The 144179-nt window shown below is 40.9% G+C and overlaps 2 protein-coding genes and 1 pseudogene across 5 annotated transcripts; 2 read left to right on the top strand and 1 right to left on the bottom strand.

The window, feature by feature from the left end:
* Positions 1-23534: 23534 nt before the first annotated feature.
* GTF2I (general transcription factor IIi) lies at positions 23535-119633 on the top strand. Of its 4 annotated transcripts, XM_068524992.1 has the most exons (35): positions 23535-23618; positions 42683-42786; positions 46935-47073; positions 50452-50586; positions 51786-51969; positions 52137-52165; positions 55347-55401; positions 55901-55944; positions 64683-64760; positions 73565-73624; positions 75656-75712; positions 77600-77662; positions 85743-85853; positions 86971-87036; positions 90476-90659; positions 94271-94329; positions 95138-95209; positions 99980-100163; positions 101169-101227; positions 104320-104391; positions 105592-105775; positions 106427-106485; positions 106909-106983; positions 109609-109710; positions 110311-110376; positions 110707-110890; positions 112172-112230; positions 112608-112688; positions 113111-113194; positions 113360-113543; positions 114616-114644; positions 116336-116377; positions 117180-117221; positions 117685-117761; positions 118494-119633. In XM_068524992.1, the coding sequence occupies exons 2-34, from the start codon at positions 42688-42690 to the stop codon at positions 117741-117743; spliced, it is 3000 nt and encodes a 999-aa protein (XP_068381093.1). In that variant the 5' UTR covers positions 23535-23618; positions 42683-42687; the 3' UTR covers positions 117744-117761; positions 118494-119633. The 4 variants fall into 4 exon arrangements, with proteins under 4 accessions (XP_068381093.1, XP_068381090.1, XP_068381091.1 ...); XM_068524989.1 differs by lacking the exons at positions 23535-23618; positions 73565-73624; XM_068524990.1 differs by lacking the exons at positions 23535-23618; positions 77600-77662.
* On the bottom strand, positions 81136-81425 carry LOC137749873 (elongin-C pseudogene; annotated as a pseudogene).
* An 8496-nt stretch (positions 119634-128129) lies between the features above and the next one.
* On the top strand, positions 128130-142904 carry NCF1 (neutrophil cytosolic factor 1). Its single transcript, XM_068524102.1, has 11 exons — positions 128130-128209; positions 132553-132633; positions 135500-135575; positions 135727-135892; positions 136929-136984; positions 138747-138869; positions 139372-139479; positions 140326-140443; positions 141751-141855; positions 142417-142562; positions 142775-142904. Exons 1-11 carry the CDS (start codon positions 128138-128140, stop codon positions 142900-142902), a joined length of 1179 nt encoding a protein of 392 aa, XP_068380203.1. The 5' UTR covers positions 128130-128137; the 3' UTR covers positions 142903-142904.
* The last annotated feature ends 1275 nt before the right edge of the window (positions 142905-144179 follow it).

Here is a 144179-nt window from a genome sequence, read left to right as displayed (position 1 = left end):
AATCTTAATTCCCCCAGTGGTTTGAGAAGCTCGCACTGTCTCCTGTCTCTCTCTCTTCTTTTTTTTTTTTTGGCAGCAGCCAGGGGGCATGCAGGATCTTAGTTCCCCTACCAGGGATCCATTGACCCCTCCCTCCTCCCCTGCAGTGGAAGAAAGAGTCTTAACCACCGGCCCACCAGGGAAGTCCCTCTCTCTTATCTGTCACTATCTCTCTGCCTCCCACTTCCCTCCTTCTCTCTCTCTAACAGTTCCGCATTTTCTTAAAAGTTAAACGCACATTTACCCTCACAGCCAACAATTCCACTTCCAGCTGTTAATCCAAGAGAAGTGAAAACATGTCCACACAAAGACTTCCATAAGAACATCCAGCCTGGATTGGGATTGACATGTATACACTGATGTGTATAAAACTGATGACTAATAATAACCTGCAGTATAAACAAACAAAAAACAACTAATACTAAATTTTGGGGTTATTTGTATGGAAATATGTTAATATAAATGTTTCAGACATTACATGAAATTTCTAAAAATCTTATATGTTCTGGTATAATGTTATAAGTCATAATTCTAGTTATTACTTTAAAATGTATATCTCAGAAATAACTAAATTTCCTTGTCAATTGCAAAAAAAAAAAAAAAAAAGAAAAATAAAAAAAAAGAACATCCAGCCTGGTCCATAATAACCCCAAACTGGAGACAATCCAAGTGTTCATCATGGATGAAGTCAGTGGCACATCTATACAAAGGAATAGTACCCAGCAGTAAAGAGGAATGAATTACAAATACATACAATAGCATGAATTAATCTCCAAAATGCTAGGCTGAGTGAGTGAAATAAGCTTGACACAAAAACTACATGTTGGATGACTCCATTTCTATGAAATTCTGGAACAGGAAGACTAGTGATAGAAAGCAGATCAGGTGAGGCCATGCCTGGAGTGGATGTGGGTGGGATCAATGCATGCAGAAGGGCAGGAGGGAACTTTTTAAGGTGATGGAAATGTGCTATATCTTGATGGTGGCAGGGGGTTATGTGGGTAAACACATTTGTCAAAACTCATTTAACTCAACACACAAAAAGGAATCATTTTATTCTGTGTCAATAAAATACTTGAATGAAGGTTTTGTTATTTGTTTAAAACCGCTTAGTCCAGCTTCCCTGAGTGGGTGGCACAATTTTGCCTGGAAATAGAAGCTGGAATGACAGGCATCCTGACTAACGTGTCCAGCACAAACTTCTTAGGTGGCACAGAAGGCCCATTGTGATCAGACACAAGTCCCTCTGCAGCCTGGTCTGCTCCTGGCCCTGAGCCCCTGCCAGCACCCCCTCTGTGAGCCGTGCACGTTGACACTTCCGTATCCTTGACACGCTCTTCTCTTTGCCTTCAATACCCTCCACCCTCCATCTTCTCTGCTGGAAACTTCCATGCATCCTTCAAAGCCGGACTCAAGGGTCCCTTCCCCACCTCCTCAGGGCCTCATGACAGTGTACCAGTCATACTGTGTGATAACCTGTTTATTACTCTGTCCTCCCACAAGTCTGTAGACTCCCTGAGGTCAAGGACAGGGCCATATTCCTTCCTGCATCCTCCAAAGCAGCTAGCAGATTCCCTTGAATGCCTGTTAGGCAATACGGTAGGCCTAAATAAATTTGCTAAATAAATTCTCACAGCCTCCCGAAGAAATAGATGCCATTCTCCTCAACGTGCAGATGAGGAAAATGCAGTTCAGAGAGTTTAGGCAACGATGCTGAATATCTCAGAGGCAGGATGTGGTGGAGTTAAATCTAAGGCTTCGAAGCCTGTGCTCTTTACCTTACTCAGTCAGTCAACAAAAACCAAAGGCCTACTGTGTGCATGAGGCACTGTCCTAGACCCAGAGGGTGGGAAAATGACTGAAGCTCAGAGAGGAGAAAAGTTCACAGATAGTGCAAACATATATTCAAACATTGAATAAATGAATGAATGAATACAAGCTACCTTTCCTCTTCTTTGCTGTCTGCACCAGCACGCACCAGTATGTACAGCAGGGGCCCACTATTTCTTCTCTATGCACACCTCCACACACGCCCTGAGGGACCTAATTCATGGAACCTTTGCATGCTCCCTCTCAAGGGCAGCCAGCTATGGATCTAAGGAACTGGTTTGGCTAATGGATTTATAGTTCTTTGGTGGGCTTATAGTCACTGCTGTGTTATGAAAAATCTGGTTGGTTTTATTAACTAGGTTGATGCTGGCACTGCTTGCATTTTTGCTAGAATTTGAGTTTGGAGTATGTGGCCATCACACATGTAAGGGACCAAACATAACTTTCCCTGTCCATTTATAAACTTAATGGCTTTTCTGGTGCCTTGAACAGCGCTGACATGGACTAAATGTCCAGATATTTGTTATAAGTTTTGTCCATTTCATTTGCTGAAACTTGATTTTGAGAGAGTGAACTTTCCTAGTCAGATTTCTAAAAAAAAAAAAAAACAAAAAAACTTTCATTTCCTATGTCTGTCTGCAATATGTCAGGAAATAGCTCAGAGATCATTTCACTTTACTTGAAAACAAAGTTAACCTCTGATTTGGGGCCGGGTGTTACTTGTTTTCACCTGCTTTCCAATTGGTTGGTGGAACAGATAAATTTGTGCTAAATATTTTACTACATGGTCCCACCGAGAACAATGCAATTTAGAAATTAGTGCCTATATTTTACTCTATGTTTTTATAAAAATTAAACCTATCATCAAGATATGATGAAACCAAAGTATTGCTACTTAGAACAACATGGGTGAATCTCATAATATTGAGGGAGGAAAAAGAATACAAAAGAGTATATACATGTCATGATTCCTCAAAAAGAGGCAAAATGGATCTGTAGGAAAGGAAGTAAGGGCTGTGGTTCTCACTGGGGGGTAGTAACTATGAAGGGGGTCCAGGGGGCCTCCTGGGATGCTGTCACTGTGCTATTTCTTGATCTGAGTTCTGATTACACAGGTGTGCTCACTGTGAAAGTTTATAAAGCTATTCAACATTTGTGCTCCTGTCTGTATGCATGGCATATGTCAACAAAAATGAAAAATGTGTTGAAACCAAATTTCAGCACCTTTTCTAGGTAAAATGAGGGGTTTTCCTCCAATTGCCCTTTATCTTCTGTAAACCAGGAAGTAGTGACAATAAGGTAAAATTTGTTTTGAGTTTTTAATTCTACTTCATTGAATTAACAGTTTCATTTAATTTAGTCAACATTTTGGACCTTTGTTCTAAGATAATCTATAAGATTACCCATATCTATCTTAATGGATTGATTTCTCAGGATTTTGCCCAATATGACTGTTCCTTTTTTCTCTCTTTTTTGATGGCTTCAATGTGTTCTTACTTTTTAAAAAAATTTTTATTGGAGTATAGTTGATTTACAATGTTGTGTTAGTTTCAGGTGTACAGCAAAGTGAATCAGTTATACATATACATATATCCACTCTTTTTAAGATTCTTTTCCCATGTAGGCCATTACAGAGTATTGAGTAGAGTTCCCTGAGGTATACAGTAGGTCCTTATTAATTATCTATTTCATATATAGTAGTGGGTATATGTCAATCCCATTCTTCCAATTTAACCCTCCCCTCCCTTACCCCCTGGTAACCATAAGTTTGTTTTCTACATCTGTAACTCTATTTCTGTTTTGTAGATAAGTTCATTTGTACCCTTTTTTTTTGATTCCACATGTGAGCGATATCATATGATATTTGTCTTTGTCTGATTTACTTCACTCAGTATGACAATCTCTAGGTCCATCCATGTTGCTGCAAATGGCATAATTTCATTCTTTTTTATGGCTGAGTAATATTCCATACATTATTGTTTCATAAAGAAATAAATACCTTTAAAAAGGTACATGATGTACAGAAATAAAATGTTCCCCATAGTTCATTTCCTAGTTAGCACACCTCCTGATTTCTTGTTTTGTTGTTTAGTAAGCGATGCTTAGGTGCTAAGTTTGACAAGGTGAACACACATGAGAATGCCACTTTGGTAAATGAAGCCCAGGGACATTTTCAGGTTCCAGAGACCCCACACCAGCCAATTCTGTAAGCTAAGCAGCTAGCACTATTCCAATACTAATGATGCTCATTTGAAAACTCCTTCCTCTTGTATTTATTTAAATTTTTTCCCTTTGAACTCTGAATATTTATATGATTAAAAAATCAATGGAGTTCCACCAATATTCAAATTGTCTGGTTTCTCTTAATCAGAAAATTCGGTGACAAGAGACCTATGTTCCTGATTGGCAGCAACTGGCTGATTCACATTTATTTTGTCAGGTATCTGACATGTGACAGGCATTTGCACTGTGCCAGGACTGGGATCAAAAAATGAATGAGATGAGATCTTTGTTTTCAAGAAGTCAGAATTGAAAAAGTAAGATAAGAGAGGTATACAGATAGTTATAATGCAAGCTAGAATGTGGTATGTGTCCTAAGAGATTTATAGAAAGCTATAAAATTCCAAAGAAGGGAGAAATCACATATCAATAGAGAGCTCACCAAGGCCTTTACCATGTTTTTCCAATTATAAATAAAACATTCTTATTGTAGAAAAATTAGAAGATTCATACATATAAATGACTATTTAAAAAACACTCAACCAGGAGTTCCCTGGTGGTCCAGTGGTTAGGACTCAGTGCTTTCACTGCCGTGGCCTGGGTTCAATCCCTGGTTGGGGAACTAAGATCCCTCAAGCCACGTGGCAGGGCCAAAAAACAAACAAACAAAAACAAAACTCAACCATAATACCTCCACACATTTTGGTATATTTCTTCCAATCTTATTTTTTTGTGTGTATATCTTAATAAAAATGACATATCATATTTATATCCTGCTTTTAGTTGCCCAAGATATGGTGTGAGCATTTTCCATGTCACTATTGTTTCAGAATCCTGGGGGGTTTTTTTTAGAATTTTTAAAAATTAATTAATTAATTAATTTATTTATTTATTTTTGGCTGCGTTGTGTCTTCGTTGCTACGCGTGGGCTTTCTTTTTAGTTGCAGTGAGTGGGGGCTACTCTTCATTGCGGTGCACAGGCTTCTCATCGTGGTGGCTTCTCTTGTTGCGGAGCATGGGCTCTAGGCACGCAGGCTTCAGTAGTTGTGGCGCACAGGCTCAGTAGTTGTGGCTCATGGGCTTAGTTGCTCCACGACATGTGGGATCTTCCCAGACCATGGCTTGAACCCATGTCCCCTGCATTGGCAGGCAGATTCTTAACCACTGCACCACCAGGGAAGTCCCCAGAATCCTGGATAAAATCCTGAGGCATTTTATCTCATAATGTATAGATGCACCAACATCATTTTATCTAGTGCTCTATTATTGAGCATTTAGATGGTTTTTACTTTTCTGCTGTTATGAATAATGCTAAGGTAAATCTACTTATTCAAAAATATATGTCCCCAGCTACAGAAAATTTTTTGAAGCAAGTGTCATTTGGACTTTGCAAAAGTTGGTAGAAGTTTTTACAATGACGCAGAGTATTACTTGAGAAAAACCAAATAACCACTGGAATAGGTCACCAAAGGAAGATACTTTGAGAATTAACTAATACTATTTAGGGAATGTTTTTGTCCTAAAACTTTTCAGGTATTTGTGTTCAATATTTATAATTTTTGCAATATGTTTGTACCAATTGCACAGATTTATATATAAATATTATATATATGTATTCATATAAAATATTAAGAATATTTATAATATAATCTAAATATTTATTAAATGACATAAATATGATAACATAATAATTATATAAATTTACATATATAAAGACTTTTAAAATTTTAAGTACTTTTTAAAAAATTGAAATACAGTTGATGTACAACATTATGTTAGTTTCAGGTATACTACATAGTGATTTGACATTTGCATACATTAGGAAATTATCACCACTATAAGTGTAGTAACCATCTGTGTCCATACAAAATTATTACAATATTATTGACCATATTACTTACATTGTACATTACATCCCCATGGCTTATTGGCTTATTTATTGTATAAGTGGAGGTGTTTTTTCTGTTTGTTTGGTTTTTTGTTTTTGTTTTTTGCCATTGCATGCAGCATGCAGGATTTTAGTTCCCCAGCAAGGGTCAATCCCAGGGCCCCCTGCAGTGGAAGCACAGAGTCCTAACCACTGGACTGCCAGGGAAGTCCTTGGAGGTGGTTTATACCTTTTAATCCCTTTCACCTCTTTTGCTCCCCCCACTCCCCTCCTCTCTGGCAACCATTCCTTCGTTCTCTGTATCTATGAGATACATTTTCTTTGTTCTCAGTATCGACGATATACATTTTCATTTTCTTTCCTTTGTTTTGTTTTTTAGATTCCACATATATGTGAGATCACATGGTACTTGTCTTTCTCCGACCTATTTCCTTTAGCATAATACCTTCCTGATCCATCCATGTTGTTGCAGATGGCAAGATTTCATTTTTTTTAATGACTGAGTAATATTCCATTTTATATGTGTACAACATCTTCTTTATCCATTCATGTATCCATGGACACGGGTTGCTTCCATATCTTGGATACTGTAAATAATGCTGCAATGAACATTGTTGTGCATAAAAGTTTAAGTACATTTATATATTTAGTAAGAAATCTTTATATCACTACCTCAAATGGAAAAAAATCAGTATAGACACACAGATCATTGGAATAGAACAGAGAGTCCAGAAATAGACCACACATATATGGACGGTTGATTTTTGACCAGGGTACCAAGGTAATTCAGTGGGGAAAGGTGAGAATATAAAATAGTGTACCCACTTTGGAACACAATTTGTCAGTTTCTTATAAAATTACTAACCATAAGACCCTGAATTCCACTTCTAGGTATTTACCCAAGAAAAATGGAGATATTCATATAAAAATATTCATAGCAGCTTTATATCCCCCAAATGGAAGCAACCCAAATATTCATCAACAAGTGATTGGATATGGACTTCTCTGGCCGTGCAATGGTTAAGACTCCACACTCCCAATGCAGGGGGTGCGGGTTCAATCCCTGGTCCGGGAACTAAGATCCCCATATGTCCTGTTGCGCGGCCAAAAAAAAAAAACACCAAGTGCTGGGATAAACAAATTGTGGCATATCTGTACAATAGAATACTACTCAGTAAGAAAACAAAATGAAATAAAAAGACAAATGACCCAAAACTACTAACATAGGAAACAATGCAATTGAGTATCAAAAACACTGTGCTGGGTGACAGAAGACAGATAAGCTGGGACGAAGTGAGAGAGTGGCATGGACTTATATATACTACCAAATGTAAAATAGATAGCTAGTGGGAAGCAGCCGCATAGCACAGGGAGATCAGCTCTGTGCTTTGTGACCACCTAGAGGGGTGGGATAAGGAGGGTGGGAGGGAGATGCAAGAGGGAGGAGATATGGGGATATATGTATACGTACAGCTGATTCACTTTGTTATAAAGCAGAAACTAACCACTGTAAAGCAATTATACTCCAATAAAGATGTTATTAAAAAAAAAAGACAGCTACAAAAGATTGCATATAGTGTGACTCCATTTATATGAAAAGTCAGGAGTGACAAATCTAATCTATGGTTATAGGACCCATGGTGGCCTAGGGCTGGTTGAGGATTGAATAGGAAGGGGCTACAAATGGACTCTACTTTGATGACAACAGTCATTACATATTTGTCAAAACTCAAAGAACTGTACTTTTAAAATGAACATATTTAAGTTGATTTTTAAAAATTCCATTCTATTCTTAGCATACACACAAAGGTAACTATGTGAGCTGATGAATGTGTTAACTGACCTTATTATGGTGATCACCTCACAATATATACATAGATCAAATCATCACGTTGTATACCTTAAGCTTACACAATATTATATGTCACGTATATCTCAATAAAGCTGGGAAAAACATAAAAAATAAATTCTTATGACCAAAAAAAAAAAAAAGTCCATTCCAGTGTCACACGAGATGGTGGAGTAGGAAGCTCTGGGGATTAGTCCCTCCTCCATTGAAGCAAACTTTGAGCTGGCAAGAATGACTGTAATCCACTATTTCCAGACTCTGGAACCTGATCAAACACTTATAACAACCAGGAGAGTGCTTGATGAGGGAGAGGCGCTGATTTTTCACAACTGGTGTGCACAAACCAGCTACTATTGCCGATTCCTCAGTCCCACCATGACTGTAGGGATAGCAGCCTATGTTCCTGGAGCAGCTGGATTTGTGCCAGGGTAGGTAGTGGGGATCTTTGGGGTTGTGCATTTTGGCTGGTCTGATGGTTCCCTAAGGGACTAGTGCAGACACTTGCCTTGGTTTTGCCCCCCTTGGGCTACTGCAGGTTCCCTGGCAGTACTTATTGGAAGATTTAAGGGACCAGAACATTTTTTTGTGGGGTCGGGGGGAGGTGGGACTCTTTCTAGGTCACTGGTTTTGTGTGTGTGTGCGTGTGTGTATCCCTTAACTACTTATTGTGGATATAAATGCTTTTACTCCTTTTGCCTTCTTTTTAAAATTATTTATTTATTTATTTACTTATTTATTTTTGGCCGTGTTGGGTCTTAGTTGCGGCACACGGGATCCTATTGCGGCATGCGGGATCTTTTGTTGCAGTGCGTGGGCTCTTCATTGTGGCGTGTGGGCTTCTCTCTCTAGTTGTGGTGGGCGGGCTCAGTAGTTGCAGTGTGCGGGCTTAGTTGCCCCGCGGCATGTGGGATCTTAGTTCCCCGACCAGGGATCAAACGCGCATCCCCTGCATTGGAAGGCAGATTCTTAACCACTGGACCACCAGGGAAGTCCCTAGGTCACTGGTTGACTGGAGAGATAATGGAATATAAACTTCAGTGACCACATACAATAAATACATCTTATGAAAACAGTTTAGAAAAGACACAGACAGTCCCAGTCCTCAACAAGCAAAATCAGCAATCCCTGAGGACTGAGAGAATCAGATTTTCTAGAGCTACCACATTATAATACTTAGAACGCCCAGTTCTCAGCAAAAAATTACAAAGCATGTAAAGAAACAGGAAAGTATGACCCATTCATAGGAAGAAAAGAATTTGACAGAAATCATCCCTGAAGAAGCAAAGACACTGGAATTACTAGTTAAGATATTAAATCACTATTTTAAATATGCCCAACAAGCTAAAGGAAACTATGGACAGAGAACTAAAAGCAATCAGGGAAATAATGTATAAGCAAAATGAGAATATCAATAAAAGATAGAAATTATCAAAAAGAACCAATCAAATTCTGTAATGGAAAAAACACAACAACTGAAATGAAAATTTCACTAAAGGGATTTAACATATACTTACAGAGCCCGAAAATACATGAAGCAAAAATTGGCAGAACTGAAGAGAGAAAGACTGTTCTACAATAGGAGACTCCAATACCTGACTTTTAATAACTGATAGAACAACCAGATAGAAGATCAATAAGGAAACAGAGGACTTGAACAATAATACAAACCCATTAGACCTAATAGATATAAGTAACACTTTACTCAACAACAATTTTTCTCAAGTAAACATGGATCATTCTTGAGAATAGACCACAAGTCTTAACAAAGTTGAAAAGATTGAAATCATGCAAAGTATCTTTCCTGGTCCCAGTGGGCTGAAATTAGAAATCAATTACAGTAGGAAAATTGGAAAATTCACAAATATGTGGCTATTACACAACATGTTCTTAAACAGCTAATGAGTCAAAGAAGAAATCATAAGGGAAATTAGAAAATACTTTGAGATGAATGAAAATAAAACATATACTAAAACTAACAGGATGCAGGACTTCCCTGGCGGCGCAGTGGTTAAGAATCCGCCTGCCAATGCAAGGGACATGGGTTCGGGCCCTGGTCTGGGAAGATCCTACATGCCACGGAGCAACTAAGCCCGTGAGCCACAACTACTGAGCCTGCGCTCTAGAGCCTGGGAGCCACAGCTAATGCGCCTGCGTGCCACAACTACTGAAGCCCACATGCCTAGAGCCCGTGCTCCGCAATAAGAGAAGCCACCACAATAAGAAGCCCGTGCACCGCAACGAAGAGTAGCCCCCGCTCGCCGCAACTAGAGAAAGCCTGTGCACAGCAACAAAGACCCAGTGCAGCCAAAAATAAAAAGATAAATAAATAAATAAATTTAAAAAATAAATAAATAAAACTAATACGATGCAGTGAAAACAGTGCTAAGAGGAAAATTTATAACTGTAAATATCCATACTAAAGAAGAAGAAAAATGTCTATAACCTAACTGTACAATTCAAGGGACTAGAAAAAGAACAGCAAACTAAACCTAAGGCTAATAGAAGGAAGGAAATATTAAAGAATTGAGTGGAGTTAAACAAAATAGAGAACAGAAAAACAATAGAGAAAATCAATGAAACCAACAGTTGGTTCTTTGAAAAGTTCAACAAAATTGACAAATCTTAGCCAGACCGACTAAGAAAAAAGAGAGGACTTAAATTACAAAAATCAGAAATGAAACTAGAGACATTACTATCAACTCTACAGAAATAAAAAGAGTTATAAGAGAAGAGAATACTGTGAACAATTATATGCCAACAAGTTGGATAATCTAGATGAAATGCACAAGTTTCTAAAAACACACAAGCTACCAAAACTGACTCAAAAAGAAAAAATCTCAACAGACCTTTAACAAGGAAAAAGATTAAACCAGAAATCAGAAACCTGTCAACAAAGAAAATCTCAGGACTGGATGGCTTAACTGGTGAATTCTACCAAACATTTAAAGAATAATTGACACTAATCTTTCTCAAACTTGTCCAAGGTACTGGAGAGGTGAGAACACCTCTTACCCTACGTGATCAGCATTACCCTGATATCAAAGCCAGACAAAGACACTGCAAGAAAAGAAAACTACTGGACAATGTCCCTTATGGGTACACACAGATGCAAAAATTTGCAACAAAATACTGCCAAACTGAATTCAGCAGCATATTAAAAGGAATATAGGGAATTATCTGGTGGTCCAGTGGTTAGAACTCCGCGCTTTCACTGCTGAGGGCCCGGGTTCAGTCCCTGGTCAGGGAACTAGGATCCCGCAAGCTGTATAACGTGTACAAATTAAAAAAAAAAAAAAAAAAAGGATTATATTCTATGACCAAGTGGGATATATCCCTATATCCCTGTATGTAAGGTTAGTTCAACATACAAATATCAATCAATGTAACACACAGCATTAACAGAAAGAAGGGGAAAAAACTACACGATTATCTCAATTGATGCAGAAAAATAATTTGACAAAATCCAACACCCTTTCTTAATAAAAACATGCAACAAACAAGGAATAGAAGAAAACTTCCTGAGCATGATAAAGGCCATATATGAAAAACCCACAGCAAACATCATACTCAATGATGAAAGGCTGAAAGCTTTTCCCCTGAGATCAGGAACAAAACTAGGATGTTAACTTTCACCACTTCTATGCGATGTAGTACCAGAAACGTTAGCCTGATCAATAGGCAAGAAAAGGGACTTCCCTAGTGGTGCACTGGTTAAGAATCCACCTGCCAATGCAGGGAACACGGGTTTGAGCCCTGGTCCGGGAAGATCCCACATGCCGAGGAGCAACTAAGCCCGAGTGCCACAACTACTGAAGCATACGCACCTAGAGCCTGTGCTCTGCAACAAAGAGAAGCCACTGCAATGAGAAGGCTGGGCACCGCAAGGAAGAATAGTCCCCGCTTGCCGCAACTAGAGAAAGCCTGCACGCAGCAACGAAGACCCAATGCAGCCAAAAATAAATAAATTAATTAATTAATTTTTTAAAAAAGTTAAACATATTATTACCGTAAGGCCCAACAAGTCCACTTCTAGGTCTATATCTAAAATAAATGAAAACAGGGACTCAAACAGATACTTGTACATGAATGGTCATAGCAGCGTTATTCACAATAGCCAACGGGCAGAAATGATCCAACTGATGAAGAGGTAAAGCAAACATGGTGTATACCTACAATGGAATATCATTCAGCCATAAAAGCGAATGAATTTCTGATGCGTCCAACAGCATGTAATCTTAAAAACATGCTAAATGAAATAAACCAGTAACAAAAGGACAAATGTTGTACGATTCCAGTTTTATGAGGTATCTAAAATAGGCAAATTCAGAGACACAAGGTAGAATAGAGGTTACCAGGAGAGGGGGGAGAGAAGAGAGTGGGGGGTATTGCTTAATCGATACAGTTTTTTGGGTGATGACGAAAGTTCTGGAAACAGTGATGATGGTTACACAACATTGTGAATGCATGTAATACCATTGAATTTTACACTTAAAATGGTAAATTTTATGTTATACATATTTTACTGCAATAAAACAAAACCAAAATCCGTACCAAACTGAGACTGTCTCTTCAACTTACTTGTAAAGATCAAAAGGGCGTGTTAAAGGGAAACCCTTTTCACCATTTAGGTAACGAAGCCGTCTGGCTGAACAGGACTCAGACGAGGATGGCGGAAGCTAACTCGTGCTAAGCAAGCTCCCGAAGACGGAACTATAAAACCAAAATACCCATTTACCTATTCACAGTTTATAATGAGAAACAGAAATGTCCGACGGACCAAAGGGGCTTTTGTTCTAAGCTGTTTATGTTCTGTCTGCAAACTATATGGAGAGGGAAAGCCCTCCCTAGATGGGGATTTCCCCGTTGCTTGGCAGCTGCCCGAGAAAGATTGCGGCAGGATTCAGCGGTATCCTTGGCCCTTTCTCCCACTTCCTCACCCAGGACCTAAGTACCCTAACGAGACTTTCCTTCGGCCACGTGCTTCTGGGATTTGCAGGGATGCTCAGAGCCAGCGTGCTCGGGACCACCGTTGAAGCAGATAAGCCAGTGGGTGCGAGCCGAAGGGAAGGGAAGGTCGACTTCCGCTGTGCCTGGAAAATGATGGCCCGGGGCTGCAAGGGAAGTGACGAGCCTGCGGGGTCTCTGGAGCCCTGGAGGCGGCCCCACGCCGAGAGGGGCGCGCGGGAAAGGATGACTCCAGGCGCCAACGCAGCCCACCTGGACCCGCGGGACCCAGAGGGAGAGGCTTGAAAGAGACCATGAAATGGAAAGCCCCAGACAGGCCAAGCAAAGGAAGGAAAAGATGAAAGAGCCAGAGAAATATAGAAATATTGCTGTGGGGAGAATATGTGTGTGTATGTACACATCTCTCTCTCTCTCTCACACACACACACCCCTATCTTGGTGTGGGGGAGGCTTTTCTTACCATTGATTTATAACCCTGACGACATGGAGAAAAAAATGGCTAACTTTGACCATGTAAAAATGAAACTTCAGTATGACAGCAACACACAAAAAATGTCACAAAGACAATCTGGGGAAATACTTGTAACACTTTAAACAAAAGGAGAATTTCTTTCATTTAAAAACCACTTAAGGAGTGGGGAGCGATAAATTAGGAGTTTGGGATTAGCAGATAGAAACTACTATATATAAAATAGATAATCAACAAGGACCTGCTGTATAGCACAGGGAACTATACTCAATATTTTGTAATAACCTATAAGGGAAAAGAATCCGAAAAAGAATATATATTATATATACATACCTATATCTATATCTGAATCACTTTGCTGTATACCTGAAACTAACACTGCATTGTACATCAGCTATACGTCAATTAAAAATAAATAAATAAACAGCACTCATATAAGAAAATAAGGGGGGGGGGGGGAAAAGAGCAAAGACCTAATTGGGAAAATGCACATGATTAGTTTGCAAAAACATAAATGTAAATGGCTAATAAAAATATGAAAAAATGCCCAACTTCGTTCACAATGTGTACATTAGGACCACTAAAATAAAAAGTTACTTTCCACCAAAATTGGGCAGGTGTGGAGGAAATGGGCATTTTCACACCTTGTAGGTATAGTGGTGCTATGTTTTTGGAGGGCAAACTGGCAATGTGTATCAAAGTTTTAGGTGCACAGGTTTGCATTTTTTTAACATTCAAGAAGTCAGGGACTTCCCTGGTGGTGCAGTGGTTAAGACTCCACGCTCCTAATGCAGAGGGCCTGGGTTCGATCCCTGGTTAGGGAACTAGATCCCACATGCATGTCGCAACTAAGAGTTCACATGCCACAACTAAGGATCCCGCCAGCCGCAACCAAGACATGGTGCAACCAAATAAATAAATTTAAAAAAATAAAATAAAAAGTCATTCAAAATTTTTATTGTGGTAAGAACACTTGACATGAGATCTGTGGTCTTGACAAAGTTTTAAGTGTACATCATTGTTGACTACAGGTACAGCATTGTACAGCAGATTTCTAGAACCTCTTCATCTTGCTTAACAAACTTCATGCCTGTTGATTAATAACTCCCATTTCCCCTTTTCCTCAACCCCTGACAACCACCATTCTACTCTTTGAGTCTATGAGTGTCTATTTTAGATACCTCATATTCGTGAAATCATGCTGTATTTGTCTTTCTGTGACTGGCTTATTTCAGCTAGCATAATGTTCTCAAGGTCCATCCATGTTGTTCCATACTGCAGAATTTCCTTCTTTTTTAAGGCTGAATAGTATTATATATATATATGGATCACATTTTTTTTTTTTTATCCATTTATCTGTGGATGACAAGTTTAGGTTGTTTCCACACCTGAGCTACTGTGGATAGTGCTGCAATGAACATAGGAGCGTGCACAGATCCTTTTATGTGATAATTTTGCTGCCAAGAATTTGCTTTAAAAACATGCCAATATGAGAAACAACCTAAAGGTCCATCATTAAGGAACTGATTAGAAGAATATTCATAGTATGTTCTCATCTCTATACATTTTTAAGCAATGTGTATACACCACTATAGGCTTCCATGCCCCCCCCACCAGGATGACTTTGATGAGAAGTATTAGAAGTGTCAATGAAAAATTAACCAGTCAATCTAAGAAGGAAATGGAAAATTTTATTCGAGCCGTATTTGAGGATTATAACCTGGGAAGATCATCTCAGAAAGCTCTGAGAACTGTTCTGCCTGTTAGAAGTCAAGGCACAGTTATGTAAGTTTTTTGAGGCGGAGGGCTGTACATCAAATAATGTATTTTTTAAAGTTATTTTATTATTATTGAAATATAGTTGATTTATAATGTGTTGATTTCTGCTGTACAGCAAAGTGATTCCATTATACATATATACACATTCTTTTTCACATTGTTTTCCATTATGGTTTATCACAGGATATTGAATATAGTTCCCTGTGCTATACAGTAGGACCTTGTTGTTTATCCATTCTCTATATAATAGTTTGCATCTGCTAAACCAAACTCCCAACCCATCCCTCAGGAATGTTATCTTTTAAGGAGCTGTCTTGTCGATGTGGGGAGAATGTTGTTGTTTATGGTTGAGCAGGTATTCCTGAGGATGGGGGAGGTCTGGTCGATGAATAATGCAAATACACAATGCACGATGGGGGGAGAGAGGAGGCCAAAGGGCAGAGAAGAATTTTTATGTTTAAATTTTTCTTGTCTTGCCATAAAATATGAATTTCATTTCACAGAAGGCTAAGAGAGTTCCTCCCCCTTTAAAAAAAATCCATGTTATTATTATTTTTAAAATTCCATATATCCTTTAATAGTTATTGCAAATGCTGCCTCCTCCATTTAAAATTGCCTGCTTTATCTCCACCCATCTTGTACTATCTCATGGTGTTTACCGGAGTGTACCTTGTATTTGATTCATGTGTCACATCAACCTGGATGAGACGACTGTAGCCTACAAATAAATAGACAACAATAGTTAAAAATTCAGACTTGGACACAGGCTGATTTAGATGAGAATCTGGATTTTGCCATCTGTGTATCATTGGCCAAGGAACTTAACCTTTCAGAGCCTTTTTAGCATATGAGGAGGTTCTAAGCACCTACCACGGGGGGTAGCTGTCAGTGCAGTGAGATAATCTACTAAGTGCTGAGCAAAGCAAGTGGCATGGAGGGAATGCTCGATAAATGTTAGCCTTTATTATACATTTCTGGAGGACAGAAGCAGTCTCTCGGGCTTTCCAGAATTTAATCGGTGCTCAGCCTCTTTCCTGTTGCTCACTTTGGGGTTAATCTGAGTTCACTGGGGATTGGACCACATAGTTTGCTGGAATGAATGAAGTCAAAGGCCCCAGGTACAACACAGAGCCTGCGCAACCCCTCTCCTTAGATTCAGGGGGAAGAGACAAGATGGTTAGCATACCTTCCCACTGCTGGGAAAACAATTTAAAGTAGTACTTGACTACTTGATGATGGGCTAACTTCACATTTGAACAGCATCGTTATTTTTGGCTTCTTTTTTTTTCCCTCTAATCCGTTGTTCAAAATTTCCCTTTATTCTTAGATGAAAACTTTCCCAATGTATTTACCTTAATTATAACAAACACAGGGCCAGGAGGGGGTTAAAAAGGTTGCTTTGATTCACCAGAAAAAGAGTAAAGGCTTGGTAAATGCAAAGATAATAATCAAGCACCTGGACATTAAGTTGATATTGGAAACAAAAATAGAAAAGGGAAAGAGGGACTTCTGTGGTGGTCCAGTGGCTAAGACTCCTCGATCCCAATGCAGGGGGCCGGATTTGATCCCTGGTCAGGGAACTAGATCCCGAATGCTGCAACTAAGAGTCCGCATGCCACAAGGAAGATCCTGAGTGCCGCAACTAAGACCAGACGCAGCCGAATAAATAAATAAATATTAAAATAAATAAACGGAAAGAATGGGGCTATTTGTTTTCAGAATTAAGGCCAGATTATCCTTTTCTTGATTTTAGGAATGACACATTGCACGGCTATCGATTATGCATTTTGTTTGGAAATAACTTTCCTTGATTCGATTTTTTACTCAGAGGTTTCTGAGTATAATAATCTTGGCAGAGATATATTCTGAAAGGATGTGTTGCTTATAATGCCAGTTATTTTATTAGTTGCATCACTTGATCAATCATATATGATAACAAGTCCACCTGAATCCAATGATAAGTGTTAGTATCTGTAAATATATTTTCTTAAATCTTAGAACAAAAAGCATTTTTTAAATTCTTTAGTTAGAAAAGAAACATGAGCGTTTTGTTCATAAGATATTTTAAAATACTGTTTTGAATGCTAAGTTATACCATTTAATATTTATAGAACACTTAACTAAGAGTTTATAAAGTATTTTCATTTACATATTGCCTGATTTCCCCAAATCCCTGAGGGAGGCAGAGAAAATACTATAGAGATTTTTATGTTTTAAAAATGAACTTACACAACAATTACAGCAATAGTAACAAAATACTAAATAGAAGATAACATTCATTTAAATCCTGTTAAAACAACAAATAAAACTGTTTATTTCAATTGATGTTACATGAATATTAGATTTACTGCATAGGGCAGATGTTTGCACAAAAAGGCATAGCAAGAGCTAGAAGGTCTATTTAGGTTACATCTACATTATTAATTATTATGAATAAATTATAACTTGGATTTAGTTTTTCTTTTCCACCTTTGGAAGAGTTCTCTAAAAGGTAATTTATTCAGGATTCGAAATATTCAAATTGTCCAAACAAAAAACTGCTCAAAAAGAGTGTTTTATAAGCAGTTAAAAAAGCATCCTTGTAATAACAAAGGAGTTATCTGTTACAGGGCAGACACCCATGCAGAAGCTCCAGATGTCATTTTGGCCCTACCCATGTGATCTGGACTAGGCATGCAATTCCTAACTGGGATCCCAGATCTAAAAGATCAAACTGTTATTTTACACATGATAGATATGTTACATCCCATTCTCTCGATATACTGTACTATGTATATACTGTAAAGAAAAACCAAGAAATTGGACCCAGAAATTTGGGTCCTGCATGAAGCAGAGTCATGGGGAAAAAAAAGACCTCTGTTTAGTGTTCATCAAAAGACTGATGTACTTCGAAAAAAGGGTGTGTCAAGAGTGTCTCAGCTTGGGAACTTCCCTGGTGGTCCAGTGGGTAAGACTCGCTCTCGCAACGCACAGGGCCCGGGTTTGATCCCTGGTCGGGGAACTAGATCCCGCATGCCGCAACTAAGACTTGGTACAGCCAAAATAAATAAGTAAATTTAAAAAAAAATTAATAAAAAAAGAGTGTCTCAGCTTTCGCTAGAGTTACGGTTTTGAGCAATCTAAAATATACGACAGGGTCACAAAAAGATTAACTATTCAGTTTGGATTCCAAAGAGCATCTTTTTAACACTAGGGAATTCCTTGGAGGTCCAGTGGTTAGGACTCGGTGCTCTCACTGTTGGTACGGGTTCGATCTCTGGTTGGGGAACTAAGATCACAGCATAACCCGCGCTCCCCACGAAAAAAACCCTAAAAAAACCCCACTAAATAATCTCAACCACAGTGACCTTGACCAAGTGGTGTTAAGTGTGGTTCTGTCAGCATAGGTAGCTGATAGGGGTTTCCTATGGGGGTGGGTCCCATGATAATGGAGAAAGCAGACTCCTGATACCAGTATTAAAAATCCAAGAAGAAGGTGATTATTTTTCAGGACTAGTGAAGACATTCAAACATTGCCACATCACTTGCTATTTAAAAGCAATTACCAAGTCTGTAAGTGCTCAGAGACTGTATGAAGATGCATTTAAGTTGGTGGAAGAGCTCACACTTGGTTTAGATCCTTATCTATCCTGGCTGTGGCCCTTCTGACTTGGCTTTTGTCTCCCACAGTACAGTAGACCCCCTTATCTGCGGTTTCACTTTCCACGGTTTCAGTTACAGGCATTTGGAAAATATTACAGCCGTCCCTTGGTCTCGAAGGGGGATTGGTTCCAGGACCGCCCCGCCCCCCCCCCAACACTCCCCAGATGCCAAAATCTGCAGATGCTCAAGTCCCTTATATAAAATGGCTGTAGTATTAGCATACAACCTACACACATCCTCCCGTGTACTTTTAATCATCTCTGAATTTATAATACCTAATACAATGTAACTGCTATGTAAATAGTTGTAAACCAATGTAAATGCTATGTAAATAGTTGCCGGGCACCCAGCCAGCAAATTCAAGTTTTGCTTTTTGAAAGTTTCTGGCATTTTTTTGTTTGTTTGTTTTAGACTATTTTCCATCCATGGTTTGCTGAATCCGCAGATGCAGAACCCGCGGATATGGAGGGCTGACTGCAGATGGAAAATTCCAGAAATAAACAATTCATAAGTTTTAAATTTCACGCCCGCCCGCTCCGTCCTGCCTGGGTCGTGAATCATCCCTTTGTCCAGCGTATCCTGCCCGGTAGTCACTTAGTAGCCGCCTGGGTTATCAGATCAACTGCCAGGTATTGCAGTGCTTGTGCTCAAGTAACCCTTATTTTACTTAATAATGGCCCCAAAGCGCAAGAGCAGTGATGCTGGCAGTTCGGATATGCCAAAGAGAAGCCGTAAAGTGCTTCCTTTAATTGAAAAAGTGAAAGTTCTCGACTTAGTAAGGAAAGAAAAAAAATCGTATGCTGAGGTTGCTAAAATCTACGGTAAGAACGAATCTTCTATCCGTGAAATTGTGAAGAAGGAAAAAGAAATCCGTGCTAGTTTTGCTGTAGCGCCTCAAACTGCAAAAGTTACAGCCACAGTGCGTGATAAGTGCATAGTTAAGATGGAAGAGGCATTAAATTTGTGGGTGGAAGACATGAACAGAAAACGTGTTCCCATTGACAGCAATGTGTTGCGCCGGAAAGCGCTGAGCCTGTACGAAGACTTCAGCCAGGGATCCCCAGAAACGGGTGACACCAAGCCATTTACTGCGAGTAAGGGATGGTTACACAGATTCAGGAATAGGTTTGGACTGAAAAATATAAAAATTACTGGAAAGGCTGTGTCTGCTAAGGAAGAAGCTGCTGCCACACTTCCAGCAGAGTTGAAGAAGCTGATTAAGGACAGAGAATATTATCCAAAGCAAGTCTTCAATTGTGATGAAACTGGGCTCTTCTGGAAGAAGATGCCCAATAGAACCTACATTCATAAAAGTGCAAAGGAGGCACCAGGGCATAAAACACGGAAGGACAGATTAACTCTGGTGCTACCTGGCATCTCACATCATCACAAGAAGGGTAAGTACAGTATAATAAGACATTTTGAATTTTTTTTTAATTTTATTTTTTGGCCTCGCCGCGCAGCATGTGGGATCCTAGCTCCTCAAACAGGGGTCGAACCAGCGCCCCCTGCATTGGAAACATGGAGTCCTAACCACTGGACCGCCAGGGAAGTCCTAATAAGATATTTTGAGAGAAACCACATTCACATAACTTTTATTGCAATATATATTGTTATAATTATTCTGTTATTTTTTAATGAATACTTTCTCTCATTGGAAATTTCTAGGACATGATCTTTTTATTTTTTAAATATTTATTTATTTATTCATTTAGCTTCGCCGGCTCTTAGTTGTGGCATGCAAGATCTTGGTTGTGGCATGCGGATCTAGTTCCCTGACCAGGGCACCCTGAATTGGGAGCACGGAGTCTTAGCCACTGGACCACCAGGGAAGTCCCTATTTATTTTATTATTAATCTCTTACTGTGCCTAATTTATAAATTAAACTTTATCATAGGTATGTGCATATAGGCATATAGGAAAAAACATAGTATATGGAGGGTTCAGTATTATCTTTGGTTTCAGGCATCCACTTAGGGGTCTTGGAATGTATCCCCCAGGCATAAGGAGGGGTTACTGTATGCAGTAGAATGGAGTGTCATGTTATTTGGACACTCACCTGCAGGACTGCATCCACTAAGTTAAACATTAAAAAGAGAGAAATATTTAAAATAATTTGAAATAACCTGCAAGATTCTGCCAACTGTTGGCCTCTGTGTACTCATGTCTCAAGTGATTAGGAGCCAAGAGCTGGGAATCTTCTCTTCCTGCAATCTCGGTCTTGGTACACACATCTTGTTATGTTGAATGTGATTCTAAACAAAGTTAAGTTGAGTGTGATTTAAACAAAGGATTCCACACGAAATCATCCCTAAATACAAATCAATGTTTTTTGTTTTTTGTTTTTTTCATTTCTTGCTCAACCCAAAAAACAGCAGTGCAATCCTGTGCTGGAAAAACAACTGGCTGTACTGAGCTGGTATCCAAGTGGCTTGTAACTCTGGTCACCATTGACATAGCATCTGGACCAATGATGTGAGAGAGAAACTGGCTAACAAACAGCAACAAGCGTTATCACTAGCAGCCAAGGTGGTAAGCCAGGCCTTAGGGAGAACTGAAAATGCATGAGATTTATGACTGTGAGCCATGAATTTGAGGGTTACACCTGCCAACAGCCGTACACTGGGAAAAAGCTTGCTCTCTACACGCTGTTCACACCACATACCGTTCCACACATTCATTGTCCCCAAAGGGCCAGCTTTCTGTCCAGAGGCAATTCAAAGCCAGCTAAAGTTTTAGGACCTGCGTTAGGATTTGATAGTTTTAGGAACCGCTTCAACCTCCAAGGAAGCTGGAGTTGTTCATGAAGCAGCAGCAAAATTTCACACTGAGCTGTGCAATTCATAAAAAGGGAAGGGACTATCTCCTAAATAAGTCAATGGCAAGGGTAATCTCGACTAAGTGAACTTTTGCTTTACTAACTCACTTTGTGACACCCTTCCAGTGCTACTCCATGGCTCCACCACACCCAGTGCATCCTGCCTTCCCTGTCCTCAACCTCCCAGTCTTCCCAAGAAACGGTTCAGGACTCCAGTCCCTCTATAAAACGTACTCACTGATGCTCACAGCAGCTGATGGGTTTGCAGCTCGTAGGCTGGCTGCTCTTAGCAGCTGAGTTGTAGGCTTCTCAAGAGTTAATGTTTGTTCCTAAATATGTCAGGTGTACTTGGTATTGGGAAGACGGAATTTAATTAAATATTCCAAAATGTTAAGAAATATGAGGGCAAAAATTGTCCTTATGAAAAACTAAACGCTGCGGAGAGACTTGACAAAGGAGAGTTCTAATCGATTTAGGTGAAGACAAAATGACTGTAAAAGATTGCAAGGGAAATGGGGAAAATGTGGAAGTCTTCTGTAATCAGATTGCTTCGCAGGGACCTTTAAATTCTCCATCTATTTTGAAGAAATCCAACATGGACATTCTAGACGAGGCATTATGGGTGCGGTCGACGGAAGAAAGAAGATGGGGAACGCCAATCTGTGAACCCAAATTCAAAGGAAAGGTTTTGGACCTACATCAAAAGACTAGCTGCTCGGAAAGTTTTCTTGCGAGCGACAAAGGCTGGAAAAAGCGCCGTGGTCGCCACCTACCGAGGAGGAGGGGGAGGGGGAGGATGGCCGGCGGGGCCCGAATCTCCGGTGGGGAGAAACCTAACAAAATCACTCGATTTTGTTCTTTACATAAACATCTAAAATCTCTGGGCTCGAGTTTTTTGAACTTCTAACTTGGGTGAACAGTAACGTCTCACCATTTTCGAAATTCACGAGCTAATGAAAGTTGAGATGCAAAAAATTATCGGGGGGAGGGGCTTGAGTAAAATTGCCTAGCGGTTGACAGAACAAAACGGGCTGCAAACCACGTTTTCTGCTCCCCTCCATGGCTTTTCCACTTTAACTTTCTAAATGTTGAGTGAAAGTGAGCAAAGCCTGGGGGTTGAAGGGTGAATAAAAACAGAAGGGTGCCCTTCCCTCACCCATACAAAGTTGGGGCAACAGTCTCTTTTGGCCGCTTTTGAGGCAAGCTTTCAAAACTAACAGGAGTTCTTTGTGTTCCGGAGGGTGGTGCAGGGCGGAGGAAGTCCCTTGGCGGAGCATGGAAGGCGGCAGGCCGTCCTGGGACTCTCCGGCCTTTGCAGCGGTCCGACCTCTCAATTTGCAGGGAATCTCGGGTGCAAGAGTGAGTGTGAGCCTTGGACCGTGGCTGAGGCCGGCTGCAGAGCGGCAGGGAGCAGGCTGGAGCTCGCCCGGCCTGGATTTTCATCCCTGCGCCCCGGCTCCCCTCCCCCACCCGAGCAGCAGCGCAGGCCCCAGGTGCAGCCATGTTCCTCGCTCCCACCACCCGCGCCTCCATTGACAGTCCTTGCCCGAGAGGGCCGGGCGCCGCGCTCGCCGCGTCCTCGGGCTCTGGGCTTGTCGGCGCGAGGCTTCCTGGGAGTCGTAGTCCAGTGCCCCCGCCGTCGCGTTGGTGGGGACGAATCAGAGACTACAACTCCCGCTGGGTGGTGTTGCGGGTGCGCACGCGCAGCGCGCCTTCGAGGAACAAAAAAAAAAAAAAAAAAAAAAAAGAAAAAAAAAAAAAGAGGAGGAGGGTGAGAGAGAAGCTCGGAGAGCAGAGGAAAGGGGCCGCCGATCGCCCCCCCGCTTTCCCGCACGCGCTCTCTAGCCGTGGCTGCCCGCCTGCTGCGGTTACCCCGGCCTATCCCTCGGTCCCCTGTGAGCGGATCTAGGCGCTGAGCGAGGCCCTGCCGGGGCGGCCATGCGGCGGTGACAGGAGCTCGGCCGAGACGCTCGGGCCCCTCGCCCTCTCACCTCCTGCCCGCTCGCCAGCCAGCCTCAGCCCGAGGGTGCTCCGCCGCAGCCGCAGTTCGCGCGCGGCCCACACTCGCTTCCCTTCAGCACCCCCAGCCCCGGCGCTGCCTGGAGGCGGCTGCACTCGGGTGAGTCCCTGTCGCCTCATCTCCGGTCCTCCGCCCCGGTTGCCATCGCGAGCACGGTCTTTATTTGAGACTCGCTCCCTCCGGGGCCTGCACTGACAGGGGTCCGGGGACCGTCGGCGGCCGTGTTGGGGGCCACAGGCGCCCCCCCCCAACCCCGGCCCGCCGGCGTTGGGGGTGGGGCAGGAGCAGACGCGGTCGCGGGGGACGACAGTTGCACGCGCGCGCCTGGGTGCGTGGGGGAGGGGCGCGCGCGCCGGCGCGGCGTGGGGGGGCCCCTCACGCGTGAGGCCCGCGCGCGAGCGAGCCTGCGGGCTGCGCATGCCCGGCCGCTGATTGGCCGGCTCCGGCGATGCGGGTGCGCGCGCGGTGCCAGGCCCGAGCCGTGGGGTCGCGCTCGGCCTGGTGTCTCCGGGGCTCGTGCGCCCGGGCAGCAGACGCGCCGGATTGGCCGGCGGGCGGCGGGGGCGGTGCCGCGCTGCCTGGTAACTGCGGGCCGGCGGGCGGGCCCCGGAGCGCCGCCCCTCCTCGCCGCTGCCCCTGCCCGCCCCTACCCGCGCCCAGGTGGAGCCCGGAGTGGGCTTTGTCCCCGGCCCGGCCGGCGCGCCTGCCCCGCGGGGCTTGCTCTTTTGGGGAAATAAACACAATGACCGGAAGGAAAACCTCAGCCTGCAGGCTGTGAAAATAAGCCGTCTGGATTCTGCCAGCACCCGGTCGGGGGTTCGGGGAAGAAGACAAAAAACTGCTCTCTTTCCCCGCTACTTGTGCTTATCCAAGTTTTGCCTTTTAATAGTGAGTTTCTTTTTTGTATTTAATGTTACGGTTTTGCGCTCATTTGCGTCTGAGAATGTTTAGATGTTGGGCCCTGTTGGTGTGGTGCTCACTCCTCGGAATGCGGGGCTCCGGGCAGACTTCTCACCTTCCTGCATTCAACTTTGCTGCAGACAATGGCTTGATGGGCCACTGCATAAAAGTGGTCTCCGGGTGTTCAGGAAACAAAAGGGGAAGTTAGTTTGCAAATGAGAGTGCCGTAGAGTGCCCTGAGGAGGCCGGGTGTTCCCCCCTCACCCCTCCCCGCTAAGCCCTAGGATTTGGGATATCCGATTTTATTTCCTACATATTTTTGCTTTGTCCGTTTTCCAGCCACTGTAGTCTACTGCCTTGCACTTTAGCTTCTCCCGCTTCTTGGGATCTTGGCTCACACCTGTAGGCTGGAATAACTTTTTCTTCGCTTGAGGCTGTGGAACTCTTTCTTGCTCACATGCAAGTACTTCTTTAAAGCCATATCTTACAACGTTGGGTCAGAATTTGTTGCTTCTTCATACAGTCAACTTGTTTGCCCCTCCTAGGCTGGCGTCTTTATTTCCTCTTGGAGTGGGTTTGGTTATGCTCTGTATACACGTGTCTGACCTAGACACTAGGTATTAAACTCCTGGAGCGGTAAGGATTAAGCCTTTTCCGTCTTTGTCTTTCACCCCCTTCCAGTCTACAGCCGTCAAAGTGCTTTGTTTATATTAGTAGCGACAGCTAACGCTTGAATAATGTTTACATGCCTGGCATCGCTCTTAAGCACTTAAGGTATGTTTTTCTTATTTAATACTAATAACAACCCCGTTCCTATAGATGAGGAACAAGGCTAGAGAAGCTGGGTAATTACCTCTTGGTTACCCAGCAAGTAAACCTGGAATCCAAGATTTGAACCTGGGCAGTATGACTCTTAACCCCTAAGCCAGTGAGTGGTTCTGAAAACCCGCGCAAGCGTCATCCTCCCCTGGAGGGCTTGTTAAAACACAATAGCTGGGCCCCGCCCCAGACATTCTGATTCTGCAGGTCTGGGGTGGGGCCGGAGAATCTGCGATTCTAACTGGTTCCCAGGTGCTGCTGCTGCTGCTCCCAGGACCGACGCTTTGCGAGCTGTTCACCGCGGTAGGAAGTTAAGCTGTGAGGGAAGTTTATTCTAGATGCTTGCTCTTCATTACTTTAAAATGAGATCTTAAAGAACCAAAAGTAATTCGTACTGCTTACTGTAGATTGCTTGGAAAACTGAGAGTTAAGAATTTTTCTTAGCGTTGGTTACAAAATTAAAGTTTAATAGGTCTCCAGTTTAAAAAGGAGCCATGGATTTGAGTACAGAATACAATTAGAAATCTAATCTTGGCTTTCTTTCCCCCCTCTCATTCATTTATTAATTTTTTCATGGCACAGGCATTTATCTCTTTCAAGTGATGCCTGTAGCATCCTATCCTCACCAGAGCCTAAAGATAGGACCTGAGCTTGGACCTGAGGTAGGCTGGGCCAGGCCGGGGCAGGCAGAGCTGCTGGAGCTCCGTTAACTCCTCCCTCCTGCCAGTTCCATGCACCAATGATTTGGCTAACTTTTAAGAAAATGGCTACAAAGACTTTGTCATTAAAATGTAGGCTTTGGGCTTCTTTTTCTTGGGGCACAAGACTTGGTGAGAATGATTTTTAGTTTTTTTGGTGTAATGGATTTCTTTCTGAGGAAAGTAAGTAATCTCAAATCAGGTAGGAGTGGGATTAGTTTACGGTAATCTATCATTTTAAAAATTTTATGTCTTTATTTTTTGGCTGCGTTGGGTCTCCGTTGTGGTGCGCAGCTTCTCACTGCGGGGGCTTCTCTTGTGGGGCACGGGCTCTAGGTGCGTGAGCTTCAGTAGTTGCAGTAGGCGGGCTCAGTAGTTGCGGCGTGCGGGCTCTAGGGCGCGCGTGGTTTCAGTCGTTGTGGCACGCGGGCTTCGTTGTTCTGCGGCATGTGATCCTGGACCAGGGATCGAACCCGTGTCCCCTGCACTGGCAGGTGGGTTCTTAACCCCTGCGCTACCGGGGAAGTCTCTCTTCTATCATTTTTTTTGATGATTCATAGATCAATGGTGTGTTCCAAAACATAAAATACAGAAGACAAGGTCCCCGCTCCAGGTTGTTATTATCTAAAGGAGCAGTAAATAAAACACTTAACCTTTTCTGTTATTACTGGTGTGTAGCTATTTGCATTGCATTCTACCTAATTCAGCTCTACCATTGTTTCTTTCTTCATTGAAAACATGAATTTTTAAAATATTGCAATCCTCTTCATATAACTGCTGTGGTATAATTAACATGAACTTGTCTTAATCACTGGCTTAAACAGATGCTGGTAAGTAATTTTTACGTATGTCTAAGGGAAAGCATTTTTTGAAGAGCTGTTTGAGAAGTAATACCCTTTGAGAATGGTATTTCACTTTTCCCGAAATGCATGAGGTAATCTACCTGAAAGATAAATACCATGAATTTTATTAATAGCAGTTTACCAAAGGTCATTGGTACCATTTTTCTTCAAAAGTTGTCTACATTTATTTGGGTTAAGCTTATTCATTGTTACTAACTGAAAGAAAGTAGGAAATGCAATTAATCAGTTATTCATTATAATTGTAGAGTTGAGTTTCCTTGTAATCAAGGGGCTTAAATGGCAGCGTAGCAATATGAAGAATAAAATTTGGTTAAACAAAGTGTAGCTGAGGCTACCTGCCTGGGAGAGTAAAATTAAGGATTAGTATTTTAGAGGATGTATTAAAAATTATGGGAAAATTACGGAAAAAATCATGTGGATACATCAGAAGTGCTGAAGGTATTATCTTTTTTTTTAAATTATTTATTTATTGATTCATTATTTATGGCTGTGTTGGGTCTTCGTTTCTGTGCGAGGGCTTTCTCTAGTTGCGGCAAGCGGGGGCCACTCTTCATCGCGGTGCGCGGGCCTCTCACTATCGCGGCCTCTCTTGTTGCGGAGCACAGGCTCCAGACGCGCAGGCTCAGTAGTTGTGGCTCACGGGCCTAGTTGCTCCGCGGCATGTGGGATCTTCCCAGATCAGGGCTCGAACCCGTGTCCCCTGCATTGGCAGGCAGACTTTCAACCACTGCGCCACCAGGGAAGCCCTGAAGGTATTATCTTAATATTCTTCATTTTCATTTTCCATCCTTACCTCTTTCTTCCTTTATCATTTTCCCTCTTTCTTGTCTTTCCTTTACTGGAATGCTCAACGATGCAGTTTCCCTGTTTCTGTTTTTTGTTTTTTCCTCTTTGTTTCTGCAATCCTTGTGTTCATATCCCATGCCTGTCTCTGGCACTACTCCTTTGCTTTAAACACTTTGATCTAGTGGGAAAGTAAGAAAGTTCCATATAACCAGGGACTGTCAGAGTTGATGGCGGATTGACTCATGTTCCTTGGTTTAACTTGATGAAAAATTATAGAGGATTTTAAAAGAGTTAGTTTATTTAAAAAGTAACTTGAGGCAAAGTGAATTTATAATTGAGAGAGAGGGAGTATGGCTTAGTGGGTATAGACATAGGTTCTTTTTTTTTTTTAATATTTATTTATTTGGTTGCACTGGGTTTTAGTTGCAGTAGGCGGGCCCCTTATTTGTGGCTCACCGGCTCCTTAGTTGCGGCACGCACGTGGGATCTAGTTCCTTGACCAGGGATTGAACCCGGACCCCCTGCATTGGGAGCGTGGAGTCTTATCCACTGCGCCACCAGGGAAGTCCCCTTATAGTGATTTTTAAAAAATTGTGGTAGGGACTTCCCTGGCAGTCCAGTGGTTAAGACTCCGCGCTTCCACTGCAGGGGCCGCGCATGCCATGTGGCACGGTCAAAAAAAAAAAAAAAAAGTAGCAAAAAATTGGTAAAATATACATAACATAGAACTTAACACACAGTGTTAAGTGCACAGTTTGTACAGTCACGTTGTTGAGCAGCCATCACACCATCCATCTCCAGGACTTTTTCATCTTCCTAAACTGAAATTGCCCGTTAAAGAGTAATTCCCATTCCCTCTTCCCTCCAGCCCCTGGCACCTGCTGTGAGGCATGTGGGATCTTAGTTCCCTGACCAGGGATGGAACTGGTGCCCCTTACACTGCAAGCGTGGAGTCTTAACCACTGGACCACCAGGGAAGTCCCAAATTTGACTGTTTTAGGTACCTCATATAAGTGGAATTATTTGGACAGTATTTGTCCTTTTGTGATTGGTTTATTTCATTTAGCGTAATGTCCTCAACGGTTCATCCATGTTTTAGGATGTGTCAGAATTTCCATCCTTTTTGATCGTTATAGTGATTTTTAAAGTTTTTCTTTTTATAGTATGGCAAAGGAGGTAATTTTTTTAAAGTACTGTATATGACTATATTATGGTATAATTATAGAAGTGGAGAGTAGTGAAGAGTTTGAACCTATTTAGGGTATTTGGTTAAAATCAGCCCTGGTTAGACTGAGCCTGTGAAGATTTCTGATTGTATAGGTCCCATACTTTGGAAAATTGATGTGTGTTTTGATTCCATTTGCATACACTGTCTCTAGAGAGACCATAGTATTTTTTATTATATGTTAATTATTTTCTGATTATGTATTTTTGTTGTGTTGATTGCTTCTGTAAAGCTTTTAGAGTACTTTTTCTTAGGGTATGTTGTAAAACAGTGGGGTAGTCACTTTACCCAACTAGATACTTCATAATTTTTTTCTTTATTTGTAGTCTTACCTATAGGAAAATCAGTTTTCTTTATAATAACAAAATGAGTGTTTGAACTATTGTTCACTATTCATTGTCTATGTTTTAAGCTTTGGAAAAGAAGAGATCCCTTACCGCATTTGGAACAGTACTCATTTATCTACTTACCCAACATATTGAAGGCCTTCTGGGTGGGTTAGGTATTGTGTGACGCCCTCAGAACACAACCCCCAGAACACAGTCTATTTCTAGGAGAATGCTGGTATGGGCAAATTCTATTGTTTGTTGAGAGCTTCACAATAAAGACTCCTTAGTTCAGTTTGTATATTCAGTCTAGTTTACTTTTTTTGGTATTTGGCGCAAGGTGACTTTTAAACTTAAATTGTAAAACAATCTTTGAGGAGTAGGTTTGATATAAGCAAATTTTTCATGCTTGTTGGATGTATGCTTTAAAAGGTGCACATACTGTATTTCAAAGCAGTGATTTGTTGTTTATCTTAAATTTACACAATGTTGTAGGTCAATTATATCTCAAAAAAAAGCTGGGAAAAAAAATAAATGGTTAAAAAAAAGCAGTGATTTATTTTGACAACTTTCTTATTATTTTTCCTGCCCCATCAGAAAATAGGTTATTTTATTTAGCAGTATTAAAGCAGTTAGTTGGGAAATTTTCATTTGTCAGACTTGGATTTGGAGAGTTTATAGGTAGATAAATAGGTATTACATATATGTGTATTTTAAAAATAAGTAATTAAAAATTTTTTAAATTTATTTTATTTATATTAATTTTTGGCTGCGTCAAGTCTTTGTTGCTGTGCGCGGGATTTCTCTAATTGCGGTGAGCAGGGGCTACTCTTTGTGGCAGAGCACAGGCTCTAGGCGCGCGGGCTTCAGTAGTTGTGGCGCATGGGCTTGGTAGTTGTGGCTCGCAGGCTCTAGAGCGCAAGCTCAGTAGTTGTGGCACATGGGCCTAGTTGCTCCGTGGCATGTGGGATCTTCCCAGACCAGGGATCGAGCCCGTGTCCCCTGCGCTGGCAGGTGGATTCTTAACCACTCTGCCACCAGGGAAATCCCTAATTAAATTTAAAGTTAAGTGCTGGGACTTCCCTGGTGGTTCAGTGGCTAAGACTCTGCGCTCCCAATGCAGGGGGCCCGGGTTCAACCCCTGGTCAGGGAATTATTAGATCCCACATACCGCAACTAAGAGTTCGCATACTGCAACTAAAAATCCCACATGCTGCAACTAAGGATCCCGCATGGATCAACTAAAGGTCCTGCATGCCGCAATGAAGATCCCGCAAGCCTCAACTAAGACCCACGCAGCCAAATAAATAAATAAATATTTAAAAAAAAACAAAATTAAATGCTTACTCAATTTATTGAATGCTTGTGTTAAGCACTCTGTCAAGTACTTAATAGCTTCTGATACCAACCTTGTGAGGTAAGTACACATATTATTGTCATTTTCCGGATTAGCATATTTGGGATTAAAGAATCCCACGGTCAAGCATATCTAATATTGGAGCTAGGACTTGAATTCAGAATTTGGCATGATTCCAAAGCTGCTATTCGTAATAGCTTTGCTCTGTTGCCTGCTTTCTGTAAACAATACGTTAAAAAGGTAAAGGTGGAACTTTTAGGTCACAGTTACTTGATTTTCATTTCCTCTTCCAATTCATACAAAGTTAGAAAAAGAACAAGTGAGCCAGCTTATCAACTACCAAATGTTTTTTAAATCTGAAGTAAGGACAAAGGGGCACATTCTTTGTGTATTGGCAGAGAAAGCTGCTACTTTTAAAAAACCTGCACTGTCAATTTAAAAGTATAACTTACACATTTGTGAAAAACTTCAAACTAGTGCCAAGAAAAGTTGTGGGTCTTCCTGAATAGTTGATAAGGTGTTTGTTTGTTTGTTTGTTTCAAAGACAGTGTTTTGGCTGCTGTGACGCTCAGTATTGAACTTGTGTGATCCACCTTTGGGCAGATTCTCTTTCCATGCCTTCATTTTTAAAATTTTATCCTTCTTCCCTTCACCTGGCTTTTTTAAAAAAGTTAAAATTTAGCTATTTTTGTTAGCTATCTCAACAGTATTTTGGAAATGGGGTGGAGAGGGTATAAAGTTTTAAGTATAAAAATAAACACACTTGCAGATCACTTCAAATCTTAACCTTTCAAATGTATTTCGTTTCTTCCCGAGAGATCGCTTGGTGTTTACTGATAAAATTACCAGCTTTATTTCAGCAGAAAGAAATAAAAATTTTAGTATCTTAAAATGTAAGCATAGCCTGCTATGAAAACTTAAAAGCCTTGACTTTTAAAAATCAATCTTGATCAAAGGTTTGTTTTAGGGATTTCTGATTTTCTTTCTAAATGGTCTCTTTGGCTCTATTTCTGTTTGCTGAGGTGTATATGTTAAATATATGTTACCATATTAATATAAATTGTGATACTGTGTATTCTTTTATTAAATATTTGTAAAGTGGAACCTCTGACGAAACACCAACCTAATTTATTCCCTTTGAAAATACCTATTAAGCCTATAGAGATAAGCTCTTAGAGATGCGTATTAAAATATTCCTCTGTGTTAATAGGCAAGAAATAAGGAAATTCTGGGAGTTACAGGTCCTAGTGTAGTCTCTGGCAGACTGATCTCATCCAAAATGTTCTGTCCACTTCTGGGACATTGCCTGGACAAACTAGAGAATATCTTGAGAATGGTGCCGCCGAGGAATATTTTGGAAATCATGTTACAGGTAAAGCACGGGACAAACTGGGGATGCTTGGTTTGGAGGAGAGAATTATGGAGCACAATGCATTGACAGGGCTCTTTTGTAGAAGAAGCCTCGTTTAGGAGGCAGCAGTGGCAGAGACAGATTTGTTTGTTGTTTTTAATATTTATTTATTTGGTTGCACCGGGGCTTAGTTGCTTCAGGTGGGCTCCTTAGGTGCGACACGCAGGCTTCTTAGTTGTGGCATGTGAACTCTTGGTTTTGGCATGCATGTGGGGTCTATTTCCCTGACGAGGGATCGAACCCAGGCCCTCTGCATTGGGAGCATGGAGTCTTAACCACGGCACCATCAGGGAAGTCCCTTGAATTTTCTTCTTTATCTAAGATTGTAAGTTTTAAGATTGAAATGGAGAAATGTTTGTTGAAAATAACAAAATAATACCACAAAAAAGAAATAAGACATAAATGGAATAAAAGAAACCAGATCAGTGTTATGGGTCCCCACCCCCCCACCTCCCACAGACTGAACAGTCTGACCTGAACCTTAATTTGAAGCAGAAACACGTTGAAAATTTAGAATATTTTAGAAATCAACATAATCAGAAATATTGAGAATCTCAATTTTTTGTTAGAGTGATGATGGCCTGTGTGAAAGTGTTTTAATTTATTTTATTTATCTATTTTTGGCTGCCTTGGGTCTTTGTTGCTGCACGTGGGCTTTCTCTAGTTGTGGCGAGCCAGGGCTATACTCTTCGTTGCAGTGCGTGGGCTTCTCCTTTTGATGGCTTCTCTTGTTGCAGAGCATGGGCTCTAGGTGCGCGGGCTTCAGTAGTTGTGGCATGTGGGCTCAGTAGTTGTGGCTTGGGGGCTCTAGAGTTCAGGCTTTGTAGTTGTGGCGCATGGGCTTAGTTGCTTCGCGGCATGTGGGATCTTCCTGGACCAGGGCTCGAACCTGTGCCCCCCTGCATTGGCAGACGGATTCTTAACAACTGCGCCACCAGGAAGGTCCCTGAAAGTGTTTTAGAGTTCTCTTTGACTCATTGTAAAATCTCTTTTTATTTTTTGCTGTTCAGCATTAACGGCAAGGATCAATAAATTAAAAGCAAAAGTGTGGTCAAATAAAAACACTTACATGGAATTAATTATGGGCTTATTTTGAGGTAGAACGGATCAGTACAGTAAGGACACAGATAAACCTAATCCCTGAAATGGATCTCCAATAAGAAACACAAGAAGATTTTAAAGAATGGCTGGAGTCTGTTTTCAGAGACATAAAAGAAGGCATTGCTTCTATTAAACAGTAGCTGACAGGATAAAAGATAAAAAGATGAAACAGCAACAGGCCAATTAAGTTCAGCTTTAAGCTTAAAGGAGAATTAAAATCAAATCAAGGAAACAGAAAATGAAGTCAAAAAAAGTTCAAAATTGAAGAATTAAGGAAATTGAAAAAAATGGGGAAGAAAACGGAACGGACTCTGGTAGCTATTGTTTTTGTGTACTGGCACACTTTATCAACCCTTTTCTCCTGATAACAGTGTCATGCTTTGCCTTTTAACTGCTTACCATCCTATTCCACGTGGTTCTGGCTAGACTGCGAATCACAGTGTAATCCCAGGTAATCTTGTTCTGACTAGCCACGTGGGCTTGGGATAGGCTCGTGACACAAATCCCCAGAACTTTTGTGCAAAAAATAGCAGGAAGATATGATAGTCCGCTGCCTCTAGGATCACAGTGTAGGTGTGTGGTAAGCATAAAGATGCGTGTGGCCACCATTGTCTTAGGAAAGAAACCCATCTGCTCAAGAAGTGAGGCCTGCAGGGAGGGAATAGAGAGAACTCTAATGATATCTCTTGTGTTCCTCGATCTAGCTGTGTATAGAATCAGTGCAGTGTTTAGGCTGGATAGTTAAATAAAACAATAAAAATTCCTTTGTTCACTTGTGGGGGTTTGAATTGGGTATTTGTAACCTTGCAGTGTAAGATAGTTCTGGCTAATTCATAAATTGTTCTTGAAAATAGAAGACTATTTTAAGTAAGGTGTGGTTCCCAGAGTTGGTGGGACTAATAAGAATGTTCTAGAATTATAAAACAAAACTTTTGTAAAAATACCAAAAAGTTGATAAGATAGGAATTTTGAAGAGCTATTATGAGAAGCTAATATTAAAAGGAAAATGGGGGCATTCCCTGGTGGTCCAGTGGCTAGGACGCCTCACTACCCCTGCAGGGGGCATGAGTTTAACCAGGAACTAAGATCCTGCAAGTCCTGCTGCGCAGGCAAAATTAAAAAAAAAAAAAAAAGGAAAATAGGAACTAATAGTAGAAGTGGGAAACTTTTGCCCTAAGGGCATCTGCCAGTTTCACCATATGAACTTGAGTTTTGAAAACCATGTGAGATGAGAGGCTGAAATCAAAGCCCAGAATCTGCACAAAATTCAGGGGACAGATAGACCCTTCCCCTCAATAAGTTGAGACCTCAAATTGGTTAAGGCTGATTAAGAAATAAGCCAGCTTGCATCCCTATTTGTGGTCTGGGTTAACATCTCTGGGTGATCCGAGGAACCTGAACAGGAACCTGAAGCTTCGGATTACGGTGATCCCAGGCAGGTATTGTTCCCAGATACCAGGTCTCATATTTAAAACAGTGTTTTGATGTAAAATGACCAGCATACAGTAAAAGACAATCAGGCATACATGGGAACGAGAACCGTGAGTATGAGCTAGAACTATGAGAAACATCAGAAATACACCTGCAAAGACTTGAGATTTTTGAATTATCATACACTGTAAAACAACTACCCGTGCTATGTTTAAAGAAATATGTCGAGCTTGAAAATCTTTAGGGAGTAGGAAACTCTAAATGTGACATGGCAACAAATAGAAATTGTATAAATGAAAATTATAAACAAAATAAAAAACCTGATGGGTGGTTTTAACAACAGAATAAGTACAAGTGAAGAAGGAATTAGTGAAATGGAAGATAAGTCAGAAGAAAGATAAGTCAGGGAGGAAAAATGAGAAAAATTCAGAAGAGGGTAAGAGATTTAAGGATTAGCATACATTTAGTCTGAGCCTCTGTGTAGGATAGGAGATAGACAATGAGACAGAGACAATACCTGTAGAGATAATAGCTGAGAATTTGCCACTACTGAAAGATGACAATCCTTAGCCCAGTGAATGATAAATGTACTGAATAAGAAGAAATCTACACTACACACACACACACACACACACACACTATACAGAGTGAAACTGTAGAAAACCAGAGACAAAGAAAACATCTTAAAAACAGCAGGGGTGAGGATTGGGATTACCTTTAAAAGAGATTCTAGATGACTTCTGAATAGCAACAATGGAAGCCAAAATAAAATGAAGCCAAAAGATAATGAAATAACCTCAGTGTGCTGACAGGAAGTATTTGTCAACCCAGATTCTTATCCTAGTTGAAAGTATCTTTCAAGAATAAAGAATTTTTAGCAAACAATAAGTTTGCCATGAGAAACAAACTGTAAAGGATTAACTTTAGGCAGAAGGAAAATCTGAGATGCAAGAAAAGAATGAGCAAAGAATTTCATAAATATGTATGTGGTTAAATCTTTTAAAATGAAAATTAAATTGTTCGAAACAAATAATATTGCAGTAAGAATACAGAATTAAAATACACATACACAAAAGCTGAGTCATTAAGGAGGTATATCCACATAATAATTATCAGAATTCTGACAGTTCATGCAATGTGTAGTCATCATCAGAGGTCAGTTTAGTAATGGGCATAGGACCCTAAGTAGATGAGTCACTCAGGAAGAAATACAGATGATAAAACTATGAGGAGTGTTTCTTTAGTAAGCAAAGAAATTCAGCTGTTTTAGTAATAATGAGGTATTCATAGTGATTAGGTCATAGTTCTCCAATATGTTGGTGAGACTGATGAGTTTAGTGTTTTTAAACATTTCTGGTAGCAATGGAAAAATTTTAGCATTATGTATTAAGAGGTATAAAGATTTTCATGCTATATTTCAGTATTTTTAAAATACAGAAATAAAAAGGCAAAAGCCAATTTTATGAAGATGTTGAGAGAAATTGTATGATTCCATTTCAGTGGGCTATTATGCAGCTATTTAAATAACTTGTTCTGTAAGAATATGTAACATGACAGGTAGATGATGCTAGTTGATCATTAAGGCAAGGTCACTGTACTCATAGTGGGTTAGGCTCTTTGTAATTTTACTAATTTATTCTGAGAATCTGCGTCCCAGATGTCTTGTGTATGCATTTTAACTTTACTATATCATAAAACTGTACTTCTCCGTTCCTTTTCTGTGTTCTTTTTCTCAGGCAGGCTACATTGGTACTCTGTTCTATGGGGATACTCTTGTAGCAATAATCCTTGGAGATTCGGACTTCCCTGGTGGCGCAGTGGTTAGGAATCTGCCTGCCAGTGTGGGGGACTTGGGTTCGAACCCTGGTCCGGTTGGATCCACATGCCGTGGAGCAACTGGGCCCGTGCACCACAACTACTGAGCCTGCGCTCTGGAACCCGCGTGCCACAACTACTGAAGCCCGCGTGCCTAGAGCCCGTGCTCCACAACAAGAGAAGCCACTGCAGTGAGAAGGCTGCACACCGCAACGAAGAGTAGCCCCCGCTCGCAGTAACTAGAGAAAGCCCGTGTGCAACAATGGAGACCCAACGCAGCCAAATAAATAAATTAATTTAAAAAAAAAATCCTTGGAGATTGGCAGTGAAGAATGCTCACACAGAGTTGGGATTGGCCTTTGTTTCCTGGCTCATGTTCCTTTAAGTTTCTTTTCCATTGATTAGTTCATTCTTTTGCTATAGCTACTACCGTGGTGGCTCAAGAGGTCATGAGAATTTAAAAGTTTACTCAACATAGTTTAATTTGTGATAATGGAAAAGTTCTATATCTGTGATTCTTCACTGCAAAAGTCACTACGTGTGGCTGCTAAACACTTGAACTGTGGCTAAAACTACTGAGGAACTGAATTTTTAATTAATCTCGATTAATTTAAATTTAAGTAACTACCTGTGGTTACTGGCTACCGTATTGGATAGCACATCTCTAGAGGGATACATACCTTCCAGGTGTTTCCTTGACTGCTGATTTTCTGCCTTGGATTATTGCCTCCTTCCTTACAAAGAGAGATCACCATTTCTCCCCACACCACCCCTCCTTTACCGAGACAGCATCAGAGATAAGACAATGGGGAATAAATACATTGTGGTACAAATCCCAGAAGTCATTTTCTTGTCTAACATTGGACTCATCTTTTTTTTTAAAGTTAGTTTCCTGTAGTGTGTGTGTGTGTGTGTGTGTGTGTGTGTGTAATATTTATTTATTCATTTTTATTTTTTTTGGCTGCACTGGATCTTAGTTGCGGCACGCAGGATCTTTGTTGTGGCACGCAGGATCTTTGCTGCAGCATGTGGGGTCTTTTTTTTTTTTTTTTTTTTTTTTTAACTGTGGCATGCGGACTCTTAGTTGCGGCATGCATGCGGGATCTAGTTCCCCGAACAGGGATCGAACCCGGGCTCCCTGCATTGGGAGTGCGGAGTCTTACCCACTGGACCGCCAGGGAAGTCCCTGGGCTCACCTTCTGAATTGTCTCAGTTAAGTTTTTCTTCCTTCTCTGTGTTTAAAAAGATTAAAAGGGATCTACCATTTTTATATTTACTGTTTTATGGAGGACATGATCATTTTGGTCATTTTCCTTTTTGTTCCAAAGAACTAACTGTCCCATTTTAGGTACTTTAAATTTTTGTTTCATGGTCACTTTATTTTTATTTTATTTTCTTTTATTTTTTGGCCACGCCGCGTGGCATGCGGGATCTTAGTTCCCCGACCAGGGATTCAACCCGGACCCTGGGCAGTGAAAGCGTGGAGTCCTAACCACTGGATCGCCAGGGAGTTCCCCATGATCTTTCTTTTTTTCTTTTTAAAAAAAAAAAGTATTTATTTATTTTTGGCTGTGTTGGGTCTTCGTTTCTGTGCGAGGGCTTTCTCCAGTTGCAGCAAGTGGGGGCCACTCTTCATCGCGGTGCGCGGGCCTCTCACTGTCGCGGCCTCTCCCGTTGCAGAGCACAGGCTCCAGATGCGCAGGCTCAGTAGTTGTGGCTCACGGGCCTAGCCGCTCCGCGGCATGTGGGATCTTCCCGGACTGGGACACGAACCCGTGTCCCCTGCATTGGCAGGCGGACTCCCAACCACTGAGCCACCAGGGAAGCCCTCTTTCTTTTTCTTTCTTCCTTTCTTCCTTTTTCTTTCTTTTTTTTCTTTCTTTCTCTCTCTCTTTCTTTTCTTTTTTTTTCTTCTTTTCCTTCTTTCTTTTCTTTCTTTCCTTTCTTTCTACCTACCTACCTATCTGTCTATCGCTGCATCCGGTCTCAGTTGTGGCATGTGGGGTTTTCATTGAGGCAGGTGGGATCTTTCGTTGAGGCGCGTGTGGGCTCTCCGTTGTGGCACGCGGGCTCTAGTTGAGGCCTGCGAGTCACTAGTTGTGGCACGCGGGCTTAGTTGCCCCGCAGCGCGTGGGATCTTAGTTCTCCAACGAGGGATCGAACCCATGTCCACTGCACTGGAAGACTAATTCTTTACCAGTGGACCACCAGGGAAGTCCCCCCATGGTCTTTTTAATTGGGAGACTTCTGAGTTTTGACAGGATAGATATAACAGATCATATCCTGGTGATATTTGTTGTTCATTTCTAGTGACACACACACACACACACACACCCTGGTGATATTTGTTGTTCATTTCTAGCGACACACATGCGTGCGCGCGCGCACACACACACACACACACCCACGCCCACACCCTGTTTAAATTAAATCAGAAAAAGAGTGCACGGTTCCTGCCCTAGTGGCTTATGAGATGCTATCTCCTTCACAAGTCTTTTTTTCTAGGCTCCCTGGATACTTCCATTTTGCTTTTCTACTCTTACTCTTTCTCCCTCACAGGGTGGTTGTAAATATTAAAAAGATGACTAACAAAACATGTTAGGTATATGTGAGTGTTTATTTTTTGTTTATCTTGCTCTTATTTTAAATTGAGTTATTTTATAGGGTCAGAGGTGAAAGGAACCTTCATGGTAAGTGACTGATTTAGAGTCTCCGTTCATAGAGGAGGAGCCTGAGGGCCGTTGCCCACTGGAGTCCCAGAGCAGGCTGGTGGTCTGGGGAACCCACAACCTGGCTTTCCTGGCTCCTGGCTTCTGTGAGGACCAGCCCATCATGCCTCATGCTCTGTAAGCTTGCGTCACCACCCGGACCTCGTGTGTCCTCTGGTGTTCATTGTTAATGCCACTGTGTGATGGCAGTTTCTGGCAAAGGGAACAGGAGAGGATGCAGTCATCGGGTTAAGGGTGCAGGGAATGTTCCATGAACAGTGTTGACTAAGGACTATCCAGGGAAATGACCTCTTGGGGCAGGCAAAGAACAGTTCAGTGAATTTCTTTTGTAATCCAGATACAGCCATTTCTAGAGAGCAGAAAGCCCCAAACAAAATGCATCCTTCCCCATCAAGCCTGACTGGACTTGGTCACCTCCAGGGTTCTTACCATCAAAATGTACTAAGCTGCTCTTGAAAAGTTCTGGTAATGGAATAGGATTTCTCATCGCCTGTGGCATCCCCACAGGCTGCTGGTATGGTGTCCCTCCCATTTCTTATCACACACTGAATGTGATGGACATCATAGCAGATCTGTGGCAATTGAGGGTGAGAAGTGGAAATAGCAGTAGGCAGAAAGTTGTCCTAGTGTTAATGTTCTGCCTGGGATAGTGGCTATATGACCTTGACAAATCACTGCATTTGTAAAATGAGAGCACATCTTTTTCTCCTGCCAGAGAATTAAAGGAAAAGTGAGATTATTAAGATATATTATGAACTTTCAGAAATAATGATAGTATATTCTAAGTGAAGGTTATTAGGGAAAAATATTACGCCTTGTTGTCCATTTTGACTGAGCCACATTTTACTATAAGTTTACTTAAAACTTATTTATCCAAGAGAAGAGAACAGGACCTAGGCTGTTACGGAAAATAATTCCTATCATCTAACCATTCTCTTGCTTGATACTGCCTTTTCTGTTTTGGGAAACAAAATTCTTTTTGTTAACAGGTATGGGGATGTGTCAATTTTTTATTACAAAATTTTATTTCCTAAGTATGTATACTTCATTAGTTTTTGATGCCCAAATCTAGCCTAGCAGTTAATTCACATGCTAACAGATGGTGGAGCTAGATCACAGTTTTTAGTAATAGGGAAATCATCCTCTTTTTTTAAAAAATTGAAATTTAGTTGATTTACAATACTATATTAGTTTCAGGTGTACAACATAGTGATTCAATATTTTTATAGCTTGTACTCCATTTAAAGTTATTATAAAATATTGACAATATTCTCCTGCGCTGTACAATATATCCTTGTAGCTTATTTATTTAATATAGTAGTTGGTACCTTATAATCCCTTATCCGTATCTTGCCCCTCCTCCCTTCCCTGATGATCCTCTTTAATAATAGGGAAAAGATTTACATACATTTTTAGCCAAAACAACTTTTCACGCTAGCAGCACAGCATGTTCTCTAATATTGGGCCTTCAGTTAAGGAACACCCAGGTGTCTTTAGTAAATTAACTTATATACACAGATTTATTTTTAGAATTTCTATTTATGCTTCCAGTCATTAATTTTTCAGTCATCCTTTCATATTAGTTTCATTTGATTATTTGGTCTCTTGCTAAAACCTAGAATTAACCAAATTGAAGAGGGGTACTTTTTAATAGGCATCTAATTTGCATGCTATTTATAGAAAGACAGTTCTTTTAGTATTAGAATTTTTAAAACTTTGCTTTAGGTTTTGGCTTCTTAGAATGTCTTTATGGGATGTATTTTCGCCTTTTAATTTTTAAATTTTGATGAAATATATATGACATAAAATTTACCATTTTAACACGTACAGTTCCCCTGGCATTGAGTACATTCACATTGTGGGGTTTTTTTTATTCTATTAAGAAAATTTTTTTATACATCTCTATTGGAGTATAATTGCTTCACAATGCAGTGTTAGTTTCTGTTGTACAACAAAGTGAATCAGCCATATGCATACATATGTCCCCATATCCCCTCCCTCTTGAGCCTCCCTCCCACCCGCCCTGTCCCACCCCTCTAGGTGGTCACAGAACACCGAGCAGATCTCCCTGTGCTATGCTGCTGCTTCCCACTAGCTAGCTGTTTTACATTTGGTAGTGTATATACGTCAATGCTACTCTCACTTCACCCCAGCTTCCCCCCTACCCCTTGTCCTCAAGTCCATTCTCTACGTCTGCGTCTTTATTCCTGCCCTGCCACTAGGTTCATCAGTATCATTTTTTTTAGACTCCGTATATATGCGTTAGCATCCGGTATTTGTTTTTCTCTTTCTGACTTCACTCTGTATGACAGACTCTAGGTCCATCCACCTCACTACAAGTAATTCAATTTCGTTTCTTTTTATATCTGAGTAATGTTCCATTGTATATACATGCCGCATCTTCTTTATCCATTCATCTGTCAGTGGACGTTTAGGTTGTTTCCATGTCCTGGCCACCATAAATCGTGCTGCAGTGAACATTGTGGTACATGTCTCTTTTTGACATTCACATTGTTGTGTGACCATCATCACTATCTATCTCCAGAACTTTTTTGTCATCCCAAACTAAAACTCTGTATGCGTTAAATAATAAATTGTCATTGCTCCCCCCCTCTAGACCCTGGCAACCATCATTCTACTTTCTGTCTCTGTGAATTTGATTATTATAGGTAATCTCATGTGAGTGGATCACACATTTATCCATTTGTGTCTGGATTATCTCACTTAGAATAATATTTGTAAGGTTCATCTATATTGTAGTATGTATCAGAACTTCATTCCTTTTTAAGGCTGAATTACATTCCATTGTATGGATAATATCATATTTTGTTTATTCATCTGACAGTGGACACTTTGGTTTCCACCTTTTGGCTGTTACGAATAATGCTGCTGTGAACATGAGTGTACAAATATCTGTTCAAGTCCCTGCTTTCAGGTCTCTTGAGTATATACCCGGAAGTGGAATTGCTGCATCGTGGTAATTCTGTTTAATTTTTTAGAGAACTACCAAACTGTTTTCCACAGTGGATGTACCATTTTACACTCCTAAGAGCAATGCACAGGGGTTCTCATTTCCCCACATCCTTGCCAGCACTTACTATTGAATGGTTTTTGCGTTTGTATTTTCATAGTGCTTGAAATTCAGCTGAGCCTCTTTGCTGATGCAAAAAGTATCAGTGTTTTCTAAAGAGAATGTATTATAAAGGAATCTTAGCTCTTATTTGTCCTGCAACGTATTTCCTTCTTAATAAGAAAGGAGGATTCTCTTCACCCAGCCTCAGTCTACTTAACCCACTCTTCAGTAATCAGTGTGCGCATGGGAGAAAGGGGAGGTTGTGTCTATTTCCTATGTGGAACTGTGAGAAACTATCACTGCATTGTGAAGTGCAGCACCTCTTCCTCATTGGGAAATTTTTTAACTGGTTCTGGGTGACACCTAAATTTATTTTGGGAGGTGATGCTGACCTAGTTTTATGGAACTAAAACTAGATGGAAAGTTGGGGGATAGATTCTCTATCTTACAGGATAATAGGAGTTTGGGGCAAATATTGATAGATTACTTGGTTTTTAAGTCTTATTTTTTCTCTTAAGCAAGAAAACTGTAAATTAGGCAATTTATGGCGGACCCTCACAGCTCTGAACATATGTTGAGCAAGACACTGAATTTCTACCACTCACTTTCCTAATACTTCTCTTTCCTAGGGATCATGGCCCAAGTAGCAATGTCTACCCTGCCCGTCGAAGATGAGGAGTCTTCGGAGAGCAGGATGGTGGTGACATTCCTTATGTCTGCTCTTGAGTCCATGGTGAGATGGCTTTGCAGTTCTATAAAGTTTTCCATAGTTGGATAAAATTGGGCTTGTGAATGAGATTGAGTTGTTTTTGGAAAACATACACTGTGTCTTTTATTTTTAATAAATACACATTTTTTTTTGCTTGAGTGATAGTTATGGATTTAAGCCTTTCAAATTTTATTGCATGTTTCAGAATGTTCTTAACTTATCCGGATGTGTAATTTTTTACATTTAATTTCAATTTTTTACCTCCCAGTATCTTAGGCAATCCCTTGTTTTGCAAGCATTAACTTTGAATTTAAGTGTAATATTTGAAGTTACTCAGAATGAGTTTGTATATTATAGTGTGGTGCTGGTGTCTTATTGTATCTATGTAAAGAACATTACCACAATTTTGGGCCATAAGAGCATATTCACTATTTTACATCTATTCTTTATTTTGTGTGCTATGCTTCACAACTGTCTGAATTCTGTGACCTTCTACCCAATATGTAGTGTGTTAACTCTTTATTTTTAAAAAACTTGTACACATAATTGCAAAATATTAAGTAGTATTCTTTTGCTGTACTTTTATATTACTATCATGGTAGTAATACAGTTTGCTTATTGTGTTTTTCTTCATATGTATTTGAACTCATAGATTTAAGAAAGATCAGACTTAAGTATTTTCTGACACAGTGAAGTTATATATTCTAAGCAGGAGGATGCTGTGTATTTCCTGTCTTAAGCATTGACTAGTATTATATAGCATTTAACCTCACAGTTCTCAATATGGCATAGTTTGTGGAATCTTTTTTGTTTTACCATTAGGGCATTTTTTTTCTTCTTTCTGCTGTATAAGAATTAAAAAAATTATCTCCTTAAAGAAAGAAATTTTAGAATGGTTAGTGGCTATATATACTATTACTTTTTTTTTTTTTTAAGTATTTATTTATTTGGCTGCACCAAGTCTTAGTTTCATCATGCGGGCTCTTAGTTGCGGCATGTGGGATCTAGTTCCCCGACCAGGGATCGAACCCAGGCCCCCTGCATTGGGATCATGGAGTCTTAACCACTGGACCACCAGGGAAGTCCCTACTATTACTTTCTTTTCTTTTTTTTTCCTACTATTACTTTCTGACTGTCACTTATTTCTCGCTTTTGGTCATAAAGTTAGCCAAAATTTGTGGCTGTAACGTTAAATAATTTAGAGATTAAATCCTATTCTGTTGATATTAAATAATTTTCTTTAATACTACTCTCTATGTAGAATGAAATAGGGTCACATAGGACCCATTCCCTTCCTTAGAATGTCTTTATAGTTTTCTCATATTTGGCAGAAGTAAGAGGATCTCTCTCCTGTTCCCAGTTGTATACTGTGAAGTATAATTTATAGGTGTATAGGTCGGCTTCATCCTTCTTTCTTTGGCCCATAGATTTCTTTGATCTTAATCCTTAGACAGTACATGAATCTTGCTTTACTGTTTCCTAAATACTGCCTTTGGAGACAGGGTTGTCCAACTAAGAGTGTGGATAGTGCAGCAAGATTGCACCCTCATTTATCACAAGGTAAGTAAATAATAGTTCCTTACAGGTGAGCAGACATGGTACATCTCATAGATATGTACCATATAACACATCATAGAAATGTCATATAACAAAATTACAGTACAGCACTGTTCGCTGTGCTGGGAACGATTGTCGGCTCACCTCGGTCACAAGTTCTCTACTGTGGCTTTATTACAGTTCAAAAGATTTCTGATCGTGACAGGAGGTATAAAATTATTTATTTGAGATACTGTTTTTAAGTGATATTATTCAAGTAATTTCCATTTAAGAAATTAGAAGGTGGTAATTGTACAAATCAAAAACAAATGGAGGGGGCTTCCCTGGCGGCACAGTGGTTAAGAATCCGCCTGCCAATGCAGGAGACACGGGTTCGAGCCCTGGTCCTGGAAGATCCCACATGCCGTGGAGCAACTAAGCCCGTGTGCCACAACTACTGAGCCTGCGCTCTAGAGCCCATGAGCCACAACTACTGAAGCCCGCGTGCCTTAGAGCCAGTGCTCCGCAACAAGAGAAGCCACCGCAATGAGAAGCCCATGCACCGCAATGAAAAGTAGCCCCTGCTCACCGCAACTAGAGAAAGCCCGCACACAGCAACCAAGACCCAACGCAGCCAAAAATAAATAAATAAAATAAATAAATTTAAAAAACAAAAAACAAATCAAGGAAGCTGTAGTTTTCAACAAATGACGCTGAGAACATAGGTTCTTTGGGGGAAGAAAGTCTTTATTGTGTGTCCAGTTAAACTCTAGATGAGTAAAAATTTTAAAAAAGTGTCATATTAAGATAAACTAAAAAACCAGAAGAAAATATGTATAATTATGTATTTAATTCCATAAACAGCTTTTCTATGCCTAAAATCAGTGAGGCACTGTTATGCATTAATAGGGAAACACTTAACATAGTAGAAAAATAAGCTAAAGTTAGCCTAATTTACAAAAAACTGTCCAAGGTACAATACTCTATTTTATTTATTTTTATTTTTGGCTGCGTTGGGTCTTTGTTGCTGCACACAGGCTTTCTCTAGTCGTGGCGAGCGGGGGCTACTCTTCGTTGCAGTGCGCGGGCTTCTCATTGCAGTGGCTTCTCTTGTTGCAGAGCATGGGCTCTAGGCACGTGGGCTTCAGTAGTTGTGGCACGCGGGCTCAGTAGTTGTGGCTCACAGGCTCTAGAGCGCAGGCTCAGTAGTTGTGGCGCACGGGCTTAGTTGCTCCGCGGCTTGTGGGATCTTCCCAGACCAGGGCTCGAACCCGTGTCCCCTGCACTGGCAGGTGGATTCTTAACTACTGCACCACCAGGGAAGTCCTAAAGTACCCTTTTTAAATGGTTCTGGGAAAGTTGCACAATAACATTTGCTAGGATATTGTGAGTTAGCTCTTCTAGAAGCGCAGATGGGATTATCAACTGATAGAACCTTCTTAGAAAGCAATTTTTAGTAGGTTTTGAGAACCTTAAAAGTATTTACTTTCAGAGTCAGAGTTTTTTGACTATGTTGTTTTCATGTCTCCGACTCTGTTCTGAGACAGTCACTCAACGTACACGTAAATATTTTGTTCCCAGATTAGTATTTCATTGTTATTCTTAGGAGTGATAATTAGAATCAGCAATGTTTTCAATGAGGTTTGCACTAAATGAATTATTGTTTATCCATAAAATGGAATGGTATATACTCTATTAAAAGTTTAAAGAATATTTAATCTCATAGGAATATATTCAGTAAAAGTATACTCTTCTAAATGGGATTCCTGGTGTATACATATGGAGATACTTCTGGAGGTGGGATTATGTGATGGAAGTTGTAGTGTGGCTTCCAGACCCCAACTCCCCCATTCAGGACTGATGGCACTAATCCCCCAGTTTCTGTGAGTGCCAGAGGCTCCCTTGCCCAGGGTCTTTCCCCTTCCTTGGGGAGGCCCATCCCAGCTCCAGAATTTCTGTGGTGCATCTGTGGCAGCTGTTGATTCCCCCTTTGCAGAATCCTGCCTCCTCACAGCACACAGCTGTTGTTATTGGGAGTGCTCACCAGTAAGCCTGTGTGCAAATCTGAGTCTCTTTCTTGGATATTTGACCTATAACAGATAACAAAGGATTTCTACCTTTTTTCTTATAAAGTGTGTGATTTCTTCTGTTTAGAATCAGGGTTGTTGGAACTTCCCTGGTCGTCCAGTGGGTAAGACTCCATGCTCCCAATGGAGGTGGCCTGGGTTCGATCCCTGGTCGGGGAACTAGATCCCGCACGCGTGCCACAACTAAGAAGCCCCGCATACCGCAACTAAAAAGCCCTCATGCTGCAACTAAAAGATCCTGGATGCTGCAACAAAGATCCTGCGTGCCGCAACTAAGACCCGGTGCAGCCAAAATAAATAAATAAATAAATATCAAAAAATAAAATAAAATAATCAGGGTTGTAAACTATCTGTTAGAAAGAGAGGTCCCTTTAAAAAAAATGGGGACTCTGTTGTGTATATGATAACTTAAGGCCAAAACTAGAAACTTCACCTCATCCACGTTAGGTATTAAGGCAGGTCAAGTGATAAGATTTTTTATTCATCCAGCAGAAACAGTGCTTTTAAACATCTGTATATAACATAAGATTTGCTATTTGTGTATTTCAGTGTAAAGAACTGGCCAAGTCCAAGGCAGAAGTGGCCTGCATCGCAGTGTATGAAACAGACGTATTTGTTGTTGGAACAGAGAGAGGACGTGCTTTTGTCAACACCAGAAAGGATTTTCAGAAAGATTTCGTAAAATACTGTAAGTATTGTATTTTTATCTTCGGTATTTCATAAATGTTAAACCTAAATATTTATGGATAACACATCGCATTTTCTTCTAAAGCTGAATGAGATTTATACCCAGAAAAGACCTTCTGAAGTCCATGGAGACATTTCAGAATGCTCAAAAGTGAATCACTGACATGGTAACATATTAGGGGAAATACTGAAGAGCTTAAGAAAAATGGTAAATGTTTATTGTACTGTGCTCCTTGCTTGACATTACTCTGGATTAGTGAAACATGTTACAAGGTAGAGAAATGTCAAACTGATTAAAATTTCTTATTCAGATAAGCAGGTCTTTCCCTGATAGATGTTTGGTGCGTTGGGAAAAAAAAAAGTTTTTCTCTGTGCATTAAATTTGAGTAAGCATGAAGCAAAGTTAAACAGGTCTTCTTGACTCCCTCAGTGGAATCATCTCATCCTCTGTCCTCAGTCAGTTCTGTGATCCTCCAGCAGGAGTTCATCCAAGTAGTGTACTTATTTGATACCAGAACAAATGCAGTAGAGAAATTTACTGTAGGGTGTTAATACCTAGGACCTCTCACAGTGTGACAGGTTTCGTATCTGTGTTTAACCTAACACTCTCCATAGGTTTTATGTTAACTCAGTGATACAGCATTTTCTTAAACATGTCTATCAGCATATAATATGTATGTCTTTAAGATCCAAACTTAAATTTCCATTATCCAGTTAGATCCAATTCATGATGCAACAAGCAGATAATGGGTGAATAAAAATAGTTTACTTAATTCATTAATTTCAATTCTCAATTGTATTTTTAAAAAACATCCCCTCCACTGTAAAACATCCCCCCCCCCCCCCCCCCCGTATAATCTTTTAAGCTTTATGGTAGCAATCTATTTAAATTTTTTCCATTATTTCTTATCATTTTGAGAATGTTTAAGACTTTGATTATGTTTATGTATTTAAATTTATATTAATAATGTTGCTTTGATTATGTGTATATCAGTTGCCATCTGTCCTATGAATACTGTAATCAACTGGCAGCTGTGTTTACATTTCCGTTCTCTATACTGTCTTGCTAATGTGGTTCTTCAGTGGTTAGAACTAAGCATTAGGGGAATTGTCCTCAGTTGCAAATTGTAGTCCCTGCCTATTAGTATTCATACTTTTTTTTGTTACCAATAATTTGATGCCACAGAGAATAATCTTTGGATATAATTCTTAAGTTCCTAATATTTGTTTCTATAAATTATTCTGCAGACAAGGATCGATAGTTGTCTTCTGAAACCAAAACAATAGGTGTATGAGTCAGTTTTGTTTTTTAAAATTTATTTATTTTTGGCTGCGTTGCGTCTTCATTGCTGCGCGCAGGCTTTCTCTAGTTGTGGTGGGGGGGGCTACGCTTCTCGTTGCAGTGGCTTCTCTTGTTGTGGAGCATGGGCTCTAGATGCGTGGGCTTCAGTAGTTGTGGCACGTGGGCTCAGTAGTTGTGGCTCACGGGCTCTAGAGCACAGGCTCTGTAGTTGTGGCACACAGGCTTAGTTGCTCCGTGGCATGTGGGATCTTCCCGGACCAGGGCCCGAACCCATGTCCCCTGCACTAGCAGGCAGATTCTTAACGACTGTGCCACCAGGGAAGTCCCTATGAGTCAGTTTTAGAAATTTTTTTTTTTTCAATTTATTTATTATTTATTTATTATTTTATTTTTGGCTGTGTTGGGTCTTCGTTTCTGTGCGAGGGCTTTCTCTAGTTGCGGCAAGCGGGGGCCACTCTTCATCATGATGCGCGGGCCTCTCACTATCGCGGCCTCTCTTGTCGCGGAGCACAGGCTCCAGACGCGCAGGCTCAGTAGTTGTGGCTCACGGGCCTAGTTGCTCCGTGGCATGTGGGATCTTCCCAGACCAGGGCTTGAACCCGTGTCCCCTGCACTAGCAGGCAGATTCTTAACCACTGTGCCACCAGGGAAGTCCCTATGAGTCACTTTTAGAAATTCTTGGAAAAAAATTCTAAGCTCTCTTCCAGAGTTTTGAAAAGCACTGTCCAATAGAAATAATGTAATGTAGATCACTTAGGTAATTTAAAATTTTCTAATAAAAAGTAAGGAGAGGGCTTCCCTGGTGGCGCAGTGGTTGAGAGTCTGCCTGCCAATGCAGGGGGCGCGGGTTCGGGCCCTGGTCTGGGAGGATCCCACGTGCCGCGGAGCAACTGGGCCCGTGAGCCACAATTGCTGAGCCTGCGCGTCTGGGGCCTGTGCTCCGCAACGGGAGAGGCCGCGACGGTGAGGGGCCCGCGCACCGTGATGAAGAGTGGCCCCCACTTGCCACAACTGGGGAGTGCCCACGCACAGAAACGAAGACCCAACACAGCCAAAAATAAATAAATAAATAAATAAAAATTAAAAATGAATAAATAAATAAATAAAATAAAAAGTATATAAATATAATTGCAATTATTAATCTGTAAAAAAAAAAAGTAAGGAGAAGCAAGTAATTCATTTTAGTCGTATTTTAAACTGGTGTCTAAAACATCATTCAACATGTAATCAATATAAAAAATTATCAGTGGGGTATTTTGCACACTGTTTTTTGTACTAAGTCTTCAAAATCTAGTGTATATTGTAAACTTAAAACACATCTTAATTCGGACTGGTCACATTTCAAGTGCTCAGTAACCACAGGTGTTTAGTGGCTATTGTGTTAAACTTTGCAACAAGAATGTTTTTTGTGGTGATAATCTTCCCATATTCAAGCTTGTAGTTAGTCTTAAGGTATCTTTCCATTTTCAAACTACTGTTACCTAATTTTTACTTTGTAGAATGGTTATAGCTACTCTTATTTCAGAGATAATCACCATTTCTTATCATTTCCATTCAAGTCATTTATGTCTTTTAGGTGTTTATTTATTTTTTATTTTTTTATTTTTTTAAGATTTTATTTATTTTTATTTTTGGCTGCGTTGGGTCTTCGTTGCTGTGTGCGGGCTTTCTCTAGTTGCGGCAAGCAGGGGCTACTCTTTGTTGTGGTGCGCGGGCTTCTCATTGCGGTGGCCTCTCCCGCTTCGGAGCACGGGCTCTAGGTGCGCGGGCCTCAGCAGTTGCTGCAGGTGGGCTCCAGAGTGCAGGCTCAGTAGTTGTGGCGCATGGGCTTAGTTGCTCCATGACACGTGGGATCCTCCCAGGCCAGGGATCGAACCTGTGTCCCCTGCATTGACAGGTGGGCTCCCACCCACTGCACCACCAGGGAAGCCCCTAGGTGTTTATTTTTAAAGTTCCTCCTCCTCCCTTTCCTTTCTGTCAAATCATAAATGTTAGTATTATGAAAAAATATTCTTAGTAAAAAATCAAATATTAAGATAATGGATATGGACCTTATATATCATTAATATTTTACAGGTGTTGAAGAAGAAGAAAAGGCTGCAGAGATGCATAAAATGAAATCAACAACGCAGGCAAATCGAATGAATGTAGATGCTGTAGAGATTGAAACACTCAGAAAAACAGTTGAGGACTATTTCTGCTTTTGCTATGGTAGGGTTATACACTTGAATTTTCTAAAAGATATGTTATACAGTTGACTTTTCTAAAGGGCAGATCACATAATTGACTTAACATTCATGTAACATACTTTTTACAAATGAATGGGTTAATTCCCAAATATTGGGTTAACATTACAAATGACCTTTCTTTTCTTCTTCTTTTTTTTGGATAAAGTAGATTTTATGGAAATGACCTTACTTTCTAGTTCCAGTTTGTGGGAGCCCAGAAATAAATGTAGCTGTTAGAGGTTTTGTTTTGTTTTTAATTAAAGAGCAGTTTTAAGGTTCACAGCAGAATTAAGAGGAGGGTACAGAGATTTCCCACATGACCCTGCCCCGCACATGCATAGCTTCCCCTCTGTCAGCATCCCCACCAGAGAAACTACAGTACACGTCACAGTCACCTAAAGAGGGCTGTTTATGTTTGACATGTGTGCTGGTCCTGCCAAATCCCAGGGAAAAACCACCTTTTGTTAGTCTAATTATGCAGTAAACAGGTCTTTTTAAGAATAAGGGAAAGAGGGGGAGGATAATAGGTTGCGCTGTGAGATTGTAGGTAAAACTCAACTCTGGGGAATGGAGTTTCTAGCATGTGTGGGCTCACTGATACACACAGACAGCTGACAGGATATATTCATTTGTGAATGTAGCGTGTGTTTATCTAATAAGTTTTCAATGAGAATATTAGCCAAAAACTGCCTGGTATGTTATGGTAACAGTTGGGTTTGTCAGGGTGCCGTGTTCTGAGGCTGAATTGCATATGAAAAGATTGTGTTATACCAGGGTGGGGCCATTGTTCCTTTCCTTTTGTGTGGGTTTTATGTAAGTGTTTTATATCTTTTTCATTTTGGCCTTTTGAATTCATTTCAGGTTTAGACTTCTGCTAACATGGGAATAGGGCCCTATAGTATTTGAAAGTAGTTTTGAAATCAGATATTACAAAAATATGAATGCCAGGGAATTCCCCGGTGGCCTAGCGGTTAGGATTTCGGGCTTTCACTGTTGTGGCCTGGGTTCAATCCCTGGTTGGGGAACTGAGATCCTGTAAGCCGCGTGGCCAAAAAAAACCAAAAGAACCCCACGAATACCATCTGTTAAGCCATGATAACTAATGTTGGTTTAGTTTTTTCAAATCTTACCATTTAATGATTATCCTTTTTTTTTTACCTCATCCCTGTCTCTTAACCTCAGGGAAAGCTTTAGGCAAATCAACAGTGGTACCTGTCCCATATGAAAAGATGCTACGAGATCAGTCAGCTGTGGTGGTTCAGGGGCTTCCAGAAGGAGTATCCTTTAAACACCCTGAAAACTATGATCTTGCAACCCTGAAGTGGATTTTGGAGAACAAAGCAGGGATTTCATTTATCATTAAGAGGTGAAGTACTTTTTCCCTTGCCCTCAACAGTTTATTCCCATAAAGTTGAATATTTAAGTTATGTTAATATGTTTTTAAAATTCTTGTTTACTGTAGAAGTCATTTAAATTTATGCTTTATGGTAATTTTGTGTATTTACGTTTAGTTTTTGTTTTGTTTTAATGCAGACCTTTCCTAGAGCCAAAGAAGCTCCTAGGTAAGTGATTGTTTTGCTTACATGATAACAGGATGGGTTCCTAAACCTGTTGTGTCAAATTTAATACATTTTAATGATTTCTCCTTTATTTTCTTTGAGAATATGTTGTAAGGCATTTTGGAGTGGAGTGTTATGATGTTTATATAAACCAGTGAAAAGTCATCGAGCTGAAAAACCAGAGACTTGTTTTTTGTTTTCAACTCAGCTGCTTGCTTTATGATGTATTCAAGGTTTTATGTTTGCAATGTGTAAGGTCATATCCTGGATCTGCCCTCATTTCCCAGAATTATGAGTGATTTAATTTACATAGTGTTCACTGAGCAGGCACGGAAATATTGGGCATAAGATTGGGTGAGGAGGGGATACAAAACCATGTATAAGCATTAAAGCTTTTTAGTGCTGGTAGTCTAGTGGTGGAGATAAAAACCCGTAAAGTCACCACAAGAAGAGCACAGCGTACACGTTGTAGGAATGGTTAGTGGAGGTTCGTTGGAGGAAGCCCAGGAAGATGTTTATGAGGAAGAGGGCATTAAGATGGGTCCTTGAAGAAAGAAGAGGATTTCAATAGGACTTCCTTCTGGGAAGGCCAGACATTCCATTTGAAGGGAAAAGGGATATTTAGAAGACTAGTACCCTTTGGAGCCAGGGTTATTTGAGACTTTTAAAAGGAAATAACCGTTGTCATTGGCAACCCCTTAAGCAACGTAAACATGAAAGGGCAAAATAATATATAGACACCCAAGTGTATATTGTTTTCTGATAAGTAACCTTTGTTATTCTCACGATGATAAAAAGATTAATATTTTAGAAACTTTGTTGAGGTATAGTTGACATGCCATAAAGTTCACACATTTTAAGTATATAGTCCCTGTAGTATATGGAATTGCTTTGGCAACTTAGTTGACCCTGTTTATTTCTGGACTTTCTACAGTGAGTCATGTTGTATGTAAATCAAGATAGTTTACTTCGCAATCTGAATGCTTTTTATTTTTTAATTTTGTTGCTCTGGCAAGGATGTCCAATGCAGTATTGAGTAGAAGTGGCCGTAGCATACATCGCCTTGCTCTTGGTACTAGGTGGAAGGCATTCAGGCTTTCACCACTATGATGTTAGCTCTTGGTTTTTGTATATGCCCGTTTTAAGATTGAGAAAGTGTAGATTTATTTGTCACACTTAAAATTCACTTTTTCGTGATCAGTATTTTTTTCCCTGAAGTACTCTAAGTATACTAAGTAAACTAAGTATCCTTAGTTTGCTACTCGTATTTTATGAGGTCTTTGATTCTAGAAACTTGTTCTGAAACATTGGGGCCTGGTGGTTAATTAAAGAATATTTCTATAGGGTGTTTTATAATAATGAGTTATCCAAGTGGGTGGGTTTGTATGACTCAGCTCTTTTGCCGTACCAGCTTTCAAAGTAATTGAAAAGTTGCGATTGTAATGGGATTGTATTTTCCAGTGTAAAAATTTTTTAACAGGCTTATTGAGATACAATTGACATACAATAAACTACACTTATTTAAAGTGTACAGTTAAGTTTTGACACATGAATATTCTGTGAAAACCATCACTGCAATCAGGGTAATGAAACGTCCTTCACCCACAGGCTTCCTCACACCCCTTGGTAATTCTTCTTTTCTTCTCTCTGCCTCGTCCCCAGGCAATCACTCATCTTTTTGTCATCAGCATAGATGTGTCTGCATTTTCTAGGTTTTTTTTTTTTTAACAGAAATGGAATCTTATAGTATGTACTCTTTTTTGTTTGTTTGTTTTGCTTCTTGTTGTGCGATTTATCCATGTTTCATGTATTGGTAGTTATTTTTTTTTTATTGCTGATTAGTGTTCCATTGTATAGATATACCACAATTTATTTACTCATTCTCTTGCCCATGAATATTTGGGTTTCCATTTCTTGGCTGTTATAAAGAAAGCCACTATGATATTTGAGGGCAGGTGTTTTTTTTTTTTCACACACACACACACTGTATTTTATTTTTACAAGAGATAAATAGACTGACACCAAGCATTGTACATGGATGACCACAACAAAAGCAACAATGATTGCAATTACCAAACATGAAACACACTCATACTATGTCATAATATTGACATTCAGTCCAGTAATCCTCCACTGCAACAGCTCCTTTACTTTGCAGTGAAAATTGATTTGTATATTCTTTGCCTCCGAGTCCTTGTGGGATTTTTTTTTTTTTTTAATTCAGACAGAAAGTCACAAAAATTATACTCATCCTCATCAGTTCACTCAGTCCCATGTAATTAATTTTTTTTTTCATCTTGATCTTTTGTTAACACTTTTATGAGTTCATCAGTTTTTCATTAGAGTTCTGAAAATGCTTATTCATTCAGTTCAGCAGTACAGTCAGTTACCAGAAACCTGTACTTGTCAGAGTCTTTTCCATGTTATAAAGAAAGCCACTATGATATTTGAGGGCAGGTTTTTATGTGGGCATATATTTTCATTTCTCTTGGGTAAATACCTGAAAGGGAATAGTGAGATCATATGGTAGATAGTTACATAGTTACCTTTTTAAGACACTGACAAACTGGCTTTCAATGTGGTTGTTCCAGTTTACGCTCCCAGCAGCAGTGTGTGAATTCTAGTTGTTCTACATCTTTGTCACCATTTGGGCGGGGGTTGGGGGGGGGTCCGTCTTTCCTTTTTTACTTTCACAAACATAAAATTCCCTATTTTATGTTGTGTAATTCAGTGGGTTTTAGGATATTTATAAGACGTACAGCTATCACCCTGTCTCATCCCCTCAAGAAGAACACTGTACCTGTTAGCAGTTACTGTTTCCCGGTGCTTCTTTCTGATCCAGATCTACTCTTAATAGAAATCTGGCATCATTTATAACATCGGTATTGTCTTATTCAGGAATAGTGTATTGGTGTATTTGTTTCACTGATAAGAATAAGAGCTTTCCCATTAAAGGGAGGGTTCTGGAGGGTTGAGGGGATAAAAGCTGTTAGGTGATTATCATCCCTAATTATCTTCCTAACAGGGGAGAACGAAGGACACTCTTAAACTAACACCATACTCATTCTGATGACCCAGAGCTGTGAACTCCCTTCCCCAGGTCATTCTGTATTTAGGACCTTTGGAAATATTAGTCATACTTCAAGTATTGGAAAAATCTAAATCTAATTTTTTTTGTACATAGGTGGTCGAGTGACGGTAACAGATGCTGAAAGGTCAATGCTATCTCCAGGTGGAAGGTAAAGCATATCTCATTAGTACTAATGAACCTCTACACCTCAGCAAGTTTTAGTGTTTAGATTATTGAGGTATTAGAATATTAAAAAGCCCTGTGTCACACATCTTGATGTTTAATAATGCAGTTGAATCCTTTGGAGGTCCTGTGAAAATGCACTTTTTAACTTAGTAGTTTTGAATGGTAATAGTTCCTGTGTGAAGCTGATGTGATTGGTCTGATGACCACATTGTGAATAGGAAGACCTTATAGTAAGATGGGATTTGCTACTCGGTGTTGTTTTATTATACTTTTCCCTCCCATATGGTTGATTGGAATTAAAGTACTAAATTCAGTTGACAGGTTATTTATGCAAGAAATAAATATGTAAATTTTAAAGTGAGTCAGTTTTGCATTGAGCTTGCTCAGGTGAATGAGTTTATACAGTGAGATCCGGGGCATCTGAGCACCGTGTGAGTGGCCCTCACAATACAGCGCTTCATCAGGGCTTCTTTTCCTTTCAGTTGTGGCTCCATCAAAGTGAAAACTGAACCCACAGAAGATTCTGGTATGTACTTGTGCTTTTAGACTCAATTATGAAATGTAAGAAGCCTTTTCCTTAACGTAGAAGGTTGTATTTTGACTCATTACTTATTGCTTTGGTGAGAAGTAGACAGAACAAATTTATTCCAAAGGTGACGTTGTTAATGTTACTATATTATTCTAAAACCCCAAGATAGTAATTTGTTTGACAAAGTGGTAGCTAGAAATTCATTACTAATTACACATTTATAGACAAAATTTATTAATAGTTTTTTCCAATTACACAGGAATAATAATAATAAATGTCATCTAGTCCTATAGTGCTTTTTACAAAAATCAATATAATATCGTCTTGACTCTGCCTTTTCCCATTGCATTCCCATTTTTTTTACTCCCCAGGGAAACTGTCTTTAACTGTAAGCTGTTTTTGGTATTTAATTCTTTATTTTCATTTTTATTATTTATTTATTTAAAAAATTTTTATTAGAGTATAGTTGATTTACAGTGTTAGTTTTAGGTGTACAGCAAAGTGAATCAGTTATACGTACACATATATCCACTCTTCTATAGATTTTTTTTTTTTTTTTTTTGGCTTTGTTGGGTCTAGGTTGCGGCATGCAGGATCTTTTTTGTTGAGGTGTGCAGGCTCTTCATGGTGGCATGCGGGTTTTTTTTTTTTTTTTTCCCCTCTGTCTCTCTAGTTGTGTGTGGGCTCTAGTTTGCCGCATGCGAGCTCGGTCGTTGTTTCACATGGCCTTAGTTGCCCAGCCAGGGATGGAACCCGCATCCCCTGCATTGGAAGGCAGATTCTTTACCACTGGACCACTAGGGAAGTCCCTTTTTTTTTTAGATTCTTTTCCCATATTTAGATTCTTCCCCATTACAAAGTATTGCTTAGTAATTCCTTATTTTTAAATGTCATTCTCATACTATTTCATATGGTTTTCTTTTTATAAATTTATTTATTTATTTATTTTTGGCTGCATTGGGTCTTTGTTGCTGTGTGCGGGCTTTCTCTAGTTGCGGTGAGCGGGGGCTACTCTTCATTGTGATGCGTGGGCTTCTCACTGCGGTGGCTTCTCTTGTTGTGGAGCACGGGCTCTAGGCGCGTGGGCTTCGGTAGTTGTGGCGCGCGGACTCAGTAGTTGTGGCTCGCGGGCTCTAGAGTGCAGGCTCAGTAGTTGTGGCGCACGGGCTTAGTTGCTCCGCGGCATGTGGGATCTTCCCGGACCAGGGCTCGAACCCGTGTCCCCTGCACTGACAGGCAGATTCTTAACCACTGCGCCACCAGGGAAGTCCTGTGGCTTTTCTTTTCTTAATGATGTCCTTCGAAGCCTAGAAGTTTTTAATTTTGATCCAGTTTTCCAAGTTTTTCTTCTGTCACTTGTGCCTTTGGTGTTACATCTAGAAAATCTTTGCCCAACCTAAAGTCATAACGATTTTTATACTTAGGCTTTCTTCCTGAATTTACAGTTTTAACTCTTATATTTCGGTCTAAGAGCAATTTTCAGTTAATTTTTGTGCATGTTGTGATGTAAGGGTCTAAATTTATCATTTATCACACTTATCATGTGAATATCCTGTTGTCCGAGCATCATTTGTGAAAAGACACTTTCTCCATTGGATTGCCTTATTGGCATGTTTGTCAAAAATCAATTGACCAAGTTTACTTCTGCACATTCAACTGTATTCCACTGAACTCTAATGCCTACTCTTAGGCCAGTACCATACTGTATTTCATGTAGGTTTTTTTTAAAAATTTATTTACTTTTTATTTTATTTATTTTTGGCTGCATTGGGTCTTCGTTGCTGCACACAGGCTTTCCGTAGTCGTGGCGAGCAGGGGCCACTCTTTGTTGCGGTGCACTGTCTTCTCATTGCGGTGGCTTCTCTTTTTGCGGAACACGGAGCTCTAGGCACACGGGCTTCAGTAGTTGTGGCACGTAGGCTCAGTAGTTGTGGCTCATGGGCTCTAGAGCGCAGGCTCAGTAGTTGTAGCGCACGGGCTTAGTCACTTCGCGGCATGTGGGATCTTCCTAGACCAGGGCTCGAACCCGTGTCCCCTGCATTGGCAAGCTGATTCTTAACCACTGTGCCACCAGGGAAGCCCTTCATGCAGTTTTAAGGTTTGGGTTTTTTTGTTGCCTATTAACGTGGAAAATGAGAATATAATTACTTTACCACTTGTTTCCAATACTTCTTCCCTTTTCCCCACTTTTATCATAGAGGTAAATTGATTTTTACCATTCAGGTTCGTTTAGAACTGAGCATTGTCTTGGATATTTTACTTAATGTTTGCGTTCTTGCCATGTTCCATTTCTAAGGCAGAGTATTTTTGCTTATTTTAAAAACATACAGGTCTTCCTGACTTGATTACAATTTTATTGTAATAATTTATTGTTATTCTGGTTCTATGATAAGAGTCAGAATGAAAGCAACTTCATCTTTTAAAAATAATATATAATTTTTAAAGGTCATCATATTATTACTAGGGATATATTTTTAAATTAGTCTTGGTGATTGGTAAGGAAAAAATGGATTTTTACGGCTTTTTCTTACTAAAGGCACATATAAACTATGCTGTCTCCTGTTCGACCTCTTGCAGAGGATGGATGCCAATTGGTATTACGTTGTGTTACATCTGATTTTCACTGTTGCAGGGCCTGTCACTGTGGGGCTTTTGCTGTCCTCTCAGATGACTTCAGAAATTACCTTATACAGTGAATTTCAGATTTAGAGTTCATCTAGGAACATGAGGATGATTTTATTAGAAAATCTCTTAATTCACTTATGTTATTGAACTAATTACAAATAATATATTATTTAGGTAGATGATGAAAGGCAGCAGAAATTCTTAACATGATTGGGTGGAATATTATGTATAATTGTAAATGCCACCCCCTCATTGTGTTTAATAGTGAACCACAAGAAGCACTCCTCGTAAGACACTAGCACATTCTCATGTTTCTTACCAGTGTTCCAGATGTCCAAACCATTACAAATAACAGTAAGTAAGTAGAAAATGCAGGGTACCATTAACTTTTACAGGTGATAAGATTATGTATACAGAACACTAAAGAGAATCAACTAGAAAACTACTAAAAACAAAACATCCATAATCTATTCTACTTCAAGAAGTGTTAAAAAGTCTGCAGATAATAACAACTTAGATTAAAAATGATTGAAAAAAAATTTAATAATCCTTTGAAAGCTTTCTAAGCAATAAAATTTGACTAAGGAAAAATTCTAAAAATTTTGTATGGCAAAATCAACCAAAATGTATCAAAGGACATGTAAGAAACAGGGAATGGCTATTTGCAAGACAAATGAGAAAGGGTTGTTTTACTTGACTTAGAAAGAGCTAATCCAAGAAATAAATGACCAAAGATTCAAGAGAAAATGCTCAGTTTAGTTAAAGAAATGGAGATAAAAATCCAAGAAAGATAAAGTTTTGCACTCAGCAGATTGGCAGACATTAAATTCTGTTTATACCCAGTCTCAGTCATGGTGTAGAGAAACAGGCAGTTTTAAAAATTCTGGATGTGTGTAATAATTATTGCTGTCTTATGGAAGATACTTCGGTAATATCTCTCATTCGGGGATGCACATGTTCTTTGACCCATTGCTGCTTTGCAAAAAGAGCAATTAACCCGCAGCTCCATTAGTGAATTCTGTGTTGTCTTTGAACACAGTGAGGCCATAGGTCTGTATCCACTGATGCACAAATATCTATAAGACAGACTACTTGTTGGCTAGAGAAAAGCTAGATGTGATGAAAGAAATGAATAATATTGTAATGCCTTAAACTTTTTATTTAAAAATGTTACATTTTGAAATTATTGCAAGCTAATAAAAAACCTGCGTGTATAATATAAGGACCTTTTTCCTGTACCATTTGACAGTAAGTTGCCAATGTGATACCCTATCTTTTTTTTTTGGTGGGGAGGGAAAAGCAAGAACACCAGGTGTGTTTAGTGTGCAGCAAGGACACCAGGGATCTTTCCCGAAGCAGTGTCTCCCCATCACTCTTTTAGCTACTTCAGCGTGTGATTCTTAGAAGCAAGGATATTGTCCCACATTACTACAATATAATCATCAAAATAAGGAAGATAAATTACTCCTAATTCTCAAACCCTTTTCAAGTTTTGGGTTTGTTGGTTTGTTTGCTTTCCCATTAATGGCTTCTTCAGCTTTCTCAGGCTTTTCTGGTCTTCTATGACCATGACACTTCTGAAGGAAGTGTCTGATATTTCCTCATGATTAGATTCATGTAATGCGATTTTTGCAAAAATAGCACAGAAACGATGCCGTGTTTTTTTTTCTCCTTTCATATCAGGTGGGAGTTGTTTTCTATTTATCCCTTTACTGAAGGTATTATTTATGTGACCAGAGTTAGTATTTCTAGGCTTCTCCACTGTAATTTCTTTATATTAGTTGTATTTCCTTTGTAATTATTATATTCATGGGAGTTTCTCTGAGACTATGGAAATATATACCACTCATCAAACTTCCACTTAAAATTAATTCATTTATATTAGAGTACACTCTATTTCTATTTTATAGTATACTTCTGTTTTATTCAGTGTATTACAATTCATTATTATCATTATTTATTTTGATTTGCAAATAGTCCTTGCTTTGGCCATTGGGAACCACTTCAGGATGTCCCCCGTGTCCTTTCCTTGTGTTGTTTGTAAATATCCCCATCGTTTTTAGAGAACTTTTAATTTTTTGCTAAGCAAGGTTGTTAGGGTTCATCTTATTCTTTCCCTAATCCAGCACTAGAGTCAGCCGTGGTTCCTCACTGTGGAGAGTGTTATTTATTAAGAAATCATAACCTAGGTGCTAGATGTTCTTATTGCAGTTGGGATGTCATTGCTTCTAAGTGGACAAAGCTAGGGTATCTGTTTATTTGTATTTACATACACATAATTATATACATATGTACATCCATTTACATCTATGTTTTTTTCATGCCCATATCTTCAGTTCCACTCTTGAGACCCCAAGGTTTTTTCCCTCCCTTTCCTAGAGAGTATTCTTTGTCACAGTTAGAATCATAGCAGCCAGATATTCTCAGTATGTTTACATACTTCGTGTAAGCCATGTCTTATTGCCAGCCTCCTTGCCTTGCTGACACTTTGGCACCCTTCGTTGGGCTGTCACCACTCATGCTTGTCCCCCATTTGTCTCAGTCTCCCAGACCTGTGTTACTCAGTTTCCTCTCCCCCCCTCATATAAATAGTCTCATTCTGCTACCCTGCTTTGGACCATCAAACCTCCCCGATGCAGCTGCCTATCTTGGTCAGCGTAATCTAACGGCATTTGGAATGAATTGTTGGGATAGGGAGAAAGAATTCTGTGTGTATGAGTGTATGTGAGTGAATGAATGAGACTTTTTATGTATGTTATTTTTAGGGAGGTCTGCAAGACAGGCCGTGTTGAATTCTCCTTTTTGGGAGTAAGTATTTGAATCTATTGCTCTGTTTCTTTTACAGAAGTTTTTTTCTTTCCCCCCTTTTTTCCACGTCACAGGAAATTTCAATTTTCGGTTTAGTTTTTAGTTTATTGTGCTGAAATCACCGTTTCGCAAATCTTCTTCCCTTTATTTATATATTCCTCTTCTGAATAGTTTGCATCCAAAAATAAACATGCGGACTGGAGAAAAATCTTATTTTTGGAATTCTTTATACATCTTAAGTATAGATACAATAGTACACATCACTATCATAGAGGTTTATTTTTTCTGCCTTACACTTTGTCTTTTTTTTTAAAAATTAATTAATTTATTTTATTTTATTTTTGGCTGTGTTGGGTCTTCGTTTCTGTGCGAGGGCTTTCTCTAGTTGTGGCGACTGGGAGCCACTCTTAATCGCGGTGCGCGGGCCTCTCACTATCGCGGCCTCTCTTGTTGCGGAGCACAGGCTTCAGACGCGCAGGCTCAGTAGTTGTGGCTCACGGGCCCAGTTGCTCTGCAGCATGTGGGATCTTCCCAGACCAGGGCTCAAACCCGTGTCCCCTGCATTGGCAGGCAGATTCTCAATCACTGTGCCACCAGGAAAGCCCCTACACTTTGTCTTCATATTCTTTTGTGTGTATGTGTGTGTCTTAACTTTTCTTGCAGTTTCTTTTAAAATTTCCATTTTATTTTATTTTTTATATTTCTTGGGCATAACAGTTGTGGTCTGTTTAGGAGAAAACAGCCATACCAGTTATTTGAACCATACCAGTTATTGTTATGGAAAAAATTTACAGATTAATTAGTTGTAATAAAAAGGACTATATTCTAAGGTATCATGTAAGTAATGACTCAAGGAATTGGCTGCCACCCCTAAAACTTCGATTCTGTTTTCTAAGGTGGGATACTATTTGGATGGTAAAGGTGTATGTGGGGGACATGTTGAAACTGGTTCTGGTTGTGTTGGAAAACTTGTAAGGTGGATCCAGATGTTGCTATGGGAAGGGTCTGCTTTCACTAGATTAAAGGAATATACCAAGGAGTGAGTGACCCTGATGGGAACAGGATGCAGCAAGCCAAAAGAAAGGCGCAAGTCCCTTTTCTCTCTTCTAGCCTTGTAGCCTCCCTACTCTATTCCCTTGTGGCAGGGATTCTCAAGGAACCAACTGGTTTGCAGTCCATGCTTCAGAAGAGTCTAAGAGGGCAGGTCTGGACCTGAGACAGCAGCTCAATGACTCATACAGGCTACCCCTTTGGCTGGTTGGCATCCGCACACACCTCCGCATATTTAAACCTTCATGTAACAACTAAACAACGGTCCCATCTGACGGGATGCAACTTTCCTTTCCTACAGAGGGAACCATTTTTGCCCTCTCCTCACAACGAGGAGATAAAATGTTCCAATAGTCATGGTACCCGTCTCTGGGAGACTAATTTACTGCCCAGTCATGGGCTATGTTAATTACTCCTCAAATATACCCCCAACCTATTTATTCTCTTATCTAAAGGCTAACCGGCAAAGGAAACCTCCAACAAAATTTTTGTAAAATAATAATGGGAAGGATAAGAGAGAACAGTTAATATAACCAAATATATAATATTTACCGAAACACACATACTCCGAACAAGGAAGAAAACATGCAGTGTCCCCATTTCTGCAGCTTGTCACAAAAATTCATACCTTTCTTAATTCATTACGCATTATATTATGTTTTCTTTGCCTTCAGCCAGGACCCTATCCGAGAAGGTTCTTTACCTGGTTGAGGTGACCCAAACCTTCATTCCGCAATGGATCTGCCTTTTTTGTTTGCTTTGATTTTCTATTAACTTCTGCTAATGAGCATGGAAGTACTAGCCACCCCACAGAATCCCAGGGTTTCCAGACAAGTTCCCTACCACCATCTTCTGGCAGCAAACTAACCTTCCATTGGTGATTGCTGTCCATAGAGTAACCCCCTCCTTTGCTTGTGGCTTCAGGGATAAATGTCCTTTAGTGTATCAAGCTAACTCTCTTTTTGAAGTATTTCTTCAGTTGAAAATACTCTGTACAAACTTTCTAAAGTCACATAGCACCAGCTCAATATTAAGTCCATGATGGGACTGGTATGATTATAGCTGATATCTTAGTCTGAACTGTGTACATACACCCATCCACTGTTGATTTCTTAAACTTGTCTGAGAGTATCATCTACTCCTGACATGGCAGATGAGAAAGAGAGAGAGTAGGAACTGCAACCATTTGGTGAAATCAGCATTTCATTTCTGAAAGCCCCTCCTGTGAAACCCTTTGAGGCTCCCCAGCCAAGGGCTCTTTGTTTTTGAGTATATGGGGAATATATCTTTATTAAGAATTCATTAAAAAATTTGTTAAGAATCTTCTTTCTTAAAACTTTTAATTGAAGTATAATGTATGCAAAGTATAAGTGTATATGTGCTCAATAAATAAAAAGTACACACTCCTGTAACCTAACACTTATGGATACAGAACATTAATAACACCCCAAGAAGGTCTTCTCCTTCCCCCTCTCATTACTCTTCTCCCAAAATCAACTACTTGCTTGAGTGTTTTTTTTTAACCTAAGGCTTGTGCATTTTAATTTTTCTTCAACTTTCTTGAGGGATAATTGACATTACTTGAATTTTAAAAACATAAATTTCTTTTCTCTAATTTTGACCTTCCTCTACATGGAATTGTAAAATATGCACTCATTTATATCTGGCCACAAAGGTGTACTTCAAATTATTTATCCTCATTGTGGGCAAAGTGTTATGCTGAAAGGTATGATTTGTTACCCTTGTTAAAAAAGAGATATATTAAGAGGGGGGAAAAAATTAATGTGTCTCATTATTAAAATGGTTATGCCATATTTACTCTGGAATAGTGAGTTATTAAAATTCATGTTTGCAGGTGATTTTCAGTGATTTATAAAAATATTTTTAATATTGAGTGAAAATAGAGTGTGACTAATTTTCTTTAATTGCAAAGATCAGAACTTGTCAGAGAACAAATTTAGGATTAAATAATGCCAGAATATTAGTAGTGTGGTTAAAACTACTACACTAGTAGTTGGTAGTACTATTAGTACTACCACTAGCACTGCTAGTAATAGTAGTCTAGGTTGGGTTTTAGGTTATTTTTGTCCCCCTGGCGCCTAGCAAACTTTTGTCTTTTGAAAGCCTTTAAAATATGTATGCATTATTCTGCATTATTAGGAGGGCAGAAGGGATTTCCCTATACTGTCTGAATGCCCTGAAGTGTAATTATATAATTTAATTAAAAAAAATAATTTAATTTGTTTTTACAGGCATTTCTCTGGAAATGGCAGCTGTGACAGTAAAGGAAGAATCAGAAGATCCTGATTACTATCAATATAACATTCAAGGTAATACTGTTTAATGCAATTTTTCTTTCCAGAAGTTATCGGTGGTTAAAATTAAAATTCGTTAATTGCCCGAATTCCTTAGATACTATTTTATGGATTGGTCCTTTGGTCCTTGACTAGCATGTATACTTGTAATTTATCACTGGAATAAAATAAATTTCAAAAATGGGGCACTAAAATAAACTCAGTTTACAGGGGAAATGTTAAATAATCATTAATGTTCTTAAAAGGACAAGCAAAAGTTGTGGCACAATTTAGAATTCAGTTTGAATTTTCAGTTATTTGCAAGGCATAAGAGGTCTTCTAAACGTTTAATATCTCTATTTGTGCAGTAAAAATAACTGCATTATCACTATGTTAAAAATCTATAAAAGATAAGACATTAATTTTAGGTATTTATCATCTTGTTCTGTAGCTGCTTGATTATCAAGAGGGAATTAAAGGTCATAATTTCACAATGCAGTTTGCTTTTATGCTTTGATGGGTTTTAGTTTAGAAGAACATCTATAGTTCATGGTAAGTTTAATTTTTATAGATGCATAAAGTACATTAAACATTTAAAGTATAAGATCTGATTGGTTTTATGTATATACCCATAAAACTATCTTCACTGCAGTCAAGATAAAGAAATGTCCATAACCCTCAAGTTCCCTTGAGTCTCTTTGTAATTCACAGCCCTCCCCAGCCAACCACCGATCTGTTTTCTATCATTTTAGATTAGTTTGCATTTTTAAGAAATGTATGTAAATGGAATCATCATAAAGTATGTACTGTTTTCTTGGGGTGGGGAGCTATGACTTCTTAAATTCCACATAATTGTTCTGAAATTTCATCCATAGTGTGGCATATATTGATGGCAAATTCCATTTTATTGCTATTGTTCCATTGTTCGGCTGTACCACAATTTGTTTATCCCTCTGTCTATTGATGGACATTTTGGTTGTTTCCAGTTTGGGGCTATTAAAAGTAAAGGTGCTGAAACATTTGTTTGGAAATACGCCTTCATTTCTCTTGAGTAGATCCCTAGAACTGGAATAGCTGAGATATATGGTAGGTATTTAAGCTGTTTTCCACTGTGCTTTTACTATTGTACATTTCCATAAGCGGGGACAATAGTTCTAGTGGCTCCACGTCCTTATCAGCACTTGAATGGTCCGCATTATTATTTTTAGCCACTTCAGTGGATGTCTTATGATACCTCTTTTTGGTTTTAATGTGCCTTTGCCTAATGGGTTTATTAGTTCATTTAAAAAGATAAGGCTTTATCAGTTCTGGAGTATTATAAAAAAGTTATGAATAAATTTGTTCTGTTTGTAATCATGTGAATATCTGTATATAGATATTTGAATTTCATAACTTTTATCTGTCAGATTTGAATATTTTATTGCTTGTGATGTTAGTAATCACATGGCTAAAAGGTTGGGATAATTCTGAGGATTTTTAATTAAAAAGTTAAAAATTTGGAAAATATTTAGCCTTTATAGCAGTTGTTGGTACCTTACTAACATATATTTAATAAATACTGTTTAATAAAATCTTTTTAGCACATTATATTTAATTTTTAAAATAAAATGTCTGCCTTTATCTTTGGTATTGCCTTTTTTAGCTTTGCTATTACTAGGCAGGATTATAGAAGCTTTTTTTTCCCCCCTTTGAAATAGGGAGTGTGAGTGATTTAAGTAATAAGAGTGGAAATCAGATGTTTATAGAGGAAAAGATTGCTGAAATGATAATATTTTAAGTGCAGCTGAAGAAGGTGGGAGCCAGACTATTAGTTTTTCATCTAGGCTGAGAGATACAGTCCATGCAGTTTGGGTACTTCTCTTAATAATTAAGCTTTGACAATTCTTTGTATATTCTGAATAAAAGTCCTCTGTCATGTGATTTGCAAATAGGTTAATTTGATGGTGTCCAACTTAGTGCTTTTTTTTTTTTTTTTTTTTTTCTTATATGAGTTGTGCTTAAGTATCATAGCTAAGAAATCTTGGTCTGACCCAGTGTCACAAAGATTTTCTTCTGTGTCGTATAAAAGTTTTCATAGTTTTTACATTTAGGTCTGTGATTGGTTTAGACCTAATTTTTGTATAGTGTGCAGAATACCAGGTTCAAACTTAAGGCATACAGATATCCAGTTTTTCCAGTACCTTTTGTTGAAATGACTGTTCTTTTTTTTGTTTTGTTTATTTTTGGCTGCGTCGGCGGGCTTTCTCTAGTTGTGGCGAGTGGGGGCTACTCTTCGTTGTGGTCTGCAGGCTTCTCATTGGGGTGGCTTCTCTTGTTGCAGAGCACGGGCTCTAGGCTCTTGGGCTTCAGTAGTTGTGGCACACAGGCTTCAGTAGCTGTGGCTCGCGGGCTCTAGAGCACAGGCTCAGTAGTTGTGGCGCACAGGCTCAGTAGTTGTGGTGCACAGGCTTAGTTGCTCCGCAGCATGTGGGATCTTCCCGGACCAGGGCTCGAACCCGCACCCCCTGCATTGGCAGGCGGATTCTTAACCACTGCGCCACCAGGGAAGCCCAACGACTGTTCTTTTTCTATTGCATTACCTTTACATCTCTGTCAGTTTTCTCGAGTATATTCTGTTACATTGATCTGTTTCTATGTTTTTCCAAAATTACATTGTCTGGAGGACTATAGTTTATATAATAAGTCTTAAAATCAGATTGTGAGAGTCCACCAAAATTATCCTTTTTCAACATTATTTTGCCTATTTTAGCTCCTTTACCTTTTCATATAAATTTTTAAAATCAGCTTATTGATTTGTTCAAAAAGCCCTGTGGGGACTTTTTTTTTTTTAATTATTTTATTTTTGGCTGAGTTGGGTCTCTGTTGCCTCGCACAGGCTTCTCTAGTTGCGGCGAGCAGGGCTGCTCTTTGTTGCAGTGCGTGGGCTTCTCACTGCGGTGGCTTCTCTTGTTGCAGAGCATGGGCTCTAGGCACGCAGGCTTCAGTAGTTGTGGCACGTGGGCTTAGTTGCTCCACGACATGTGGGATCTTCCCGGACTAGGGCTCAAACCAGTGTCCCTTGCCAGTGCAAGGCAGGTGTATTCTTAACCACTGTGCCACCAGGGAAGCCCAAGATTTATTTTTTTATTTTTTAATTCTTTTTGATGTGGACCATTTTTAAAGTCTTTATTGAATTTGTTACAGTATTGCTTCTGTTTTATGTTTTGTTTTTTTGGCCGGAGGCATGTGGGATCTTCTTACCTCCCCAACCAGGGATCAAACCCGCACCGCCTGCATTGGAAGGTGAAGTCTTAACCACTGGACCACCAGGAAAGTCCTTCCCCCTTCCCCCCCGTGGGGGTTTTGATGGAGATTGTGCTGAATCTATAGACTAATTTAGGTTGAATATCTTAATATTGAATCTTCTGATTCATGAGCATGATATATGTATCTTATCTATTTAGCTCTTTCTTGATTCCTTTCATCAGTGCTTTGTTTTCAGCATACAGGTCTTGTACATATTTTGTAAAATTTATATGTAAGTATTTAATGTTTTCCAGTGTTACTGTAAATGGTGTACTGTTCTTTTACAGTTTCAGCTTCCAACTATATTGCTAACATGTAGAACTACAGCTGACTTTTACATACGGACCTTGTATCTTGTGACCTAGTTAAAATTCATTTATTAGTATAGCAACTCTTTGGGAAAAAATCTTTGGGATTTTGAAAGTAGACAGTATTATTTCTTTCCTTTCATTTTCTTGTGTTAATTGCACCAGCTCTTCAACATTCCAGTGTTACGTTGAATAGTAGTGAGAGTAGGCATCCTTACCTTGTTTGCAGTTTTAGAAGGAACTCTTTCTCTGTGAAAGCTGTAGGTTTTTTGTAGTTGCCCTTCATCAGATTGAAGAAATTTCCTTCAGTTCAGAGTTTGTAAAGAGTTTTTTTTTTTTTTTAAAGGAATTCCTTTATTTTTATTATTTATTTATTTATTTATTTATTTATTTATTTATTTATTTTTGGCTGTGTTGGGTCGTTTCTGTGCAAGGGCTTTCTCCAGTTGCGGCGAGCGGGGGCCACTCTTCATCGCGGTGCGCGGGCCTCTCACTATCGCGGCCTCTCTTGTTGCGGAGCACAGGCTCCAGACGCGCAGGCTCAGTAGTTGTGGCTCACGGGCCCAGTTGCTCCGCGGCATGTGGGATCTTCCCAGACCAGGGCTCGAACCCGTGTCCCCTGCATTGGCAGGCAGACTCTCAACCACTGTGCCACCAGGGAAGCCCTGTAAAGACTTTTTATGGTGATTGGATGTTGAATTTTGTGAAAGGTGTTTTCTGTATCTCTGGAGATGATTACATCATTTTTCTCGTTTAATCTGTTAAAATGGCCATCAACATTAATTTTCAAATGTCGGTTCTGACTAATATCTCTTAAGAACATTTTCAAATGTTCTTAAGAGATATTAGTTAGAAGTTTCTTTTCTTGTAAATGTCCTTATTTGGTTTTGGTAATACTGGCCTAAGTGAATTGGGAAATGATATATTTGAAGAATTTTTTTGTAGAATTGATATTATTCCATTTCTATATATTTTTGATAAAATTTCCCAATGAATCCACCTGGACCTTGAGGTTTCTCTAATGGAAGGTTTAAAAATTTGCTCCATTTTTTAATTTTAAAATTTCTTTTAATCATTGTAGGTCTGCTCGGGTTATGTATTTCTTCTTGATTAAGAGTCGGCCGTTTGTGTCTTTTAAGGAATTTGTCTACTTTGTCCTAAGTTTTCTTTCTTTTTTTTTAATTTTAACGTTTGCTGGGTCTGTAGTAATTTAATTATAGTAATTTGTGTCTTTTTTTTGTTTGTTTCTTATTGGTCATTCTAGCTCAGGGCTTTGTCTTAAAACTTGGCAATACTGACATTTTGATCAGACAATTCATTGTTGTCAGTATCTGTCTTATGCTCTGCATTGTAGGATGTTTCGTATCCTCCCTGGCCTCCCTGCTAGAGGTATACCAGTAGCATCTCCCTAGCTGTGACAATCCACAACGTCTCCAGACGTTGCCATATGTCCCTTGGGGACAGTATCACGTCCAGTGGAGAACCGTTGCTCTTGCTCTAGAACTTTCTCAATTTTTTTCTTTTTTCCTCAAAGATCTAGCTTTTACAAAATTTCAGTGATTTTTTGCTCTTGCGTTTCTTTCTTTCTTTCTTTTTGGTTGCTTTAATTTTAATTTGGTTTTGTTTTATGTTTCTTAAGATGGGAGCTTAAATCATTGAAATATTTTCCAATGTAAGCATTTAATGCCATAAACTTCCCTCTTAAGCATTAGTTAACTGCACCCTGTAAACTTTGTTATGGTTATTTTCATTCATTTCAAAACATTTTCTAATTTCCCCTTTGTCCTCTGGTTAACGTAGAAGTGTAGTCTTTTTTTTTTCTTTTTTTCTTTTTTTTTTTTTTTGGCCGCACCACATGGCTTGTGGGATCCTAGTTCCCTGTCCAGGGATCGAACCTAGGCCCTCGGCAGTGAAAGTGCAGAGCCCTAACCACTGGACCGCCTGGGAATTCCCTGTAGAAGTGTAGTCTTAATCTCCACATACTTGTGGACTTGTCAGGTAGCTTTGTTACTGATTTTTAGTTTATTTCCATTATGGTTGGAGAACATTCTTTGTATAATTTCAGTTATTTCAGCTTTGTTAAGGTTGCTTGACGGTCATTCAGACCTGCTATATCTGTACTGACGTTTCTCTTTACTTCTATCCACTACAAAAGTATTGAAGTCTCCAACTGCCTCTGTCTATTTCTCCTTCCAGTTCTTTCACTTTGCTTCATGCATTCTGAAGATCTGTTGTTAGGGATCACTATGCTAGAAGCTCCTTTTCCCTTGGGCTCCTTTCCTGGCAGCCCCTTTCCAATGCAGACCGTTGTCCTGATTTGTAACAACCTAGGTTAGTTTTGTCTGTTTTTGTAGTTCATATAAATAGAATCTGTCAGCATGTATAGGGCTTCTTCTGTAAACATGTAATTTGTGAGACATTTTGTTGGGTGTACTTATAGGTCGTTTATTTGCATTGCTGTATTGTACAGTCATCCTTTGGTATCCACAGGGGGACTGGTTCCAGGGCCACCCCCCAGTATCAAAACCCACAGATGATCAAGTCCTTTATATAAAACGGTGTAGTATTTGAATATAACCTACAAACACCCACCCCTATACTTTATTTAAATCATGTCTAGATAACTTAAATATCTAATACAATGTAAATGCTATCTAAATAGTTGCCAGCATGCTGCAAATTCAAATTTTGCATTTTGGAACTTTCTGGGATTTTTTTGTTCCCAATTTTTTGATCCATGGTTGGTTGACTCTGCAGATGCTGAATGCAGGGATACAGATGGCTGGCTGTATTTCTAAAATGCTTTTTTAAAATGTTTAAAACCCACAAACATAATATACATCTGCCCAGGTTTACTGAATTTTACATGATATAACATGTTAACTATGTTATTGACACCCTTCTTTAGGCCCTTCCAATTCCCATTTTTTTCTGTGTTCTTCCTGAGTTAACCATTTTATTGAAATTGAGGGTTGTCCTTCCTGATAACGATTTTATATTTTAAATGCATATACATTCCCACAGAAACATCTTTGTATGTGTATCCAGGCACCTACATTTTATGTATTACATTTTCTCAGTTTTTAAGCTTGACTTAAATGGTATCATACTGTATATGTGTTTTGTATATGTTCTTGTGTGTCATTCAGTACAAGTTTTTGAGATTGACCATTTTTATCACGTACAGATTTAATACTATCATTTGCGACAGTTACCTGTGTGATTATACTGTAGTTCATGTGTTCATTCTCGCACTTAAAATCATTTATGTTTTCTTCCAAAACTTTCAATATTCCAAAATAGGCTTGGACACATCTCTGTGTACCTGTCAGTTTTCCTCTAAGATGTTCTCAGATGTGAGCATTGGGAAAGTGATTTGTCTGCAGTGACTGTTAGACACTCCTGGAGTTGTGCGAGTGAAGTGTGCTGCTGATCTTATGACACAGTCCAAGTCATTTGCTATTATAACATGTATGTTTAAAAGTAAACAACATAATTTGGTAGTATAGTGATATGTGAAGGTATGCTGGGCAAATATTAACCAAAAGAAACCAAGTTTAGTAATATTAATTTGAGGCCAAAAAAGAAAAAAATAACAAATATGAAGAGTAAGACTATATAATTTATATACTAATAAGTCGTTAAGTTAATAGGATAATCATTAATTTGTATATACCTAACAATGTAGCCTCAAAAGTCTAAATAAAGAATTGATATAATTTGATACAATTGATAAATTTGTAAATGCAGCCATGTGGGAGATTTTAACAAATGATGAATGCTTATGAATGGTAAATAGAGTATTTGAACTCTGAAATTTACAAACATAAGCTAGTTGTTGTATATCCAGAACTCTTTACCCAGCAAATAAATGTTTATTTACGAGACATGGATCTTTTACAAAAGTTGACTTTTATATTTGTTCACAGGTAGCCTTAAAGAATTCCCCGAATATAATGTAATTAGTTAAATTAGAAGTCAATAATAAGCATGTTATTTAAAATAGAAATGCTATACAGTGGGAATCCTAAGAAATACACTTTTTTATTGACTTAAAGAGGACCTAATTAAAATAATTTAGAACAGAACAATATCGATAATGATACATAGCTAGACTTGCGGAAAAGCAGCTAAAGCAGTATTTAGAAGTCAGTCAGTACATTTAGCTATCATTTAATTTATTTCTTCTGTATATTTTTACCCAGGATCACATGACTAGGAAGCAGTGAATCTGGCATTTGAATTCAGGTGTCTTTCATTTATCATCTTGCTCTTAGTTGGGATTCCAAATACAAATAATTTTCCTGTTTTCTATGAAATTATTTTCTTCTATGCTGTGTCCTTTATTTATAATGTGTAGTTTTGTGCCTCTTCGTGAAATCCCTCATGCATTTGCAAAGTCTTTCAAAAGTCTTAGGATATTTTCCAAAAAATATTCAGAGGTAGTGAAGTGGTTTGTATTCATATTAATGCAAGGACATGTTTATGTTAAGTAGTCATTGAAAACACAATGTTTTGTTCTCTTTTAAATCTATTACTTTCACTAAAAGCATAATACATGCAGGTGTGTTATCAAAATCTATAGCATTCTGTGAAGGTTTAATTAACACAAAATGCATTGTATGTTAATAATTGGGAAAAACCATGTTAAGTTATTAAAAAGTGTTTGTGGATCTTCAGGAAGGGAGGATTCTGAAGTAATTGTTTGTCATGTTTCTATTTCAGTGGAGATTCAAGCTTATTGATAGGTTAATTGCATTATTTTAGAGATTCTAAGGAAGGTGTAACAATTTGATTCTGCATTTTTCTTTAGTATGACAAAACATTAAGCCAAATATTTGGCAAGGAAGAAACAAATGCACCTTGTAAGATATATCTGCACTTATAATATGTATGAAGTGAAAGTTGCAGTTTGCTGTCATGAACATTACCCATATCCACCATTTTAGACATATTGTTCCCATTCAATTCACGTCGAGTTAGTTGTTTTCAAAATTTCTTTTGACTGTCTGTATATGAGTTTATCTGAATACACCTTTTCCATTCACTAAGACCATAAATTGACACCATTCATTTTGTCAGTCTTTTTTTTTCTTTTCTTTTTTTTTTTTTTTTTTTTTTTTTTTTGCCTTTTTTGTTCATGAAAAGGCTGTATTATTCCATATCTCTCGCCCAAATTTGTTTGCTGAAGTGACCCAAAATACATTTTTGGGATTACTTTTGAAGTATTATCTTTGTATCCCAAAGCAGGCCCTTCTGAAACTGATGATGTTGATGACAAACTCCCCCTTTCGAAGTCTTTGCAAGGTATAACTTTTTCACTTCCATTTTCCCACATACTGTTCTTATTTAATGTTTCTTTATATTGGACAGACTGTGTTTTAGTATTTATATCTGTATTATTACTTTTCTAAATGGAAAAGGAAAAAGAAATGTATTGGCCTTTTTTTTTTTTAAACATATAAATGAACTTCACAAGCAACAATTTTTCAAAACCAATTTTCCCTTTTGTGAATCTAGTAATGAATCTCGAAATGGGTACATGACACACTTTCATATTTAAGGTAAAGTACACATTTATACCTTATATCAGAATAGTCAGAAATAAGGCTTATATTGCATAGTTAGTAATGTAAATATCAATAAGGTCATGTTGATACTTAGTTTTTAGAAAGGTTGTAAGATATCATTTGTAAATCCCTAAGTTTATTGATTGAATACCTCTTTGGGAATTTCTGTGTAGTGTTCCCTAACTTGATGGTCATAGGCTATTTGTGCTGGCTTTTACTTTACTTCTGTCTATTCTGGCTTTTAGCTCATAAGATTTATTTTATTTAGCTTTACTTTTAATATAAATGTAATTGCTTATTTCAGATTTTTAAAGAACAAAAAGTACACGTAGAGTCATTGTTTACATGTACTCTTGTAATATTCTGACCGGGTGGGACAATCACCTTAATTTTTCTTATTCTTACCCAATCTTGCCTTTTTAAGTACTGGCCTCTCCTCCGTTATCTCTCATTGTTTTGACCTCACATTTTTGTTTTCTTTGGCATTATAGTCAAAGAACCCAATGCTCCATGAATTCAAATGTTAACGTTTAATTAGGGGGGGTGGGGGCTGTGTGTTGAGAAAGCGTATTTAAGAAGTTCAATAAAGAAATAATTCATGGCTACAGATTTATAGATTTATCTAGTGTTTTGAGCTCAGGTGAGTTTTCAGAATATGAAATAAGTGGAAAAGAATCCCCAGATAATTACAGCACCATAAAGTTAGACATTGAAAACCAAAAACATTTGGTCTTTGCATGGCACTTTAAATTCAAAGGTGCTAGGCACTGAATGACAGTGTTTGTAGTCAGTGTTCTTTAAAAATCAAGATAAAGTGTATTTGAAACCTGTGTCTGGGAATTGTACCTTTAGTATAGTTTCTTTAATTAGTTACCAATGGATGACAAAATAGACCTGATTTTGCTTCCCCTCCCCCTTTGTGCTTTATTCTTCCTTATAGGTAATATATTTTTATTTATACACGAAGGCAGTGATTTTCAGTCTTTTCTATGTTAGTAGCTCAGACATTTAAGGACAGAGGATAAATATTCTGGGGCAGTTTGGGCACTTGTCCTCATTGGCTCTCTTGGGTTTTAGATTACTTCTTTCCTATTTGTGAGTCAAGCTGCTTCTCTGATAGGGTGAGGCTGTTTCCCTTTTGACTGCCTAACCTGATACATTGCTTTATGTTCCAGTGTTTAGAAGCAGGCAGATTATATTACCTGAATTAAAATGCTTTTGAGACTAAAGGTAGTATCTTAAGTTTTAACTTACGAGTTTCCTTTAAGTGCAACTTTGGTTAAGTAATGGGGATTGAGTTTCCATAGCTTCCACCATAGTAAAAATGGAAAGCAGGAAACATTTCACAGCCCAGCCTGAACTTGTTTATCTAGCCTTGATAGAGTCTATGAGCAAAGAAGAAATTTACTCTGGTGTGTGTTTTTGTGTGTGTGTCATTGACAGATGAGCATGGCACTTTGAAACATACTATTCTACTTCTCAAATTCTAACATCTGTCAGTAATTATATTGTGTAGTTCCAGTAACTAATAGTAAATCCCCAAACCTACTTCGGTTTAATCTATACGTTTATGTTTTAAAATAATTTTTTGAGCTTTCATACAGAAGTGTTACATGTTCTTCCGAATTAGATAACATTGTTTGAATTAACTGCTAAGGAGTTAAGGAATCAGTTTGTATTCATGTTATTATTTGCATTGTTACCTAGTATCTCTTCTTCCAATATCAGTGTTTATTGGTTTATTATATGTGGTATATTTTCTTTTTAGGAAGCCATCATTCTTCAGAGGGCAATGAAGGAACAGAAATGGAAGTACCAGCAGAAGGTTAGATACAGGGATTTTTACTTTGCTGTACTTGTATTATGTTGTTCTGTTCTATAGAGAACATTATCCTTAAAACACCTTATTTGGAAATGAAATGATGATTGTTATGGTATGCCTTCTTAGCCAACAGGTGGTTTTTTTAGTCCTAAGATGATATTTAATATACCTCTTTTATTGTACTGAATAATAAAGCATATGGGGAGGAAAACTTAAGTGGTAAGTAAAACTCTTCATGATGCAAAATGCTGCCCATTTTTTCTTGGTCATTTTTTGCCATATTTTGAAAGAATGGTTTTGATAGTTAGAATTAAAATTATTACTGGCTCTGTTCACATTTCATTTTAAAACATACTATTAGTACCATTTTTTAAAGTAGGGTAATGTATTCTCCATACGATTAATGAAAGAAAGATCTCCTCTCGGTTCATTTTTATATCCACAGCCACCCCGTGGACTGCTTTGTCTCTTAGCCAACCATCCTCCTCTGATTGTAGGACTGAGTGGATATTCAACTATGGTACAGCTGTTTTAGTTATTGGAATCTTGAGTTAAACGGTTACCATGCAGAATGGCTTCCTGTTGCTAAGCCGTTTAGATAGTTCCAAAAGAATTTTTGTAGATTTCTCCCAAGGAAAATAACTGGTTAAGGTAACTGGACATTGTTTTAGAATTATTATTTCTCACATAAACTGGTCATGTCAAGCCTTATTTTTTTAAGAATAAAAAGGAACTCTATTCTGTACCTTTTTATTCCTTATATTTGCTTTTTTGTTTTATTTTTTAAAAATCAGTAATTTGATCTTTTACTTTCTTCGAGTGGAGGGAGTTCTGAAGGTCCCTGGAAAGTTGACTGATCTTTCCAAATTCAGTTTTAGAATTAGAGTATTCTAATTGGAATACATTTCTTGCAGAAGTATTGAAATGCTCATTTTAAATTTCTTGTTTTTTTAATAGACGATGGTGTGGATGAAATTTTTTTGTTTTCTTTTACTGTGTGTAGGTAATTAGATATTTCCTCTGTGACAAAATCCTCTGTTTTGGATAGGCAGTATTTATAGCAAGGAGATACCTGTATACAAGACAAATTGTACTGGGGTTCATTGGGCAATGTGAATTAGATATTAGGCTTTGAACTACTTTATTTTTGAGGAAATTTTTATTGTCATATTGCAGTGTTAATAGAGTCGAATTGAAGTTCGGGTCTGTTCTTTATTCCTTTACTAACAAGTAAACATAATCTTTGGCAAATCAATTAATCTCTCAGCCTTTGCAAAATGAAAAGAGAGTTGATGAAGATACTCTCTAGCTGAGCTTCCAGCACTAACATTCTGATGTACATTTGTTTTGTGTAGTAACACAAATATTTAATTTTGTAAAGTATGTTGCATATAAAGTTAGGTGATACAGTCCTGTATGCATTTGTTATAGTCACTGTTTTGATATGAAGGTCCCCATTGCAAAAAATTTGATTGTGGTTTTATTTAACAATATAAGCCACTCCTAGGATTTCTGAAAGAAGAGGAGAAATAGTTTAAAAAGAATAATAAAGCCTTTGTTTTTATCCTAGCGTCTTCTAGTTACAGCAGGAAAATAATTGTACTTCATTATAATTTTATTCCTCTAAAAATAAAAGTTTTTTGAGTCCATTAATGCAGGTAATTTGGTATTGTCTAATAGTTTTCCAGAGTTTCTCTACTTTTTATTTTCTTTTATCCCTACTTACAATGAAAAGGGTCAGATATTTTAATTTAACAAATACGAGATGAATTAAAATGCCAGTAAAATTTTATAGTAGGCTGCTTTTGGAATATCAAATCAGTAAAATGTTGGAACATAATAGAAAGTGCTTTATAATGAATGTCATTTTAGAATTTTATTTTTTTCAAGATTCTACTCAACATGTCCCTTCAGAAACAAGTGAGGACCCCGAAGTTGAGGTGACTATTGAAGGTTAGTTATCTAAAAGCATTGATTCCAAAAGTTTACTTCTGGTCATAAAAATATTTGTCACATTCACATTGCTAAGTATGCATTTCATTCATTTTTAAAGGAAACTTGTGAAAAAAAAAACCTGAAGCATATATGTGTATGTGTGACCAAAGCAGCCCATATCCCACCAGCACACCCAGTGCTTTGGGAGTTTTAGACAACAAAAGTAAGCCGTGAAAATGAGCAGTGGGCCAAGCTATATACTTTCTATCATTGGGAATAGAGAATTTTTAAAAAGCGAAAACTATGACCAGACTGGATGCACACGAAAACAGATTTATAACCTGTTATTGGGTGTGATATAAGAGACTTAATTAGTACTGGAACCCCTGTGTCTACCTTAGTGAAGTGGAGGAGAAGGTGTTGATAGTTTTCCCCCATAAAATGCAGTTAGAGGCTAGCATATAATCTGTCCTTCAAAACTTTTGAAGCAGCAGCTACAAAAATATTCTAAAGAAATCTCTCTATATAGTTAAAGTTGCTTCAAATATAGTTTTTTCTTCAAAGATAATGCATGAATGCAGATGAGCCAGTTTGTCCTGAATTGTTGAAAGATTCAGCTAATTATTAACAGTATCACGCTTTATATTTAATAATTATTAAATGTGTATTGATTTTTTTTCCTTTGAAGTTATCTCACAGTATTCCTCTCTAAGTTTTTTCTCCTCAAAGTAGTTTTTTCTAAGGTAAAAATACAGCTCTGTTAACCCCCGCCCTGCTCCAGTGACCCTCTACTCAGTGGTAGATGGCACTTTATTGTGTATGAACAAATAAAATACACACATATCACATTTCCCGTAGTTTTTCCTTTCCATAACTTTACATCTTGGTACTTCATCATTATTATTATTTTTTAACTGCTACATAACCTTTCTTGGTTTGCTATCTTTGTCTTTCCTTTTTCTTTTTTTTTTTTTTTTAAATAACCTGTCTCCTACTGGTGTCCACTTGGTTATTTACGGTGTTTGGCTACTTCAAGCTATTCAAAGTGTTTGTCTTCATTGCTTCTAAATTATAAGTTGATTGGTAGCTTTTACCTAATATCAGAAATTTTCTCATACTTTGTGTATTAACATCTCAATTAATTTAATATACATATTTTATCATTAACATAATTTTACTAACCTAAAAGCAGTTTTGAATTGTTTCTAGTCAAGTAAGTAAGTAATTAACTAATTTGTCCACACCGGGCGGCATGTGGGATCTTAGTTCCCCAGCCAGGGATCGAACCCCAGCCTGTTGCACAGAGTCTTCATGGACTGCTAGCGAAGTCCACAATAATTGAATTTAATTGCTTTTTAATTTGAAACTCAACTATGAGAAGAAAATTTATAAATATTATATTTATATTATGAACACTAAGAACCTTTTCCTTCCTATAGAGATAAGAAAAATTGATGATTAAAATTATTAGCATAAAGCTTTTAAATAGGACTAATAACCACATTGATTTATCTGAAAACAAATCTTAAAACAGATAAAGATAAAGATAAACAGATAAAGATAAACAATTTGTTTATCTTTATCTGATAAAGAACAGATAAACAATTTGTTAGAATTGTTTAGAAAATAAACACTTGTTTTTAATAGTATAAGACCTTTAAAGGGATGTCAAGATAATTATGAAATAAATGACTTATAAACTTGAAACGTGTGTCAATCTTTTCAGTTTTAACTCTTTGGAGGGAGTGATAAATCCCATTTCTTTTAAACTAAGACATAGTACCAGAAGTTTGATACATCATCCAAATTTGTCAACAAGTAGAATTTTGCTATTGAGGCTGCTGCCTTATGTTCAGAAGACCAGTGAAATACCAGGTCTGTGTAACGTAATTACTTTACAGGGTAGCATTTTCTGTGGGATATATGTTTACGAACAAACTATTATATACCAACTCTAATTAAATTGCTAATTAATTGTTATCCATACATTAAGGAAGGTAAAATGTAATCTGTGATACTAACAAGGAAGTTCAAATGAGAACTCACATGCACATCTTTTTATAAGTATATTGTATTTTTTTCTGGAAAGATGATTATAAAATGCTAGAAACTAGGAAAATATCCATAGTTAGAAAATTAAATTTTGATACATTCTCATATTAGAAAAAATATATTGGCATTGAAATGGTAACTTTTTTTTTTTTTTAAATATGTGATCTGAAAAAAGACCCCTAGTGTAATATGCTTAGTGGAAAAAAAAAAAACAAACAACCCTGCCTTGCAAGAACAAGTCACCTTTAAAAGGAAAAGTGTATCTATAGAACTATGTTAGTTTTGTTTAGGAAAATACTTGTGCTTGGAAGGAAATAAGATAATCCTGCTTGCCTGGGGGTGACTTTTGTTTTCTCATATTGTATCTTTCTGCATTTCCCAAAAAGTTTATAGAAAAGAAAAAAGAAACTTTGTCATCAAGTAAGTTTGTAAGATTTGCCACAGTACTTTAACCTTGATATCTTTATTTGCAATTATGTGAAGTTATGAAGGGTTTAATTGAGATTGATGCAGACACGTTAAACTGCAGGAAATAGTCTATTGAGCTGAGATGTGCTCTTCCATTTGTGATGATCAGTTTGTTCTTGAAGACATTGGTGCGCATGTATAACTTTTGTGACTTAGGTTTGGGAAATACCCCCTTGGAGTAATATGGCTGTGCGTGCCTTAATTTCATAAACATCATGACTACATTTCTGGGTAAAATCAGACTGTTGTCAGGTCTTTGACACATGCGTGTCTTTGATAAGTACAGAGACAATCTTACCTAAGAGTTGTTTGAGGTCTGGCTGTCATGGGTGTGCTAATAATGGGAAGCGTTTTGCTTGAGAAGAGGTCTCCTTACTGTGCAGTTCACTTTCAACACGTTTTCCCCCGAACTTGAGTCATTCACATGTTTATTCTGCTGTGGCCTAATGCCCTGATTGTTTCTTAACTTAATTTGTCTTCAAATTGATTTTTTAAATTTTATTTATTTATATTTATTTATTTGGCTGTGTTGGGTCTTAGTTGTGGTGCGCGCGGGCTTATCTCTAGTTGTGGCTAGTGGGTGTTCTCTCTCTAGTTGTGGCGCGTGGGCTCTGTAGTTTGTGGCACGCTGCCTCTCTAGTTGAGGCACACGGGCTCTGTAGTTGTGGCGTGCGGGCTTAGTTGCCCTGTGGCATGTGGGATCTTAGTTCTCCGACCAAGGATTGAGCCCGAGTCCCCTGCATTGGAAGGCGGATTCTTTACCACTGGACCACCACGGAAGTCCCTTCAAATTGATTTTAAGTAGATTAAAAAGGTTAATTTTGTGTCTTAAGTAAGACTCTTTGAAATTTTAAATTTTCTTTCTTAAATAAATTGAAAACTATACATAAATATTTACACAACCGGAATGGAGTTCACAATACCACCTATATATGGACTATACTTTTTTGGTTTTTTTAAAAATAATTTATTTAACAATCTAGGAAGTTTGCAGCCATCAGCAGTTCCAGTGCAATTTCAGGTGCAGTTGGAATTCAGGAATCTCCATGGAGCTGTTAGTGTAGCAAACCTTGTAGGTAAAATACATGCATACTTTTGATAGCACATGTGAAGGGATCTCTCTAAAATTGACTTCATTAGTTTTGTTCTCAGCAAACTGACCTGGGCCACTCAACATGGCTTTTATTGTTCCTGATGTTAGCGCATGTTCTCTTTTTACAGTAAATTCGTGACCATCCGAAGAGATCAATTTTACATGCATGGCATCAGGGCCCTTATAGCCACTGTAGGTTTTCTCTTCTCCATCCACTATGTTCTTATGAAATTCTACTTTGCGTCCACAGGAACTTTAGTAGTTTCTCATCAGCCCTGCAGCAACCACTGTCACCGCACCGGGTCCCCGCGCACCACCACAGCCCTACGCCAGGGCCACTTTGGATAACACTGTTTTAGAGTTTGAATAGTTGGATTTCATCCTCTGATGGTATCCTTTTTCATGAAATTTATGCTTAGGACATTGATAAATACTTGGCTGCCGCACAAAATTAAGGACTGCACTGTTCAAATGTTCATTTAATCAGTCCACAAATACCAGGCACCTTGTGTGTGCTGGGGGTTGTACTAGGTGCTAAGGAGTGAACAAGGTAGGCAAGTCCATTGAAGAGTTTTGAACAGAGAAGTGATAAGTTCTGTCCTCCTTGTTGAAGAAACAGGGCTGCTGTAAAGACTGAGAGCAGACCATAGTGGAAGCAAAGCTATTGTAGTTATCCAGGGCAGAGAGGGAGGTGCTTTAGAACTGGATGGTGACAGTAGGGATAAGGAGTGACTGAATTCTGGGCATTTCTGAAGATAGAGCAATAATAGTCTTTGCTGTTTGTCACTGTGTAGTTATCATGCTTATCTTATAAATGTTACATGAGAGTTCATAGAATCTATGTAATTGGGTAGGTTATCATTTGAATATTTTGTATTTTCAACTTTATAGTTGCTAACAAATCACTTAGTGAACATCCAATTATTATGTAAAAATTAGACTTTTGGAGGATTTAGGACATGGGTCCATGGGTGGAAAATGCCACCTATTAATTTGAAATGTGTAGGGGTAATTAATTAAGAGAAAGAGTGCCTGGTTTATTTTGATTTGTTTCTTTTACTTTGAATAGGTGTCAGATTATTTGATAAAACATTACCAATTTGATTATGTTGAAAAGAGTATCAGAAAAAATTTTTATATGCTATTAATGCATTCATCAAGAATTAGATGAGTTTAGTAACACATTTTAGCTCTGAGGTCTGTGTTATCTATAGGCATATTTGTAAGTATGTTGCAAAAAGGAAAACAGGATTTTTCTAGATAGTAATTTGGGGTTAGGGTCTGTTACTGCCTTTTTTCAAGGGGTGGGAGGCTTGTTTTTAAGACTGAGGCATAGCTGTGACATATTCCTCACTGAATTGCAGCTTTTGCATGTTAAAATATCTTGAAATTCATTTTATAAGCTTTTAGTTTTGATGATGTAAATATTTTTCGTTTGGGCTTAAATTGGAAGTGTCCAGAGATATGTGTCTTTTTACACAGAAGTGGTTGTTTATAATGTTGAAGCACCATGATAGAAAACAGTGCTACCTGCTGGACTGATTGTTAGAGGCAGACTGGTTTCTGCTACACGGAAATAATTTGGATCCTTTGTGAAAGAGATTTTGAGGTCAAGAGTAACAGTTTTTCATACTTTTTCAAAATCAGAGTTTTTTGCTGCAAGAGTAGAAAAAAAAATAGAAGGTGTGGTTGAGTTCATAGCTCTTCTTGATCTCATTCGATGTTTCATATGAATTAAAACACTCTAAGATCCGGTAATAAATATATGAAATGGGTTAGTCTTTTAATAAAATATATGTTGTGGTATTTTATCATCACACATAATTAATTTCATCTGTTTACATTTAATAGATTGACTTCATTATTTGTCACTGGAGAGAAATGTGATAATCACTTTTTAATATTTTACAGTCTGTTAAATCATTTGTTATCTTGTTAAAAAACACTCTCCTAGATTTGTCTTTTTTTATTTATGGTCGATGAGGTACTTTCATAAAATATATTTATACTATTAAATCCTTTTGTTTTAAAATAAGTTAATCTGATTGAACAAATGAGGTCTTGGACACTAAAGAAAAGCTCTCTTGCCCTTTCCCCTTGGCCTCAATTTCAAACCGTTCGGATTACAATTGGGATGAATATAATAGAGCACTGACTTTTCATTACCATCCTAAAGCTATATTTTCTTTTTTATTTTATACTCTTTTCGGTTTTCATGTTATATAATTCAATTAGCAATAATTTTAAATGATAATCTATAGAAATATTTAGGCTGCATTGGCCTGTAAGGAAAATACTTTTGTTTTAAATGTCATTGCTTAATGTTTGTAAAGAAATATTAATACTAAGCATTTAAAATGCTTTGACAATATTCATGGGTGAAATGAGTATATTTCATTTTACCATTTGCAAATTAGCCTGAAAATACTCTCAGGCGTCTAAAAATCTATTTGGAAAATTGGAAAGGGGGGATTTTGTCAGTCTGTTTTCAGAATTGAAAGCCAGACATTAGAGAAATACCTAATACGTTTTCCAAAATGTATCTACTTGGGTGTGAATCTATTTAATAACCTATTTAAGAATCTTCTGACCATTTTTAATCCTTGTAGTAGTTTAATCGTTATGAGCCCATGTTACATAGTCAAGTTTTATTTTACTGGTAGTTTGTCTTTTTTAAATTGTTTTTTACTACAAATTTGTTTTTGTTTTTTTCTGGATTTGAACATGGGTTTCTACAGTGGAATTCAACGCGTGAAAGTTTTTGTAGTGTCGTAAGTTGTTTATACGATAACTTGTTCCTGAAATAGTATTCCCTTTCCCAGCACATAAATGGGTCCTAATATGACTTTATCTGGTATCAGTGACATTGATACCTTTTTCTCTTATTGGTTTGAATAGTCAGTCAGTAAATGATTTTAGGTAGTCAGAATATCTGTTGACATTACAGTTGGCCCACCATATCTGCAAGCTTTAACCAACTGCAGATGGAAGGTATTCAGAAAGAGTTTTTTAGAAAATTCTAAAAAGCAAAACTTGAATTTGCCATGTGCCAGACAACTATTTACATAGCACTTACATTGTCTTAGGTATTAGAAGTAATCTAGAGATGATTTAAAGTATAAGGGAGGATGTGCGTAGGTTATATGTGAATAATATGCCAATTTATATAAGCGACTTGAGCATCCATGGATTTTCGTTTCCACAGGCTTTGTCTGTAAAGGAAGAACCCAAAGTCAGTGAACAAGGGCAGCCATGTCTGTGTTCTCTGATGCTATGATAGGAATGAGATTTAAGTATTTTAGGCTTTAGTCAGATTTTCCCTTGATTAACATACAAAGTATATAAAAGTTAGCCATTGCTGTCCAAGGCATCATTGTATATTAGGCTAAATTTGAATTTCTTACTGTTTTTTGAGAGTTAACCTGCTTAGCTGAAAGAATGATACCCATAATTTCATCTCAGCTGCACTATCTAGCATGTGACATGGTTAAGTCATATAGCATTCTCTGATCTTGTTTGTTTAGCTATAAAATGAGAATGAAAATTACACTGAAAAGGGGAACTTAGTGTATCTTATGGTATCTTTTTATTACTGCTGTTGCCTTTAACCCAGTAATTATTTTCTTCTTCATCCCACATTTTTTAAAGTATAGATACCTGAAAATGGTATTTTCAATAATTTATAGATGGTGTTTGAGCAGAAATCTCAGTAGTGTGTCAGCTGATATTTTCAGGGACCAGAAGAAGATGACAGTTGATAGCTTTTCTTACTTGATCCAGTGTCCTTTATTCTAGCACCAGATGTATTGAAGTATCACGGCAGAGTTGAGTTGCAGGCATAGCCACAAAGAACTCTTACTACAAAGTCTTGGGTAGTCTGTATTCAGTGCTTAAATATATGATCGCTCATTTTCTACATACATGGGTATTGTATTGGATGAATCAACAATACCTGTTTCACAAATAATATAATCTTACTTCTTTTAGTTTCGTTTGTTAAAAGTTTTTAACATACAGTTATCCAGCCTCCTTTATGTGTGCTTGAATTTTGTATAAGCTTAAATATTTTTCCATTCAAGATATGTTTTCTTCCCGTTTTCTTATATATTTGTATAGTTGTTGGTAGCTGTCTCCATTAAAACCCTTTTCTTGGAAGACTTAAAATACACTATAATTCTAGACAACTCTCTGAGAGGAGTTAGGAGAAGGGGAAATTTATATGACTTAATTCAAATTAAGCAGACTGAAAAAAAAGAGCAAGACAAAGGAAAACGAGTGTTATTCACTTGAGCACCTCCAAAAAGAGTAGAAAAGCTGGAAATGTAACTGGGAAAAAATACGCTGAAAATGGCAATACAGAAATAACGGTTGCTGTCCCAATCATATTTAAATCCCCCCACGTCTTTCGAATGCTGAGGATTTTACAGGCAGTGGCTGTCACTCATTTAGACTGTTCCTCCAGTGATGATAGTTTTCTTTTTCAAGATGATGATTATTCTCCACCTACCAAGAGACCAAAGAGCAATGAGCCTCCCCAGCCGCCAGTCACAGAACCTGCCAATGCCGGCAAACGGAAAGTGAGGGAGTTCAACTTTGGTAAGTTCTCGATTAAATGTGGTCCTCTTTTCTTTTTTTTCCTTCCGAACTTTTTCTGTTACTGAAGAGTTACAGCATTCTTTGGGGAGGATGCCTTAAATATATTACTGCCTTATAATCTAAGCTGAGGAAAGCCATGGACAGTTTGAAGTAACCTTACAGACACTGCTTACACATGTTTGTGTATACCAAAGCATAAGACATTGTGTCTTCTGTTGTTAACTAGAATTGGTAGACTTAAGGGAATTTCCTGGCAGTCCAGTCGTTAGGACGTGATGCTTTCACTGCTGGGGACCTGGCTTCAGTCCCTGGTCAGGGAAGTAAGATCCCACAAGCCGTAATGTGGCCCAAAAAAAAATGGGTAGACTTAAAAATCAGTGTTAATGACTTAGTAATTCAGTTATTTGTCTGAGATTTAGATCACTTTTTTATTTCAGATATAATTTTTATATTAATTTTTCTTGCTTTGTGTAACTGCTGGCCTCTAATCAAACCACAGTGGTATCCTTTTGAAGGGACTAAGTAAAATATTAGTGGCAAGATGTGTTTGTGATACCTATTTTGAATAGATGGAACATTTAGCTTTATACGTTTTTTAAATAGTACTTTAGTATTTTAAGTTGTCTTAGTCATAATTACTGAATATAAATTGAAGTTATATATATAGTAAGTTTATATATATTCTTTAGCATGCTATTATAAGTTGCAACTGTATATAAAGTCTTATTTCCGTACAACTTAGACATGTTTTAGAAGGTTTCCTGCACAGTCTTGGGGACCTTTCTCTTTTTCTCCTCACTTTGTAGTGTTTAATTGACGGGTCTTTTCTGCCCTCCTGCTTTTCAGAATTTATAAGTTTAAAAAGAGGTACTCAGTATGAAGTGTTCTGAAAATAATCTTTAAACAACCCTATAATCTCTCACTGAACCAATTATAAGAACCGCAAAAAAGAGAAAGTCCTTAGGAAAACAGTAAAATTATATAGACAGGTGGATTATTAAAAATCAGGATATATTATGTAGAAAATAAGTTGTTAGATGTTGGGTCATCTTAAGAACATATTAGTGCCTCCAAACAGGGATTTATCATTGAGTTTTAACTTTCTCTCAATTTTCAGAGAAATGGAATGCTCGAATTACTGACCTGCGTAAACAAGTTGAAGAGTTGTTTGAAAGAAAGTATGGTAAGTCTAAACTCAAAAATTCCTGTAAGGTTTTGTCCGTAAGCTTTTTAACAGTGGAATTACTGTTCATCTAATGTGAGCAAGTCCCATTCTAGCAGTGTTTGTGCCTTCCTTACTTATCTGTCCCTGGAAGGGTAGTGGATAGTGTCTGTCCAAATATTAGAAATTTTCTTTCCAGATCACAACAAAGCTTTAGAAGAAGTTTCCTTTCTTTATTTGTCAATTAGTATTTCTGTTAAACTTTCAGCATGCATGTTTGGGAGTTTATTTATATATTTGTTGCAAAATCTTGAATCTTGGAGATTTAATTGAAGAGTATTTTCTTAAGCAGTAGTCTTCCTTAAACCTGATGTGTTAAATCTAGTATTCATCTAGATGCCCTTATTTCCCCTACTCTCAATAGATACCTGAGTTTGTTAGATCTCAAATTCTCTTTTCCTTTTAGTATTAACGTCCTATAGCTACCTTTATATAGTAATCAGAGAAACAAGATTTATTATCACCTGGTATCAAATGCTCACCTAGAAATAGCAAAATTTGTTTAAAAATACCTGTTTTGTTGGGTTTTTTAAATTTGGAGAGTTCTTTGCAAATGACTGGCAAAGCTGTAAAAGTGTATAATACACTGAATTTTAACTTGAAAGTCTGTAATGCTATCCTGCATTACTGAATTTCTGTAAGTGAATTTTTAATTTAATTTTATTTTTTATAAATCTATTTTATCCATTTTTACTTTTGGCTGCGTTGGGTCTTCGCCACTGCGCGCGGGCTCTCCCTAGCTGCGGCGAGCGGGGGGCCACTCCTCGCCGCGGTGCGCGGGCCCCTCACCGCGGCAGCCTCCCCTGTTGCAGAGCATGGGCTCTAGGCACGCGGGCTTCAGCAGTTGTGGTGCGTGGGCTCAGTAGTTGTGGCTCGCGGGCTGTAGAGCGCAGGCTCAGTAGTTGTGGCGCATGGTCCCAGCTGCTCCGCGGCATGTGGGCTCCTCCCGGACCAGGGCTCTAAGCCGTGTCCCCTGCATTGGCAGGCGGACTCCCAACCGCTGCACCACCAGGGAAGCCCCTCTAAGTGAAGTTTTTAAATGATAAACCACATTGGGATTATTTACTTTAAGTAACTTGAACAGTTCCCTATCACGGATTATAATACTCCTCAGTGAAGATCTAGAATTAGAGTAAACTTCATGAGGAATTCAGTAACTTTTTCTTTAATATTTTCAGTTATTTTCTTAAGGTTCTCAGTATTTTTCCCACGTTTCAGTAGTCAGAGTCTATTGCCTGTGATTTTTTTTTTTTTTTTTTAATAAATTTATTTATTTATATTTTATTTTTGGCTGCGTTGGGTCTTCGTTGCTGCGTGCGGGCTTCCTCTAGTTGCGGTGAGCGGGAGCTACTCTTCATTGCAGTGCGCAGGCTCTAGGCACGTGGGCTTCAGTAGTTGTGGCTCGTGGGCTCTGGAGCGCAGGCTCAGTAGTTGTGGCGCACGGGCTTAGTTGCTCCGCGGCATATGGGATCTTCCCGGACCAGGCCTCGAACCTGTGTCCCCTGCATTGGCAAGTGGATTCTTAACCACAGTGCCAGTAGGGAAGTCCTATTGCCTGTGATTTTAATTAGACCATTTCAAAGTAAAAACTCACAACATATTCTTTCTACATGGAAGCACTATAACGTGGTGGTTAAGATTACAGGCTATGGGGACAGGCTGTCTGGCCATGTTCTCTTAGTCTTCTCTGAGCCATTTGTGAAAGGCATGAGAACTATAGCTCTACTCTGAAGATTTGATGAGATAGATGAGATAGTGCTTGTGAAGTGCTTCCTATAATACTTGGGATGTAAGTATGTAATAAATGCCTCCTGTTTATATTTTTGTTATTGTGTTCTTAATTTAGTACTATTATGAATTAAAGTAATTTACTTATCACAGTTTTATAAATTTCTGTGTTTCTCATAAAGAGAAGCAAAGGTTATGTTTTTACTTTTCTTGTGATGGTGATATATTTATTTGATTATTTTGCATATAAGAGAATAACGTTTACCAATCACTGTGAAATTATAATAACAATATTCACATTTCATAATTTCAAAGCATCTTTAATGGTAATTGCCTTCGGGGAAGGTATTTTCATTGTTAAATGTGAATATGATTTTCAGATGTAGTATATCCACGAAGGATATTAAATCTAACTCAGAATTAATGTGTAATATGGTACACTTGAAACTTGAGTACAAAGATTAATGTTTAGCAAATAAACTTTTACATAAAATACCAGCAAAAAAGTGGACCTGTTCTGAGAGGTGATTCCTGAGGGAGCAGGGGCTGAGGGGAGTCAACCGTAGTCATTTTTGCTTTGGAACCTTTCTGGCAAGGTCAGTAGCATCTGTGCTGTTCTGTTCACTGGAAAGCAGTTTATATAACGGTGCTATATGTTAATTACATGAACTAGAAACCTTTGAAAGAAGTAGTGGTGTTTGCTATGTAGTCATGGAGAACTTGGCATTGCTTTACTTAGTATCAGAATGTTTGTGCAATTCTTAATGCTAGCTAAAAATGTGCTTGTGTTGTAGATGAACGTAAGCTGATGCTTTTTAAAACTTTTTATTATGAAATTCATACTTCCAGAGACCCTCTATTTAAATATCCATCACCCAAGTTCAACAGTGTTTAATATTTTATAATATTTTCTTTCTTGTCCTTTCCTGTCCTCTTTGTGATGCAAGAACATTTTAAAACTCTGATGTCCAAGACATCATGTCATTTCACCTCTCAAAACTCTAAATTGTAAAATGCCGAGTTGGGTGAGAGGAATGCATTGTCTTAATCTCAGTTCCATTGTCACACCTAAAAACATTACACTGTTTAATACCCAGTGATATTTAAATGTCCCCTATCGTTTAGAAAAACTGACTCTTTGTAGTTTGTTTAATAAAACTATCAAAGTCTATTCATTGTATTTGATTCTTAAGATTCCTTGTGCATTTGGCTTGTTGCAGCTGTTGTATTATTTTACTCTCGGTAAATAAATCTTAGAATTTTTACAGTTCAGAAAAATGTTCTGCTTCAGTTATTTTATTAAAAAATCCTTTTTACATGAACATTTACGTTTTTAAAATATTACTTCTCTTTCATTATATGCTGTATGTATTAGCTGAAATTAACTGGTATATTTTTCTGGGGTCATTTGTGGTTCAAATTTGAGTAGAAAGTCTGCCTATATCTACATTATTTCAAAATAATATATTATTTCATTGCAGTTTTGACTAAGTAGAGTACTGGCACCTTTGGTGTTCTTTTCCTCTTAGTTCTTTTGTACTATTTTGCTTCTGATGCAGTGATAATAAAAGTTACAAAGCAATATGTATGTATTCGATTATTATTCTTTTATACAAACTGTGCTTAATCCTTGTCATTTCATAATTTTCCCTTTCTCTTTTTACCCTTAAAGCTCAAGCTATAAAAGCCAAAGGTCCTGTGACGATCCCGTACCCTCTTTTCCAGTCCCACGTGGAAGATCTTTATGTAGAAGGACTTCCGGAAGGAATCCCTTTTAGAAGGCCATCTACTTACGGAATTCCTCGCCTTGAGAGGATATTACTTGCAAAGGAAAGGATTCGTTTTGTGATAAAGAAGTAAGACTCTTGGACTTTTGTCTTTATTCTTGATTAGTGCATCTTTTTATATTGTTGACAAATATTCACTAACCACTAGGGCTATATTTAAATTAAGTTTGAGTTATTATATGTTGTTTTATTTCTACTTTTCAATGTGTCTGTGTAAGTTATGCCAGGGTTGGCTTTTGGAGTATGAACACCTGTCCGTGCCTGACTGGCATACAACTGTTATTTTCTTTTACAATTTTTCTCTACGTATGCTAAAGAAAATATTGAAGTATCAGTGTCTTATTTTTTAGGCCTGAATTTTAAAAAGCATAGGTGGAAATAAAGTCGATTGTAAAAATAAAAATAAACAATAGAAGTAAGAATGAAAAGAAAAAAATAGCAGAATGCTATAAATTCTTTAGCACTGACGTAAGGGTTGTAGCAAGGAGCTTTAAAAAAAAACTTACGTGCAGCAGTTGGAAGTGTAAATGCTTCCATTTAAAAATGGCAGCCACATCACACATTTCCATAATTTCTACTGACTAAAATTCTATTAAGATTACAATAAAAGTTTTAAAAAACTAAGAGGGCATATATCAACATATTTCAGCAAATGTCGATATATGAAAACTTTCTATTAGATGCATGAAGCAAGTATTAGATGCATTTGTAAACAGGAACAATTGGAGAAGAGTTGTCTAGGAAATTATCAAATATTATTGCTAAACTAAAATTTTCAATGAAAGGGCTAAAAGATTGTTAGTATTATAAATTGTAAAGATGATTGTGTATATGAGACATGAGAAAGGATATGAGAAGAAAATAAAGATATATGCCTGGTCACATTTCATAAAGTTTCAGTGTCCTAAGGATAAAGGTAGAAATCATTAGGTTCCAGAGAATAAGACCATGTCATCATAAAGAATGAAAATCACACAGATATCATATACTTGATTTGAGCAGTAATGGATGTAACGCTATTAAGTCATTCTTTCCTAGTTTGAATTGGGAATGATTTGAACCTTGAATTCTGTAGCCAAACATGCATGAAAGCAAATAGAGATTGCAGCATGAAAGAGGTTGGGTAGCAGTTGGGATGCCTCTAGCACCAAGTAACAAAAATGCTTATTCAAATTGGCTTGTTACAGTAAGATTCTTATCTCACGTAGCAAGGGGGTCAGAGATAGCATGATTAAAACAGTGATACTTGGGGACTTCCCTGGCAGTCCAGTGGTTAGGACTCTGCGCTTTCACTGCAGGGGGCACAGGTTCGATCCCCCGTCAGGAACTAAGATCCTGCATGCCGCATAGTGCGGCCAAAAAAAAAAAAAGTTAGAAAAATTAGAAAATAAGTAAAACAGTGATACTTGGGGCTCTGCTTCTGCTCCTTTCCAGATTCTTTCTTCCTTCCTTGTGCTGATAGTTTCCTTAGACTAGACTAGTGAGCTGGATGCAACAGTTCCAGCACTCACAGCCAGACATGTCTACTAGGAGGGACAGTAGCTACCTGTGTTTCTCTGAGAGAAGGAAACCTTGGAATATGGCCTTACTTCTCTTTGGTTAGGATTATGTCAAGTGCTTATTCCTCAGCCAGGCACAGGCATGGGAAAGATAGCACCGTGATGGGTGTAGACCGTGTAGTACTCACCCTTCAGTGAGTGGGGGCGGGGTTCACTTCCCCTGAATTACGTGGCTTTCATGTTAAGTTCTAATAGGAATGAGTCTTTTTGAGTCACGTGCATATTATAACTGATTTAATTTTTTCCCACGTATCTTTGGGCTATAAATAGTAAAGTCAGTAACAATAGCAGAATGATAGTCATTTGCAGAAGTATTCATGTTCATTTTTCTGGCAATGCTCTGATATTGTTGAGAAAGTGGGGAAATTAACAAACACCTTGATCAAAGATTACAACCAAGCAGGCTTGCCTCTGTATTGGTATTAAACAAGGGAATGATAGGATTTAACTAAGGATAAAAAGGACCCAAGAAATACCATAGGTAATAGGTGAGCTGTCCTCCACAGAGAAACTTGTTGCTAACAGATATTTTTCTTTCAAATAAATTATAGTTTAAAGGATTTTGTCCTCCATTTTTCTATGAACAATTCAAGTGAAACTCTCCTTACACGAGACAACGTGGTAGGCAGCCATGCAGACTAGCAGCATTGGCATCACCTGGGAGCTTTCAGAGACACCACATCTGAGATCCTACCTGGATCTACTGGATCCAGCCTGCATGTGATGAGGATCCCAAGTGATTCCACTGCTCATTAAAGTTTGAGACACCCTGGTGTGGAGAACAAGCTTTGAAGTCAGAATAATAATAATGGCAATTCAGCCCGATATGTCTGTCCAGTACAGTCAAGGAATTTACATTATCACCCACACTTTTTTTAGCAGATGAGGAAACAAGGCAATGAGAAGGAAGGAAGAAAGAATGAAAGAATAAATAAGTAAATATTTCGTAGTCTCTCATGAAATTGAATGGTAAACAAAAAAGGCTTGTTATAAAACCCTGACACCAGTCCTAGTCAGGAATCAAATAACCACTCCTTCCCCCCTACATACTGATATATTAATAAGCCTGTTCTAAGAACTCTTTTGTACTGTCATTTTCTTACAGTGCTTGCGTTTTAATTTGTTCGAAGTTTTGAAATTTTTATTTGAATAACTAAGGAAAACATACAAATAATTTTATAGATTTTTGCTCATGGTTGCTGATCTTAAAGCCTATAAAACTCTATCTTTGGGTATTTAAATGTTTGTGCAAGCTCACCACAAGGTACTCATGCTGTGCAGGTTCTGTTCAAGTGCTTTCGATGTCCTTATTTATGGGAAGCCATCTCTCACATTTGGAAGGGACTTTGTAAGCCTTTCCCCGAAGGTTAATGTGGTTAGTCTTGATAAACAGAAACTATTATGTTTATTTAGAAGGGTAATGCTATACTTCAGCAAATGTTTTATTTCACAGCTCTTCCATTGACTTAACCCTATATTAGTTTCTAACATTTTCAAGATTATGGTCAATATATGGTCATGCTTCTCTGTGATCTCTGTCTCCTCCCCCTTCCCTGTTACTTCAGGATATTACAACAAAATAGAGTGAGGCGGGATACATAAGTTAGATTGTACAAATTCTGTGGGGTGTTTGTGTATTCGGAAGAATTTTTTAAAAGCATGTATACTGTCCTGCAAATGTTAGTTTTGAAATATATATGGTTTTTATAACCAGATTATAGATGTTTTTAAGTAAAGTTGTCTTGAATGTAATGTAAGATTGAAGACTCCCATTTAAAATTTTTGCAGTTTGCTTCCTTTGGTGTTATGCTTTTATGAAATACCTTTGATTTACAAAGTTTACTCTGTGTGTGTGTGTGTGTGTGTGTGTGTGTGCGCGCGCACGCGCGCGCATGCGTGTGCGTACACACACTCCGTGAAGCACATTATGAAACAATTTGCAGTTACCATTTGGTTTTATTACTCTGGAAATCTCAAGAAATTAGGATTTAGTTGTGCTCAGGAGTTCAGGCTGTCTTTTAAAAACTGGCTTTGATGACTGAATATGACATAAGTACTAGTAGTTATTACTTTTGCTGAATATTATCTGGTAAATATTTAGTAATTTTTCTCACCTTTCAGACATGAACTTTTGAATTCAACACGTGAAGACTTACAGCTTGATAAACCAGCTTCAGGAGGTAGGTCTCCAGTCTTGTGTCAAATTGTGTGTCAAATCAGAACGTGATGTACAAGGAATATTGTCCAGGATTCTCTAGAATAATAAACCCATTTTGTTCTTAATAACCCATTATAAATAAATGTAAACATCACATTTCTGGGTAAACTATAAAAGGACCATGTCTGTTCTGTGTTTGAGATGCAGAATTTTTCTGGCATAATGTATTGAACAGTTTATTATCCTAGTCTGTAGTATCCTAGTCTGTATTAGTATCAGTTGAACGATCATCCATCATTACACCCAGGAGTAGTTAAAGACTTATCTCTTAGAGTACGTAGCCATGGGCATCATCACTTGTTGGTTAGATGTGTTTTGAAGGAAATCCAATCATGATCTGTTCTCTTAGTCTCTTTTGCTCTGGAGTGGAGGGAGTAGGGTGGGGATATGAAATGGAAATTGCATCACTTAGAGTTGGTGTAATGAAAGGATTGCCAGCATTATTGTAGCCCCAAATTTATCATCACAAAAATCACCTGCTAGCTGATCTTGAGTAAAATGAATTCTATTTCCTAGCTTTAGTGGTGACACTTTTAGTGTATCTCTGTAAAATTACTGTTAATTGTGAATTTTCATTTTGTTATTGTTTCGTTAGTTCTTACACTTTTTATTCAATGTCAGCACTGTTTTAATGGACACATTCTAAAATCTTAGAAGTAATTTTAGTTAGAACAGGAAAACAATACCACCTATTTAATAATTTATTTAGTAACATTTAATAATTGATTAATGTCATCAAATTGAAGAATTTGTGTATATTACCCTTACAGTAAAAGAAGAGTGGTATGCCAGAATCACTAAGTTACGAAAGATGGTAGATCAGCTTTTCTGCAAAAAATTTGGTAAGTTTAATTTCCCCCCTAGCTAAAGTATATTACAGAATAACTTCCAGATTTTGATTTAAGAAAGTAAATACAATGGATGACTCATCTCCAGTTTTCTTTTATTGTTGCCTTTTTAACATATACTGTGGAAAGTTTTAAGTCTGTACAGAAGGGAAGAGAATAGTGTAATGGGCACCCATGTACTCTTGACTAAGTTAGTTATACTGTGTACAGGTTATTCAGCACAGGGCATTTCACAGTTTGGGAATCCTTTTGTCTTCGTACCTTTTTTTAAAAAATTTATTTTATTTATTTATTTATGGCTGTGTTGGGTCTTCGTTTCTATGTGAGGGCTTTCTCTAGTTGTGGCAAGCGGGGGCCACTCTTCATCGCGGCGCACGGGCCTCTCACTATCGCGGCCTCTCTTGTTGCGGAGCACAGGCTCCAGACGCGCAGGCTCAGTAACTGTGGCTCAGGGGCCCAGCTGCTCTGTGGCATGTGGGATCTTCCCAGACCAGGGCTCGAACCCGTGTCCCCTGCATTGGCAGGCAGACTCTCAACCACTGCGCCACCAGGGAAGCCCATCTTCGTACCTTTTAATAGTGTACCACAGTGGGATATAGGGGACCACCAGGAGCAGTCTGTCCCTGGAGGGTGGGCTGCTGGTTAGCAGTGTTTTGGTTGTCTTGTTTGTAGTGCTTGCTGTGCTTGCATCCCTAAACACTTAAAATACTCAGGTTTGGTTTATCATTGCAACACCTTTTGTTACCAGAAGTAACTCCCTTGCTTTATTGTACTTTTCAGCAGTGTTCAACATAGTTGTCTTATTTTTTTTTCTTTCTTAAAGCATTTTAAACTATTCTTACGGAAAGTTTCAAACGTTATTGACTCTTGGTTTGTTCCTGGGTTTCTTCATGTCTTATTGGCTGTCCTCTTCATTCTCTTGTCGGTGCCTCTCTTGAGTCCATTCTTTAAATTTTGGGGTGCTACTCTACAGCTCAGTCCTGAGCCCTCCACAGATAGTCCCACTCTATCTCAAAAACAGTGTATTGTCTATATTCCCGATGACTTTCACATTCAAGTTTCTAGCCCTGAAAACTCCTCTTACACCACACCTTTATATTCACCCAGCCGTTTGACAGCTCTTCAGACTTCACAGGTCCTAGATAGAGTCCTTGATTCCCTCTCCAGCATGTTCCTTTCCCAGTCCTCCCAGTGGCACCACACTCTACCTAGTCTTCCAAGCCAAACCCCCTAGCAGTCACGATTGATTTCTTCATTTCCACAAGGCCTCCTACTGACTCTACATTTAAAACACACTGCAAATCCATATCTTCCATATCTTTTTCTTCTTCACTGCTGTCACTGTAGTCAAAGTCGGTGCCCCAAAGCAGCCAGATTTTACTGCCTACCCTTCTAACATAAACCACGAAGCACACCGTATGTCATCACCCTTTAATTTTTCTTAAAGCACTAATGGCTACCGTTTTCCTTCCACTACAACGCAGTTCAAACAGCAGCCCAGATCTTGTCTCTCTTGGCTATTAGTAGAACAGTGCTTGCTGCTTGGGCAGGTACTCAAGAAATACTGAATGGACCAGTGTCATTAAAAATTACTCAGAAGGACTTCCCTGGCGGTCCAGTGGTTAAGACTGTGCCCTTCCAAAGCAGGGGGCGCGGGTTAGATCCCTGGTCAGGGAGCTAAGATCACACATGCCCCTCGGCAAACAAACAGATAAATAAAAGTGTGACTCAAAAGAATTTCTTTTAATGAAAAAATAAAAATACATGGAACAGTTTTTTAAAAATTACTGGGAAATTACTGAGCCCTGAGAAAAAAAGTCAGAGTGTAAGTTTTTCCTCATCAGTATCCTTGACCGCCCAACATGAATGTAGGACCTTAATGAAAATGTATCTCCTCGTACATCTGGTCAGAAATCAGCTAATGAACAATAAACTAGAGAATCTTCACCACTTTAAAAATCATTATATTTCCAAGACATTTAGTGAAATAAGATTATGAACCTTATTTGTCATTTGAGATGCCACCACAGTGTCGTCATAATTCATGAGTAGCTGACATAGGATAATGTGCATCTACATTAACAGGCTTAAACTTTGGCCTCACATTTAGTTCTAGAAATTCAGCCTGGGGTAAGAAACAGCCAATCCTATTAGATCATGGGTGCCTGCCAGCCAGCAAGCTGACTTTTCCCTCATGAAAGGAGAAAGCTATGGGTGAGATAGTGTACTCATAGAAAGAAAAATTAGCCTGTAGAAAATATTTTCTCATTGTATCAGAGCCAAGAAAATAGATAAGAGTTTATGTATTGTTACATGACAAACAACAAAATCCTGCTTGTGGCCTCAGGTGGGTCATTTGGGACTGGAGTTACTTTTTAGAGAGTGAGAAGCCAGCAGAATTGTTGCTTTCTTTAAGGTTACTGAAGGGGAAAGAAGAAAACATAAGACTGTCTGTCGTATCAAGCACAAGTCTTGAAGGTTGTATAGCAGCAGCAGCGTAGTCATTCAGCACCTGTGATCCCCCTGTGTGTCAGGTGCTGAGAACTCAGCAGCACAGAGGGTGGTGAATGCTTCCCCTGGGAAGCATTCGTTTATAACTTAGGGAAATATGCGTAGCAAAGCAACCAGTAAATGTGCAGTATATTAGAAGGTGTTAAGTGTTCAGGAAAAAATTAAGCAAAATGAGGGGGATAGGGAGACAGAGGGTTGGTTACTTAATATAGGGGAGACCTCGTTGATGATGTGATGAACACTAATGCACTTGGCCTTCCTCTTTTCTGTAACTTGTGCTGTTTCTCTCTCAACTCCAACAGTTTGGTTCTTTTTTATTTTATAGAAAGTTTGTTAGAATTAGGATTATGTTCTTTTTTGTTATATTTAACAGAATAATTACAATTAATATTACTCCTAGGTGTGAGTGTGAAAGCCTTTAACCATATTTTAAAAGAGAATATTTCTTATAACAGCCATGATCTAAAATTGTATTTGGTTTTTCAAATACGCACTCCTTACTTTTATCAAAGAGATCCTATACTTGAGCCCTTCAGATTCGGTGCTAATGAAATGAAGGAAGAAATTAAGACAGAAGGCCTTTGAATTTGAGAGGAAAGTCAAACTAACAATCAAAGAAATGCAGATTCTTCAAGGAGCCACTCTTTTTTCAACCATCAGATTGTAAAATATTTAAACGTAACACAATACAAGGGAGACCTATAAATGCTTAAATGCTGATATTTTGTAAATTGTTTGGATCTTTCTTCTTACAAGCTCTGTTTGGATGTGGCTTCATAGTAGGGGTTAGTAATTACGTTTTTACATTTTAAAGTTTCAATGCCACACCTATTCAAAAGTAGAAAAATAGTACAATGCATTCCCATATATACCCATTTTTGTAATCAGTGATCTTTAAGATTTTCCACATTTTGTTCATCCTTTCCTCTTTCGTTCCCCTTGTAGGAATTTCATAAAGCATATCACAGGCATTGTGTCATTTTCCTTGTTCAGTGTGCACCATTGAACAACATTGAGTTTTATTTATATTATTTTATTTTTGGCCGCGTTGGGTCTTCGTTGCTGCGCGCGGGCTTTCATTGGTCACGGCGAGCAGGGGCTACTCTTCGTTGCGGTGCGTGGGCCTCTCATTGTGGTGGCTTCTCTTGTTGTGGAGCACGGGCTCTAGGTGCACGGGCTTCAGTAGTTGTGGCACACGGGCTCAGCAGTTGTGGTGCACGGGCTTAGTTGCTTCACGGCATGTGGGATCTTCCCAGACCAGGGATCAAACCCGTGTCCCCTGCGTTGGCAGGTGGATTCCCAGCCACTGCGCCACCAGAGAGGTCCCAGCATTGACGTTTTAAACACAGTCTCAGTGTCCTCATCACGCTTGACAGAATTAACAGTCTCTCTGCTCTTACCCAGTCCTTCATTGAGTTTCCTCATTTATCTGAAAAGTATCTTTTTGCTTCGAACCTGGATTTAAACAATAAAGTTTCGTGCCTTAATTTTGCTTGATATATCTCTTTTAATCTAAACCAGCCTCTGCTTACTATTTTTGTCATTCCATGAATTATTTCCTTGGAAAATGGTGCACTGATGAGGTTTAAGGGGTAAAGAACAGTAATCTCATGGTTGCAATACAGATAAAAGTATAGCCTGAAGTAAGTTAGTGTGCAAGAGCCAATAAAAAGTTTATTGTACTCATGAAGCATTAAGTAGCAAAAGTCTGCCTCCGGATATTTGAAAAAGTAGTATTTAAGTTGCGCTCTTGATTGTTGGTCATGATTTTCTTCTCTTTATTTATTCTCAAAGATACTGAGAATTTTAAAAATAAGATCTTAGAGGGACTTCCCTGGTGGTCCAGTGGCTAAGACTCCACGCTCCCAATGCAGGGGGCCCGGGTTCGATCCCTGGTCAGGGAACTAGATCCCACATGCATGCTGCAACTAAAGATCCCGCATGCTGCAACTGAGACCCAGCGCAGCCAAATAAATATCTTTTAAAAAAGAATACATAAAAATAAGATCTTAGAGCTATTAAGATGGCCTCCGTATCAGGAAACTTAAATTCACTGAAAGTTACTTCTTGATCATGGGTCATTTAATATTTGCATTTGCTGTATTAAGTCTATTTCAGTAGTTGGTGTTGATGTTTTCAGAGTATACTTTGCTTTTTAAAAAGTTGACATATACTTTGCTATGGATTGTATTAAAATATGATTTCAGCGGAAACTTAGTCTCCAGTCTTTTGAATTGCTTTTCTTCTGTAAAGCTGAAGCCTTAGGGAGCACCGAAGCCAAGGCTGTACCTTACCAGAAATTTGAAGCACATCCTAATGATCTCTATGTGGAAGGACTACCAGAAAACATTCCTTTTAGAAGTCCCTCGTGGTATGGAATCCCAAGGCTGGAAAAAATTATTCAAGTGGGCAATCGAATTAAATTTGTTATTAAAAGGTAGGATTATAATTTGCAGAAACAAATTTAATGTCATTAAGAAAAAATTAATTTTATAAAAGTGGGCTTTTCCCCCTCCCAGTTGGACTTACTCTCCATATTTAAGATTAAGGTATTACATTTAGATTCAGTTTTTGAGCAAGTGTCTGTGTAGTACCAGGCACCAGATGTACAAAATTGGGTCCAACAGGAATCCTGTCCTTGGGAGGCTTATTATATAGATCAATGCAGTAAAGTGCTACTTGAACACTTCGGGGGAGAAGGCAAGGGTGGCATGCAGTTTGGTCACTTGTGCATAGAGAACACAAGAAGGGGGTTCAAATAAAGGAAGTAACCTAAGTAGGTAGGCACAGGGAGGTGTCAGATGTACTCGAATGTTCGGATAACCACACCATTCTGTATGGAAGGATTGATGACCTTGAGGGCATAGCATGATAGACAGACTGAGATGGCCCAGTGGAGGAAGGCTTTATGTCCTTCACAGTCAGCAGAGTATTGAAGAGGTTTTAAAGCTGATTCCTCTTAAAATAATTTGAATTGGACCTTAAGAGTGTTATTTTGGCTTGAGTTTGAAGAATAGCAGAGTGGGTAATTTGAGGGCAGGGAGTGGGAACAGAAGGCCCATTTAAAAAAGAAGAATTGTCGTTGGGATAGAATTTGCTTGCTGATTGGGGGTTGTGCATTTGTATGTCTATTTGTTGGGACATGCTTTAGGGTGACATAGCTAGATATATCTACCTGTATTGTGCTCTAGTTCATCTGAAGTTTCAGAAACAGGAGGTCGAACTGCTTTGGGGCAAAACACAACTGTTTTGCACAAGTTAAGCTTAAAATTCCTTTGAGGACATACAGGTGGTTCCACCTGAATCTTTGTAAATTGCTACTTTAAGAATAATTAAAGTCACCAAAATGATATTGTCACTGCAAATGAAGGTAGAGTGAACCACACTGGAAATTAAGGTGGGCTTAAATGCTCTCATCCTGATGTCAATTGTATTTTTACAGACCAGAACTTCTGACTCACAGCACTACTGAAGTTACTCAGCCAAGAACGAATACACCAGGTAAGATAGCTGTGAAATCCTTTTTAAAAGCTTAAGTAAGTAGTTTCTAAGCTTTTATTAATCTTTTACAGCCATGGAATTCCTCTTTTTTCTCCCTCCCACCCAAAAAGTCTTTTGTGGAAGGTCAATACAGGCACTCCTTGATTTATCCACATGAACATAAGCAGTCTGGGGGGAACTCGAGCTTTGAATTTAGACCAGTGGTATTCAGTAGAAATATAACGTGCGTCACAAATGCAAGCCATCTATGTCATGTAAAATTTTCTAGTAGCCAAATCTGTTTTTCATCCTGTAATCAACATAAATACATGATGAGTTAGTTTACATTTTTCATTTCATTTATTTACATTCTTTATTTGAAACTCTGGTGTGTATTACACACTTACAGCACATCTTAGTTCAAGTAGCGACATTTCAAGCGCTCAGTTGCCCACATGTGGCTAATGTGCCAGACCACGCAGATTTAGGCCTTAATCTATTCACAAGGACCTTGTTTTTAAAATGACAAATACTGTGATTGCAGCAGCTGTGCTGACATCATGCCCAGTAGAAAAGAACTTTAAAAGTCTCGGTCTCAGTTGTCTGAATGGTTTTATTTTCTTTGAGGTATAAGTGTGCCTTTATTTCTTTCCCATCTTTTTGTTTTCCATTCCATAATGTCAGAAAAAGTGACCACAACTCGTAGATCTTCTACAACCTTAGGAACTTCTGTTGCTAAGAACCAATGGGTGTTTCTGAATTGTTGCAGTTAATCTTTTCCCTCCCTCTCTCCCCCGCTCCCTCCCTTCCTTCCTTCCTTCCTTCCTTCCTTTCTTCCTTCCTTCCTTCTCTTTCATTTTTGCAGTTAATCATTTTTGTAATTGCTAAGGTGAACTACTATACAGGAGGGGTTATTTGTCTGAACTATAATACTGATTCTTGAGCTTTTAGGGTACCTGGAGGCAACCGGTGAAGGTCACCAGTATGCCAAATAGATTGTATAATCTTTTGTTTATCATGGCATGAGAAGTATTTGAGAAATACTGTACTGGGGAAACAAACTATCTTGTGCCCAGAATCCTGCCGGGGAGAAGATAGAGTTGAGGCTTAACTTCTCAGGTTGAGCAGCAACGTTAACCCAGCAAGCTCCCCAGAATGCTTTTGCTTTAGGCAAAGAAACAAAATATTGGTGACAAATTGAAGATTGGACGTGACAGAGACTTTGCTAAGCAAAGTAATGCAAAGAAAAATATTCCCAAAGGTAGCGCTTTAATATGCATTAGTCTGAGTATGATGAAAGTCTATGTATGAGTTTTCGTTTTGCAAGACAGACCTCAAGTTCAAGCTTGTGATTAATATGATCACTGCTTCTATTAGGAGCAATTCTAATAATGACTGCAAATTGAGGATGTTAAACATGTATTATTGGAACGATCTGTAGGCACCATACAAGTTACTCTGAGGATTTAGTAATATTTTCAGTAGTACTTGATCTGCTGTTTTCTAGCATAGATGGTTACAGGCCTATTATCAAAAGACTCTCCGTTCTCCCAATTATTAACAATGCTTGGCCTTCTACCATTCGTAGAAGACCTTGGAAAGAATCAAAGGTTGTCCTTCTTCATTGCAACAAAATGTTACTGGGTCTGCCAGTCACCCAGGCGTTAGTCTTGCTGGGCCAATTCAAGTCCCAGCGTACCTGACAGAAGAATTGTATTAGTCCTTGCCATCAGAGACATCTACTTAACTCTGAGGTAACAGTTGTATGCTTAAACACACGTGGGTGCACTTTGTTCTCAATTTGGTAAAAGGTAGATGTCAACATGTGAGAAAGTTGTGGCACTAGCCAGATAGCTGAGCTTTGAAGGGGAAGAATGAGAAGGTACTTGGTTCTTGTGTAGAATGGTACAGAGATCTTTTTGTATTAGAGCAGCAAATACCAGAGAAGGAAGTGCAGGGTGAGGCAGAAGGGGAGACTGAGCACCAGGTTAACAGAAGCCCTTTACCTCGGAGAAGGAGAGTCTAGATATTGTTATAGTAATATTCAAATTTGGTTTATACCAGACTGACTTTGTCTGGTCGAATGGCCGAGTTACCATATTAAACCCTTGAGATGCTGGGTTTTCTTTTAAAGAAAAGGTTTTAAAGTACTTTCACAGTAAAAGTAAAGTGGAAATGAAAGATTTTCTGAGGCTCCCAACCTTTAGCAGTATTTTCAGAACTTCTCCAACATTTCCTATCGACTTGTCCACAGACACAAGTGACTTTCACACGTAGTGCGATTCTTGCACTCTCTACCCTTTCCTCTTACTCTCTCTTTCCCTCCTTTCCTTATCCAATACCTCCAACCATCCTCCATTGTCTCCAAGTCTACCTCCGTCCTCTCCATCCTCAGCTCCACCAAACAAGCCCCGATTTTCTGCCCAAGTAAGTGCCACCCTACGTGTCTTTTACAATAGCTTATTTTTTCTTTATTTTTATGTTGTATTTAAAAGGGGATGGTTGTCTTATAAATGAGGGGTAAGGAAATAAACTGGATTCTAGATGTGAGTAGTGCTGAGTGACATCTCCCTAATCACTTTATCATTTATTTCTTGCTGTGATTAGTGAAGTTTTCCTTTGTGTACATCTGTAGGCACACGTGTTCGATAAAACAAGGAATGCCTGTTTAGAAAGCAAATACAAGTGAAGCTCCTCTGGTTGAACCTGGCGTAGGAGGCCTGGATCTTTATATGGCTGGTCCTCCCAACCCTGCGAGGGTTCTTTGATGTACCTCCAAGGAAAAGTGTTTGAAAACCATTCATTCTAAATACTTAACGAACAAGTTCTTCTTTATTTACAATGTAAACTTAAATTTGAATTCTATCTCCCTGTACTTCTGATATTTGACAAGTGCAGGAAATCCTTCTTTTCCTTATCTGAAGTTTTTGCTTTTAAGCAAAATTTTATGAAGAGTGTCACTGGATTGTACACCTAAAACTTATACAATGTTATATGTCAGTTATATCTAAACTTTTTTAAAAATAGCATCACTGGAAAGAACAGCATCCAGTCTAATTTTGTGTCAGCATCCATAAGGGACATTGTTAAATAGATTTATTTTTCCTTTCTAGTCAAAGAAGATTGGAATGTCAGAATTACCAAGCTACGGAAGCAAGTGGAAGAGATTTTTAATTTGAAATTTGGTAAGTAAAACACAGTGATTATGTCTTAATTTAAAAACATTAATGAAAGGCAGTGTTTTGAATGAACATTATAGCAGTTCAGGACCTAAAGAAAGAAGGTCCCAGAAACCGGGTTTGACTTTCTGCTACTACATTCACTACTTAAACTGAGCGAGTTACTTTCTGTCTCCTGGATTCCGTTTTCTCGTGTGTCAGAGTGGGAGAGGAAGGGAGGAGTTGGGGAGGAATCTCAGTTCCGCTGTCTGTACTTGTAACCTGGCTAACACCTGTGGCAAATAGGTTTCATCGTCTGTTTCAACGTAGATTTGTTGACAGCGGTTTCCTGGCGCGCTGTCTTGAGGATTCTGAGGAGGCTCAGCAAGAGTGTTTCAGTTGATTGGGTGTGTCTGTCATGGAGAAGGAAGTAAGGAGTGGAGTGATATCAATATTCCTGGGGCGTTGCCATCGTCGTTTTAATAACTGGTATTGACGTTTGTGTCCTGGATCAGGAATCTTCAATACTCTTGACCAGTTCTGCTCAGATGCATCTTATGCACCTCTTATCTTTTTTCTTTCTTTCTTTCTTTCTTTTTTGCTTTTTTGGGGGGGCCGTGCCCCGCGCAGCTTGTGGGATTTTAGTTCCCGACCAGGGATCGCACCCTGCCCCTCAGCAGTGCAGGCACAGAGGCCTAACCACTGGACTGCCAGGGAATTCCCTCTTATCTTTTAAACAGCAAACTTGCACCTAGACGATAACACAAGGGCTGGATAGTTGCCATTTCGGTAGTATGGCAATGAAATGGCTGTAGTTCATTTCTGCCCAGAGCACGGAGACAATTTTGATTAATTATCCCTTTGATTTGAAGTGGTAAAATGTTCCTCTTATTTTTTAGGCTTCTTCTTCAATTTTACACAATATACTAAGCAAAATACCTATATTACTAAGTGGAAATTGCTAGATTGTTGGGAACTTTTGCACGACGTATTTGACAATGCCCAGATGTCAACTACACTTAGTATGGGGATCATTTGACAATATATACAGATAGCAAATCATTATGCTATACACTTGAAACTAATACATTATATGTTCATTATATCACAGTTTAAAATATATATATATATATATTAAAAACATAAACAGAGACTGCTGTCAGACAAAACTAAAAGACTGTCTGTAAAATTTTACCTTCCATAAGTTATGTTCTCTTACACTTTCAGCTCAAGCTCTTGGACTCACAGAGGCAGTAAAAGTACCGTACCCCGTGTTTGAATCGAACCCCGAGTTCCTTTATGTAGAAGGCTTGCCAGAAGGAATTCCCTTTCGAAGCCCTACCTGGTTTGGAATTCCACGACTTGAAAGGATTGTCCGTGGAAGTAATAAAATCAAGTTTGTTGTTAAAAAGTAAGTTCTCTTTGCCAATGTAGTCATTTCTGGAATTAGAACAATCAAGGCATATTTCTATTTAAATTTTTTTCTAGCTTCAGGTTACGGCTAAGGCTTTGAAGTCCACGATGGAAAGCGTAGCATTGAGCTACAGTCCTGGCCTTCTCCGTTGCCTCCCATCCTTTAACTTGTCCTTGATTTTCTTCATCAGGACGAGGAGAGTTGTACCTGCCTCACATTGGTGGAGGTGAAGTTTGTTAAGAGATGCTGTGTTGTCTCTTACTATTGATAGATACTTGAGGGAAGGATGAAAGTGCTGATTTTTATGTGCTCTGTTTTTCCTGGTTAAAACTTATTGGCAACTGAATTTCAGTGATTAAGTTTCTCATTTATATGTCTGCAGAATTTCAGTAGTTGAAGAAACTAAACTAGTGATAGTTAATTTTCATTTTCATGAAAGAAGTCATTTACTCTTCATAAAATCATTTAGCAGGTATTTGTAGGAAGGAAAAGTGAATTTTTTTGGTCCATAACGGTAGAAACTATTGTTACATTACAGAGTTATTTTGTGCTCGCCTGTATAAAAAAACATTGGTCATCACAATTTTTACTAGCTGTGAAGACCAATATTATACTGGCCACTGTAATGTTTCTTGGTTTTCTCTCTAGACCTGAACTAGTTATTTCCTACTTGCCTCCTGGAATGGCTAGTAAAATAAACACTAAAGGTAAGAGATTATGTATACCTTCGTTATACCTCAGTGCGTTAAAACATACTGAGTTATTGGCAGATATCTTTTTGGGGCTTTCGGTTTGTTTCTTTGCTTTTTATGGTATTTTATTTAATGAACCCCCCTCCTCTCTCTCTCTCTCTCTCTCTCTCTCTCTCTCTCCCTCTCTCCCTCTCTCCCTCTCTCCCCTCTGTCTCTTAAAAGTAAACATTTCATTGGCAGTTTCACGTTTGCAATCCTCCTTCATTCATGTTTCCACAGCTTTGTTGAGACTCATGTGGAGGATTACACTACCAGTTTAATTCTTCAGGTTTCTTTGAAAAGAGCCAAACTGTATGAATTTTAATACTCTGCTTTTATAAAGCATCTCCTTCTGGATTTTTTACAATGTGCAAAAGAAATTGTATGCTTACTTTACAGCTTTGCAGTCCCCAAAAAGACCACGAAGCCCTGGGAGTAATTCAAAAGTTCCTGAAATTGAGGTCACTGTTGAAGGTGAGGTTGCTCTGTGGCCCGTTCCTGTCTGCTCTCCAATTCACTAGTTAATCTGTTGCTTCTTCACTTTACTATTTATATTTTTATGCAAATGAGTTTTTATAAAACTTGTTTTAGGTGCAGAACACTTAACTGCGATAAAGCTAGATTTTTTTTTTTTAATTTATTTATTTTTGGCTCTGTTGGGTCTTCGTTGCTGCGTGCAGGCTTTCTTTAGTTGCAGCGAGCGGGGGCTACTCTTCATTGTGGTGCAGTGGCTTCTCTTGTTGCGGAGCACGGGCTCTAGGCGCGCGGGCTTCAGTAGTTGTGGCGCACGGCCTTCAGTAGTTGTGGCGCACGGGTCTTAGTTGCTTCGGGGCATGTGGGATCTTCCCAGACCAGGGCTTGAACCCGTGTCCCCTGCGTTGGCAGGCGGATTCTTAACCACTGCGCCACCAGGGTAGTCCGAAAGTTAGACTTCTAAATGTTTCTAATTAACAATTTCAATTACAAGGTGGTATTTCTCCATAGCCTCGCCACCACTTGTTACTTTCTGCTTTTTAGATAATATCCATCCTAATGGGTGTCCATTCCTTTTTATTGATGACTGGTATTTCATTGTGTGGATATACCATATTTTGTCTATTCATCAGTTGATGGACATTTGGTTTGTACTACTTTTTGGCTATTTATGAGTAATGCTGCTCTGAACATTCGTGTACAAGGGCAGTGATGGGTTAATGAAAAATGGTTTTGACCTGCCTTCCGATTAACAGAGAATCTCTTTCTGTTGTCTTACCCAAGCCACAGAGGACCTTGTCCCACAGTAGCTTTCTTTTGCTTAACCAGGGCTGTAAATAGACCTCAAATTTAATTTATATTTGTTAAAATACCACAAAATAGTTGTTAGTGGTTTAACACTAACTAATTTGAGTAGTAAAGAGCTGTGTCCATGTTCAGGGACTTTTTGTCAAGAGTGTGATAGCAAGGAGGGACTTTTTTTTTCCCACCATACTAATGTTTTCGTTTAAATTATACATCATGCTTGTCGATGGATTTTTAAGATTACTTTAAAAATCAAATTTATTGAGTACACTTTATATGCGATAAAATGCACGCATTTTAATTGTACAGTTTGAGTTTTGAAAAATGTTTGGAGCACCACTTTAGTCAATGGATAGAACATCTCCCTCACCCTAAAACGTCTCCCACACGCTCCTTGGCAGTCACTCCCTCACAGGCCAGGCCACAGGCAACCATTGATCCCCTTTTTGTCACCATGGAACACTTCTGCTTGTTGTAGAATTTCATATAAATGGAATCATGTTGTATCTTTTCTTTTTATGGTTGCCTTCTTTTGCTTAGCACAATGTTGTTAGATTTATACTTGCTGCATGTTTCAGTATTTCTTTTTCTTGCTGAGTATTACTCCATTGCATGGATTCACCAGAATTAATTTATGCATTTGTCAGTGGGCATTTGGGTTTATTTCCTGTCTATGTCTAGTAAAGATGCTATATGAACATTTGTGTACAAAACATGGCATATGCTTTCCTTCTCTTGAATAGATATTTAGAGTGGAATTACTGGGTTTTTCACTTTCTAGGAAACAGTTTACCAAACTGATTGTATCGCTTTACACTTCTGCCAGGAATGTGTGAGAATTCCAGTTGCCACACATCCTCACAGTACTTGATACCGTCATTCTTTTTATTTTAGCCGTTCTAGTGGGTGTGTAGTGTCATCTCACTTAAGCATAAACCAGAATGACAGTTTATTGATTTTTGAATCTGAAGTAGATATTTCAGTCAGCTTAATTCTGTCAGGTGATCACAAGTCTCTTCCTGTCTTGCCCTGTTACTATTAAAAGGCTGCTTTATGAACATGGAGTATAAAAAGAGATGTTAGTTGAGTGACCTTGGTAGCCTGTTAAAGAAGTATGGTAGTAGGATATACTGAGTTCCTCTGTCTGGTTATTACACCTGCCAGGTCAACCAGGCTGCTAGATCCAGCTGGTCCAGAAATGCTTTGCTTTTATCACCGTGCTCTTTACAGAAGCTGTGGTTTTTATTCGGGAGTTTGAAGTAATTAAAGATTAGAATGTTGAATCTTGATATTTTATTCGATTCTGCGGCCGTTGTCAGGCTTTGAATGGAAAACAACTGATAACCTATAACATTGTTTCTGTATATTACTAAGAATTCAAAGAAAGGATGTGTCAGTGTCAGCTAGAGAATCCAAAGGAAAGCTTCATGTAGCGGAGATGAAATAGTTGTACCTAAAGTCGTGTTTATGTTCAAAGGCGGAAAGAAAAACATAAAGGCGAACATAGGTAACCAGTGGCTTCAGAATGGCGTGATGAATCATTAAGTGAATTGAAAGTTCCTCAGATCAGCCAGAAAGCTAGATGTGTTTTGGGGGGAAATGCCTGATTATAGGGATGGAAGTAGGAAAATGGATGGAGGTCTGTAAAAGTGACAGCAGTGGCTGTTTTCATTGCAGAGTGCTTGTATACACACTGAACTGAACTTTTCCAGCGCAGGTTGGACTTCAAGAGCGTGTCCTAGAGAAGTCACGAGCAGGACGTAAGGATGATTGAATATATGTGCTGATTATGTTTCCTGTTTTTGTGTTTTTATTCTTTAGGCCCTAATAACAGCAACCCTCAAACCTCAGCTGCTCGAACCCCTACCCAGACTAATGGTTCTAATGTTCCCTTCAAGCCTCGAGGGAGAGAGTTTTCCTTTGGTAAATACGTGTTATGTTTTTCTTTATTTCATTATTTTAAATAAAAGGAGTTAGTAAAATATTTTACTGGTTGAATTGTTTTCTTGTTTTTATTTGGTGAGTTAGTATATATTAGCAGTTAAAGGCACAGATTATAGAGCCAGACTGAATTCAAATCTGGTGCCAGTACTTTTTATAATTCTGTGACCTTGAGCAGGCTGCTTAACCTCTCTGGGCCTCAGTTTCCTTATCTATAAGTGGGGATAACATTACTTCCTGTTCCATAGGGTTATTAGGAAGATGATAAATACCAGATCATTTAAAGGGTAAAACTGTATCTGGCACGTAGTAGATACTGTAATTGTTTTGGGAGGGGGGTATTTTGGTTTTCATTTGTTTTTTCATTTATTCATAGCCGACATATTAGTAATATAATAAAACAGTTAGATAATGCATCAGGATTATAGTAGTTATCAAGACATGCCTGTGTTTAAAACCTATGTATTTTTTATTTTGTATTGCTTAAAGATGCACAATAAAAGATGAAGAAGTTCCTGCCATTGGATGTATACTAGTAACTATTACTAACATCTTAATCGCTCTTGTTTTTTTTACATGCAGAGGCCTGGAATGCCAAAATCACTGACCTAAAACAGAAAGTTGAAAATCTTTTCAATGAAAAATGTGGTAAGTTTATTTTGAAATACTATTATTAAAATATGAGGTAGCTTTATTATAAAGTAGAAAAATGTGAGCATGGTAAAATTGTTCAGCATTCATATATTACTGTCATCAGAAGTGTGTGGGTTTTGCAGGCGTGAATTTTATAATTTCCACATTTCTGAGCACCAAGAAATTGAAGAAATTTTTCTAAAATTAATGTGATTTTTTTTAAAAAGAAAGGTTTTAGTAGCTGCACAATGTAATTTAAAATACGTTTTTTAAAAAGGTTTATTAGTTTTTTAAAAAGTTATAAATATGAGAACCAGTAAATGTGTTTTGTTTTTGTTCTTTTAGGTGAAGCTCTTGGCCTTAAACAAGCTGTGAAAGTGCCGTTTGCGTTATTTGAGTCTTTCCCTGAAGACTTTTACGTGGAAGGCTTACCCGAGGGTGTGCCATTCCGACGACCATCTACTTTTGGCATTCCAAGGCTGGAGAAGATACTCAGAAACAAAGCCAAAATTAAGTTCATCATTAAAAAGTAAGGAAATAAGATGAAACAAGATTGGCCATGAGTTGATACAGTTTGACGCTGGGAGATGGCACATGGATTCAACTTTGGAGCTCAGCCAAACTAACCTTAGGGTCAAAGAAGCTCTTTAAGCTGTACCTTTGTATATATTTTAAATTTTTCGTAACTGGTCAAAAGAGGGAGGGCTATGGCTTATCAGAGGGATAACAACTTGATTTTGTGAAGTCTGTGCACAGTGACATTTTTTTTTTTTAATATAAATTTATTATTTATTTATTTTTATTTTTGGCTGTGTTGGGTCTTCATTGTTGCGCGCGGGCTTTCTCTAGTTGCGGCGAGCAGGGGCTACTCGTCGTTGCAGTGCGCGGGCTTCTCATTGTGGTGGCTTCTGTTGTTGCAGAGCACGGGCTCTAGGTGTGCGGGCTTCAATAGTTCTGGCGCGCGGGCTCTAGAGCGTAGGCTCAGTAGTTGTGGTGCGTGGGCTTAGTTGCTCTGTGGCATGTGGGATCTTCCCGGACCAGGGCTGGAACCCGTGTCCCCTGCACTGGCAGGTGGATTCCTAACCACTGCGCCACCAGGGAAGCCTCACAGTGATATCTTAATGGTTGATACTACTGGAGTCTAGGCAGTGGTTCAGTTTTATAAAGCCCTTTTATTTCTCCAGCTTACAGAAGATTTTAAATTTCTCTCCTGTTTGCTTGGAAATCTGTGAATTATGCCAGCACAGTTGAAGTAAATGGAAATAATTAGAGTTAACAAAATACATTTGAAATGGATTGAAAGGAATTTTAGGTTTTATTTATTAAAGGTTACTTCTGAGTTCCCTAAGGATGCCGTCAAATAATCAAAGCTGACATTGCCAACCAGAGTGGCCTCCCTCTGTACCTTCAGCCAGGTCTGTAGAGGCTGAGGCCCCTGCTTCCGCTTCCTAAGAGAGACAGTCTCTTGTGTTCAGGTTTTTACAGCCTGTCTTCTGTTCCCATGCTACCTGCACTCGGGTCTCTTCCTGTTTCCTTCTCCAGTCTAGCATCGACTCTTTCCAGGATATATTGAAACCACAGGAAGAAGCTGTTTATACTAGATGGGGCTGGGGTGGATGTTAAAATCACAAATATAATTAGTCTTTATGTGTGTGTTCCTTTAGAGATCCATGTTACTTCTGTTCTTCCATTACTAAGAATGTGTATTTATAGAAAGTTACTGGCTTTTTAAATCTCTTACTTGTTTAATTTTTAATGTTTTACTATTGGAATGTTAGCCCAAAAGTTTTTTCTCTTTTCTTGTTCTCAGGCCTGAAATGTTTGAGACGGCAATTAAGGAGAGCACCTCCTCCTCGAAGAGCCCTCCAAGTAAGCATGTGCCACAGAAAACATGCTGTTAGACACTTACTTTGCAGCACTAATTTAGAAAATTGTTGAAAGAGTGGCTGCTGAGATAAAACCAGGAAAGCTCATTCAAGGTTGGGGTTTGGACTAGTTTACGATTTTTAAGTTCTTTAATACCTAAGGATCTCCACATATCTGATGCTGTACGAAGCACCACAAGGAAGAGAAAAAAGTGAAAAATGTCTTTCAGGAAGCCTCATATCACAGAACAACAAAACATGTCATGAAAAGGAACAAAGTTGGGTTAAAATACTATCTTTTGTAGTCTGAACTGTAAGCACTTTATTAGGGAAGATTTAATTACATTTGTATATGTTCTAATCTCAAGTTTCTGTTCTAAGGGAAAATAAATTCATCGCCCAATGTTAATACTACTGCATCAGGTGTTGAAGATCTTAACATCATTCAGGTGACAATTCCAGGTATGATCTCTCTGCCTTAATCATAGTTTGTGGGGCTTCATGGATGTTGAATACACTGCACATTGTGTGCTGTCCCCACCAGCCCCTGCAGAAGTTGTTAACCAAATACATCACCTTGTCAGTTTATCGCTGAACAGCTCTTGGCAGTTACTAGACTCAGCATGAGCTAAAACCTGTAGGCTACCCAGATGCCTAGTGTGTTGTTTAAAAAATTTGTATAAGACAGCAAGCAAAAAGCTCTTCATAACTGCAACATTGTCAGTTTGGTGTTATTATTAAATTGTTTGGTTAAATCATTTCAATCTTGATTCGTTTTTTAAAACATTCCAAAAACATAAAGTGGAGTTACATAAAGCACCTAAAAATTTATCTGGTATTAAAATTGCATTATTAAGTTAACAACTTTCTCTTAACCTTTTTAGACGATGATAATGAAAGACTGTCAAAAGTTGAAAAAGCTAGACAGCTAAGAGAACAAGTTAATGACCTCTTCAGTCGAAAATTTGGTAAGTTTTGCATTTGCATAGTATAGCTTGCAGTAAGCAAGGAAATTTTGTCTCAGTAAGATCTTAAAAGTAAATTATGCTCAGGTAGTTTTAATCTGTGCTTTTACAACACTCAACTAAGGTGCTAGGTTCATCTGTGCTTTTATGCCGTTTGTCTTGCTATAGGTGAAGCCATTGGTATGGGTTTCCCTGTGAAAGTTCCCTACAGGAAAATCACAATTAACCCTGGCTGTGTGGTGGTTGATGGCATGCCTCCTGGAGTGTCATTCAAAGCCCCCAGCTATCTGGAAATCAGCTCCATGAGAAGGATCTTAGATTCTGCTGAGTTCATTAAATTCACAGTCATTAGGTACGTGAGAGTTCCTTGCTTGGTCATAAGAATGAACCTGCAGATCATTGAGGCTGAGTCATCTTCCAAAATGTAGTCATATGTAGTACGTTTACCGTGTAATGAAATGAACTATAATGAAATTCTTTAGTACTGTACTATTAGATTCTTTCCTCCTTGTGCTGACTCAGTTCTCTGGTTTTTAAGGCAGGGGATTGTTAGCACACCATGGCCTGTGGACCAGCTCCAGTCTGCCATCTGCTTTTATTTTAGTTTTATGTCTTATTATAACCCAGTCACATCCGTTTGTTTACATATCATCTGTGGCTACTTTCATATTGCAGTGGTAAAATTAAGTAGTTGGGACAGAGACAGTGTGGTCTGCAAAGCTGGAAATATTTACTGTCTGGCCCTTTACAGAAAAATGTTGCCAGCCTCTGCCTCAGGCATCTCTTCACAGGCTTTGGATCAGACAGGGATTCAATACTAAGTCACTTCTGTTTCCTTGTCTGTCCAGTGAGATTGTAGTTGTTTCCTTTGAGAGTGTTAGCTCCTTATCCACAGAGTAGGAATGATGGTTACACCTGCCCTCTAACAGCATTGTGAGAATTACAGTCTTTGATGTGTGCTTGTCACAGTAAGTCTTACGGTATCCTTTTGTCATCCACCTAAGCAGAAGTCCCAAGTGCCCGTCACTCTTTTCTTCCACCTCCCCAAACTTAGCTGTTACTAAATACACCCATTCATTGTCAAGTTCCCACTGTCTGCATAGGACCAACACTCAGAAATAGCTAATGTATTACCTTCCCAAGGCTTTTTCCTCATTTCACTAAAATTTCTCTATCCCCTTTGCATTGTTCCTATTTTTTTCCCACCGTCTTGGTGTAGCATTTTCTAATAATGTGCCATATTAGTTATTCGTATATCTGTCTGTCTATAGATTAAAAAGTATAAGATTAAACAGTAGTGGACAGCTTTTCTCATTCTAGCACGTAAGTGACATGGGCTAAATATTAGTTGAATAAACTGAATATACGTGTAAACTCTTGTAGAGTAGAAAAAAAAAACTTGTACAATTTGTTTCTCTCTTTAGACCATTTCCAGGACTTGTGATTAATAACCGTGAGTATTTCTTGAAGTCTTTTTGGTTTTTCTCTTTTCTGGGATGTGAGAAGGGGGTGGGGGTGTGTGTGTGTGTGTACACTTGCATGTACACTTACCTGAGAGTGTAACATTTTATTATTTCACCTACAGCGGTAATCATTCAAAGTCGTCGTTTTAGCCCTCAGTGTGTGAGGCACCAGGCACTTTCTAGACGTAAAATTGGGCGAGTTGCTTCGCCTTTTTAAATCTCAGTTTACTTACTAGGAAAACGGTAATGATATTAGTACCCATTTTGGGAGTTTTAGAGCATTTTAATTGACACATTATGTGTCAGGCCTCTAAAACAGGGACCAGCAAGCTGCGGCCCATGTCAGTAAAGTTTTATTACAGCACTGCCAGGCCCATTTGCTCATGGCAAACTGGACTGACCTGCAAAGCCTGAAATACTTACTGCCTCTTTGTAATCAAGTTTGTTGACCCCTGACCTAGTATGTGCTCAGTAAGCAAAATCTATATTTGTTACTGTCTTTACTACTACTGTTATTACTTTTACTACTAGTTTGTAATTACTGGGCTGGAAAAAGTAAGTCTTTTCATGTGATTTAGCTACTTCTGTTAATATTTAGGCCTAGTGTCTGGCAGCCACTGGGCCCTCAGACACTGTTACATGAACAAGTGTAAGTGTTCTTCCAGTTCCCTGATGTTCGTATCATTTTAAACAGTGTTTTTTTTAGCAAAACGTAATTATGCTAGTATGTTTTATGTTCTTCTGTTAACTTTATTGTTAAAAAATTTCAAAAGTGAGAATTATCCTTAACTAATACCATTAGCATTTTCAGTCTTTTTTTCCAACTGGTATTATTCCAACTCTTTAAAATCCATCTGTATTGAGTATTCAATTGTATACTTTGTTGGGAAAGTATTCAGGAGTTTTCAGTGGTCAGTGAGCAGCTGAGCCTCGTGAGTTGCTGGTTTGCCCCCTGAGCTGAGAAATTGGGCCGCTCTTGTGCCTGACCCCACACCCCTGTTCTGCTTCACAGTACTGTCGCTGTTCTGTGGCCACCACTCCTTCAGTGTCACGGATTTGGTTATGTCTCTTCTGCCTCCAGGTTTCGAGTTTCACTTTATCACAAAATATATTTATTTGCTTTTTCCCCCAAGCCATGAGTTCTTTTTTTGTAGAATCTGTTTTTATTATAGTATCTTGGCCAAGTATGTTAGTATCTGGGGATGTCAGTAGTGAATGAAAGAGAAGTAAACCTTGCTTCATAGATTTTCAGTCATCTTTGGCATTCAGCTTTAACTACACCCTGGAACTTTGTCATTTAAAGACACCCCATGATAAGGTGTAGGGGTTTTTTGGGGGAAAAAAATTCATTGATCCCAATTCATCTACCTTCTGTGTAATTTTTAATATCAGAAGACACTGGATTTTATGCCTCCCTGCTCCTTTACCTTATGTTTAAAATGTTCAGTTTTGTTCTTCTCCTTGTGCACTAGTCTATTATAGAATTTTATGGTAATTACTATGAATTAGTTACTTTGATGGGACATACTAGAATTTTTAATATTTGTTCTTGTCATAAGGAAAATAGTGCCTGTTACAGCGAAGTTGGAGCATCAGATTAGAGAATGTATGTAAAAAATGCTTTTCAAATGTAACAACATATCATTAAATTATTACTTAAATGAATCTGCTTTCTTTTCAGAGTTGGTTGATCAGAGTGAGTCAGAAAGCCCAGTGATCCAAGGTAAATTAAGCATGGTAAAATCCAGAAGTATTCCTACTTAGTCAATAAAACAGGTCACATAAATTGTGTGGCCTCACATGCTTACGTTTACCTGACTTCAAGGAAAGTTAATTCCACAGCACGCACGTACACACATACGCACACACTCGTGCACATGCAGACTTGTTTGCTTGGATTCCTTTGTCTGAAAGCCTATATAAGCTCAAGCCATAGGTCCTCATTGAGAACTGGACCACATGCCATTTGTTCCCACCGTCCCAGGTCAGGAACCCTGAGACCAGTGGCGAAGAATGCAGTTGTGGGGTGATGGGGGGAGAATGTTGTTTTTTAACTTGGCTTCTTATGCCACTTGTTTCCAATGGTTGCTATAAACCAAAATTATGTTGGGTGGAAATGCATGCATTGTAGTTTAAAAAATTCCTTAGAAACAAAGTGTTTTAGGCCAGCTGTGTGATTCATTGAAAGTAACGAAAGGCTTTTATTAAAAGGGAACCCACAGAAGAAAGGGGAAAAAGACAGAGAGAAAGAAACTCCTACTTTCATGTTAGAGCTATGTTAATTAAGATTGTTATTTAAGATTTCAATTGTGTAGGCAAATTTAACAGGTTTCAGAAAAGCAGGTTTTTGAGAGTCTGGTTGAGTAACAGTGTATTTAATCCCAAGAATCTGTGGCTGCTGTCTCACCTAGACCTGGGCTTTGTGTACAACGTCTAGAGAGCTTTCTCCCTCTAGGCTCTTTTTAAATAACTGAAAGCAACTTTTGAAAAATGTTAAAGTAAAATCTTCATGTATTTCTCTTCAGAATCAGCCGAGCCAAGCCAGTTGGAGGTTCCTGCAACAGAAGGTAAAAAGAGTAGTCTGGTTGTCAAAAAATAAGTGCCAAAGACAAAGGATTAATTGTGTTTTTAAAGCTGTTTAACTGGACCTGTGTGGTTGTTTTGTTTCTGGGTGAACTGGATTTGTAGTTTATGCCCAGAAACATTGTGTTTAGAGATGACTCATGGGTTCTTTTCCTCCATTTTCCCCAAATGACTCTTAATGAATTCTGAAATAGTTGAATGACTGCTGTATAACCTAGATACAGCTAGTGTGGGTCCTTTACATGCATAATTAATAAGATGTTTGTTACTTTGAAAATCTAAGTAACAAAATTTAGAACTTACTGCTAGAGAACAGTCTTATCATTTTTAGTATCTTATAATTCCTATTAAGTCATTGTAATGATAGTTTGGTATGAGTAGATTTATAATTGAACAGATTTGCATTAATAGTGCAGTTAATCGGTTCCCTTTTGTTTTACTTGATAGAAATAAAGGAGACTGATGGAAGCTCTCAAATCAAGCAAGAACCAGACCCTACGTGGTAGACCTCTTCCCTCCTTAGGGTAAATCACCTTCTGTGTCCAGGATGCCATGTGGTATCTTATCTGAACCCACCTGCATATTCATAAGCTAAAGTGTTTTCCCTGCTTCAGCCATAAATGGTGGCCCCGCCTTCAGGGCTCGTGAGGACAAAGTATAAGCATACTGGGTGGTTTGAGCTAGAAGATTCAAGCAGAGAGATTTTCCTTGGATCAATATATGTCAGGCAAAGATGGTAAAGCGCTTTGCCTCCAATGGAAAATGTTTTGTTTCTAATCTATAGGTTAAATCTTGTCCTTGCCATTGGAGTTCACTGTGAGCCAGTATCAACAGACTGACTTTTTTTCCCTAATCATAATAACAGTATTTGCAGAGTCTGGCTGAGCTACACGATCCATTGTGCATCTTGCATAATTAAGTTATAAGCCTGATCCAGTTACTCCAAACATCTTAAACTTGTCCAGGTTACTACCCAGGAGGGGCAGCTCTAGACCAGGAGTCAGTGAAACTTGGTTTTCATGTCGTATTGAACCACACTAAGCCCCAGCTGTTGAATGTTTTCATGATAGTTAGAGGATACAGTTAGCTCTCATCTGTACCTGACACTCCAGAGACTTTTTTTTGGTCATGGAATTGGCCATGTACTGTCAGTCCATGGATTTACGTGGTAATTAAGTTGAGATATTAGTGAATCATAAATCCCTATAATCAGATTAACCTGTTTTCTTGCTTGTCTGTTTTCTCTCCTATTTTAGCTTAAAGTATCAGTGGGTGAGAAGAGCTTTTCGGACCTGTTACTGCCCCAAGCTGTGTAATATACTTGTATAACAGAAATACCTTCTATACAAACCTTTTTTTCTACTTTTAGATAGAAATGTCTACTTTTTCAGCAGTTCTGTGAATTGAATTAAAGAGCAGAGTGACTGTAGATTTGGAATGGCTGGTTTCCTTTGGAATGTATTATAAGGATTTTACAGCAGTGCTGGAAAAACGACAGGGAAAATGACAGGGATGAATCGCATCAGATTTTTTACGTATTCAGCAGAGCCTTCAGCTGTGGTGTTTGTCTCCCAATCAAGTGAAGATCTCTCCTACTGGAACATCTCAGCTTCTGCAGTGAAGAAAATACCTGTGATAGTTCAGCTCTTTAGTTTTTCTATTTGAAAAATCACTTAATTGATCCTTTTGTTCACGGTTCTCCTTAATGACTGAGTGAACAGTTAGTATCTGTATATTTGACTAAACCTTTTCCTAAGCTCTCTATCATGGTTCATATGTTTTTTATCGTAATTAAAAACCAACCATCTGGATCACCTAACAGCCAGTAAGAGGTCAGTATCTCAGCGTGTGGCTTATAGATGGAGTACAGAGAACCTCTTCCATCCACATTTACTTTTCATCCAAATAAAATGCATGGTGTACCAGAAGTTTCAGATCAGGTATAAGTGTTTGGGCAAGCTGAATGACACTAAAGCCTCACTATCATGTAACCCACTGTGGTGTGGAATTCTTTGGAACACTATTCCAGCTTGGATCAGACTCAAGGGGGTTTCGTTGCCTTCGTTACTTTACAATTCTGCTTGTAACATTGAGGCTCCAGTGTGGGGAGTGAGGGGTCAGTAAGCTGATTAGGCACCCTCTGATATTCTGCGCCATTTGTAGGAGAATCTTACATGTGTTGAGATTTCACAAACAGTAAGAGTTGTAAAATACCAGCTATATGAAAAGCTAGAGTATGTGATGGCATAGAGTTTTCATTAGCTTTATCACAATATTCACGATGGAGAATTATATTACATGGTAGCAGAAATAGGCATTTTTATGTGTTGCTTATATTTTACCTCAAATTAAATTGTAGATATAGGGTAATAAATAAAATCCATCCATGCCTTTCACACACTAATTCATTTCTTTCTAAGGTGTTTTCATGACTGTGTGGGGAACCCTGGGGTGGCTCGGCGGTAGGCGGAATGCAGGGCGAGGTTAGGTGGGCGCGGTCCGGAGGCTCAGCTCCTTGTCAGGACACCACTGCTCACGGTGTGTCTGAGACCACTGTGCCTCTGGGCTGAGCTGGGGCTGGAGCCCCCAGCTTTGTATCTGTGACATGCCAGCCGTATGCAGCATACGCGTGATGTTGGAGGTCAGACTCCCTCCCCGGGTAGAGCCCATATGTCAGCCCCTCCCCCATGAAAACCACACACTGGCTCCAGGTCTTCTCTGTCCTCTCCACCATCACCCTCTGCCTCTCCTTTACCCTTACAAGTGTGACCTCAGGGAAAGCCAGACTGGTTTGTTCCTAACTTACCAACCGACATTAGGAGGAGACAGCTGCTGCAGTAGAATCTCAGGGTTCCTTTACTGTGTTCTTAGGGTGTACACAACCTTGCTGCCTCCACCCACGCTTCCCATCCCAGCCGCTGGAGAACCGTAGTCATCCAAAGGCTGCTTTTAAAAGGAGTTAAGCTTGTACGCGTAACTCTTTTAACAAAAAGTTTGTGGGAGCACAGACTTACAAGGAGATCTGTTTCCCAGTGTAAGTGTATACATCCAGTATGAAAATTCTGTATATATGCATACACGTCTTTTGTTTTTATATATACTATTAGAAAGCTTGTTTTTTTTTTTTTAAATATAAAGTTTCTTAACTTCTAACAAGTGCATCCGTTTCTATCCTGTGGACAACAGCACAGGACCAGTGCTGCGTCCTCCTCGTGGTGATACGCAAAAGGTTTAAGAATGCCGTCCTGTCCCATTCTGCCTCTCCTCTAAACAGGCTTACTGGTTCCTTTAAGAAATGTGGAACCTCAGGCAAGGGGTGCTGTTGCTGCATCTGTCTTTGAGTGGAAGAGCCTGGAGGTGGAATAAGTCACTTTTATTTATTAACTCACTGTCGTTTTAACACACCTCATTAACTCTCTGCTTCCCACAGTCGGGTGTCTCAGTAAAGCCTTCCGTAGGACAGCATTGTTTCCTGGCGAGGTGACTGCCTTAGCAATTTGCCTCCTTACCTGCGATGGTCAGATAAGCCCTGGTTTCAGCACCATGGGCTTGTTTTAAAATGGCTGGAGTGTCGCTCTGGCTTGCTCATTCAGAGCCCGGGAACCGTCTACAAGACGAGCCTTCCACCGCCTGTGTTAGTGAACAGGTGGTGCACTCAGAAATGAGGCAGCTGATAAATAACGTGATTCTTCAGGGGGTGAGGGGTGTTAAAACTTGGCCACCAAGGTCTTCATTAGATCAGTAAGGACCGGACTGAAAAACAAACGACAGTTCACATGGGTCTCATCAGTAATTCTAATGTGTTTCTGGAACACGTCCCGATTCCATGATAGTTGATGGTTAAACCTTATTTTACCAGGAAATGCAGCAGAATGACTGGGAACATAGGCCTTGTGAGCAAATCCAACCTCTGCTTCTGGACAGCTGTTATCTTAAGTAAATTTCGGACAGAAAAACGCTAGGACCAAAGAAATGTGTCCATCGCAGGACTGTATGAGTTAAACCCCGTTTGGTGGCGTTGGGCCAAGTGCTAACGACCCCGTGCCCAGCTCTGGGCCTTGGGTGGCGGGGAGAGCTGAGCCCTGTTCATGGGGCAGCCTCTGCCCTCGGGCAGGTGGCAGAGCTGCTGTGGCCACGGCTGTCGGCAGTGCTGAGAGAAGTCTCTGCATTTGCCCAGCCTGCCACCACTCAGACCGTGCAGCGCACGTAAGCTTACCCTGTGGAGCAGTCCGCACATCCTAAGAGACCTTTTTATCTTTTCATTGATCTGAATCATCTGTGATGCAGGAAGTGAGGTTAGGCTTATTCACTGTGCGTTCACGCCCTATGCCCAGGTCACCTTGGGACTTGAGAGATGAGGAAATAAAGACAAGAAATCAGGTCACTGGCACAGTCTTACCTCCGAGACTGAGGGACGAGACTGGGCCCGGGTCTGCAGCGCCCAGTGTCGCCAGGACAGAGCTGCCTACTATGGCAGGCAGCCAGTGCCCCTTTGAAGTAGGCTGGCTCTGTGAGCATCCTTTAGCTTCATTTCTGCCTTTTCTCTTTCCTCCCCACCAGGAACCGGAAAGGTCCGTTGGAGAGGGAGATTGAGAGACCAGACCTCTCCAGTTTCCACACCCCAAGCCCCAGTCTAAATAAACTCAAGATCCTGGTTGGCTTAACCATTAGCGGACAGGTAACTGTCACAGTCTGGTCTCACCTTGCTAAGTGGAAGCCCCACTTTCTGGACTATGTATTTTGAAAGATGTGGTGGTCTCCCAGGGATGCCTCGGTTTCCCTATGATAGGGGAGAAGAGGGAGACGGGATCTGGGGAACTGCGGCCGTCTCTGAGGTCCCTGTTTACTCAGCCCCGAGTCCAGGAGGATGAGCACAAGTGGGGCTGTGTAGCCTTCTGGTTAGACCCCGTAGAGTTGCCCTCCAACCTCTGCAGTTTGGGTTCTGTTTTACTCCACTACCTACTAAAGGGATGGTTAGCTTTCTGTACTTCCCCTCATGGCTGCCAACTTTCTTGGCTCAAAAGGCAGATACGAAAGCGGCTTGTAGCAGGTTGTTGAAATCACAAGTTCCTCAGGGTATGGTGGCCCGTTGACAAGTCACAGTGGGTGGCCCTAGCTGCTGCTCCAGAGGGGCTTTGGAAGCCCGGGTACTGGGTGAAAAACAGCAAAGCCCCTTGTCTTCCCAGCTCCCCTACTCTGGTCAACAGTGGTCTTGTGTGTCACCTCCCTCATGTCCTGTCCTACCCCCCACCCCCCGTACCTTGTGGTTTTATTTTGAGGAAGTATCAGGAAAGGTAGCACTGAAAACAAGCTATGATACAATGCCCATTTGTAACAGTGTTTCCTGCCGGGTTTCCTTCTCAGAAGCAAGAGCAGGTGGTTGATGGGCCTTTTGTAGCATCAACTTCATGCATGATCTCAGGATGCCTGTTTAAAACCCACAGTGCCTCAAGTTGTAGAAAGCAATAATGACCCTCACCAAAGACCGTGTGCTCGGCAGTGCCTGGGTGAACCTAGTGAGAACTGTTCCCGCTTGTTTTCAGTAAACAAGTAGCCCCGACTCGTTTACTGAACGAGCCCCAACCAGAGGCAGCAGAAGAGAAAGCCCACCTCCAAGGCTCCTAAGAAGATTTAGATAAATCCTGAACGGATCTATATAGATCTGCATGCTCTGTAATTTAGACAAAGTGTCTTCTCCCTGACAACGACCGATCTATCAATATATCCTCTAGGAAAAATCCCTAATGAAAGACAGCGAGTGCAGGTTTCCAGCAAGGCAAGGTCAGAGCAGGCACCCTATGGCATGTGGTCAAAAAGCCATAGCAAGTGTTGGCTCTTGTTGGCCTTCAGAAGAGGAGCTTTCTGTCTCGGGACTGGCGTCATTGCCCCTGGTGCTTGAGGCAAGATGGGACCCTGCCAGGAACCTTTGTAAGCAAACCATCTGTCTACAGGTGACAAGCCCCTCACCCCAGGCCTGTGTGTCTTTACTGTTCTGCACCCCCTGGGCAGTAGCAGGGGTACCGAGCCCTGGGCAGGTCCCAGACAGACTTCGTCATGCCGCCAGCTTGCTCGTCTGCACTGTGTCCGAGCTGGGGAGACGGGGAAATGGCAACCCAGCCCTGGTGACTGGATTTAGGCGGGAGTTCTCGTTACTGGAATTAGCTTCAAGCTCTAGACAAATCACCATAAAACCCCCTGAGGCGGCAGCATGCTGCTGGATTTAGCCTTGATGGTTGGTTGGTGAGCTTCAAATAGCTCTCGCCACGTGACAGATCAGGCCCCAGGGAGGAAGTGGGGCGGGAGGGCGGGCACAGGCCGTCCCTGGGGGCCAGCGTTGAGCTCCTGGCTTTGGAGTGGGACCAGCTTGCAGAGTTCTGTCCGTTTGGTATTTGTTAAGGGCCCTCTTGGTGTCAGGACCCCTGCCAGACGCTGGAGTGCAGAGGGGACAGCCCCAGCCCTGCCCCCCAGAACAAACAGCTGTCCATGCCCTTAGCGCTGTCCTCCCCAGCCTGGTCTGGGAAGTCCCCATCCCACGCCCACGGCCCCAGGCACTGCCGGGCTCTCCCAGGGCCAGGCCAGGGGCTGCGCGCGCACTGACGACAGAGAGCACAGGCCTGCCCTGGGGTCTGAGTCCTGCACAGTTTGCCCCAGCAGCCTGGAGTGCCAGCTCTCATCCGTGTGACACTTCCCTCCTTAAAGGCCAGGTTTAAACGGCAAGAAACCGCCTTGGACCTCCCTAAATCCTCCCAACAGTCCACGGAGTAGGTACGGTTGCTAATGCCGTTTTATAGAGGAAAAAACAGGCTTGGAGCTTGCCCAGGGGCATACGACCCTGTACGGGAGGAGGTCAGCGTGGGTTGGGTTCCGGGCCCTGTGCTCGTAGCCAGCGGTTGGCGTGTACGTGGCCTCCCACAGACCAAAGGCTCAGTCTGATGCCTGTGAATGTCCAGCGCTGGAGCCCTCGCTCCTGTGTCCCTAGGGACTGGACAGCACTGCCATCAGGCCCAGGGGAGAAGGAATTCCCATGTGTGGCGCGGGTGTGTCCCAAGCCCCGATCCTGAGTGCAGGCTCCCGGTTCTCTTCTGATGAGGCCTCAGGGTCCATCCCTGACCCAGCCAGAGCCCGCTCCTGGTCTGATTTGCTGAGAAAGGAAGGCTCAGGGTCCCTTGGGAAGCAGGTGGTGAGTGGCCGGCATTTCCACGCAGACCCCTGCTTGCCCTCAGAGCCCCACACGGCCAGCCTCACCGCCAAGGGAGCCCTCAGCCTGCCAGCCAGCAGTGGCCCTGGGTCCCCTCCTCCTCCTCCAGGCACCAGGCGGGAACTGCCTAGCGTGGGCATCAGCAGGAGGGGCTTAATTCAGACTTGGGAAGGAAGGTCCCATACAGAGGGCTGCTTTGTTCCCATCTTGGGAAGCCTGACAGGAGATCCCAGAGGGCACTGCCTGGGCCTCAGGCCCTCAGGCCAAACCTTTCTCCACGTAACCTGTCTCCAAGGCCCAGCCTTGGGGATTTCCTGGTTGAGGAACTGCCCAGCCCCGTCCATCTGGGGAAGGCGGTATCTGGAGAGGCCAAGGTCTTTGGGCCAGACTGGGAAGCCCTGCTTCCCGTCCAGTCTGGCCTGTTGTGAGAATCTCCCTCTTTGGGGCGTTTGCCCAGTCTGGCTCCCGCTTCGTGAACCCCAGTCGTCATTCATTACTCAGAAGGGCCGATGGTTAAGAGCGTGGGTCCAGGGCTTCCCTGGTGGCGCATTCGTTAAGAATCTGCCTGCCAATGCAGGGGACACAGGTTCGAGCCCTGGTCCGGGAAAATCCCACATGCTGCAGAACATCTAAGCCCATTCACCACAACTACTGAGCCCACACGCCACAACTACTGAAGCCCGCGCACCTAGAGCCCATGCTCTGCCACAAGAGAAGCCACTGCAACAAGAAGCCTGTGCCCTGCAGTGAAGAGTAACCCCCGCTCGCCGCAACTAGAGAAAGCCCGCGCACAGCAACAAAGACCCAACACAGCCAAAAATAAAAAAAGAGCATGGGTCCAGGGTCCAGACTGCCTAGGTTCAAGACCCAGCTTTTTGCTTACCAGTGGTGGCAACCTATTTACCTCTCTGTGCCTCAGTTTTCCCATCTATAAAGTGGGGGAAATAACAGTACCTACCTGATAGTCTCATTGTGAGGATAAGATGTGATCCTAAATATAAAGCACTCCTGACCCAGGCTAAGTCCTTTGTTAGCACTCAATGGAAAGTGGGGGGGGGGGTGGATTCTGGGGGCTCTGGTATTCATCTAATACCTGGGTGATGGATAACGAGATATCTATAATGTTAGCTAAAATTTTATGTTTAGTTAAACTTCATTTTTCTGCAGTTTTCTATAATTTCACAATTTGAAAGTTCTAAAATTTTTGTTTGTATCTCCCCCCCCCCAAAACAAACTTTTATTTATTAATTAACTCCAGTTTTGTTCATTTTTTTAAATTAAGCATTTGGTCACTCACTTGTTTCATCCATGCATTCAAGTAAATCTATCTCATCCCAACAAAAGGCTATGAGCCTGCTTACGGAGGGACTTTCAAGGTAAATACGAGTTCTTAGCACTTCATGCTTTGGACGCCTGCGCTCTGCCTGGGCGCGGTAAGGAGCAAGGGGACGTTTGGGGAGACCACAGGAGGGAAGTGGAGAGGTAGCAGCTGATGGCTTGGGCCGCTGAGTTGTGCCTGGTGTCTGCAGGACAGGGCAGCCTGGCCAGGCAATTATGCAAGAGTGGAAAGACCGCTGAGAAGAAGGGAAGGAAGAGCCGGGGCCACGACCAGACCCGGCACCGGGTTGGGGGGCGGGTACCACTGCAGCCAGCCCCACCCGCCACTTCCTCTACCCTTCCCAGGTGAGCCAATGCTGCAAGTCTGACCTCTGTGTGGGGACCGCAAGGCAGCACCACGTGGGACAGGGAAGACCAGAGACAAGCTGAGCGTCCCTCAGGGAGGGGGCATTTAGTGAGTAATGAAAGGACAGCCACTCAGCCGTGAACCAAGGGCCTTGTGCTGCAGGGGCCACTGATGTGGAATTAAGTGAGGACTGCCATCCATCATGTGATCCCACTCAATCTGTTCTTTGCTTTCAACTTTCTTTTGAGGTACAACACACCCACAGAAAAGGGCCGTGCATGAAACTGACATGCCTGGGGCTGGGTTAATTTTCAGAAAGTGAGTGCACTCGTGGAAGTGGCATCCTTATCAACAGAGCAAATCACCTGCCGCCTCCTACTTCCCTCCACTCACTGCTGCCCCCCCACCCCCACCCCCACCCCCCGCGCCGGAGGTCACCCTGGCTTCCAACCCCATTGACTGGCATGGGCAGTTTTTGAGGTTGGTGTCAATGGCATTCTGCAGAAGGTGTGCTTTGTGTCTGCCTTCTCTATCCGCGCGTTGTGTCTGGAAGGTTCACCCGTGTTGTGTCCGGCAGTTCCTGCCCATTGCTGAGTAGTGCATCATCCTTCTGTGCAGGAAGATCCTAGATGTGTAAATGGAAATGATCAGGGGAAGGACTTGCAAGGCTGGTCACACCTGGGACTGGTGACCTCAGGGTGACTGGGGAGCAGCAGTGACCAGAGGGGACCTGCCAAGCGGATCTTTCAGAGCAGAGGAAATGGACGCCGTGCTTCCTAGATAAAATCCCCTGCCAGAGACCAACCCTCCCCCCTGGTGGTCCAGGGGGACCTGTGGCTCTCAGAGTGTTCCCGGTGCTGATGGCCTTTGCCGTCATCTCTCCGTCTTGGAATCTGGGGATCTGGGCCACAAACTGGCCCTGCCCACCTGAGCCTGCAGCTAAACTGCCTGGGTCTAAGGCCACTTGCTGCGTGACCTTGAACCAGCTCTATAACCTCTGAGCCCCCCAGGCCCCCCATCTACCTGGCCAAGCACCCGAGGCTTTAGTGAGAGAGGCCCCAGCCTCTCCCCCAGCAAGCTGCTGTCCTCCTCACCCCTCCATCCCAAATCCCCTTCTCCCCCTTCCCAGCAGAGCTGGGAGTCCCCTTTCACTCAGGAGGAAACCACGTGCTCTGAGCGGCCATTCTTTGATCAGGACTTGAACGCGGTTCTCACTCAGTCTGCCCCGCTGCCCCTGCTCTCAGCCACAGTCACCCGGGATGTACACCTGAGGCTTGCGCACGCTCCCCTGGAGGATTCGTTCCATCAATCACTTCGTGCGTGATGCAGTTACTATCCGAATACTTACAGAGGGCCCACTGCGTGCCAGGCACCAGCTCTAGGGGTTGGGGCCAGGGCCCTCGTCAAAACAGGCCAAACCCTTCTCTCACGGGGCTCACATTCTGGTAGGGAAAGACATTGTAAAAATAAAAATAGTGATGAGTGGTCTGAAAAAAAAAAAAAAACCAGGAAAGAGGGGTGGGGCCCGCATGAAGTTTTGCTATTTTATGTGAAGTTTATATCAAGGAAGGCCTCTCAGAGGAGGTGCCCTTTGAGCAGAAACCTGTAGAAGATGAGGGTGGGAGTTACAGGTGTGTGGGAGATGGGCCAGGTGGAATGGCTCGTGCAAAAGCCCTGAGATGGGAGCACCTGCAACAGAGGGGCCAGCGTGGCTGGCTCAGAGGAGCCAGGAGGAGAGAGCTGGGAGTCGGGCAGCCCTCCTGCGGGGCCCTGTGGGCCACGGCGGGGACAATGACGGGCGTGTCCCCGCACAACTGCGTGCGTGGGGCCACCCATGTCCGCACCACGGGAACCCGAGGAATCCCAGAAACTGAAAGAAGAAGCAAAGCCCTATCTGCACGCTCCCTGCCCCCACCTGCCCGCGGCCCCGCCGCGACAGAGGCGACTTCCTTTTTCCAGCCTATTTAAGTCCCAGCCCGCAGAGCCCCGGAGAAGAGGTGGCCGCACGCAGCCCAGCCATGGGGGACCCCTTCATTCGCCACATCGCCCTCCTGGGCTTCGAGAAGCGCTTCGTCCCCAGCCAGCACTACGTGAGTACCGGCCTGAGGCGCCCTGCGCGTGGGGACAGGACTGGCGGGGCGCAGCTGCCGGTCCCCGCGCAGCCCCGGGACTCCCGGCCCGGGACGCGGGCGGCCGAGGGGTGAGGGCGCGGGGTCGCGGCCAAGGCTCCCCGGCTCTGGGCCTCAGGCCGCCCGCCGGGGCCGCAGCCGATGTGCGCCCTTCAAAAGATGCGCGCCGCCACCCGGGCCGTCGGTGCGAGGACCCCGGCCCCCGCCCGCCCACCCCACGCCCTGCTTCCCGCCCCAGCCCGGCGTCCCCTCTCCGCGCCCGGCAAGTGTCCCCGCGGCCCCTCTGGGAAGGGTCCTCGGGAGGGCGCGCTGGTGGCGATCAGTTACATTAGAGTCGTGACCCCTCCTGTAGGGTGACACCACCACAGGGACCAGAGGAGTCCCCCCTCCTGCCCTGGGGGAGCTGGAGGAGTTCAGGCCCAGACATGGCCACCCCATCACGGGGTCCCCAAACCCAGAAGAAGGCCAGGGAGGGATCCAATTAGTAAATTGGCACTTGTGTGACACTTTTAGTGTAGGTGCCAAGACCCTTCTTTTTTAACTTTTAATTTTGAAATAATTTCAAATTTACAGAAATGTCCCAAAAAGTACCAATAACTCCAATATTCCTTCACCCACATTTCCTCTCTCCTTCTCTCACTCTCTGTCTCTCCCCCTCCGTCTCTTTGTCCCTCCTGCTTTCTCTCTCTCTGAATATACATTTTCTGAATCATTTGAGAGTTATTTGGAGACACTGTGTTTCTTTACCTCTAAATATTACAGGTGTGTATTTCTTAAAATCAAGGATGTTCTTTTACATAACCAAAGGTGTCAAAATGAGGAAATTAACACTGATGAAACACTGTCATGCAACCCACAGACTTTATTCGGATTTTACTAGTTGTCCTCTTGTCCCTCCTTAGGAAAATTTTTTCAGGTCAAAGATCCAATCCAAGATCACACAAATTAAAACAAACAAACGAACAAAAACTATCCAGGATCACCTGTTGCATCTGAGTTGTCATGTCTCTTTGGTGGTCTTTAAACCCAGATCAGTCTTAATCAGTCTTTGTCCTTCTCAACTTTGACTTTTTGAAGAGATGGGACCAGTCATTTTGCAGAACACCCCTCGATTTGGGTGTGTCTGATATTTTGTTAGATCTTGGTAATGCAGGAATACCCCAGAAGTATTGATATGTTCTTTTCATTGATCCTATCAGGTGGCAGGTGATTTTGATTTGTTCCTTTATTGGTGATGTTAACTTTGATCACTGAGTCCTGGAGGTGTCCTCCAAGTTTCTCTGCTGTAAAGTTACTATTTTCCCCTTTGTAATTAATAACTAAACTATGGGGAGGTTATGTAAAGCTACGTGAATATCCTGTGCCTTATAGTATCTGTATGACTCTTGCCTGAATCAAATTACTATAATGATTGCCAAAGAATGATTTTTCAACTCTATTGGTCCTTCTGCATTTATTAGTTAACATTTTCCTGTGTCTTCCCTTCTTCCTTATTTATGTCAGTATGGTTCCATGGATTCCTGTTTTATTCAGTGAGTTATAATCCAATACCATCATTACTTATTTTGATGCTCAGAATGTCCCAGACTTGGCGACTGGGAGCTCCTTCAGGCTGGCTTCTGTACTTTTTTTTTTTTTTTTTAAATATATCCTGTCATTCTTTTTTTTGGGGGGGAGGTGGTGCGGACAGGGCACCCGGGTATATTCTTATGGCACAAAGTGGTCCAGCTTAACTTGGACTTTCCCAGCCCTAGTCCTGGACTCAACCATTTCACTAAGGAGCCCTGGTTCTTTTTAGTGGGAGTGATATTAGAACCCAAGATCTGGAAGCTAGGTGTGCTCATTGCCACCAAGGTGTCATGGCTCATGACTGCCTTTTCAGTGGACAGACTGGCGGAAATAGCTATTTCATATCATCCTTGCTTCTCATCACTTTATGTTTGTAGCTCCTTTCTCTCACTGCAGGAACCCTGGCTCCCAACGAGATCAGTATATTCACTCTTCCGCTCAATTCTAAAATACACATAAACTTGTTTCAGAATAATTACACCCACGCCACTATTAACAATAAACCTACTAACCTATTAAGTCAAATTTAAGTTTTCTTTGCAGTTCTTTTTGTCCTTTTGGACTGAGAATACTGAAAGTGCTGCAACTAAAAGCTACTTGGATTCTTTTCCATTTTCCTTTAATATTTAGGTTATTACCCATTTTATATAGAGTTAAGTTCATTTGTTTCTGTTTGTTCCAACTTTAAAGTTAAAAAAATCCTTGTTGATTTAATTTTACTTCTAAATATGTAAAATATTAGCAAGTTCACCCATTTAAAGTGCACTATGGTTTTTGGTATATTTAAAGTTCTTCAACCATCACAACTATCTAATTTTTAGAACATTTTTATCATCTCCATTGGTAGCTATTCTTTTTATTCCCCAAGATTTTATTCTGAGAAATTTCAAATTACAGTAAAGTTGAAAAAAATTTTACAGCAAAACAAAACCAAACAAAAAACCCAACCAGGGACTTCCCTGGTGGTGCAGTAGTTAAGAATCTGCCTGCCAATGCAGGGGATACAGGTTCAAGCCCTGGTTCCGGAAGATCCCACATGCTGCAGAGCAACTAAGCCTGTGCACCACAACTAACTGAGCCTGCACTCTAGAGCCCACAAGCCACAACTACTGAGCCCGTGTGCTGCCAACTACTGAAGCCCGCACGTCTAGAGCCCATGCTCCGCAACAAGAGAAGCCACCACAATGAGAAGCCTGTGCACTGCAACGAAGAGTAGCCCCCATGCGCCACAACTAGAGAAAACCTGTGCACAGCAATGAAGACCCAACACAGCCAAAAATAAATAAATTAGTAATTAAAAAACAAAACAAAACAAACCCAGCCAGTCATATGCTTACTATCTTGATTATACCATTAATATTTCCTGTAGTACTTGCTTTATCATGTATACATCCATCCATCCATCCACCCATCAATCTATCTTATTTTTGGTGCATTTCAAGGCAAATTACAAACATCAGTACACTTTGTCCTAAACGTTGGGTTGGCCAAAAAGTTCATTCCGGTTTTTCCTTAAGACCTTACAGAAAAACCCGAACGAACTTTTTGGCCAACCCAATGCTTCAGCATGCATATCACAACTAGAGTTCAGTATTTTTTTGTAGTTTTTTTCTCTTTTGATGTAAAATTTATGTAAAATGAAACCCACAAATCTCAGAGATACATTTGCTGAGATTTGACAGTACATCTCCCTACGTAACACAAACTCTCATCAAGATGTAGACCGTGACCATCACCCCATCTCACGCCCCAGTCATTCCTCCCCACCCCCAGGTTTTTTCCACCTTAAATTAGTTGTGCTTGCTCTAGAATGTCATAGATATGGAATCATATGTAGCCCTTCATGCCTGGCTTATTTCATTCAGCGTAATTTAATGATTTTGAGATCCATCCACATGATTGCAAATATCAGTAATTTGTTCTTTTCTGTGGCTGAGTGGTATTCTCCTAACTACTTTTGCAGGCCTGTTTTTCCTTCCTGAGGTTTTTTGTTTTGTTTTCTTCTTGTTTGTTTGTTTTAAAATAATGGCTTTTTTGAGATATAATTCCCATACCATACGATTAACCTATGTGAATTGTACAATTCAGCGGTTTTTTAGTATATTCACAGAGTTGCACAACCATCACTACAATTGATTTTAGAAGATTTTCTTCATCACCCATACCCGTTAGCAGTCAAGCCTTAGTCCCCCTACCCCCAACCCTGCCCAGCCCCTGGCAACAACTAATCTACTTTCTGTCTCAATAGATTTGTCTCTTTTGGACATTTTTTTTTTTTTTTTTTTTTTTTGTGGCCCCGCAGGTGGCTTGTGGGATCTCAGTTCCCTGACCAGGGGCTGAACCTGGGACCTTGGCAGTGAAAGCACAGGGTCCCAACCACTGAATCACCAGGGAAATCCCTGGACATTTCATAGAAATGGAACCATACAACATCTTACTGAGTTCTTGTGTTGTCTGAGGCCAGCCCTTTCTGTATCTTACCTTCTGTTAACTCTCATACCAGCCCTAGCAGTGAGGTCCTACTTTTACCTCCAGTTTACAGATGAATTTGAGTTAATTTGAGAGAAGTCATCCCTCTTGCCCTGGGGCCCCTGAACTTGTTGCTCTTTCTATGGCCCAGGTTACCACAAAGAGCATTCTCCCTCCCACCCCCAGTCCTGTGGGCTTCCACCACGGGGTGGGGGGCTGCCCAGGTGTATGGTTGAACGAGATGCCCCACCTCTACCGCCCCCCAGGTCTACATGTTCCTGGTGAAGTGGCAGGACCTGTCTGAGAAGGTGGTCTACCGGCGCTTCACTGAGATCTACGAATTCCATGTGAGTGCCCTGTGTTGGGGGTCCAGGGAGGGGATGCCACACCCAGTCCCAGCTCTGCCCTTTGGGGAGGGGAGCAGCCCAGGTGCTGACCAGGAGCTGAGGAACCCAGAGTCCCCCCATCCCCTCCCAGCCCACAGATAAGGGGACATTATTTTTTTTAACTTTAAAAACCACTAAAGCAATTTTTATTTTGGTGAAATATGCATAACATACATTTACCACTTTACCCATTTTAAGTGTACAAGCCAGTGGCACTAAGTACATTCACAATGTCACACAGCCAGCACCACCACCCATTTCTGAATATTTCTGTCTTCCCAAACCGAAACTCTGCACCCATTCCACAGGATCTCAAGGGGGCCGTCTCAAGGGCCCTGCTTGCTCTGTCCCTGCAGGGGACAGCCTGGCCAGTGTCACCACCACAGGTGTCATCCTAGGAGCTTGCTCTTTCACTCACCGTCACTGGCCTGATGAGGACCCCTGGTGGATTAGAAGGAGGGCGGATAATCCTGACACCCAAGAAACCGGGTCCTCTTGCTTTGTGGGTGCCTGTTATCACCAAGGTTTACATGAGAGAATCGCCCAGGGTTCCCAACACCAGTGGCTGGTTGGACAAAATTGGGGGTGGTCATCGGGGGTCACAGGGCACACATGCTGGGTTCTGGTCTAAGACAGGGCCATGTGGATGGAGGGGCCACAAAAGCCAGATGGGTTCCCCCAGGGCCCACTCCACATGCAGGGCCCTCCTTAACCAGGGAAGGGGCTTCAGGAAGTGTGCAGGTTCCTGCACTTCTCTTGTGTGAATTATTTAAAGTGAAATGCAGATAAATGCAAAGAAAACTGTAACCAGCCTTGTACACCCAGCACCTGGAGTCACAGCTGATATCACTGGGCCGTTTGCTATAAGGCGGTTTTTTTGTTTGTTCTTTTTAAAATTTATTTTATTTTTGGCTGCGTTGGGTCTTCATTGCTTTGCGCAGGCTTTCTCTGGTTGTGGGAACGGGGTCTACTCTTGGTTGCGGTATGCGGGCTTCTCACTGCGGTGGCTTCTCTTGTTGCAGAGCACGGGCTTTAGGCACGCCAGCTCAGTAGTTGTGGCTCGAGGGCTCTAGAGCACAGGCTCAGTAGTTGTGGCGCACGGGCTTAGTTGCTCCGCGGCTTGTGGGATCTTCCCGGACCAGGGCTCGAACCCGTGTTCCCTGCATTGGCAGGCGGGTTCTTAACCACTGCGCCACCAGAGAAGCCCTAAGGTGTTTTTAAGATAAGGCGTTTTTAAGATAAAGGAGAGGGCTTCCCTGGTGGCGCAGTGGTTGAGAGTCAGCCTGCCAATGCGGGGGACACGGGTTCAGGCCCTGGTCTGGGAAGATCCCACATGCCACGGAGCAGCTGGGCCCGTGAGCCGCAATTGCTGAGCCTGCGCGTCTGGAGCCTGTGCTCCGCAACAAGAGAGGCCGCGATAGTGAGAGGCCCGCGCACCGCGATGAAGAGTGGCCCCCGCTTGCCACAACTGGAGAAGGCCCTCGCACAGAAATGAAGACCTAACACAGCCATAAATAAATAAATTAATTAATTAAAAAAAAAATCTTATAAAAAAAAAAAAGATAAAGGAGATAAAACATTACAAAAGCAGTGGAAGTTGCCCTTCATCTCATATCCCGTCCTAGCTCCTACCCTGGGTGGCCACACACACACACACACACACACACACAGCACAGAAACAACATGCAGTAGCGTGGAGCCTGCATTTTCTGTAGTGTATATGAATGCCATCAGTGTGCTTTTTGCCTCTTTCTCAATCTTATTACTGTCGCCAGCTTACATTTTTGAGACCAGTCCATGCTGATACTTTGTGGGGCTTCATCTCACCTCTTTAAACTGTTCTGAGTTATTCCATTGTAGGATTAGCTTCTTTTATTAATTGGTCGACTCATTCATTCATCCAACCACTATTTATTGAGCACCAACTAAGTACCAGGCACGTTATACTTAGTGAGAAGGAAATGCTGCTGAAGGGCATAAAAAACAGATGCAAATCCTTGCCCACCCTAATAGACCTTATGTTCTAGTGGAGGAGTCAGGATAACAGACAAACAAAAAAATAAGTAACTTACATAGTATGTTAGATGGTCCTTAGAATTACAGAGAAAAATGAAGCAGGGAGGGGAGGTGGGAAGGGTGGGACAAGGAAGCACAGTTGTCAGGGAGGAGGCCTCACTGAAGCGGGAGATATCTGAGCAAGGACTTGAAGAAGGAGAAAGAGAGAGAGAGAGAGTGAGCTATTGATCTGTGTGGGGGAAGAATGGGAATCGCACGTGCAAAGGCCCTGGGGCAGCAGTGGGCCTGGAGCATTCAAGGGTGGCTGGAGCAGAGTGAACAAGGGGAGAGTGGCGGCAAGAGAGGTGAGCAAGGCAGGCAGAGGCAGGTCACATGGCGCCTTGTAGACCAATGTGGAGCCTTTGGCTTCCATTCTGAGTGAGCTGAGAGGCAGGGAGGGTTCTGAGCAGAGAGGGATAGGATGCAACTTAGGTTTTCAGAGGATCCCTCTGGATGCTGGATTGAGGACAGACAAGGGATGGGGAGGCGTGAGTGACCTAAGAAGGTTATAATAACCAGACCCAGTGGAAGCTCTGACCAGGGTGGTGGCAGCAAGTGTAGTGAGAAGGATCAGATTCTGAGTAGACTTGGGGAGCAGAACCAAAAGAATTTGCTGATGGATTGGATGTGAGGTGGAAGAGAAAGAAGAATCCAGGATGCCACCAGGAGCTTCTAGCCTGAGCAATTGGAAGGGTATTTAGGTCATGTCCAGTTTTGTGTTTTTACAGTGCTGTAATAAAACAGATTCCTTCACGTCTGCTTTTCTGTCTAGAAAATCTTAAAGGAGATGTTTCCTATCGAGGCGGGGGACATCACCCCAGAGAACAGGATCATCCCCCACCTGCCAGGTGAGGAGCGGGGCTGAGTCACCTGGGCAGGCTCACCTGTCCCAGCTCCCCTCCCCTGCCCTCCGATTGCCCCCTCCACTCCCATCCTCTCTGGACTTGACCTCTCGAGTGTGCTCACTGGTCCTCTGGTGCCCCTCCCTGGTCCGCCCAGCCCCGCGGTGGTTTGATGGGCAGCGGGTGGCCGAGAGCCGCCAGGGCACCCTCACCGAGTACTGCAACTCGCTCATGAACCTGCCTGGCAAGATCTCCCGCTGCCCCCACCTCCTCAACTTCTTCAAGGTGCGCCCTGATGACCTCAAGCTCCCCACGGACAGCCAGTGAGTGGCGGGAGGAGGAAAGGTGGTGGTCAGACCCTTGCCTGGAGGGGGTGGGACTTTCCCCATGTTACACAGGAGGAGCCTGAGGCTCAGAGAGGGGAAGTGACTTGCCCAAAGTCACACAGCAGGGAAAGCCAAGGAGGCAGGATTCCAACTCTGGATGCCCCCAGCATCCCTGCCAAGTTTCTACCTGGACCCCTCTGAGCCTCAGGGTGCTGGGGGTCGGGGGGAGGCACTGTGGGCTGGGGGTCTAAGGTCCTAAGTCCTTGTCCTGACTCTGAGACTGCCTGGCCGTGGGACCTGGAGCCTTCTGAAAGCAACTTCCCCTTCTGTGACCGGGTGGTGAGGGCCAGATGCAGTAGTGGGTGCTGGGGAGAGTGCTTACAAACTGTGAAGTGTGGAGCCCCCGAGAGGACGTGGGGGGCCGGTGGCCTCTGTTCCTTCCTGAGCCTCTCTCAGGCCCCTGCCTATCCTTTGTCACCTCATTCTCTGCCTGCCCTCGCCCCGGGGGTCTCCTGTGCTCAGGGCCCTGCGTGGACAGCATCGGAGATGCTGATGAGATCTCGTGGGAATGTGCTGCGGAAGGTCCCTCTCTCCGTCCCTCCCTGGTACTGAGTGCTGGGGGAGGCCTGGAGGACAGGGCTGCCGTAGACAGACAGCAGAGCTCCAGCCACTGCTTCTGGACCCTTGAACACATCCCCGGTCCCGGGCAGGGCAGCTCCCATTGGCCCCGGAGGATGGGGGCGCCCACTCCTATTGGCTTCCCTCTCGAGGCTCCAGCAGAAGGGAGCTGGCCCACGAGCCTTCACCTTTGGGTCTGCAGGAGGCTGGGGCCCCTCCTCGGGCTGGCTGAGCAGATCCTGTCCTCCTCAAAGCCCTGTCCTCCCAGTCCGGTTGCTGCCTTCTCTCTGCGGAGGCCCCCATTTCCCACGTTCCTTCTGGGAACTTTCTTGGGAAGTTCTTCTGTAGGTCTGCCCGGAGCATGCTGTTCCCCAGGGGAAGCTGAGCGTCTAACCCAGACTGTTCTCTGATGCAGGGTGAAAAAGCCAGAGACATACCTGATGCCCAGAGATGGCAAGAGTAACGCTGCAGGTGAGAGGCCGGGGTCAGCCAAGTGAGGGTCACCCTAAGGGACTGCTGACACCATCAGGGACCCTGAGCTCAGTGTGTGCAGGGAAAAGAGCAGGAGGTGAGAGCAGCTGTGAAGGGTCTTGGTGGCTGCACTGAAGAGTTGGGGTCTTTGAGGGTCACTGGTCAGTGAAGGGAGCTCACCTCCATGGCTGCAGCACCCAGCACAGAGCCTGGCTCCCAGCAACCCAGAGGATGTTCTGGCTGAATGAATGAACAGATTTAGGGGCAAAAGTGGCCTTTAGGGGTGACTCAGGGGCATGACAGTATCTAGTCTTTATTGCACGATAATTGTTAATAGCACTACCTAACATTTATCGAGCACTTACCCTGTGCCAGGCACTATTTTAAATGTTTTCCGTGTATTAACTCATGTAATCATCTCTATAATAGTATGAAATAGGTACAACTGGGCTATTGTCCCCATTTTGCAACTGGACACACTGAGGCTTGATTTAAGTTGAGACTCTTTTTCTTTTTTTTTAAGATAGTAGTCATCTTTTCTTTGTTTTTTAAAATTTATTTATTTATTTATCTATTTTTGACTGTGTTGGGTCTTCGTTTCTGTGCGAGGGCTTTCTCTAGTTGTGGCAAGCGGGGGCCACTCTTCATCGTGGTGCGCGGGCCTCTCACTATCGCAGCCTCTCTTGTTGCGGAGCACAGGCTCCAGACGCGCAGGCTCAGTAGTTGTGGTTCACGGGCCCAGTTGCTCCGCGGCATGTGGGATCTTCCCAGACCAGGGCTCGAACCCGTGTCCCCTGCATTGGCAGGCGGATTCTCAACCACTGCACCACCAGGGAAGCCCAAGTTGAGACTCTTGACAAGGGACACACAGCTACTAAATGTGGAGCAGGATTTCAGCCAGTCGGTGGGACACATGGTCAAGTACTCTGGGCTACTCAAAGTGTGGTCCAGTGACCAGCAGTGTCTTAGGTCAGGCTGCTATAACAGAGTGTCATAGAGTGGGTGGCTTAAATAGAAGAAATGCATTTTCTCATAGTTCTGGAGGCTGGAAGGCTGAGATCAAGGTGTGGGCAGGTTTGGGTTCAGCTGAGGCCTCTCTCCTTGGCTTGCAGATGGCTGCCTTGTTGCTTTGTCCTCACATGGCCTTTCCTCTGTGCATGCAACTCCCTGGTGTCTTTTCCTCTTCCTATAAGGACACCAGTCCTGTTGGATCAGGGTCCCACCCTTATGACCTCATTTAACCTTAATCACCTCCTTGAAGGTTTTATCTCCAAATACACTCAGATTCTAAGGTACTGGGGGTTAGGGCTTCAACGTATGAATTTGGGGGTGGGGGGACACAATTCAGCCCATAACAGGCAGCAGCAGTATTGCCTGGGGGCTGGTTAGACATGTAGCCTCTCAGGTCCCACCAGAGGCCTATAGAATCAGCACCTATGTTTCAGCAAGATCCCTGGGTGATTTGTGTGCACCTTGAAGTTGAGAAGGGCTGCTCGCTAACCACATCAAATGAGAAAGAGACCGTGTGTAAAGTGTGTGACCAGTGTCTGGAACACACTAGGTGCTCAGTAAGTGCAGGGCTGCGAAGACCAGTTGGTCTTTGCTGCTTTCCAGTATACAGGGCGCATCTACCCCTGGCCTGTCTGGAGCTGGGTGGGGATGGGATGCCAGTGCCTGTTCTGGTGGCCTACACAGGGCCCACAGGGGAGAGCCAGGACGAGGCGCCCACAATGTCCACTCACCCTGCCCTCCCTCTACCCAGACATCACGGGCCCCATCATCCTGCAGACGTACCGCGCCATCGCTGACTATGAGAAGAGCTCAGGCTCCGAGATGGCTCTGGCCACAGGCGACGTGGTGGATGTCGTGGAGAAGAGCCAGAGTGGTCAGCCTCCCCGCCCTGCCTGGACCTCCCTCCCCTGGTGCCTGGGCCCACGGCTACAGGCCCCCACCAAGGCTATGCCCCCCAGGCAGCCCCAGGCCTCCTCCCCGCCTGGCCCACCGGGGGGCTCTGGCTCCTTCAGGGGCCCTGACTGTTCTCCCCACGCTGTGGGTCACCCTCTCTCTGAGAGGGTGCCCCAGGGCAGCTCTGGGGATCTGCACACATTCTGGGCTGTGACTGTGCATCTCTGGGGGTTATATCCGGGTGGACAGGTGAACTTCTCACCATGTGTGTGAAGTGGGTTCTGAGCTGTAGTTCTGTGACCCTGTGTGTACTGGTATGTGTGATTTTCGTGTGGAGTGTGGTGAAGGTGACATTTCTGAATCTGAGTGTTGGACGCCTGTGTGTCTGTGTCTGAGTGCCCTCACCCACCCCCATCCCCCACCGATGGCTGAGGGAGGCTTCCAGGCCCGCCCAGACCTACCGCCCCGTATCCCTGGCACAGGCTGGTGGTTCTGCCAAATGAAGACAAAGCGCGGCTGGGTCCCGGCGTCCTACTTGGAGCCCCTGGACAGTCCCGATGAGGCAGAAGACCCAGAACCCAACTATGCAGGTGCCCCTCCCCTCCTCGGCCTCAGGGGTGGGAGAGAGGGGCAGGATTGAAGAGCCAGAAGTGACTGCTTTGGGGTCAGGCATGACTGTGGGCTGGGCAGGAGGGGAGGCAGGGCTGAGACCCTAGGTTGGGTCTAGGTGGGGTAGGAGGTGGTGCCCTTGGTCAGGACAGGGGGAACCAGGAGGTAGAATAGAGGTGAGGGGGATAAGGTCAGCCTGGGACACCAGGTGGCTGCCAGCCTGGGGCCGGGTCCAGTGGGAAGCTGCATGATGAGCCAAACTGAGGCTCAGTAAGGAGGGCTGCCTGGAGGTGGGGGCATCATGGCTGACTAGAATGGAAAAACTGGCAGCCCCTGGGCTGGATGGGTCCCACGTGGGGTTTGAAAAAATTTAGTATTGGTTGCCCGTATTTTGCCATAGAAAGATCTTACGATTTTATGTGGATTTATGACTTCTCTTTAAAAATTGGGAAAGGCATGTGTACTGGGCCTGCATCCCCACATGCCAACAGTGGACTGGAGTTGAGTAGCTCAGGTGCCACTGGGTGGGCGCTCTACCTCCGCACTTCCTGCCTAGCCACTCCTCGTGTGCAGGTTCCTGGCCAGGTCTCTGCAGTCATGGGCGCTCCTGGCCTCTGGTGTGGGTGATGGTGGGTAGGAGTGGGTGAGCTCCCCTGGGTAGAGTAGGCAGAGGGCACAAGTCCAGAGTGTCTCCACGAGGAGCGGGGAGGGCTGGAGGAGAGAGGTCCTGGGCTCCAGCTGGAGGAAGCCCCAGGCCCAGAGAGGAGGGGCGGGGTGGCGAGCCCTGTGGTGGGGGGGGCTTCACACTCTGCCCCTCCCCTCTCCAGGTGAGCCCTACGTCACCATCAAAGCCTACACTGCCCTACTGGAGGACGAGATGTCTTTGGAGCAGGGCGAAACCATCGAGGTCATTCATAAGCTCCTGGATGGCTGGTGGGTCATCAGGTAGGAGAGCTGTGCCCTCCCTCCTACTGCACCTGCCCTGAGAGTCAGCCTGGCCTGGGGCTGGGCCTGCGCAGGCTCAGTGCCGACTTGACTGTGTGACTCTGGGTAGGCCACTGCCTCTCTCTGGGCTGTTTCCATTTTGGAAGCAAACTCGTGATAATCCCAGCCTGCCCGTGTCTCAGGGTTCAGTGTCCTTGTCTGAGTGGGCACACCTTTCCTTTGTGACTTGGGGTCACATCCCCTGACCAGTCCATCTATTCATTCTCCAGCAACACAATTAATTGTATTAATTATTATATTTGATAGCTGCTAGAGCAGACCCTGTCATCCCTTTTCCTTTTAAAATCCTTCATTGCAATCTCCATGTGTTTATTCCTCCAAGTGAATGTAGGAATACTAACTTGTTTTCCCGGTTCTGGGGAAAGCAGAATCCCAGGGTCTTGCACACGATTTCAGAGCCCTGAGTCACAGGGCCCATCCGTGACCCCAGTGAGCTTGTGGCCACAACACCCCCCATCAGTGTGGCCCTTGGCTGGGGACTTTGAGGCAGGATTTCTCAACCTTTATTTTTAAATTTTTATTGGCATATAGTTGCTTTACAGTGTTGTGTTAGTTTCTGCTATACAGCAAAGTGAATTAGTTTTTTGACCCAAACTCAGTTAACCCCCATCATGCACCCCTGAGACAATGTTTGTGAGTCTCCCACCAGCCAAGAAGAATCACAGTTTTATGGAGTGAGGTTTGTATTACGCAAAGGCTGTTGTTTTTTTACTACCAAATGTAGTAGTGAGAATGGAAAGAAAAATCTTCTCAACAAATGGTGCTGGAACAACTGGATATCCCTATGAGGGAACAAAATGAACCTAGATCCCTGCCTCACACCATACACCTTTATTTGGGACATTTCATAGATTTTACCAAGCACAAAACCCAAAACTAAGAAGCTTTTGGAAGAAAGCATAAGGGAACTTGGTGACCTGGAGGTAGGCTGAAGTTTCTTAGGACACAGAAGGCAATCACCATAAAAGAAAAAACTGACATACAATATTGCAGATGTTTTATAGCAAACACCTGTCCCTGGGGAGATGGATCTGCTAACTTCCTCCCCCTCCCACTGTCACAACTGGGAAGTCCTGTGTCGCATTGATGAGGAAACTGAGGCACACAGGTGCAGGGTCTGGTGTTGGCTGCCGTGTTTGCAACCTCCCAGCTGCCTCGACCCCCAGCTGTTTAGAGGGAGCCTTGACCCCACGTCTGAGGCCCCGCCCCTGCAGCTGCTCAGGCCTCAGGGGCTGCCTCTGTTGCAGGAAAGAAGATGTCACAGGTTACTTCCCATCCATGTACCTGCAACAGGCAGGGCAGGACACAGACCAGGCCCAAAGCCGGATCAAGAGGGGAGCGCCGCCCCGCAGGTGAGCAAGGGTCCCCGGGGCAGTGGGGGGGGGGGGGCTGGGCGGGGCTGAGGAGGGTATACCACGGCTTCCGTCTGTCTGTCCAGGCCCTGGAGAGGCAGTGCTGGGGCAGGGGAGGGGCGCTCAGCCTGGCGGGGTAGGCAGCACCGTCACTGGATGGAGGCCCCCTCCCACACGCTGGGGCTGGCGCAGGGGCGGTGGGAAAGCAGAGGTGTGAGGCTCCGACGCCTAGAGTCCTCGGGATGGCCCGTGAGGGCTGCGGCAGTTCGGAGGGCTTTCCTGGGGAGCGGGTAGGCTGAAGGCTGCTGAGGGGTGTGGGAAATGGGCCTGGGCTCTGAGTCAGGGCAGGGGTCCGCGTCGGTGAGGGGCAGTCGCCTTCATGCCCCGCCCAGGCTGTGCTGGACCTCCCCCCCCACCCCCCAGCCCGCCTCCTTCCCACTCTCAACCTCCCCGGGCTAGTCTTTGGACTCCAGGGGTGGCCATGAGAGTCCCCTCGGGCAGGGACGCGGGGAGGGCAGGGACGCGGGGCGCTGACCAAAGCCCCTGTCCTGCTGTGCCCAGGTCGTCCATCCGCAACGCGCACAGCATCCACCAGCAGTCACGGAAGCGCCTCAGCCAGGACACCTATCGGCGCAACAGTGTCCGTTTTTTGCAGCAGGGCCGCCGCCGGGCGCCGCCGGGGCCCCAGAGCCCAAGGAGCCCGCTGAGTGAGTGAGGACGGGCGCCTGGGGGCAGGGCCTGAGTCTGGGGGCGGGCCGGAGGTGAGGAGGGATGTGGCCAGCGTCCAGGGTGCTGAGAGGCGGGGCCTGGGGCGGGGCCAGGTGATGGAGGCGGGGCCTTGAGGGGTGGGGCCTGAAAAGTGAAGAGAGGTGGGGCCGAGCAGGCGGGGCAGGCCTCAGCTGGCCCTGTCCACCAGCAGAGGAGGAGGAGCCGCCCAAGACCGAGCGCCCCAAGCCGCAGCCGGCCGTGCCCCCGAGGCCCAGCGCAGACCTCATCCTGCACCGCTGCAGCGAGAGCACCAAGCGGAAGCTGGCCTCCTCCGTCTGAGGCCGCCCCCACATGATGCTCTCCCCACCTCCAGCCCCTATCCCTGTATATACATGTATAGAGCCTGAGGTTTGGCAGCAGATGGCAGCCCCTGTCCCCGCCCCACCTAGCTATTCGCCACCCTTAATAAATGTTGCTTGGAGTGGACTGATGGTTTGCGAAGTCGCGCTGCGGGCTGGGCAACACCCCTGGTATTTCTAGAAATAGGACTGAAGGCTGTGAGCTCTATTGGGGGAAGGTGCAAGAACTGAGGTCCGGTTGCATACTTTCCTGGCCTTGCCCAAGACCAAGTTTGCACAAGGCCAAGTGCAAGAGGAAACCCCAGTGCCCTCTGACTGTTTGTCTGACAGACTGCCTACTTGAACTCTGGCCTCACTGCAGAAGAGTTCTGAAGAAGAGTAGACACAGTGCATAGTTGGGAGGGGGGTGAGCCAGGGCTGTAGGTGACCTTGTGTGTGCACCCTGATTACCAAAAAAAATGTAATTTAGGTATAGGGAGACACACCTTAGATGTAAGGACATAACGCAAAGTGAAAGTGAAGGGATGGAAAAAGATACTTCATGCAAATGGAAACCGAAAGACAGCTGGAATAGCTATACTTAGATAGAGTAGACTTTGTAACAAAGACTGTAGTAAGAGACAATGGCATTACATAACAATAAAGGGGTCAATCCAGTAAGAGAGTATAACATTTGTAAATATTTATGCACCCAACATAGGAGCACTAACATATATAAAGCAAATATTTACAGACCTAAAGGGAGGAACAGACAGCAATACCATAATAGTAGGGGACTTTAATACCTCATTAACATCAATGGATAGGTCATACAGACAGAAAATCAATAAGGATTTTCCAAGATAAATCATGTTAGGCCACAAAACAAATTTTAACAAATTTAAGAGGATCAAAGTTGTATCAAGCATTTTTTTTCTAGCCACGATGGTATGAAACTAGAAATTAATTACATGAAGAAAACTGGAAGACTCACAAACATGTGGAGATTAAACAAGTTATGAACAACCAGTGGGTCAAACAAGAAATCAAAAAGAGAAACAACAACAACAACAAAATACCTTGAGACAAATGAAAATGGAAATGTAACATACCAAAATTTATGAGATGTAGCAAAAGCAGTTCTAAGAGGGAAGTTCATAGCAGTAAATGCTTACCTTAAGAAACAAGAAAAGTCTCAAACAACCTAACTCTACACCCCAAGGAACTAGAAAAAGAAGAACAAATGAAGCCCAAAGTTGGTGGAAGGAAGGAACAAAA

Source organism: Eschrichtius robustus, chromosome 16 (assembly GCF_028021215.1).
Source record: "Eschrichtius robustus isolate mEscRob2 chromosome 16, mEscRob2.pri, whole genome shotgun sequence".
In the NCBI taxonomy this organism is placed as follows: Eukaryota; Metazoa; Chordata; class Mammalia; order Artiodactyla; family Eschrichtiidae; genus Eschrichtius; species Eschrichtius robustus.
This window is presented reverse-complemented; position numbering and strand designations above follow the sequence as displayed.

Bases quoted from the DNA above. Each gene is read 5' to 3' on its own strand.
- NCF1 (XM_068524102.1), top strand. From the start codon at position 128,138: ATGGGGGACCCCTTCATTCGCCACATCGCCCTCCTGGGCTTCGAGAAG. The intron at 128,210-132,552 runs GTGAGTACCGGC...ACCGCCCCCCAG, and splicing joins TCGTCCCCAGCCAGCACTAC to GTCTACATGTTCCTGGTGAA. The intron at 139,480-140,325 runs GTGCCCCTCCCC...TCCCCTCTCCAG, and splicing joins CCCAGAACCCAACTATGCAG to GTGAGCCCTACGTCACCATC.
- GTF2I (XM_068524992.1), top strand. From the start codon at position 42,688: ATGGCCCAAGTAGCAATGTCTACCCTGCCCGTCGAAGATGAGGAGTCT. The intron at 106,984-109,608 runs GTGAGGTTGCTC...TTTATTCTTTAG, and splicing joins AATTGAGGTCACTGTTGAAG to GCCCTAATAACAGCAACCCT. The intron at 109,711-110,310 runs GTAAATACGTGT...TTTTACATGCAG, and splicing joins AGGGAGAGAGTTTTCCTTTG to AGGCCTGGAATGCCAAAATC.